The following is a 121,937-nucleotide window of genomic DNA, read 5'->3' on the forward strand; positions in this document are numbered from 1 at the left end:
ACTAATTGTTTTGGTGTGTATGCATGTGTTTGGTGCGTATGCATGTGTTTGGTGCTGGTTGGATATTAGACGCAGAAGAAATAAGCCAATACAAAAGAGTAGGTGGAGTATTGTCTACTTTAGAATATACGTGGAGATTGACACTATCACAAGATGGAAGTAAATTATATCCAACCAGCACAAGAAAATACTAATTCTAGGAGGTGCTAAGAATCGATACCTACAAGCTAAAGTTCCAAGATGGAAGTAAATTATCTTTTCATTGTTCTTTATGCTACTAGAATTAGGCCAAACTCACTTTCAATAGTGACTTTGCTTAGAGTATGCTATAGATTTAGCTTATCTTGGGAAGTTATTAATATTTTTCATAGCTTTTATGGGTGTTGTTTTATCTCAAATGGTTTGATTATATATGTTGGATGTTGAAGATGCTCATTCCAATGTTCATTAAACTTTTTCCTATTTGACTTCACGTGATATTAGTAAAGTATCATCTAATAGCATGCTATATATATATATTAGGTCACATTGGGTATATCACAAGAAAATACTAGTTAAAGAAGACTTATTAGGTCCACTTGCTAAAATGGAATTAGCTATATGCGAACCCACCCTGCCTAATGATAAATTAATTAGAAAGCCCTCTATGGAAGGGCAAATTGAGCATCCATCCGTTTAAAGCTAACTCATTCAGATATCACTAATGAAATGGTACTTATTTTATCAATGATTTTACTTGTTCACTTGATCTTCTAAAAGTCTGAAATATTGGATTACTATGTGTGCATTTCTTAAGTTCAGTTGGGAATTAATTAGATTTAAGAGTAAAGATTTTCAGGATTTGATCATGGGTGCAAACATTTATTTCTTCAATTTAAATATATGTCTCATTGGCATGTTGCCAAAAGTTGGGTTATTGTATGAGGGAAGACAATCTAATAACAACACATTAGCTGGTGGTAGAAATCATGTCATTACTTAGTGATGTGGTATGATTGTGGTTTCATTATCGATTATACTTGTAGGCAAGTGACTTAAAGCATGGTTTGTGTGATCATGAGGGATTGAAATGTGTTCAGTCATATACAATTTGGTTTATCTAAGGTACTTGAGAGAAGACACAATTGGTGAATATCTTCACACTTGCAACAGAGTTCCCATCTAAAAGTGTGTTTAATAATCTCGTAGTGTATTTATTAATTTGATAGATATGTATTAATTCGCGTAAAATGAGATAAAATGTATGAAATGATTGAAAATTTATATGTATAATTGCAAAATGTTAAAATATATGAATAATACCAGAATGAGCAAGATCATCCATAAACCCATTAAGGTTATTCACCAATTTATTGGGTGGTTCTTGGAAACATAATAAGGGCGTCATGATATGAATTTATCTTGCTTGAAGATGTTATCCCCTTTAAAATTTTCATTTTAGTTTAAAACTTTAGAATGAATTTAGTGGAAATGGTGTTTGTTTTTTAGTTCACTTTCAAAATTTTGGACAACTTTCGAAATAAAAATCTCGAATGGGTTTTTATTCTAGAATACGCTTAAAATTCATCATTTTCATTTTTTTCATATTTGTTCAAAAATTTTGTCACCACCATATTTTCTCTTTCTCCCCGCCTAATTGAGAAGGCCTTCCCCACATTCCGACGCCAATCACCGTGATGTTTCTAATGAACTCAAGTCAATCCAATTATCCTTGTTGCAAAGACCTACATATCTAGCAATCTCGAGGAGAAGGCGTAGTTCAACAAATCCAATAAAGCCAAGCAAATTTAGCGAACTCTACCAAAATCAACCGTCCTCGCAAAGAATGCAAGCAAATTTGACAAAACCCAAGTAGATCTAGCGAACTCTAGCTGAACCAATCATCCTCGAGCAAATTTAGTCTTATTGAAGTTATATTTGTCTTACATCGCTAAATTACTAAACTATTATGTTATTTATATATAGTTTGGACATATTTTTTCATTGAACTATCTTTTGAGAGTGAATTCTACTCAGGTTTATTTGATATGGTATAAAATCAGGTTTTTATTTGCAGTGTTGAGTTTGGACCCTTTCCACATGTATTTACACGCTACGCATGAGGAAGGATGTTGAAGTTGCATTTATACCACATTGTCAAGTTACTACATTGTTATGTTATTTATATATAGTTTGAACACCCTTATGTTCTAAGCTAATTTTTGAAAGCGAATTCTACTCAATTAATCCTATTTGACAAGCCCTTTTCGCGAGAAATGCACCAAATTTGACAATTTCCAAGTTCTCCATCACAAATCTAGCGAAAACAACACCTAGGCCCGCATGTTTTCCGGCAATGAGCAGCTCCGGCAACCAAATCACATGTTTGAATGATCATAAGTCTATTAATAATCTTTTTTTACCCATAGCATCAATATAATGTTGAACACAAATTTAGAAAATCAAACATTATTTTCAGTTTTTACTTTCATTTTTTAGACAATTCATAACAAAATCAAACAATGTTTTTAATTCTCATTTTTTTTCTCAATAGAGATGAAAATTAATGAACTAGAATATTGAAAATGATAAAATGGAACAAAATGAAAATCCTTGACAGTATTTTCAAATGGCCTCAATATCATATATATATATATACTAAAGTGTAGTTCATGCTACGCGTGTATAAAAAATAAAAAAATAAATAAATATATCACCACTTTTTATATAGGTAATGCCAACCATTACTCTTAAGGGATAATAAGTGTTAATTGTTCTCAAATAATGTACATTTATTATATTTCGTTTTTAATATTTTAAAAAAATAATTCGTTAATTAAATGTTTAAAGGACCACCACCAACTAATCAGATTCAAAATTAAGCCCAGGGATTTTTAAATTTAAGACCCACTTATTATTCTCTAGTACACAATTTTGTAGTAATATATTTTTCTACCGTGGGGGAGTCATTAGAATTTTATCTTCATCTATAATATATATATATAAATCGATTATTATATTGATATTAGTACTAGAGCGTAGCGTACTATGAGAGATTTAGTAATTTTCACTTTTATATGATTTCATCAAATGCCAATAGTTAAGTATATTGTTCAATAAAAATAAAGATAAAAAAATAAAGACAACTGCATTTTCTTAAAAATAAAAAAGAGAAAAATGAAAGAAAAATCGAGAAAGACGAGGAAGTAACGTTCCAATTAAGTTTCCCGAAGTCCAAAACCCGCTACTTTACGACTCCTATTGTCCGATCATCAAAAATCAAAATCAATGGTTGATCCTTATCCGGAGAGGTGTCGGCATTATCTCAAGCGCAAGATCATGCTCAAGCTCAAGCTCAAGGGAAACATTAAACAAAACCCGACATTTTTCCCGTCGGCAGGAAGGAGTCAAATCATTATCCTCTCCCGCCCTGCCGCGCGTACGGGGCGATCAGTCACAGCAGTCTGCGATGATCGACGAGATAAATTACAGACACGTATCTTATCCAATAAGCCGACAAGGACACCTGTCCTCCTCCGCTAGCTACACCTGAACCCCCCACGTGGCACTCCCACGCGTATGCCTCCCGTGCCATGCAATTCACCTCCCCTTAGTTGCCTATATATACCAATCCAAACGACCTGTCCTCCCATCATCAACTCATCCAATAACACACTACCATCAAAAAATCGACACATTGCCCTTCAGAGTGCGGGGAATTCCTTGATTTTTAGCCGGTTTTTGGATTTGGTTTCTGAAGATGGCACAGTACGGAGATAGTTACGGCGACGCAGCTCGCCAAACCGACGAGTACGGCAACCCAATTCGTCAAACCGACGAGTATGGCAACCCAGTTGGTGAACGCCACAGCGGAACCGGGGCCTATGGCACCGGCATGGGGCACACCGGCGGCACCGGCATGGGGCACACTGGCGGCACCGGTGCATATGGCGCCGGTGGAGCTGGGGGTTACGGCGGCGGGGAGCATCTCCAACAGCAGCAGCAACAGGGGCAGCATGGCCTCCGGCGTTCCGGCTCAAGTTCGAGCTCTGTAAGTCTCTAATTGTTCATTGATTATATGAGACGTGGTGCGCTAGTGTTTTTAGCATGTGATGATATTGATTATATGGTTTGTGATTTTGCAGTCGGAGGATGATGGACAAGGTGGGAGGAGGAAGAAAGGGATTAAGGAGAAGATCAGGGAGAAGCTACCAGGCGGGCGCCCGGATCAGTCCCAGAATACTGCCACCATGATGACTCCGGGAGCTGGTGGCTATGGCGGAGAGCAGGCCGAGAAGAAAGGAATGATGGACAAGATCAAAGAGAAGCTACCAGGCCACCGCGCCTAGATTTTATATATATTATGAGTTAAAACTGTCCTGTCCAATATTGAAGAATTCACGCACTGTCACTACTGTGTGTGTAAATCTTTGTTTATGGGAGGAATAGTAGTGAAGTCCTTTTTAAGAGTGCAATAATCGTTCTGAGTCGAGAGTATAATTAACGGTAGTATATGTCTGATGGATGCTATGTAGAGCGGTCTGTTTGTATTTAATAAGGCCTCGCTTGATCCTATGGTTGCGCGTCTATTGTATGTTCGCTTCTTATATTTTTATGTTAATGAGATATCTCCCGTTTTCAGGACTTATATGCAGTGGGTTTTTTTATTGTGCACACACGCATATATATATATATAAAATTTCCCTGCTCTTACAGTTTTAAATATTTGAACTCTGGGAAAACTGCAAATCTCATCACTGGTCATTTGGCTTTTTGATGCTATAATCATAGGACAATTTTTGCGCACTAGTTTGAATAATTTGTTTTCTTCTTTAAAGGTTTATTCACAATTCAATTCCTGATATTGAAACGGAAGAGAAAATAAAAATTCCAAATTTGTTTGCTCCCAAGAGAAAAGACTTGCTACTTATATATATCAGGGCAATCATCAAAGAATTTGATAGGATATTATCATGGCAACATAAATTTATTAAATGCATAGCGCTCTTTTGAGTCCTGAGCAAGAATGATCGGACATACCTCAATTCTAGGCAATAAAACAAATACGTGAATTAAAGGGGTACGGTATGTTTTGATGCAGCTCATCTCAGAAACTTTTTCTTTCCAATCTCCTAGGAAACCGATTAGCAGCGAAATAAGACTTTGAAGTTATACCCGCAGAAACCTGTATCGGTAATGCTATGATGTTTAGGAAAATAATCAAATTATGTTTCAACAAATTGGTATGGATATCTTTCATGAATGCTAGCTAACGCTAGTGACGAGCATTACATGACAAAATGAGGCAATCATAGGCCAACACAGTAAATGGTGGGGGGGCGACCAAAATCATATACAAAATTGAATTGGCTTATTTTCTAACTTGATCCTTCTACTACCATTATTGAAAATGAAGAGAAAATCTCTATTTGCTTTGGGGAATAAAAGAAACACAGGTGCTTAAATCAATTAACCACCTATACAAAATTGAAGGCAATAAAAGACAAATGGGCGCTTCCAATGAATGGTTTGTTGTGTAAGAAGACCTGTACACCCCGCGCCCCCCGGGCGGCGCAACCCCAAACAAAAACTAAGAAAACTGTGGTGCAAATATGGTATCATCAGTTGTAGAACTACTGCAGGACTGCATTAAGGATTAACCCCCTTTTCCATAGTTTTCTTTTTCCCTCTTTCGGCAAGTATCTGAAACATTGCATCAAGCAACAATCAAATTCCAACATAGAATTATGGTAGATGACCAGTCATACAAAAATAAAATAAAAAAATGAGATTATATATAACAAGATTATAGTAATACGTACCTATTTAAGAGAATGTGAGAGTTGTGATTATGATGGTTTGGATATAAGAGAAGATGATCGGTATACACACCTTTAAAGCGAGTGGATGAATTGAAGTTTGGAGCAAAAAATGTAAAAAGGAAGATTAAAAAAAATCATGATCTAGTTCAACACCACTGGGAAATTCTTACTACTGTTTATTTTTACAATTTCTCATCTTTGCTTCATTTATGCAGGGAGATGCAAAGGATACAGGACAAGTCACAAATGATCCATACATCAAAGCTGCCCTTGGCGATACAGATCGGAACAATGTGCAGTAGTTAAGCAAGTTACATGTTTCGCCATCATGTTGATAACACTAATTCCGTACTAAAATCCATATTAAAGTTCCATATATGAATCTGGCTAAATATAACTGTATAGCATGATTACCTGATTGAAATTCACCTTGACACACTCAAATCAAGTATAGTCTGGAGTTCATCAGCTCCAAAACAGAACAATAAAGAGAGTGAAATATCAAAATGATCTTCGTAAATTTAAATCTTGCTTGCTCAGAAATTGGCGTGTTCTTTTCCGAGAAATAGCTCCTGTAACTAAAATTTAGCATGAATCAGTAAGGACTGCTGCAGGATAGAATATTTTTTCAGACAAATCCGATAGCCCCAAGCTCTAATCACCAAAAATTACGGCAAGAACAGATCCCGTCATGAAAATGGTGAAATCTCATGTTATCTCTAACCACAATCTGCCGTCCTGTGATATTGGATGCACCACACATTAAAGAATGGCAATCCTCACAGATTCTTAGATTCTTCACAATCCTAATGGTGCAGCCAGCAGTTGTAGTCAGCAGCCCAAAAGCCAAAGCTAGTTTCTCACTATGACTCATTAGTATCTGTTTCTTCTCTTCATCGTTCACATCATAAGGAACACAGCTCAAGTTTGGTTGGTATCCATGAAGTTTTAATCTGCCCACAAGATCCTCCAATGCCTGCTTGATCTCCCTGGACTTTGGATGGGTCATGTCACCAGCAAAGAATTCATGAATTACTCCATTATTTCCTTCAATCCAACTGCATCCCGGATTCTTTTTCAAACCCTTTGCCCTCGTCAACTTTCTTACCTTTGAAACATCATCCCATCTTCCTGCTATGGCATATATATTAGAAAGCAAGAGGTAGTTTCCGATACCATTAGGTTCTAGCTTAAATAGATGGGCAGCAGCAATTTCAGCAAGATCAGGATTCCCATGAATGCGACAAGCTCCAAGTAGTGCTCCCCACACCCCCCCATGGGGATCCATTGGCATACTCCTAATAAGCTCAAGGGCTTCTTCTAAACGTCCAGCTCGGCCAAGGAGATCAACCATGCAAGCATAGTGATCTGCAGAAGGAGTTATACCATAAGATTTTTCCATCCTGGTAAACAAGCGCCTGCCATATTCCACCATACCTGCATGGCTACATGCTGTTAGTACCCCTATAAACGTAACCCTGTTTGGTTTAGTTTCTGTCTTCACCATCTCTTCAAACAATTGGATTGCAGCATTGGCACAACCATGCATTGCAAACCCGACAATCATTGAACTATACGAGAAGACATTCCTTTCTGTCATCCTCTCAAACACCTTATATGCATCCTCTACAATCCCACACTTCGAGTACATATCTATCAATGCAGATCCTACCACAACATTACTTGTAGGCCTAAATCCAGATCTCTCAGCAACATCCCGGACCCAATTGGCATATTTAGTTGCTCCCAGCTGCGCACAGGCCGAAATGACACCAACCAATGTGACTTCATCTGTCTCAATACCAGCGCCTTGCATCCTCTCAAAGAAATTTAATGCCTCCCTCGGCCTAGCATTTTGGGCAAAACCAGAAACCATTGCCGTCCATGCCACCATGTCCTTCACAGGCATTCCATCAAACAATCCAGCCGCAGAGTCCATATCTCCTTGCTTCGCATACGCAACAATCAATGGCGTCCAAGAAATCACATCCCTTTCAGACATTTCGTCGAACACCCGACGCCCGCAATCCAGAAAACCACATTTAACGTACATATCAATCATGGTATTACCAACATACAAATCCGAAGCAAACCCACCAATCGTTATCGTCTGGGCGTGTATTTGCCTACCCATATCAATATCCAGTGCAGTGGTACAAGCCTTGAGAAGGGCAGAAAAAGTAAACGACACAGGAACAATCCCATCTCTTCTCATAAAATTATACAAAAGAATAGACTCATTAAGGGGTCCTTGAAGAGAGTAACCGCGAATCAGCGCTGTCCAGAGAAATGGGTTCGGTTGTTTCACCTGCTCGAAGGCCAGCCGTGGGTAGGAGTCCATTGGAGCACCAACCTTGGTGAGCATGCGAATGAACTTGGTGAGCACGAAGCAGCACTGGTCGAGGCCCTTGCGGATAACGCGGCCGTGCACTTGTTTGATTTGGTGGAGGTCATTGCAGTCGTGAAGAACAGAAACAAGCCGCGATTCCAAGAGCTTTCTTTGCTGGAGTTGAGAGAAAGGAACGAAGGGTCGGTCTGGTTCTGGCGCTTCTTGGCGAAACAAGTGTTTCGGGATGAGAGTTGAAGGCCTTATCGTGCAGAAGGTTCGGGACAGAGCAACCATCACACAACCTCTTCTTCTCTTCGGTGCCCAGCAGATCAAGAGAAAGGACCTCGCATCGGCGGCATGGTCGAGCAAAGCGGAGACATCCGCGCCAAAAATCGTTCCTACATGACCGTTAAACGAACCTCGGAAAACTCTTGTTTGGCCTCGGTTCGTCTTGTTGTTTAGGTTAGACAGAAATAAAAATAAAAAATATTTTTGATACGAAATAAAAATAGAAAAACAGATATTTAAAAAAAAAAAAAACATAAATATGATTCGTCGATCCATATTGATAGAATGATCCCGAGCACGAGGGAAAGAAAGTAATGGCACAATCAATCAGACAATACGCAAGAATTTTTACGTAATTTGGTCATAATGATGTTTAGTCCACGATTGCTCTTTAATCATTTTGACAGAGTAACAGTATGTATTTTTCCTGTTGTTCTCTTTATAATGATTTTTGACTTCCTATTTATAGTGTGGGGGTGTTTGCAATTTACACAAAATTCAAAATGGTAGGCCACATCGTGGGAGATAATGTGTCCTTATTATCTTCATAAAATCGAGAGAAAAAGTTTTGTATCATCTGGGACCTGATTTACCATGGATAAGACAGGTGGATATTATCCCCGGTTATCATGCTTTATGGTTCTTTTTACGAGCTGATCGGGTCGGTTAACAAGCTAGAGTCATCGCCTAGAGCTCGCTTGTTATGGTGGTCAGAGCTCGCGCTTTAACAATTATGTGACCTCGCTGAAATGTTTTCAACCTTAGATCCATTGGGCTTTGAGAGGTTGGGCCCAATTATTGGACTATTCTCAGCCTGCAACAGTCCAGTCAATAGCCCAAGACGGTTCAAAAAATACTCGTAACAGATTCAGAATAAAAATAAAAAATATTTTTAAAATGACAAAACAGCTACTCTAAATCGTTTCCATATAACATAGGTTGTTGTTGTAAAAAAATACTAATGTAAAAAATAAATAATTAGGTAGCTATTGAGTCTCGCAATGTGTCGCTTTGGTGAATAATTTTAAATTTAAATAACATATCAGATAGCACAATCCCCCAAGCATTTAATGTTTGAATTGGCTCATACATTCACTCATTTTTCATCTTCAAATTATTTTTGCACTAAATAAAAGAATAAGTCTTGATTTCAACTACGAAGGATCAAGTTTAAATTTTCACATCATCCATTCAGTTAGATATATCTTTGAGACCAACAATACTTTTATTAGAGTTCAATGACAAAGTCATTAAACACTTCATCTTTAAATTAGGATAACCTCTCTAAATAGCTCAAATTTTAAGATTTTTTTTAAGAATATCACATTTTATTCTTACTTAGTGTATAATATAAGCACAATAAAATGACAAAAATACATCTTCAAGTAGGTCAATCCAATATCATCACATATCTAAGAATCACGCTATAAAGTGATGATCATGAGTGGCATTTCCATTGGCTCAAACCCAAATTGAAAGGAGTAATCCAAATCTCAATCAAAAGGGACTCAAGTCAAATTTAATGGATCTATTCTCATTTAAATTCAAATTACAGATTTGTTATTTGATAAGAGTTAATCTCAAAAATCCTAGAGGAGATCTCAAATACCAATCATCTTGAGCTTAATCCCGAATATTTCACCTCTTTTCATCTATATCAAAGAAGAATATCTATGGGTAAAATCATCATACTATAAGCTTTATATTCTTCTTTCTAAGTTTTATTATTAATTTGAGTATTGGAGATCATATCAAGGGATCCAGCCTTACCTTACTCTCTTGCATGTGTAATTCCCAAAAAATCTATCTAGAAATACAAATCTCAAGATCGAAACCCCAATACAACACTGGTGATCAATCTTACTTTCTATCATTAATTCATTACCCTAGTAGAAGTAATTCAAATTTAATTTGATATTTCTTCTCTAATAATTAATAAAATTATTAAAATTAAAACTAAATAATTTATCAGACTTACTCAATTTATTTTTATATACCAACCTATTCAATTTTGTTTTAGTTGAAAGATTGTATGAGTATTGAGTTCAGTTTTTATTCCAACAAAATTGATAGAGTAAAGATTTTAAAATAGAATATACAATTCAATTATATAATGAGCAAGATAAGATAGTATCAAGGTAAGCATGAAATGCTTTTCGAATCAAGATATGGAATGATTAAGATAAGACAGAAAAATATTCTAATATTTCTATTAAACTATTTATGAAATTTTTTGAAATTTACTGATAACTGTATTTTTTTTTTTCCATGTATTTGTTAATACAAATGATAAATACCAAGATACAAGTTCTTTTACTAAAATATCTCTATTATCAAATTCATTCAAAATTGTTTATTAACATCAACAATAAGTTATTTCAAGAATAAATATCATACTTTATTATAATAATGTAATAAAATCAACAATAGACAAATAAAATAGAAATATAAAATAAATTTCTATATTAAAAATTTAATATTTAACAATAAACCAAAATAGTTATTACATGTCTTTACTAAATAGTTAATATCCCAATTCAATGTTTAACAATAAACCAAAATAGCCATTATGTGCATTTACCAAACAGTTATCATCCCAATCCTATTACAAATAACTAAGGACATAGTTAATCATATTAATCATTACAATAAGAGCAATAATGTAGAAATGATCAAGTAACTATGGCTTTCTTTCAATTTCACTAGCGACCATGAACCTCTCATTTATATTTGCAAATGGGACAACATTCAGAAATTTGGCTAATTCTTCCTTCTACTGCGATCTCTTTCATTATTTGTCACCAATTGAGTACAAACTTTTCTCCATTCTCTCTAAGTGCTTGTTAATAGAATCATTGACAATTGAAAGCTCATCTAAAGAGCTATATACTCCCATCTTCCTCTTCTTCTTACTCCCACTCTTGTTGGAATTAGGGATAGTCTTAGTTGATGCAGCTTTCTCTCATTGCTCCTCGAGATTATTAACCTCCTCATTTCCTTGGTTGTTGTTCTTGATGTTTGTTCAAGTCTTTGAGTATTTCAATAGGTTACTAGGCATACTCTCCAGTGGCTCTATCTTTTCCCCAAATTTCCAACCACTCATCATAGTACAGCATAGATTTACCTCTTATATATTTCACATATTTGTCTTTCTGCAAATTTAAAATTAAATATTTGTCACCAATATGAATTTTTTTTAAATCAAATAAATAATAACAAAATTAGTAAAATAAAATTCAATAAATTAACCATTACCTTTTCAAACTCAGCCCATACCTCTTCACTGTCACACTCAATCATCTTAAGTCTGTCATTCCAGCCAAATCTAGTGTTATTCATCAAAGTTTGAAGGCAATTATAGAACATCTTCCATGTATCTATCTTTGAAGTGATATATGGCACAGCTTTCAAGTCTGTATCGGGGAAAAGGGCTTTCAACCTAACCTGTAGTTCAACCAAGTAACCACATTTCCACTGGTTATCATGCTTGAACTTAGGATTTTGATTTAACTCCTTTAACAAATTCAACAAAGCTCATTCTTCATCTACCCTCCACAACCTCTTAGACCTACTACCTTCTCCATCATCATTAGTATGAGAAGTATCTCTAGATTTTCTTACATTTTTTCTTTAAAATTGCTTAAGTTATCTATGCTTTCCATCTCTATTTAAAACAATGATTAAAGAAATGTCTATAAATTTTATAGTTAAAAAATGCATAAAGATAAAAACAAATAAATTATATTACAAACAAGTCAAAAATTTAGATATGACAAATATAAAATTATAAGAACAATGAGTTTTTTTAGTATATGCATAATTTAATTCTACAATTCGCAAATAACAACACTTACAAAAAAAAAAAAAATCAATTCTATAGTTCATTACAAAACACTCCACATTTGCATAGTACACATAAAAAAAAAATTGTTCAATTCTACATGTCACACAATACATAATTCATCAAACAACATAAAAATCAATCAATTCTGCCTAATTGTGTACTCATTCCACATTTGATGGGGCTTATGCAACCCTCATGTTGTCCACTCTACGATTGGTTCAACAACATTTACACTATCATCAATGTCAGCATTCTAATCATTATAGTTATCCTCTGCATATTCATCAACTAATGTTTCCATCTCTTTATAAATGAAATTTTGTATAAATGAAATTTTGTAAAATACAACAAGAAATAATAATTTTGCTAATTATTTCGGTAGAGTAGTAAGAGTCATAGCCTAATATTTTTGAACGAGTCTTTAAACTACCAAAAGCTCTCTCAACTACACTACGTGCTTGGAAATGTCTCCAATTAAAGTACTCCTCGTGATTTGAAGGAGGAGGATGTCTACTTCCGAAGGTTCCTAAGTGATCAACTAAATACTATTTTCCTGTAAATGTTAAAAAATTAATTAATTAGTTAAATATCTATAACTAACAAAATCTAAAGATAAGTTTTTACGCAATTTATCAGTTGGAACTTTGAAGCCATTAGGTTTTGTTATTACATCTCCCAAAACCCTACTGTCAGCTGTTGAACCTTCTCATCCTGGTTAAACGTACACAAACTTGTCAAATCTATCAACTTCCAAGCATATTGGTAGAAATTTCCCATTTTCTATTTCTGTAACGAGTCTTTTTATCTTCAGATATTGTTACTTTAATATAGGTGTCGTCTAGCATACCTGAACAACCTTATACGAAATGCAAATGTTTTAACATTAATATATTATTAATGTGTAACATCAAAGCTAATTCAAAATTACTATAAAGGTTTATCTTAAAAAACTTTCAAGGTATTAATATAGGTGTCATCTAGCTGTTTGTTGATATTGGTTCAGGATCCACAATCATCATTGAATAAAATTTTAAGATGGCGAACAAAACTTGATGAAAAAACCTTACTAATGGTTTGCCCTGATCTAGTCCAATCAGTGCTTTGTTATCTATTTTTCATACAATGTGCACAAATATATTGAGAAAAATAGCCACAACCTCTTCTATTTTGACGAACCTAGTTTCTTTTAAACCAACATGCCTCAACAAATTACATAATAGACCAAAAGTTCTCATATCCATTCTTATAATGCATAATGCAGTTATGTCATTATGGAGCAACTTGTTAAGTTGTTCCACCTGTGACCTCATTTTGATGTAAATTAGACATCTATTAGGATTTCCTACCTTACTAGAGGTAGGTTCATCCAAGTTAAGTTCGGATACTTTTGCAATAGCTATAACAACACTTGCTATAGATCTAAACAACCAACATATTACAATTATCAGCCATAAGAATCCCCCAAGATCATCATCAATGTCCCAAGAGTCCTCGTCCCATTCAACGTCAAACTCCTCAAGATCCACATTATCCATTATGACTACAAATAAAATAAATAAATAAGAATTTCTGGCCATGAGAACATTATTTTTCAACACATAAATGATTATTCTTGAACAATCAAATAGTAAAAAAGATGTCACATTGTGGATTGGGAATGTTAATAAAAATTAGATGCTCTATTATTTGTTTTTGCAAAATGTATATGTCCTATGTGATGATGAAAATTTATACCCTACAAGTGTAGCAGCTAGAGTAATGCTTCAGAAAGGCACAACCTCAATTTTTGGACTCTTCTGTGTTGGTTATTTTAGTATGTTTGTCATGTTTGATTGAGATAGATAATATCATACGTGTAGGCTTCTTGTAATCATTGTTTCCATCATAAGGATGAAGAAACTTTCACTAGAAGGGAAAAGTTGTGTGACAGAGCCCAATAGAGAATCATTGCAAAGAAATCTATCTAACAGGGAAGTAGGATAAGTGGAAACACAAGAAGTCATGTTCATAAAATCCTAGTGGTTAATTGACATAAATTCACAGTTATCAGTGAAAAAAAAAAAAATGCAAGAACAACTAATATGGGAACATGTCAAAGTGCTATGATGAAATGCTAAGTTCAGTAGAAACAACAAAGTGCATGAATATGCATATTATCTAGGTATCACCATACAAAATTACAGGAAAAACTAAAGAAAAATAAATAACTTAAAAATAAGACATCTAAAGAAAGTAGAAAAATTATAATATTATTGGAAATCAGCTGCACAATAAGATTTTGTATTCCTGATCTTCAAGATCATTAAGGTTGCCCATGTTACTCTATTCAGAACTGGTTTCTTGTCAACACTTTTGGCAAACCAAAAATGATTTGAGTGTATCAAGAGAGGAAGGCCTTATCTTGGGTTTCTACTTCATTTATGGATCCCTAAGACTTGATGATCCTATTCCATTTATGGATCACTATAATAAAATTAGCCAAGGAGAAAGGGAAAAAAAGCTGGTATAGGAAGTTCATCACTCCAGTCACTTTCTAGAATGCTCACTACAAAATAAAATGACAAAAAAACAAAATAAAAGCAAAAACTCTTTTCTAGAAGAATATTTTAATTGATTTGTAAACTCACTTATGCATGCAATAGCAAGACAGCTTGATAATCAGGGACAATTCTGATCATTTTCTAGAAGAAAATCTTTAGTGATGTGTAAACATACTCATTCAATATGAAGACAAAAGAACTTGATAATCAGGAAAATTTCTAATTGAATGTATCAAAGAAATATAAATGTTGTTCTCACAGGATCAGTGTGGAAAGACATAGTCTTGTCCCTTTCGAGGTTGAATATTCAAAAAGAGCTTATTCCATCCAGAAAGTTGAAAGATTGAAACGATAAATGACTATTGCACAACCCCACGCATACACTCTTTCTCTCAAACTATTACATTTTATGGTGCATGCATGTCCTAGAAGATGAAGATAGACAGACAACAAGGACCATGGAAAAGTTACATTTTCCTGAAGTGTATCATGTCATAACCAAAACAAACTTGCTTCAGGTTCTATATATTCTACCTTCAAAATTCAGTTAGCATATGGAAATTGAATATAAGCATAATTTACTAATGATGCTAGAATGCGCTTTGATCAATCACTGTGTACATGTTATGTATATGCAGATTGATGTTTAAATGCAAAAACGAATACCTAAATTGAATTGGACAAAATGACTAGAGCAAACAATCAACGCTCGATAGCTAAATTTTAGAGTTTATGATAATAAGAGGCAGGACTAGTTCTATAATAAAATTACTACATCTTTCTTACCAATTGATTAGATTAAACAGATTTGGTCACTTGTTTATCAGATTTAAGAGAGAGGACTAGTTCTTTCATCTTGATCCTAAGTAGCAAGCACACACACAAATATGGAACTAATCCTACCAGCGCTAGTTCAATCTAATCACCAAGTCCAACAGATTGATAATTAAATGAACAGGATGAACTGCAATGCTAATAACTCCAAAGCAATTTTAGAAGTTAAGAGAATGAGACAACTTGACACAAACAGCCCAAGAAAGTTGGCTACAACAGATGGAGAGAAAAGTTCTATTCTAGGATAAAGAACAAGATTGTATTTTAAATTTTTCGGCCACCAAATTTTTAACAGCCACAGAATTTACAAGATAAATATTTCAATAGAAGTTTGGATATCCACTAAAATCAGTATGAACTAGGCAGTGTTTATTACACGTTATTTTGGCTCAGTAAAGCAGTTGAGTTCAGAGAATCAGCAATTTAAGAATCCACACATTATTTTCAACAGTGTAAACAGAAAACACACACACACATATACAAGATTCTAGGAACGTAACAGGCTAACAGCATATAATGAAGTAGAGAAAAAGATTTACAGAAAATAGAAGAAGATTGCGGAATCATAACATCATACAATGAAGTAGAGAATAAGATTTACACAAAATATAAGAAGATTGTAGAATCGTAACAGTATACAATGAAGTAGAGAAGAAGATTTACAGAAAATAGAAGAAGATTGTGATAGAGGCGACATTAGCAGCAAAGAGAAGAAAAGAAAAGAAAAAAAGGTGAAGAAAATCTACCTTCCTGTGTTATTTCCGTGGAAGGATGAAGATGAAAGGAAGATAAACAATTTTTCTCTGCTACTTTTGTGGATGGGTGAAGATAAATAGTAAACAACAATTGAAAATAAAATAAAAGAAAACGAACATGAATGATATTTCAAGGTGAGGTTTTATGTAAGGTTAGAATTGTAATTTAAGTTTATTTATAAAATGTCTTATAAAATTACCTGAAATGGGGGCGGATAAAATTATCTGTAAAAGATAAAATAAGAGGTCACGTGATAATTTTTTCAAGAATAATTAAATAACCTCAACAAATATATTAAAAATGATAAAAAATTTATATTGTAAGCACCCCCGCCCGGATATCCCCAACCACTCGGACTACCCGAACGGGAGCGCCTACGGGAGGAGAAAAATAATGAAACACGAGACAAAGACCACCCCGGCATGCATACACAAAAATAAGAACAGCGGAAGCAAAGCTCAAGACATGCATGCACTATGGGTATCTCGCTAACACAGCGGTCACAAGATAAATAGATAAACACAAACTCCTGTGCCGGCATACACGAGACTCGAGGAAAGACCTGGCACAGTACAAAATAATAGGGTAAATTCTACTTAGACATCAGAGTGGATAGGGATTGACGAGACTGCCTGTACACCACACCGACTCTGCCGTTAAAGCTGACTCCCTTGCTATGGCCCACGCCGCCACTACCTGGAATGATGGAAAGCAAGGTGAGTCGAGAGACTCAGCAAGCATAAGGAAAAGAAAGGCTGTAGGCTGAGTATAACCAAAAAAACTCTTCCCAAAATAAACCCCCAGGTACACACAAGCCATGAGACGCTACAACACAACAGCTCAATAGCATAACAAAATAAAAGCACATACCGGTCCTTGGGGCCCACATAAGACACTTGGCACCCAAGTCCCATACCAACCTGCCGCTGCCCTGAAAGGCAACAAATGTCTCCACAAACCTGCGCGCGCTGTCCCAGGCCGGTACTCCCGTCACCTGTATCCGTCGGTACTCCCGACAACCGAGCCATAGGCTCCCTCGGAACGGTACTCCCGTCCGAGAACTAAATACTACTAGTATCCATGCAATGCACATAGAAATGCAATGGCGTAGTGAGCATCAACGTGATACAAGGCGCCCATACATCCAGGCATCAGGCCATGCTCCGCCCACATAGTAAACCACACGCCATGCATATGCTCGCGGTGGATGCAACCTAACCAAGCTAGAATGTCCGTGTCCAAGCATACTCAATAAATGAATATCCCAACATGCATCCCGTACCCATGTGCATATCAAATCATGAACAGTAATACAATGTAACTAATCTTGCAGTAAATCACATACCGGCAGAGCTAGTCAGCAGTACCCAGCACCGGTCAACGGTTAGTGACTAGGAGTGTCCACCCGACGATCCACATCAAGGCCGTACCATAGTCTACCCCAACGTCACCAACAATCGACCCCTGCCCCACTGCTCGATAGCTCTAACCGAACCATAAATAAATCTGAGAAAAACTGTAAGTAAACCCAATAAAATCGTAAATAAACCCTCACGTCTAGGAACCTAGTCCCCAAACTGGTTCAGCATCATTCCGAAAGGAATGAGGGCGGTACAAACCCCCATAGGCTCACAACAAATAAAATGCTAGAAGTCTCGGATTTAATTTAATTAAAACAAATGAATAATAATTCAATAGATAAGGCTAAGTGCCAAAACAAAGTAAGGGAGAAGACTAAATACGAGAAATCACGGGGTCTTTCACGGGAATTGAAAAGCACGAGGAGAGGGTTAGGAGCTTGCCTTTACACGGTCGTTCCTTGCTTTTCTTACGCACCCGCTGCGAAGTAAAACGTTCGCTGGCAATAAATAAAATCGCAGCTTTAATTAAATAAATCTACCATGTAATATAATTAATTTAGCCGTCTAAAATCCCACGTAAGCGCACCACAATTAAAATCTCAACGAGTCTCATATTTATTTTAAATTAAATCATGTTAATAAAATCCTCGAAGCCAGCTTAATAAATTAAATTTAAATCGGATGACTCAAAATTCCATAATTAATAAACAAGCCGAAACAGACGAAGGGAGGGTATAAAATACGAGAAATCACAGGGTTTCTCCCGGGAATTAAAGAATACGAGGAAAGAATTAGGAACTTGCCTGAAATCAGCTGATTCCGACCACACTTGAGCTCCCGATGCAAATTAAATCATTTCCTAGCAAATAACACAACCGGGACCCAAATTAATTAATTTTAATCGCGTAAAATTTATAATTTAAACATATAATGCTTCTACAAATTTTTACCCACGTACCTGATCACTTCCCATGCCGACAAATCCCAAAATTCATTTATTTTTTCCTTATTTATTTTTCTTTCCTTTCTTTTCTTCTCTTTTCTTTCTTTCTTCTTCTTCTCTTCTTCTTCCTTCTTCTTCCTTTCTTCTCCCACGCTCACGCTCACTGCTCTTTCTTTCCTTTCTTTTCTTCTCTTCTTCTTCCTTCTTCTTCCTTTCTTCTTCTTCTCTTCTTCTTTCCTTCTCCTTCTTCCTTTCTTCTTTCTTTTCTTCTTCTTCTTCTTCTTCTTCTTCTTCTTCCGCATCTTCCTCCATGCGCACAACCGCTACCAGCCACCGCCTCGGCCAGCTTCCATGGCTGCAACAGCTGCGGCCGTGCCACCGCCGTAGCTCTTGGCTGCTACTTCGCGCCACCACGAACCAACGCTCCACGTCGCTGCAAGGCCACCATCGATGGCTGCCTCCCCTCGCGAGCTGCTGCCCTGCCTCACTCAGCGGCCATGGCCGAGCTGACTCGGAGCTTCCATGGCTGTCACCTCCCTCTTTCTCCCTCGTTCGATCTCTCTTTCTCACTCTCTTGGTCTCGATCTCTCTCTCTCGCATGAGCTCTCGGCCTTAAACTCTCTCCCGAGCTCTCCCTCTCCAACTCTCACCCTCTGCTCCTCTGTTTTCTTCTTTTCACCAGAAGCTTCAAGAAGCTTCAACGAGAGACACACAAAAATAACAATTTTTTTTTAAATAATTTAAATTAATTAACTAAATTTAATTTCAGTAAATTTAGTTTACACTTTTATTATTTTTATTATTATTATTTTTTTTTTGGGATATTACAATTCTCCCCTCCTTATTAGAATTTCGTCCTCGAAATTCGCGCTCAGTCCATGCCCTCAAGATACGCTCACACATCTCATGATATTCCATATCATCATTTTTCAGTTCCCACAAGTCTGAGTCTACTACTAGACTTAATACACTAGCAAATCTCCCAATCCGACACCTCACTTGGACCACGTTGTGACCACTAATACCTTAACCGACTTAAAGAACGTCATCCCTCATATTACACACACCGACATAGTTCGCCCATTACAACATCATAACTCAATCGTTCCCCAAAGCTATCTCAAAGACGTAGGTTAGACATTCTTCTAGCTGGCATAACAAGCCATCTCATGCTTCTGTCAATGTACCACTTGACCAACACCCAGGGGAATCTCATCTCCTCAATCGGTCAATAACCGACCCTAAGGCATGTGGTCCGTAATCAGTACCGCGCGTACTCATAGCAACCACTACCCTTACAGCAAAACCCAACAGTTACTTAACCCTATAACTAACTTCAGTCCTAGCCATACACCTTGGTATCTCCCACCACATCAAAGCTTAGAGGGTTTTCTTTTTTTTTTTTTTTTTTTTTTTCTAATTCACTTTATCACAGACGCTCCACAGCGATCCAAAATGTCTACTATCACCTTTGCTTTACCCTATTTATTACAAAATCTCACAACCTTAGTCTTTCGACACGCCAATCGCGGCGTCACCTGAACTCTACTTCACCTGTGAGAACTAAAGACCTATACCCTATTTAGGTCGTGATGCTAAATCTCCAAATAACATAACCACTGTAAACTCCAAGTCCATAATTCCTGTAATAGTCCCTCGGTTACTTCCCATCATAGATCTCTCTTGGAATAAGATCGACCCTAGCCTTATCGTAAATACATTCACACCCGGCACACATCTCGGTGCCTACGGATCTACTGTTTACCATCGGACTCCTATAGCACATTTTCACATGGTGGGACCTTCCCGTATCACTCCTGGCAAAATTCAATCATGAACCTCCAGGTCACATTCTACCACGACCTCATTACATAATACCCTCAAACATTGCACATGATTTCTCACACCATTCCCATCCTTACAAAACTCGTAATTTACAACCACACATTTGCATTACAGCCCCCCTACCAATCATACTAACTAAAACTCCCCTCGTCACCCCTGGCAACCGAGGTAACTTCATCTTCCAAGTAGGCTAAGTCCTCATTGCTAGCTATGCTAGAGTCGGGTTCAACAGGTCCCTCTAGTGGCTATGACGACACCCTCACAGTGGCTTTGACTGAGTGCCAGGTAGTGCTTCAATCCCGAGCACATCCTATATCGCCCCCTGATAAGGTTCCCAAATGACAACTTGTTACCTTACAGCCCTAGCAAAATATCATAATGGGAACAAAGTCTCACATCATTCATCACTACTTTAGTCAGTCGCCTCCACATGTCCTTCATGTGCTCACGGGCGAACAAGACTTGTCTCTAACAGTTCCCAAAAGATCTCGTGGATCATCTCTTGAGACAACTCGTCAAGCCGATACATATAACTCACTACGTATTCATTTTTCGTCTTGCCCGCCTCCCCATCCAGAAGCAAACTCCTGTTCCCACTGACACCATAAACAATGCAATACTGAGAGCACATCCGAGTTGGGTAAGGGTACATTGGAAATCTAGGCCTTCGGGTCCTATTGGGAATACTCAAAATCTGCATACAACACTAAACATCCGACAACTTTATGAAGGCGAAATCACCATCTGACCCAAACACCTAGGGATAGGCACAAGTCCTAAAGAAATCACATTCATGCCACTTCACGGTCCCTTCCTAACATGCATTTATCACCCCTGCACGAATATAAATTGGGACACGATCTCTGGCTCAAATAAGCAAAACTCAACTTAACGCAGCCTGACCCTATTTAATTAGCCTAAACCTCCCTAACTCTACCCGACAACCTTGGTGTACAGGAACTCGTCCCCGAAAATTGACCCCAACTACGCTCTGATACCAACATTGTAAGCACCCCCGCCCGGATATCCCCAACCACTCGGACTACCCGAACGGGAGCGCCTACGGGAGGAGAAAAATAATGAAACACGAGACAAAGACCACCCCGGCATGCATACACAAAAATAAGAACAGCGGAAGCAAAGCTCAAGACATGCATGCACTATGGGTATCCCGCTAACACAGCGGTCACAAGATAAATAGATAAACACAAACTCCTGTGCCGGCATACACGAGACTCGAGGAAAGACCTGGCACAGTACAAAATAATAGGGTAAATTCTACTTAGACATCAGAGTGGATAGGGATTGACGAGACTGCCTGTACACCACACCGACTCTGCCGTTAAAGCTGACTCCCTTGCTATGGCCCACGCCGCCACTACCTGGAATGATGGAAAGCAAGGTGAGTCGAGAGACTCAGCAAGCATAAGGAAAAGAAAGGCTGTAGGCTGAGTATAACCAAAAAACTCTTCCCAAAATAAACCCCCAGGTACACACAAGCCATGAGACGCTACAACACAACAGCTCAATAGCATAACAAAATAAAAGCACATACCGGTCCTTGGGGCCCACATAAGACACTTGGCACCCAAGTCCCATACCAACCTGCCGCTGCCCTGAAAGGCAACAAATGTCTCCACAAACCTGCGCGCGCTGTCCCAGGCCGGTACTCCCGTCACCTGTATCCGTCGGTACTCCCGACAACCGAGCCATAGGCTCCCTCGGAACGGTACTCCCGTCCGAGAACTAAATACTACTAGTATCCATGCAATGCACATAGAAATGCAATGACGTAGTGAGCATCAACGTGATACAAGGCGCCCATACATCCAGGCATCAGGCCATGCTCCGCCCACATAGTAAACCACACGCCATGCATATGCTCGCGGTGGATGCAACCTAACCAAGCTAGAATGTTCGTGTCCAAGCATACTCAATAAATGAATATCCCAACATGCATCCCGTACCCATGTGCATATCAAATCATGAACAGTAATACAATGTAACTAATCTTGCAGTAAATCACATACCGGCAGAGCTAGTCAGCAGTACCCAGCACCGGTCAACGGTTAGTGACTAGGAGTGTCCACTCGATGATCCACATCAAGGCCGTACCATAGTCTACCCCAACGTCACCAACAATCGACCCCTGCCCCACTGCTCGATAGCTCTAACCGAACCATAAATAAATCTGAGAAAAACTGTAAGTAAACCCAATAAAATCGTAAATAAACCCTCACGTCTAGGAACCTAGTCCCCAAACTGGTTCAGCATCATTCCGAAAGGAATGAGGGCGGTACAAACCCCCATAGGCTCACAACAAATAAAATGCTAGAAGTCTCGGATTTAATTTAATTAAAACAAATGAATAATAATTCAATAGATAAGGCTAAGTGCCAAAACAAAGTAAGGGAGAAGACTAAATACGAGAAATCACGGGGTCTTTCACGGGAATTGAAAAGCACGAGGAGAGGGTTAGGAGCTTGCCTTTACACGGTCGTTCCTTGCTTTTCTTACGCACCCGCTGCGAAGTAAAACGTTCGCTGGCAATAAATAAAATCGCAGCTTTAATTAAATAAATCTACCATGTAATATAATTAATTTAGCCGTCTAAAATCCCACGTAAGCGCACCACAATTAAAATCTCAACGAGTCTCATATTTATTTTAAATTAAATCATGTTAATAAAATCCTCGAAGCCAGCTTAATAAATTAAATTTAAATCGGATGACTCAAAATTCCATAATTAATAAACAAGCCGAAACAGACGAAGGGAGGGTATAAAATACGAGAAATCACAGGGTTTCTCCCGGGAATTAAAGAATACGAGGAAAGAATTAGGAACTTGCCTGAAATCAGCTGATTCCGACCACACTCGAGCTCCCGATGCAAATTAAATCATTTCCTAGCAAATAACACAACCGGGACCCAAATTAATTAATTTTAATCGCGTAAAATTTATAATTTAAACATATAATGCTTCTACAAATTTTTACCCACGTACCTGATCACTTCCCATGCCGACAAATCCCAAAATTCATTTATTTTTTCCTTATTTATTTTTCTTTCCTTTCTTTTCTTCTCTTTTCTTTCTTTCTTCTTCTTCTCTTCTTCTTCCTTCTTCTTCCTTTCTTCTCCCACGCTCACGCTCACTGCTCCAGCGCCATTTTTCTTCTTCTTCTCTTCTTCTTTCCTTCTCCTTCATCCTTTCTTCTTTCTTTTCTTCTTCTTCTTCTTCTTCTTCTTCTTCTTCTTCCGCATCTTCCTCCATGCGCACAGCCGCTACCAGCCACCGCCTCGGCCAGCTTCCATGGCTGCAACAGCTGCGGCCGTGCCACCGCCGTAGCTCTTGGCTGCTACTTCGCGCCACCACGAACCAACGCTCCACGTCGCTGCAAGGCCACCATCGATGGCTGCCTCCCCTCGCGAGCTGCTGCCCTGCCTCACTCAGCGGCCATGGCCGAGCTGACTCGGAGCTTCCATGGCTCTCACCTCCCTCTTTCTCCCTCGTTCGATCTCTCTTTCTCACTCTCTCGGTCTCGATCTCTCTCTCTCGCATGAGCTCTCGGCCTTAAACTCTCTCCCGAGCTCTCCCTCTCCAACTCTCACCCTCTGCTCCTCTGTTTTCTTCTTTTCACCAGAAGCTTCAAGAAGCTTCAACGAGAGACACACAAAAATAACAATTTTTTTTTAAATAATTTAAATTAATTAACTAAATTTAATTTCAGTAAATTTAGTTTACACTTTTATTATTTTTATTATTATTATTTTTTTTTTGGGATATTACATATATGATTCCTATATTTTGACTTTCTCATCTTCGCTTATTTTGATTAACAAATGTTCTTAAGTGAATTAATAAAATATCAAATTAGTAAGAATTAAACTGAGAACTAAGGGGGCGTTTGGTACAGGAGAAATTTTAAGATTTCTGGGAATGTTAGGTTGGGAATCTGTATTCCCATGTTTGGTATAACTTTTTTATAAAAAGAATCTTGAAAAATAAGATTCCCGAGAATGATTTTTAAGTAATTTTTCCACAAAAATATTTTTATGGGGGGTTGGGAATCTAAGTTTTCCATGGACTTGGGAATGTTTTTAACAAATAAAAAGACTAAAACACCCCTTACTCTTTTATAACTCCATACAAACATATTATATATATTATATATATGTAATATATTTATATTAAATATATTATATATACATATATGTATATATATTTATATATTATATATTAAATATAAAAATATATTATAATATATTTATATTATTTATTATAAAATATTATATATATTAAAGTAGATATTCATACAAATATATATATTATGTATATATATTATATATATATACACATGCATATATATACATAATGTGTAAAAAAATAATATTTTTTTATTTTCTAAAGATATTGTGGGTCTCAATATTTTATATAGTAGAAAAAATTTATCATTTTTAAATAAAAAATTAAATAAGGGTAATTTTGAAAAAAGAACGTGAATTTCTAAGAATGTTACATTTAAACCAAACATAGCAATGTAAGATTCTTAGAAAAAAAATACTCAACATTCCTGAGAATGATTAAATCTATCTAAATATAGAATTACATAAATCTTGGGAATCAAAAATTTTCATGAGCATTCTCAAGAATCAGGAATCTTAAAAATTTAAAAACTTCTCCCGTACCAAACGCTCCTTAAAAAAGGTTTTAATACCTTTGTCTTGTCAAATTATGTTTAAACATGATGATAAAAAAAAAATTAACATTAAATTACGAAGTCCAACCTAAAAGTGCCCGATGGGCTCAAATGGGTTGGGCCGTCCGGGTTTCCCGAGTGGTTTGTTTCTGCAATTGTAAAGCACTTCGAGGGTCAAACAACAAATGAAATAGGGTGGGTTGGAAATGGAATGGAGCATTCTTCTACGGTTAAAGATTGGGGCTTTCTCCAGTCTAAGAATCCTCTACCTTAGCGTACGTCCAGAGTATCTGTTCAAAGTGCGTTCTCTCTCTCTCCCTCCCTCTCTCGTTGGGCATAGTTACTTACAAAAGCATACCAATTTCATTTGTGTGATTGCTTGTTATCCTTTTTGTTACCGATTTGGACTATTGAATCGAGAATGCACTCAACCTGTTCGCTAAAATCCCGCTTTGATCTCAAAGTGTGGTGTTTTACTTATAGTTATAGATTCCTTGCATGCGCATATGAAAGCCAGTGACACTTTTAAGTACGTTATTTTCATTTCTTCTCCGGAAGAATTCATGACCAAATCAACGTTCTACCTGTAATTGGCAGTCTGATGGTGTATTATCTCGTTTACGGCGAGAGTGTTTTAATCAGGACCGACTTCTGAGGGTTAAGTTGTTGGATTGGATTACACAGGTTGAAACTGCTTAAAAAGTACGCTGTAGTTCTGAATTAGAGCGGAGAATAAGAACCTCACCATGGTTACATGAAAAAGTGTGGATAATGAAAAATGAAAATGACAGCTACTTTATTATAGCATATAATTTGTGAACCAATTGAGAACATCACACATGAAGTAAAGCCAATTTCTTTGGAGAAAATGCAGGGCCCTTACCACATGGGTACTACAGTTACTCTTCAATCAGACATCCTGCATAGAATTTTTTAGCATCCCACTGTGAAAAGAGGACCATCGCCATGCCGTTACTTTTGAATCAGACACCATTAGATGATTTTCTTTTTCCTTTTTAGGCCTCATTTTGATTGTTTTTCAGGCTCGTGTCTGTCTTAACTAGGTATCAAATCTGCAAGATCATATGGGCACCTTATTAACGTTTAAGCATGTTTCTCCTTTCTTTTTCAAAGCTGACCAATTTTTGTTGGTGCAGATTCATAACTTTGTTAAAATTGCAAGCTATTAAATAGAGTTACTCTTTGAGTTGAGATTTGTGTTATTATATGAGAAGGTCATCATGTTTGCCACTGCAATTCGGTATATTGCGAAGAAGCCAAAGCCAAAGATGAAACCAATAGAGGTCAAAACATCACCTGAGCAGACACAAACGATAACTAGAGTTATTTTTGACATCCTGAAGGAGCATGGTCCTCTCACTATTGCAGACACCTGGGAACGTGTGAAGGTAACCAGTTCTGCTCTAAAACTTTTAATTTCATACCTATACTCTCTCTGATAATTATATATGTTTTGAAACTTAAATGCGTCACAGTAGGGTATGCCCTTTTTAGAGAAAAGATTGAGAAAGAAGAGTAATAATAAGAGAATCAAGGCAATGTACATTTCAGAGGCTACCGCAAACCTTCTCTAGGTGTCTTCCCTTTTTATTCCTGATTACTTCTTCCTGGAAAAAAATAAATAAATAAACAAGAATTGAATTAATACAATTCAATTAATGCCTGCCTGGTTACTCTAACACGACAGATGACATCAGAATTAGCATGGTTAGTTTTCTGATATGATTCAACATTAAGAGCATTAATCAATCTGAAGTCTTCATTCTTTTAGCAAAAAGAAATGAAAATAAGAAAGCAATTGCATCAAAAAAAGAACAAACAAAATAATGCCAGAACTGATTGATGATGGCATTCATTATATTCTTACAGCACTTTTTGACTGAGATAGAAGATTGTACAAATTTCATCCTTCTCAGGAGATGTGAATTTGGGCCATTTGGCTTTCTTCAATTTTTTATTTTATATTAGATGTTTTTAGTGTTGAAATAGTTCCACCAAGCTGTCCCATTACTACAAAATCATTTGAAGAAACTGCCTCCAGGTTATAATTTTTGTTTGGTGACCACTTAAAGGGATAAGGTCATAGCTAGAAAGTATTGAGGAGCTAGAATTTATGTAACCAACCCCACATAGAGGGATTAAGTCTTGCTGTGTTATTGGCAGCACCAATGTGGTTGCCCATGCACAGCCATGTCATCTTTTATTGGCCCTATTTCATTGTAATTATGCATAGGTAATCTCATAGCAGTACTGTCCTCCCTTCCTATCTTTCAATTTTTATTGAAATTGGTGACATTCACGAGTCACCAATGTATGTGTAGATTATCCAAGCTGGACAGTAATGCGAGTTTGAATCGGGCTCCTGCAAGAAAAAAAATCAGTGAGACTGTCCCGAGGCTCACTGGGAGCATCCTCCGATGCTTAAGTCTCATGAAAAAGGGGATTTTCTGGTATGTGTGTGTTAATGCTATTAGAATAACATACCTGTTGAAGGGTTTTCTTGTGTTATTTATAGGCCGTCATTGGCACCCTTTGGTGCCGTCATTGCACCTGTGGGGGAATGGGTCAGATCGTGGGCACATGCGATGTCCTTGAGTTGGTTGAAAGGTTTGTATCATGCTGAGAGGCGGCTCTAGGGCCCAGGTTATGGCCATTTGGTGGCTCTGTCCACGTGGTCGTGTCGCCTTGACATCATGGTTGTACGTTTTGAGACACTTGGGAGATCTCTATGATATCCTAGGACTGAAGGAGACCTCCAGTCGCTCAAGGGCATTTTTTCTTTGCCAGGAAAGGATCAGACCAGACCGACTGAACCAGGGGACCTGTGCCAAGTTATTCAGGCCAAATTGGTTGCTATGCCCGACTTAAACCCCACCTGAGGGTCTCACCCCTTCCACATGGCAGCTTTGTCAACCCTGGCCGCATCAGAACATATGCTAGGGTTTTTACTCAAACTCAATTTGATGTCACTTCATATTTGAGCTATAATTGAATGGAAGAGAAACCTTAGGATGTGATGTCTTTCTGTTTTTTGACTCAAAAAGAGGGGATAAAGAGAGGGCAACCAGGATGATTCTCTTCTTAAGACACTACTTTGGCGACTTCGGTCTCTGCCAGGCCCCAAGACCCAGGTGATACATAGCCATATGCTTAACCCCAGGATACAAGTAGACCGAGTGTTAAAATTGAAGTTACTTATTTGTAGTTTATTAGGTTATAACTCTTATAGTTTCTGTTTTTTGGCATGCATGGCAGTTGCATTTTTTTTTTTCCTGCAAATTAAGCATTTGATAAGCATTTTTAACAGGCCTCCTTTTTCATTTTTTTTTTTTTCCCACACAATTCTCAATCAATTTTTGTTCAATTTTTACCCTTCTATGAATCCTATTGTGGCTCAACTGAACAACATGCCTAATGCAGGAAGTTGGTTTGAGAGGTCTGACAAGCAAAAGGCAGATGAAAATAGTATTGAGATGGATGAGGGAGAGGCAGAAAGTTAGGCAGATATGCAACCATGTGGGGCCCCAGAAGCAATTTCTGTATACAACCTGGTTTACAAAACCCAATATCAGGCAGTCAAGCCGGCCAAAGTTTCCATGAACTCCATTTTCACTACCATAAGAAGCTTGTTTCACATTCCCAAGTTGATTTGAAAGCCTGCCTGAAATCTGTCATTGAGGAAGACTATTTTTATCATTCTCTTTCTTCAAAATCAAGCTAAAGGGTTTGGTCGTATGTAGTGCTACTGGATTATACAACCCAATGCTAATCCGGGATACGGTCGGTTGTCAAAAAATTATTCAAAAGCATATTCAATGTAATCCCAGCTACATAATCATGATGCAAATGGACTTTTTAAAGACTGCTTGAGTTTTACTTCATAACAGCATCTACGCAGCAACTGCCATATTAACAGATTTTCAAATTTAAAAAAGTTCAAAATCTCCCCATCACTCACGCCAAAAAATTATATGCCAGGAATGCATGAATGACGGAGGTGTGCGAACAAATTTCTAATTACTTGATGGTAATCTCAATCCTATCAACAGAACCAGAGTATCATATTCACATATATTTGAATCCCAACTCTTTCAATGAAATAGAAAAGGAGGTGAGGTCAGGGGCCAAGTATTCACAGGAGCCAACAAATTCAGGTAAAACCATACATAATCTTTCTTTCAGAAAACTGACCAGCCTATATATACTACAGTTAACTAGATTTTGACAAGCTTATAAACAGAGCCCAGATGAAGATGGAGATTCTCCAACAGACGGAGGTTAAGATTGTTTGTGGCTCTTTGCCTTCTGCAGAACTTCCTTCAGGACTGCAGCAATTCTGTGTGCCATGTGCCGTTCCAAAAACATTTGCTTCACCCTCTCATAGCCTCTCTTTCCCATTGTAAGCCTCCTTTCAACATGAGTGGCCAGTTTGACGATGTTTTGTGCAAGAGGAGTGACTCCCTCTTTCCCAACGGGATGCAACAAACCAGTCGATCCATTAACCACAATTTCTGCAGTGCCTCCCGCTGATGTTCCCTGACACATATGTCAAAACGAAGGAATAAACACAAGCAGTGATGAAAGGAGAAAAATGCTGCACAAGAAACACAACTTTAGCAAATAATCTAATGTCATTTAAAAAAAAAAAAAAACATGCTTACAGAGAACCTTAAGAAAAGTACTATTCTACTAGGTGGGGTCAAACCTAAATCCTACTAGGTGGAATCAGCTATATGCATTTTTACTCGCCCATCATCTCAATTTTTGCCCATTTTCAGTATAGCTATCAAACCCAAATCATGCTTAAGAGTTTCCACCAAGTTTCTCCTGGTCCTTTTCCACCTCTTTTGCTACAAATTTCTTCAGTTATTGGTCTTCTCACATGACTAAACTATCATAATTGCGTCTCACAAACCTTATCCTCAAAAATAACTACTTTGACTTTACTGTGGATAACCTCATTTCTAATCATGTTTTTTCTTATATGACCCCACATCCATTGTAAGATTCCCATCTTAGTTATGTTGATATTTTGCACCTAATAGTGGTTGACTGCCCAACAATAACATACCAAGCCCTTATCCCACTACATGAGGTCAACAACATGAAATTTAACTTTTCACTCGTTTCTATCTATAATTTTATCTTCTACAAGATCCATAAAATTTGTATTAGATATGTCTCTCACTAAATTTTTTCTTAGTCTTCCTCTACCTCTTTATAAATATTTGTTTTATTCCATCCACTTTTCTTATAGGAACCTCTATTCGTTTTCTTCTCACATGACCAAACTATCTTATTTGTGTATCAAACATCTTATATTCTTCAATATGGGTCATTCCAACCTTATTACAAAAAACCTTATGTCTAATTTTATCTATTCTTATATGGTCATATATCCACTTTAGCATCCTTATTTCAGTTAGTCATATTTTTCACATCATGTTTATTTGTTACCCAACATTCTATGCCATACAACAAAGTTGCCCTTATAGTTGAAGGTATCTTAATGAAGTATTCCTTTTTAACTTTAATAGAATCTTACTGTCATATAGAAGGCCAGGAGGATTTTTCTATTTTAACCATCCTACTTTAATTCTATCATAAAAACTAAATCCTAAACCTATTTTCATGAAGGGTAAATCACAACAATAACCCATTAGTTTAACTTTAATCTTAATTTAGTCCTACAGTTCCAACTGCATAAACTATTGTCATTTTCAGTTTGTAGAACATGCAAAATTAGTTCAATTACAAAACAATCAGTCAAATATTTGTATAGAAAATGATTGTGTAGCAAGCTCATGGGTATGGAGAAGCAAAATAGTAAATTACTGTCACGACCCCAAGGGCATTAGGAGTAATTGTTCTTTTACATGTAATTTTCTTGTTGTACCTTAGGCTGTTATAGGATTGTACTTCCAGTTCGTTACTAACTGAAATGATGCAACAGCCTAGTGTTCTAAAAGACGCTAGGCGCTAGTCGGGCGCCAGATCGGGGCCTAGGCAGAGCCTAGAAAAACTGTTATTTTCAGCACATAAACTTGCATTATTTTGTAACATTTGTTGCTTCCTTGCATTATTTTGTGCTTTCATCTAACAGTAAATCACACGCAAATTAAATTATTATTAACAATAATTTAACCCATGAAATGTACTTTTTTTGACTTTTTTTCCCACATGTTGAAATGCCCATTCAACATGTGCTTTTTGACCACTGCTTTGGTTTACTTTGGTGTTTGGTCTCTCTCTCTCTCTCTCCCCCTCCCCCTAAATTTCTCTCGTCTTCCAAACGAGTTCCATACTTGCATCTACTTAGAAATTTTTCTTCCCGAAATTTCTCCAACAGATCCATTCTTCTCTGCTCCCTCTGTTCAATGACTACTACTACAAGAGGCAAAGAGCCCGCCTCCTCCAATTCTGCTTCTCAGAGCAGCGACAATTATGGCGTGTTCTTGAGCTTCAAAGGTGAGGACACTTCGTCCACCATCTCTACACGGCTCTTACAAATCACAGCGGCCAAGCCGCGCTCAACCCAGGCGGCTAGGCGCCGATCGGGCTGGATTAATCGGCTCGGCGCCTAGGGTGTCGGTTAGGACTTAATAGCGGCGTCCAAGGGCCACCTAGCACCTAGGTGGCCGCCTTGGCTGCGTTTTAGAACATTGCAACAGCCTATAAATAGGCCAAAGAGTAGAGAATATGTAGTTTATTAATGAATTTGAATTCTGTTTCTCCCTCGATTCTTCTGAATTCTCCCTCCTTTTGATTTCTCCCTCCCTCCCTTTTCTAATCCATAATGCCTATTATCAATCTTAGGTAAACCCAAAAAACGTGACAATTGGTATCAAAGTCGAGCGATCCCCAACCATTTGATTTGGATCAAGTAGACAACGAGCAGCAAATCTGAGTGATTGAAGCTCATCGCAATTGCGATCAAATTCCGAAATCAGACGATCAGTACTTCAATGGAACTGATCTACAGATCAAGTACCTCTGTCGATCGAATCCAGTGAACCATGATAGTTGATTGATCTACGGCATGATTGGCGAATTGAGTGATGGTGGAAGGATGAAGTAGCTGGAAACTTGATTGGATGCAATGGATATTGGCCTTGCTAGAATGAGGAGCAACTGGAGGATAGATTGGAGACAATGGAACTCAAGCTTCGCCAGACTTAAAAAAGAGGTGAGTCAAGGCAAAGCCGAGAATTTGGCTACTAGGGAAGCGATGATTACGGTGGAGAAGAATATGAGAGAAGACTTCTCTGGTCTCAGAGAAGAATTCGTCGGATTTGGCCAGCAATTGAACACTATCCTAAGCATGTTTTCTAGGATGCCTAACACTAGTTTGCCAGCAGATTTTCCTCCAAGGTCCACAATGGCTTCAATTCTAGCTGAAACAAGAACTTGACATCGTGCTCCTAATCCTCCGAAAACAGAGTGATCGGAGTATGTGCCTGAAGCATCAATGCAAGAAGCCTATACAACTCAACACCTATCTCCAATGTCGAGGCTGGAAATTCCAGCATTTGACGGTGAAAAACTGAGGTGGTGGATCTAGCGATGTGAATGGTTCTTTCACTACTATCGGGTGGTTGAATGCCAAAAAGTGAATCTAGTTGCTGCTTATCTTAATGACATGGCAGATGCATGGTTCCAAGGCTGGAGCAGGAGGAGAACCGAATTGAATTGGCAAGAGTACATGGAAGATTTTTGTGTTCGTTTAGGAGAAACAACAATGACGGATAAGAAAAGAGGAAAATAGAGATAAAAGAGAAGGTAATGGAAGAGAACAAAAGACATAGAAAGTGAGGAAAGAACGCAAATCAGAAAATGACAGTGCGCGTTGGTCTACCTCATTGAAAATGGTTGGGTTGTCACGGGCAAAGGCAAATAAGAAAAGAGTGATAAGAAAAGAGGAAAACAGAGAACTTCCAGTCCTGCTCAACCAAATGGCCAAGTATACAAAAGGGTGTTCCAGTTACTTGCTATATTTTGTTGCTAACTGGACCAATGAGGAAATAATTTTAAAATTAAATTTTAACAATTGAAAGGAAAGGGATTACAATAGCACAGAAAACTAGAGAGAGAGAGAGAGAGAGAGCATAACAAGCCCAAAGTAATTTTACTATTTTGCCCCCTCTGAAGTGGCCATGCGCACAGCCCATGGTCATTTTATGTCCAAATCGTTGATAAATGTTTCAATCAGATCAATTACACATCTCTCACAAAAATTAAAGGACAAATTGTTAGAATTGAAGTACAGTCATAAAGCCAAGAAAAAAAGGTAAATAAAGGACCTAAAGTTGTAACACCATTTTGGCATTTTCGAAAAAGAATTTCCATATGTTTCACCTTAGGTGGTCAGTAGTCAACAACATATCAAGTCTTAATCCTACTATGTGTGCTCAGTCAATACCTTGAAAAAATAGTTTTGGAAAGGATTTGAATGAGAAGAAAGCTGTAAGCGTCCATCAACTGAGCAAAAGCTAATATGGTAGACAAGTTAGGTTCTGAAATATCAGTTAAAGCCACCCAGGCCCAACCTTGTTTTGGTCTCTGGAGAATAGAGAGAGAGTATGATTGACACATTAATAATGCATTGTGACAAGGCCAAATAACAAAACCAATAGTACAGAAGCTGATTTTGTTTAGATTTTTTACAAGAAATTCATCATCGTCGTCGTTGTCGTCATCACTATTATTATTATTATTATTATTATTATTATTATTTTGGTTGGCTAACAAATACATTATTTGACTAGTTACTTTTTTCTTTTTTATTATAAAGGGCCAGGGAGAAAAACAGGAAGTGGCACCATCAGGATAAAGAGCAGGCAATCTAGTCCTCGGCCCTTTGGTTCATCTGGTGGTAGACCCTCTATGTCCCTATCATGACCCTAGAAACAATAAAGGGGCATTATTGTAATAGAATATCATAGTATATTTGGCAATTTGTTAGGAGCACATGGATGCTGTTAAAAATTAGTTAAGCAACTAGCTATGCCCATAAAAAAGTCAATTGTAAGAGGAGAGAATTATGCTTGAATTGATAAACAAAGATCTTAATTCTCTCTCTACAATTTTCTCTCCAATCTCTCTCTCGTTTGTCTCTTGTTTCTCCCCCTTTTCTCTTAATATCTCTCCCTCAATTCTATATGTTATCTTTCTCCATTTCTGTCCAAATTCCCCTCTAAACATTATGTTCTTAATCCTAAGCCTCTCGGATCCTTCTGATGGCCAATCCAACCCTGGTATGAACCCTAGGTTCATGACAAATGGTATCAGAGCAGTCATTCCTCGACTGTGCGTTCGAAAATCCAGTTAGTGTGTCCGACTGTTAAAGGTGAGTCCGACAGTGATTCCGACGAATACTGTTGAACATCTATAGCCTTCGCTTCTTATGCGTGTGCAAATTCTGACTATCTTAGTGGCGGAATTCAGAGAAGATAGTAGTGGCAAATCGAACGACAACTCAGTACAAATCAGAGGAGGCGAAGTAGACGTAGAACAGAGTCGATCCATTACAGGTGGTGTGGGCTTCAGGTGGAACGAATTGAATTCAGGCGAATTCAGCTCCAATGATTCCAAAGAGGAGAGCGTTTGTTGACTGACATCTAAGGTCGGAAGAAGAAGACGCGATTGGGAAGATCATTGAATCACTCGAGTCCAACGAGTAGTGAAGGCATGAAGTAGACCTAGGTCCGTGCAATCTGGAAGTTATAGCGATTGCGAGCAGATCACGAGCAAGTCCAAAGGGTGTTATCCATCGCATTTGTCAATTCTAATAGACAATTCAGTGCAGATCAGAGGCACTAAATTCAGGTGAATTTCGACACTCATTGGACGGTGATTGGGCGAGTAAGAAGATGCGACTTTCTGTGAAATCGACTGAACAGTGGTTCAATGAGTCCAACAAATTCAACAGTGTCGACGATAGATTGCTGGGTGAAGCGAACGGTGATTAGTGTGGGTATCAGACTCGAAATTGGAAGATGATAGAGATTGGGTCAAACGTGGAAATAGGAATCGCAGCCAATAGGGGACGGTGATTGGGTTGGTGACTTCCCTGGGCAGCTGACGTGAGGCGATTGTCGTCTGTGAATCTGGGCCCTCCTGTTCGAATCTTGAGAGGCAAGCAAGCCCAGGCGATCTTGGTTGTTGCTCCTTAGCAACGGATCTCGGCCACTGCCCAACTTCTAATTCCTCTTATTGTCACCAAATTCCGTGGGATCTTGGCCAAATTATAAGAGGCTAAAGTCTAAGATTGCAAGACCAATTAAGTGGTAGGAGGTGGACAAACACTTCTGGCCCAGATTAAGAAGGCTTAAGGCAACTTGTCCGTGGCTCCGGTGAAGGGATTGAGCAACGAATCAGTGAAGAGGAACCCCGCATGCGGTAATTCTAATCAAATTCTAGGCTACTAGTAAGGTAAACAAAGGCTAATTTTGACTTTGAATTCTGGTTAACTTTGTTTGAATTAGAGAGGTGAACAAGAGCAGTATGTATATAGCTCATTGGTCTTCAAAGTATGCTGATTGTGAAAAATCAGCTAAGGGGAGCAATGCACGTGGGAGACCATTGGAGCCTCAATTGCAGCAGAAGAATGCTTCATTTTCAATTGGAATGGAGCCTCAATGGCAGCCAAAAAAGGCTGCATTTTCAATTGGTAGCAACAGAGATAAAGAGTAGTGTAGCCAAAAGAATCAAACATGGGGAAAGAAGTTTGAGAATGAGTCTAGTTGAAGGGACAAAGGAACAAGTAGTGGGATTCATGAAGAGCGCGAGGAATTTGGTCATATGTTCCGCGAGAAGCTGTAGGAGTTTGTGATGATACTGATTAAGAAATATCATTACAACTTCCCCGCTGAATACTTCGATGATTATCGCGGAAGTTTTAACAAAAATGAATTCCTTAAAATGGAGCAGCTGAAGGAGAAATTGAGGAGGCAGGAAGCAGATTCATTGCTCACCTCCAATGTTGAGCAGAAGAAGTATACCGGTTTAGGCGAAATTGACAAGGAAGATACCAACTCATTACCCCCGTTGGCTAGTGCATGGGCTGAAGGATTTGGTGGTGTTCCGAATCAGAAATTTGTGGGAAATGGAATAGCATTGGATCAGGAAAATCTAACTGAAGGACCCTCAATCTATACAGATATTGGGGCTGGAACCCTTCCTCGTATTTTGGACCTACCAAAAGCTAAGGATTCTTTGGCTTGGGTTAAAATGGGCAGCGAGATGGTAGAGATAGAACTAGCTAGAAGATATCTTACTACCAACACAAAAGGCTCTGGCACTGAACAATATGATGGTGTTGTTGCCATTACAGAAGGGGCAAGCGAAATTGCAAAACGTGTGAACCCGTTGTCAATATTGAGGGTAACAGAGGTAACTAAAGCAGGAATTTCAAGAAAGTGGAACACACTCGCTTAAAAAAGAGATGTTGATTTCTCTTTCAGCCAAGGGAAATCCTTTACGAATTATGACCCTGCAAGTAGTTCTCTACACTAGCAACAGATTCAAAGTAGTGAAGAATTTTGGAAGTCGGTTGTAGCTGGGGAAAAGCTAAGGGAGGTAGCTGAAAAAGTTATAGGTTTTGCCGAAGGGAACAAAATTTTCGCTACTATATTGGTTCCTCCTTCAGTCGGCAAATCCGAATGCTGGTCTATTGCATTGACAGATGAACAGATGGTTGAAGATGGTGTCGCAGCAAGTCATGATGCTATTACGGTTGAGAGAAAAGAAAAGAGGAAAAAGCCTAGAAGGATAAAGAAGAAAAGAAGCATTAAACTGATAGAGAAAGCTAGGATTGGATGAATAAAAACAACTCGACGTAATAAGTTTCTTGGGGACAAGAAACCTTTCAAAATGGGGGAATTGTCATGACCCTAGAAGCAATAAAGGGGCATTATTGTAATAGGGTATAATAGTTTGTTAGGAATATTTGGTAATTTGTTAGGAGCACATGAGTGTTATTAAAAATTAGTTAAGCAACTAGCTATGACTATAAAAAGGTCAATTGTAAGAGGAGAGGATTATGCTTGAATTTATAAACAAAGATCTTAATTCTTTCTCTACAATTTTCTCTCCAATCTCCCTCTCGTTTCTCCCCCTTTTCTCTTAATATCTCTCCCTCAATTATATATGTTATCTTCCCCCATCTCTGTCCAAATTCCCCTCTAAACATTATGTTCTTAGTCCTAAGCCTATCGGATCCTTCCGATGGCCAATCTAACCCTGTTATGAACCCTAGGTTCATGACAGTCCCCTATTTGTCATTGAGCAGCTACTCTATATCTGCGAATGACTTGCCAATTTAGATTTGGTAAATCATTTTACCGAACACCAAATTGTAGAATGTAAAATCTTTTACCTAACAAATGTGTAACCAAACACGAATTTGTAACAACTATTTCCAGAAAAATATTTTATGTTGAAATAAATGAAGCAAACAATGAAAAGGCAATTCTTACCAATATAGGAAGCTGAAATGCCATGGCTTCAATGGTAATCCTCCCAAAGCACTCTCCCCTGCCCTACATGGAGGAGGAAAAAGGCCAAGAGAGAAATCAAAATCAAAAGTATAGAGATTAATTTTCAGCAGCCAAAGAAATTTCTAACATACAGAAACCAGACTATAAGTAATAATAACTAATAAATAAATAACTAAGTGATCAAATAATATGACTTATGTTCAAGGCTATGCTAGCCAGAAGAAACTAGCATCACATGGCTAGCTACTTGCTTTGCTCAAATAATCAACTTTCAAGATTTTCAATCCAACAACCACTTGGCTACTTCCTGCTTGTTCACACACATGAATCTTAAAGGAGCTCCTATGTCCACGAATCTATTTAACTTATGGATGCAGTTCAAAGAAGGAACTGAAAGACACAACAGTACATTAGCCCATGTTTTGTAAAACACAAACTCCTTCACTTAGGCTGCTTATTAACACAATACTTGTAGCAACTTTAGTTTTCAACACTGCAAATGGTGGCTTCCTTGCTTCACAGGTTGTAGGTATTTCATCACTAATTTCTTTTATCTTAAAAACAAAGAAAAAACAGAAGTGAAACAGTAGGCCAACTACATTCAAGGAGACAAAAGGCTGCTGAAACTTCCCACCTGATGATTGCACCCTCGTTACTAGTACCTTAAGCATGTTCCGGGTAAGTTTTGTTGGCAGTCCTTCAATATTTAACCAAAAAAAGTAAAAAGTGCAATGACGTCACTATATACTAGATTTTAACATCCCCCATAGGTATGCATCAAATAATCATAAACATTTAAGCAAAGAATAAATCAGAGTATCACTAGTAAAGGAATTATCCAAAAAGAGTACCACCAGTAAAGGACTTGCAAAAAAGAGTACCACTAGCAAAGAAAAAACACAAAAGAGGCATGACTCCACAAATCTCAACCAACCTGGGAATTCTGAACAAGAACATCAATAGCAGCCAGATAAGGCGCTACTGTCAAAGTTTTATTAACAAAATGGACATGATGCTGGATTTTCTTCAATGCTACAAAATTTCTAAGTTCTAACTCAAACTTTGTCTGAGCAGTCATGTCACTTCCTACAATTACTGCATGCAAAGATGGCACCTGTAACTTCTTTGCTTGGATTAACTGCAAGCTATCATAAAAGGCGCGTAGAAATAAATCTTGGCCTTTTCCACGAGAGACACCTGCAATTCCAAAGTAAGGCGGTGACTAGAAAATGTAGAAGTCCAAAATCTTAGCACAAGCATAATATTTTTTAAGGTAGGTAATAGCTAAGGGACCAAATAAATAGAAAAACAAAAACATCTAGAGTGATTAGTTGCAACACTGCCCGTAAAACATCTGAGACCAGTAAACTGAACCATCTCTTAGTGTCCACATATACAGCAAAGTGAATAAAAAACAAGAAACAATCTTCATGTGTAAACAACATACTGTTTATGATAGCAAAGAGAATATCTTCATTTCTCACTCCAAGAGACTCCCGGACATGCTGGCGTAAAACCCATTTTGCAATGCTATCTTCAGCAACTTCCATAAGTTCCTTGCTATTGCCAAGGTGAACAACATAGGTCTCAGGCATTGTAATCCTGCAGAGTGATAGAAGCCATAAACAGTTTCTGCATAATCAGAATAGCTAAACTGTTGAAATGTGAAACTAAGCATCACATACAGACCAAAAATTAAGCATCAATCAATGATTATTGTACCACCATGGGTCCTCAACTAAAGTGCTAGCTAAAGGTGACTCTTGAGTTCATGAGACTAAGTAACACGCCCAATACTTTTCCAGGAGATTATCAATGTGAGATTAACTCATGACAAACCCCCCTCCTTCAATGCCTAAAGTCCTTCTCAGGCCAAAAATCCACATCTCAATCTGATTCAAGACAATCTCAAATACTTTTATGGCCCTCGCCCACTCGATAATGGTCCTGAGTTGATGCATTTGTAACACCATGGGCCCTCACCCAAAAATGCTAGTTAAAGTTGGTTTATAGATTCATAGAACTAAATAATATACCAAGACCTCCTTAGTGGACTACTGATATGGGATTGGATCATGAAAAACCTCCTTTAATTTTTGACATCCTCGCTGGGACAAAAACCTCGTATCTCAATTTAACCCCCATCAGTCTGAAACACTTTCCTAACTTGCACCCACTTGGCAATACTCTAATACTACTAGTTAGTCTCAAATACTTTTCAGGCCCAAAATCTCTCAACAATGGTCCTAAGTTGGCTCTGATACCACTTGCAATACCATGGATCCTCACCCAAAAGTGTGTTGGAGTTGGCAAACGAGTTAATGAAATCAAGTAATATATTCCAGATCTAGACTACTATTGCGGAACTAGATCATGACAATTATTATTAATTATTTTGGTTCATAACTGGAGTCATTAATCTAAAAAAGAGAGAATGTAATAACTCAGTCAGTTTCAATGGTCCAAACATTAAAAAAAAAAAATGCTCCATAAGTAAAATAATCTACAAAAGAGAGAATGTAAAAAGTAAGACCTCGTGGCCTAAATGAAAATGTTCCATAATAACACTTGATAAATATATAGTACACCTTTCCATAGTGTCAAGAAGGAAAAAATGCAAATTTTTTTACCAATATAGCACCCATTTTAAAAGAAATTGCCAAAAGACCACCAGTTTCAAAAATTTTACCAATTTAGCATCCTCCCTCACATGTAACCAGCCACATAGGAACAGATTTTTGCATGGCATTAGCAAAGCAGAACCATTGGTCAAACCAAAAATTCTATGCCAATCATAGAATTGTTCGTGTGACCAACAATTATGCTCCCACAGTTAGAGAAATTCAAGGCTCCTGGAAAGACACCAAAGGTTCTTCCATTTAAGCCACAAATGACGTGTGTCAGAACATGTTTAAGGTTACGAGAAAAAAAATAGACAGAAAAAGATGAGAGCAAAAGCGGTCAGATTAAACATTAAAGGCCCATTCAGTTTTGGAAAAAAAAAAAAAAAATTGTTTTCAACTCCAATTTTATAACTAAACATACTAACATTTTGTGTTCCAAAAAGTAATAGCATTTATTTTCAAAAAAATTAGAAAACATCCTCTTTGATATTTTTCAATTCATAGTATAAGGTTGAGAAAATTAGAAAATTGAGTTTTTTGTTTTCTAATCAGAGATTCAATCATCAATACATCAACGTTGAAAAATTAAAAAATGTTCTCTACAACCAAACAGGCCGTAAAATTTCTCGATGGTCAGTTTTCTAGTGCATGATCAGCGACGATTCATAGTCAGGGGTTTCAAATCAACTAAAACTTATCACAATTTTGTATAAAATAGTTTGAAGACTGATTGGTAACTTTGCAAATGTTGCAATTTTACTTTTTTGCCTATCAAATAATTGTGGAAAATGGATTGTATATAACTAAATTAAGTGAGGATAATTTTGATTATAAAGTAGTCACATCTTCCAAGAAAAAAACAAACAAACAAACAAAAAGAGTGACACAAGAGGATAAATCCATAAATTGTTTAAAGTCAAGTTGTCCAATGCAATGTGACAAATTATTAAAAATTTAAAACACTAACTGGTATTCTTGGTCTATATGGGACAGTATTAATAAGTAGTTGGTGCACTCTATCCCCATCCTTGGTTCATCTCTTTTGAAATGGTTACACTTTTAAGTTGTGGTTAAACACCTAAACACAAACAACATTTTGTCCTCTTTTCTAGAGCTTTATCAAGAGTGCCAGAGGTGATAAGCACACACTCTATAAGTGACCAAATTACGTTTAATGTCACAAACTTTTTAAAACTAAGCAAGGCACTTAACCACATAACTGGATTGTTGAATAAGCTTACTTGAGAGATGCCTTTATGAAGCATCTATTTAGTCTAATGTTCATAGAAGTTTATATTGTATTCATAGATAACGTGGATTTATTACTTTATCAATAATATGGACGAGGTGGAATGCTAATATGGTCTAGGGCCCAACGATAGGGACATACATTACCACCAAGATCAACATCGATCAGAGGACATTTGGGTTGTATAGAACCCCAAGCCAATAACACGTCATAATGGACAATCATATGCAATGAAGGAGTTTGCTTTGCACCAGCACATGATCCCACACCTTACAAGGGTTGACTTCTTTCATGCACACAGACTTAGAGTTGGGTTTCAAATTGATTGGGCAATGATCACTACTATCATGGAGTGTTAGCAGTAATACACCCACACTTTTCACTTCATTGTCGCAAGGCCACAATCAAAATGCAAGACATCACCATTCTCATGGGGCTACGATTCAATGAGCCCATAGAGACTAGCTCAACCAATTAGGATTGGTCGACACTATGCAAACAGTACATGGAGTTGCAGCTAATAACATATGCCTTGCAAAGATCATCCCTGAAGATCATCTAGCAACGGCAAAACTTTGATGACCTCCCAAAGGACACAACAAAGGATGTCATGCAAAAAAAGATCCAGTTATATAACCGAGTCCTTATAGAGCGCACTTGTTTTGTAACAAGTATACAGTGCAACTAATATACCTACCCCTAATTCTGCAACCTAGACCATTACAAGGACCCTTGGTAGGGGCATCACTATGCTTCAACCTTTACGGAGCATTTTGTCACACATGTCAAAGTGAAACACAAGAGATCATTGGTCCTTTTATACCCTATAGTTGGGATCAAGCAAAAGACTATGTCAGATGATACATTAAGCTAGCAAAAGTGCAAATGGACCTTGGCACTCATCTACTAAGCCATCAATGATGGATCCAAATGTCACATGAGGATAACCCTATTCCACTTTCCAATTCTACTGTGATGAGTTAGATCGACATATAAATGACTAGGTACATGTGACAATTATCTTCAAAACACTAGTACTCTACTATCTTCCACATTATTTGTTCGTTATTTGGTGTTCTAGACTAATTGGCACCTAGACTACACGTTGGACATCATCAGCCAACTAATTGTCATCTGCATTGAGGGCAGAAGTGTCACTCATATGCTTTGATGTCATTGAGTGTCACTTCTTGTCATGCATCAGTTTGGATTGCAAAACATGTTCCTTTAATGTCAATATGGGCATGGGGTTGCATCAGCTAGACATACAAGGTCAACCTACCTATGTCTAGGAAGGACACCATGAGCAATACATCTAGCTATGGGACAGTCAACAAATGGTCGTTAGCCATGGCACTCCAAGGCCTATAGGTATTTCAATCCCATGGTGAGTACATGACTTGGTCACATTGCATCACTCCACATCTTATCTCATCACTAGGGGATCGACCTCCTATAATATTTCAACCCCAAAGTAAGACTCGACATACGATGGTCAGATGGTGTGACACATCAAAACTACTTCTTCATTTACATATCATTTTTTTTTTTTCCCTTTTTGCATTTTTTTAAAAATTTCTAGATTAAAACATAGTGTTTTTTCTCTTATAGTTGGCTAGTGTTCGTTGCATTTATGACATGGCTTATAGAAGGATATCTTGTTGGCTTAAAAAGCCTTCTTGCACAAGCCTAACTCCCATAGTGGTGAGAACACACAAGTTGGAGTCAATGCTTTGTAAGGTCCAACAAATCGATGAGCATGGTGACACGGCATGATAGATGAGTTTGGGCATGCAAATACTCAAGAAGATCAGGTTGGAGGTGTAGATGCTCAAGCAAATCATGTTTGTTGTCATCACTACTATGCCAACTAGTCTTGCTAGGAAGGATTCTCAGGCTAACAAGATATCTTGCAACAAGCCGTGCCATAAATGTGACAAAGACCAACAAACTATATAAGGAAAAATACAATATGTTTTAATCTAACAATTTTAAAAAAATGCAAAAAATGAAAAGTTGGTATATAAATCAAGTAATATCATTTAGGCCTATCATAGCATGTTGAGCCTTACCTTAGGATTCAAATACCATAGGAAGTCAATCCCCTAGTGACGCAATAAGATGTCAAGTGATGCAATATTACCAAGTCATGTACTCACCATGGATCAAAACATTTAAAGGCTTTGGGACGCCATAGTTGGATGTAGTGCTAGTGGTGTCCCTCTTAATCGTAGGTGAGTCAACCATATATATCTAGTCGATGCAATCCCACCTCTGTATCGACATCAACAAGGATGGGTTGCTGCAATCCAATCTAGCACATCATTCTTAAAGAGAAGTGGCACTCAATAACATCAAAGAAAATGAATTGCACTTCCATGCACCACATCCACTACCCCTCGAGACAAATGGTGAGTAGTTGTCTAACGTGTAGGCTACCAATCAACCTACAAACACCAAATAACAAACAAATTAGCTAAAGATAATGTGGAAAATAGTTTTGTATTTGATCATATATGTCACATGTACCTGGTCATTTGTTTGTCAATCTCACTCGTCATTGAGGAAATATTTGGACCCTCCATCCCAATAGATGAGAATCAAGATCCATTTGCACTTTATCCAACCTCATGGATCACCCCACATGAAGCATCTCTCATGACCACAACTACGAGGATATGAAAGGACCATTGATCTCTTATGTTGCTCACTAACAAGTGTGACAAAGTGCTTTGTAAAGGCATGTGTGCACGGCAATGGTCCATCTGAGGGTCCCGTAATAGCCTAAGTCACATAAAAAGGGCCAAGCATATCAGTTGCACTACATTTCAAGACTTGTTAAAATACAGTGCCCCCAATTAGGATTATGTTATATGATTGCATGTTTCTCTACACACATCTTTTGCTACATCCTCCAAGAGGTTAGCAAAGTTTTCTCATAGCTTGATGATCGCTAAGGGCAATCCATGCAAGGCATATGCCTTTAACGCAGCCCTATGTACTATAGGCACAATGCCATCCAATCCCAGTTGGTTGAACCTATCATTACAAGCCCATCGATCTGTAGCCCCATGAGAATGGTCGCATCCAATGACTTGGTTGTGGCCTCACCCACAATAAAGTGAAAAGTGTGGGTCTCTTATTACCAACACTAGAAGATGGCAGAATGCCTAATCAATTTGAAAGCCAACTCCAATTCAGTGTACGTGGAAGAAGTTGACCCATGTAAGATATGAGATCGTGTTGGTGCAAACCAAAACTCCTTCATCACTTATACAAATCTATTACAACATGTCAGTAACCTGAGGTCATCTTGTCCAGCCCAAAATGTTCTCTGATCGATGTTTATCCTGAAGATATTGCACACCCTTATCATCAAGCCTTAGACCACATTGGCACTCAAACTCACCCATATTCTTGATAAAAGCACGAATCATGTTAACCATGAATACAACATAAGCTTCTATGAACATTAGACTAAGCAAATACTTCATAAAGTTATTGCTCAAGTAAGTTCATACAACCATCCAATGATGTTGTTAAGTGCCTTAGGTTTAAAAATTTTGTGACATTAAACATAGTTTGGGCACTCATAGAGTGTGTGCTTATCTCCTTTGGCAATCCTAATAAAGCTATAGAAAAGAAAAGGGCAAAATGTGGTTCATGTTTAAGTATTTATTTCTCAACTTAAAAGTGTAACAATTTCAAAGGACGTGAGGAAAGGAGAAGGATAGAGTGCATGAACTATTTATCAATACCATCACTCAACATTGTGATCTAGATCAAGAATACCAGTTAGTGTTTTCCATTTTTAATGATTTGTCACATTGGCTTGGGCAATTTAAGTTTAAACAATTTATCCATTTATCCTCCTCTTGTCACTTTTTTTTTTGAAGATATCAAAATTTTTATCAAAATCATCCTTCATCATCATTGACAATATAAATCTACGCAAAAGAACAATATGACATAATTTTACCCATATGTTCTTCTTAACGCAACCCTCTTGCGAGGGAATGATGACATAAAGTTCCAACACCATCTTCATACAGAAAAGTTTCATGAGATGGCAATGAATGAAGATAATTGATATAATCATGTTCCATCAAATAGTTGATATTGTCAAACCAACCTATACAACATGGAACACAAGTATCAGCACTATCCTTACTTGATTTAGTTATATTCAGTCCATTTATACAATTATTTGGCAGGTCAGAAATAAAAATTGCATTCTCTGCAAAGTCACTAGTCAATCTTAGAACTATTTTATTCGGTACTGGGATCAATTTTAGTCAATTTGAAACCTTCAACTATGGCCAAATAATTTTAATGTTAAATCTGACCCTTTTTGCTTTCTTGTTTCTTCATATTTCTTTGTCTATTTCTTTTCAGATAACCACTTAAATAGTTATAGGGAAACAATTTCACAAAACCATATAGATCATTTACAATTTTTTAAAAGATAAAGAAGGAACAATAGAGAAACACTTTAAAGCACACATGCCCATCACCTCCAATGATGATAAAAGTAGAATAAAACAAACTTAACACTCTTGAAACAACAAATGATTAACACTCTCAAAAACAAAGACAAGAACACAACTAAAAACAGTGAGAGGCAAAATTTATACCATGAGTGCTAGCTAAACAAATTTGTAAGCCCAAAATGTGGGTGCAATTTTGTGCATGAGAGGCAATTGAAGGTTCAAGTTGTCATTCTTGCATGAGAGGAGAGGAGATTGAGGGTTCAACACAAATAGGGTTTAAAATGGGTGATAGTCAAGTAGGGTAAACTTTGGTTGGCTACAAATATGCCAGACAAACCCATTAGGGAGAAGCAGAATTCACTAGTGAAGCTACATATCTTTACCATATTGGGGATCACAAAACCAAGTTGTCCAAAACACAATTGACCCATTGTATAAATACTAGAAAAATGCTTCAATATACAAGCTCAAAACCTTTAACTGCCTAACACTTTGAAACAAGTAAATAATGAATTATTATGATGATGATTAATCACCCAATGTTCGAGATTGTGAGTGTGAAAAACTTGTGACTCACAGTTCTTGGGTCAAGATAAACGGTCTCTATGATGCACTAAAGCCAAAGGAAAATTGCCAAGCACAACGTAGTAATATCTTTTCATCTTATCTAATTTTTTGAACTTGGAAACAATATCTTTGGTGATTACCACTGAAATTTTTTTCTCCTCCTTTTTCTTTCCAAAAATAGATACATAAGTCTTTAAATTCAAGTTTAAAAAATGAATATTTTCATTGTTCCATACCACCAAAATTAATATCTACAGAATACATAAATTACTAGCCAAATAGAAGTCTTTCCATTATTTTCATTCAAGTTGACATGATATAATGATTGTCTGCTCATATGGATCCATATAATTTGTGTTTGTGCACATATGCTATAAATAATTATGATAGGCCTCCTGTTGCACGTCCCTTACCCAAAGGACCAGCTAAATCCCAAGCAAATTGTGGGAAGAGCAATATCGGGAAAAAATAAAAGGCATATGCTAAGCAGATATAAACAGGTAATTTAAGTGGCATGTATATCACACAAATAGATAATAAATGATTTGGTCAGCTACATATTTATAAGAAAGAAAATGATGGGCAATATAATTCCAGCAATCAGCATGCAATATGCAATTTTTGCCCTTTTTGAATATCAAAAGCTGGGAAAAAGAACAAAATGATAGAGAAACATTACCCCAATAAGAAGCAAACAAGATGGAATGGATCACCCCAAGAGTTTTTAAAATTCAGTCTTTATTTTTCAAATGAATGGCAGAAGATTAAACAACCATAGTCAACCCTCCCACTACCCCACCATAAAGCCAAAATAAAAAAAAAAATCAATGCAATTTCAATGCCGACTTCACCAACAGTATAAGAAGCATATCCCTGGATGAGTGATTAATATATCTTTAGGAATCGTTAACCTTCATTACATAAAGAAAATGTGCAGAAAATAAGACTTAACAGTCAATCATAACTAGTAACTCCATATAGAGAAGCTTCAAATCTAAATTGAGAACTATTATTATGGATGTTAAGAGGCATACTTTAAGCGCTCTAGAGTTCTGTTCTTCCAGTATTCTGCAGTCACGTGTGAATCAATCATAGCGCCAGCAACCGAGGGTAGGTGCTTAACATACTCCATTTTGAAGTAATGACCTCGCATTTCATGAATCCACCATAGCACCTTTGGAAGAACACGGGGAACATTTTCCTTGAGAACAGCATTCAACCACTTGCCAGCAACAGCGGTGTTTAGAACAACCAAATCAGCTTTTAGAGCTGTAGCTACGGCTTCTTGGCCTTTTGCAGAGAAGGTCTAACAACGTGTGAATAACCATACTAAGAAACTGAGTGGGAAAAATACATGGCGGGATCAATCAAAAATAAGAGAAAACAAGTAGATCCAGTTTAGCAGCAACAGAAGGCCGGGCAGGTTGAAATACACTAGTTACAATAATGTAAATCAAGTCAAGATCAGCTTGAACATATAAGATCAAATGACATAAGCACCTTATCTAGGACATGAGATTGATAATTTACAGATACACACGCAGACATATGTCATATGTGTATTTCTACCATTACCCAGAATTGGCCCCCTGAGAATTTAGCGATCTGAAAGATGTGAACAAACTAAGAATTGATAGATGATAAGATTCCAGCAAGATGAATCAGATGTCTAATATTCAAATTCACATAATGATATAACCTGGCATAGTGAGAAAGATGTGACCCCCACCAAGGTTTTAGGATTCTACAGAACAACTAAGAATAAGGAAAATAATAAATAGATTCAGAAAATTCATTTCCCAGTAGCACCACATTCGATTCCTGTTTAATTGGCCACCCCAACTTCAGAACAGCAATTCTATTTTTTATTGAGTAACGCAAATAAGATAAAGCAGGTAAGAGTTAGTAAGCATCTGTTGATGATTGCAAGCAAATATTAACCAATCATAATGATGTCAAGACAAAAAAGCTACGTGTATGCACTTGTTAACATGCAGTAAAGTTCATTTCAGCCTGATAAAGGCAGCTAAAGTAGTATAGCCTGACAACTTCTAATGGATTCAAAACTTACAGATCATCACAGTCACAAATTTTATTTTTCAGTTTAAATTGAACTGTGAACTCATAAGTATATGCCTGCGGCACTATTCTGATCAATCTCACCATGTTCATCATGTTAAAATAATTAATGCCTGGTCATACATCTGAATTTAGGACAAGATTAAACCAAGATTCATTTGGTTTTTCAAGTATGAACTCCCAACCAAATGCCATCCATGAGGATTTTAGCACCAATTCACAGGCCAATGTTAACACTTAAGCAAGAAGTGACAAACAGCATCCATGCATATCAGCTGCTACATACCACTGAATCAAGAAATAAACAGCAAAATCCAAGATAATGGGCAGAGCAGAGATGCTAAAAGCACATTGATGTGTGACCTGTATTCCACTGTCCAACATCTTATGCTCCAAACTGTATATGATCTCATCCATTTCTGATGGTTTCTGGTTGGTAATCCAACAGACTTCAGCACCAACACCTCTTAACAAAAATGCTAGTTCCATCAGCAACAGTGGACCACCTGAAGAACAAATTCATTAAAGAAATCATTACCAAATAAGCATCAATCTAAAAGAAATCAAATATAATGTACATATTGTTCCTCAGGCAGAAAGAAAGAAAAATAAGAAAAATTATGTTATAGATCTTAGAGGGAGGGGAGAGGAAAACTTCAACTTTATCTTTTAGTTGACAAACATGTCTACAGAATCACATCAGTGACTCAGTCCTCAAACGAAGTTGAGCTATGGTTGGTATGCCATCCAGTAGTAGCCATATTGTTTTCCACAGTAAAACTTAAGAACTTTTTGCTATACCAAAATCTTGAAACACTATAAAGCAAGCCACGTGCAGAGAGGATACTCTTTCATACTATAGAGCCAAAGTTAACCATTGATTTGTACCATATTTATATGCTTGCCCCCAAAATTTCACCAATTATAAAGCATGCAAGAACCAGTTTTTTGAACTTTTATATAGGGATTAGATTCATAAGAATTCAGTAGATAGAGAATGAGATCAAAACATGATAGTGCAATGCAAATTTCTCATTGAAACAAGCTTTGAGATAGCTGAAAAGCTTGAATTATAATTCTAGAGGTACAAATGAAAAATATATACACCCTAGCTGCTAATAATTCTCCTACAATTTCGGAGAAGATATAAACTATCTACTTCCTAGAAACTAGGAAGATTTATCTCATAAAACTTAGGAAATAAATTTAAACTTATACAACAATATCTATAATTTAAAATACAACATTTAAACTCCAGAATTATTTATTTTTAAACTGGAAATGCATCTAGATGATCTCTGAATCTTCTTATCACTTTTCCGAGTTCTCCAACACTTCCCCTCAAGCTGAGGAATAGATACAAATTATTCCCAGCTTGCCAATTAGTAACTCAAACACTGGCCTTGCAACAACTTTTGTGAAAATATCAGCTACTTGATCAGTAGTTGGAATATAGGATAAGCTGATTCCTCCTTCTTCAATTTCCCATTTTATAAAACTCCTATTAATTCTTAGATGTTTCATTCGGTCATGTTGAACTGGATTTCACAATACTGATAGCGGATTTACTATCACTATGAACTTCTGGGTTGAGATAAAGGATATCCCCAAGTCTTCCATCATCCTTTCCAGCCAAATTACTTCACATATCCCTTGAGCAATAGCACGGAATTCGGCCTCGACATTGCTTCAAGCCACCACGGATTGCTTTTTGCTCCTCCAAGTAACCACATTACCCCATAACTTGGTACAATAACCTGAAGTTAACATGTTATCCTTGCGTGAACCAGCCCAATCAGCATCCACAAAACATTCAATTCTTCTTTCATTAGTTTTCTTGAACATTAGCCCTTTCCTAGGCGTTCCCTTGAGGTATCTTAGAACATGGAACACTGCATTCATATGTTTTTGAGTAGGGGAATGCATGTATTGACTTATGACACTTACTGCATAGACTATGTCTGACCTTGTAAGTGATAAATAAATTAGTCTACCAACCAACCTTTGGTATCTTTCTTTTTCAACAAGAATGTCTTCTTTTTCTTCAACATTCCAACCCTTTTCTAAATGAGTACCAGCTGGTCTGCATGCTAACATCCAAGTTTCCTTTAACAAATCAAGTGTGTACTTCCTTTGAGAGATGAATAGCCCTTCTTTACTCCGAGCCACCTCCATTCCTAGGAAATATCTCATGACTCCTAGGTCTTTCACTTCAAATTCATACTTTAATTGCTTCTTCAAATTTTCAATTTCCTGTAAGTTATCACATGTCACAATAATATCATCAACATAAACAATTAGTATGGCCTTTTTTTCCCTCTACCATTGACTTTATAAACAGGGTATGGTCACCTTGCCCTTGTTTATATCCCAAACGATTGAGAGTCATGCTAAATTTCTTGAACCAAGCCCTTGGAGATTGCTTTAATCCATATAAGGATTTCTTTAATTTGCACACATTTCCACTGCCAATTTCCTATTCAAATCCTGGGGGTATTCTCATATATATCTCCTCATCCAAGTCACCATTCAAAAAAGCATTTTTAATATCAAATTGAAGTAAAGGCCAATCAAGATTAACAGCAAGGAAAATTAATACCCGAATTGAGTTAAGTTTGGCCACAGGAGCAACCAATCTTGATCCCATAGTTGATCCCATATGTTTGAATAAACCCTTGTGCAACCAATCTTGTCTTGTATTGTTATAAATTGGGAGCATTGGCAGCCTTAAAACCCTCCAAGAAACCGATCAAACACCTCTCCAAACACTCACAACTTGCCGCCCAACACACCACAACACAAACAGTCAATAAAGAACAGAATTTAAGTAAGAACAAAACAAGAGAGAAAACATTCAAACCATATAAGAAGACAGACTTTTATCCTGGTTCATGCCAATTGAATTGGCACTACATCCAGCCTTAAAACCACCACAAAGAAGCCTTCTTTATTTGATGAAAACAGTACAAAACTTCCCTCTTCTCTCTCTCACGATACAAGCTTTCCAAGAATGAATAAGCCTATTCTAATTCACAACTTTCTCACTCTCTGGGCTCTCGAAAAAACAGAAGAGAACATGCGGTTAAGACCCTCAGCCCCCCTGCCCTATTTATAGAAAAAAAGGGTGATATTTCCTAGGGGTGATTATGGTATTTCCAATTTTGCCCCCCATTAATAATTAATATTACAAAAGAGCCACCCACTTATTAACTAACCCTTAACCGCATATAAACTGCATATAAACCTATCACTAACTCTAGACAATCTTTAACAAATCTCCACCATTGCCTTGAGTGTGATACCTTCCATCTTCATCCATCAAAACCTTTTGGCTTGCTCTTCCTTTGGTTTCCCGCATGATAACCCGATCATCAAATCAATCAACAAACATTAAGAAAATCAAAAAAACAATGCTGTAAATTTCACCAACGACAATACTTCCAGCTACATATCCTATACATGTAACTCTAATTAAGATTTATCCTCCTCCTCAAGGGCTTTCCTAATGAATACATTCCTAACATCAATATGATTGGTTTCTCCATAGTGTCTAAGTACACTCCACCATAAACCAAATCCATACTCAATGATACTCATTAATCTCAAAGTGTCCAAACTTTTTACACAGCATTACAACAACAGTGAACCTCACCCGGATTGGCCTTTCCACTGCTAGACTTTATTCCTAGCTCCCCAAAACCGGCCTTTTAGGCTTTACCACTGTCCTTCCTCTAATGTTGGCTTTAAACTCAAAGCTACTCAAATTTTCTTCTATCTACCTACCGGTCTACCAAGATATGCTTAAGATTAGGGCAACCTAGGCTGCCTTAAGCTGTCCAAACTCTATTCCAATCTCTATGCCTTAGTATTTCCCAGCTTATCCTTCCTCCCACACTCTCAAACACTGATCTAAACACTCAGCTACACCTTGAGAGTTCTATTTTGGAGAAAATACCAATAAAGCTGCCCATCAATATACTAAGCATACCACTGGAATATTCACAGCTTCCCTATGCACTCAATTTTAACCCTTTTGGACTCTTCCAATCTTATATCTTACCTAAGGAACTACTATCATACCTCATACCTAGAGAGACCTTCTAAGCAACCAATCCTTGCTTACCTTTCCCTCTAGCCTCTTATCCCTTGGCTATACTATAAGATCACTTTTCCCTTAGTTTCCACATGGATAATGGCTGTTAGTGATACCTATTTGATCCAAATTAAGCCTTCATGTGCTGCTTTAATCAATGGCCATTTGTCTAGCATTTTTCCTAGACTTTTCCCCATTTCCAGCACCTTCCTTAATTCTCACATAGACACTTCACAGCACTCCACCCCTTTAACATAAGGGATCTTTCATCTAAGTCCAACATTCTCCCCAAATTTACATGGCTTCATGCCATTCATTTGGACAAGAGTGCATCACCTCTTCTTATACAAGAGGTTCTATTTTCCAGCCTGCTCCTTAGCATTCAAACCTGAGCCTAAGCATCCTTCAAACCCAACATTCCATACCTCACTAGAAGATTACTTGAGGTTCTATCTTTTACCCATCCTAGACAACTAGGCCTTCTATTCCCTTGCTCATTACCTACAAGATGATTCTCCTTCCCTTTCATTGCTTAATCCAGATTTTGATCAACCATGGGCTTCACCATACAAGACAACCCTCGCACACACCCTTTTCCCCTCACTGTTCACAAGGACCCTCACTGCAAGAGCCAAAACTATACTAGCTTCCTCCCTCTCATAATCTAGCCCAAGCTTACACAATGAATATGACCAAAAAAAAAATTTCAGATTTCCCTATTGCTATACCCTGGTTCATAGGTTAGTTTAGAACATTCCCAAAGGTTTCTCCTTGTTGTTTTCTTTACACAACATTCTAGATTTCATCCCTTGCCCTTAGCATCAGCTAATCTCATGTCCTATTGGTAGAGTTTTCCAATATAAGTAAGAACCCTAGCTTTTGAAGACCTAGGCATACCTATTCCACAACTCTACTCCACCTAACTTTTCATACCAGCAGCAATTTCCACTTATTTTTAATTCCAGCAAGCTCATATATGCCTGGGAATTCCTTAGGAACATACCATCTCCACTAGGTTCACCTCACCTAGCTCCACCATGAGACAAAGCCTAGATAGGTCACCCTAGATCCTAAAACTGATCTCTAATGGGCTTTTGACATATACAAGGTCTGATTTGGAGATTTCTACTTTGGTGACCTTACCAAACTACATGGTTTCTATTCCTATACACCTACAAATTTCCCCTCCCCTAATATCCCTAGCCTTAGATACCTTTCCTAGTCCTTGCTCACCATTGTGAGCTATCCTCAAGAAATGACCTAACCTAACTTAACTTATCATAGGCTATCCTTAGTGGCTGCAGCTTATTCACAAAACCTGCAAGCATGCACCACATAATCTCTTTTCTTGAGGGTTGCTTCCATCTCTCTAAGAGCTCCTAACAACTCTTAGGACTCCAATTCTCACTATCTAATTATTCCTAAGGACATTAGACTTTCTTATTAAAACAGGGACATATTTTACAGATTCTAATAATCTGGAACAGCTCCACCATGCATCCTAATTTCTCCCATCTCCAATTTCCTTGACCTTAGATTGTTGCCGAGACAAACCATTTCCCCTCCACCATGTCTCTATGGGTAAAAAACCCTTTTCCTATGAGAATTACACCCTAACCCTAGGACCTAATCTATTTTTACTGCATACCTAGAAAGACTATAGGACATCCGCACTCTCGTAGCCAAAACCACACATGGTGTTTGAACATTCGAGGCTGGTTCTTTCTTGGGATTCTTTCTTCCTATTTGGGCAATTCTTCTTCATATGCCCTTCTTCATGGCAATGAAAGCATTTAATCACTTTCTTGCCACTCGTAGACTTAGACTGAGACCTACCTTTAAAACTAGGGTCTCTTTTTTCTGTTCTAAAGTTCACTGCCAAAGCTTCTATGGCAGATTTCTGGGACTCTACTTTGTGCTGCAAATTTTTGGAATTCAAAGCTCCTATCACATCATCTAGGGTCAGCTTATCTCTTCCATGTTTCAAGATATCCACAAAGGTCTCATAGGACTTAGGAAGAGAGTGCAATAAGACCAAAACCTTATCTCATCTTCATACTTAATATTTATATTCTCAAGATCCAAACACAATTTATTAAAACTGTCCATATGTTCTTGCAACCTTTGATTTTCACTCATCTTGAAAGAAAAGAATTTTGTTTTCAAGAACAGCCGGTTGGAGAGGGTTTTAGTCATATAAAGTGCATCTAACCTATTCCAAAGCTCCTCCGCGGTAGTCATCTTTAATACCTTCCGCAAGACTTTGTCTCCTAGGCTTAAATAAGGGTGTTAAAGGCTCTTTTGTTGGTTTCTTTTCTCCTATCCCTGATTTCCTTTTTCTGGACTTCAGTTAGGGTTTCAGGCATAGGCTTTTCAGCCTCTAAAGCTTCCTCCAGTCCAAGATTTCCCAAAAGGGCTCTCATCTTCATCTTCCATAGGCCAAAATTATTTTGGCCATCAAATTTCTCAACATCATACCGTGCGACAGAGGCTATAGAAGCCATTCCTGCGAGTATGTGATGAAATTCTAAGTTCTTGATGATTTTTTATAAGAGGCCCGGCTCTGATACCAATTTGTTATAAATTGGGAGCACTGGTAGCCTTAAAACCCTCCAAGAAACCGATCAAACACCTCTCCAAACACTCACAACTCGCCGCCCAACACACCACAACACAAACAGTCAATAAAGAACAAAATTTAAGTAAGAACAAAACAAGAGAGAAAACATTCAAACCATATAAGAAGACAAACTTTTATCCTGGTTCATGCCAATTGAATTGGCACTACATCCAGCCTTGAAACCACCACAGAGAAGCCTTATTTATTTGATGAAAACAGTACAAAACTTCCCTCTTCTCTCTCTCTCACAATACAAGTCTTCCAATAATGAATAAGCCTATTCTAATTCATAGCTTTCTCACTCTCTAGGCTCTCGAAAAAACAGAATAGAACATGCGGTTAAGACCCTCAGCCCCCCCCCCCCTATTTATAGAAAAATAGGGTGATATTTCCTAGGGCAGATTATGGTATTTCCAATTTTGCCCCCACTAATAATTAATATTACAAGAGAGCCACCCACCTATTAACTAACCCTTAACCACATATAAACCTATCACTAACTCTAGACAATCTTTAACATGTATCTTTCAATATTTTCATCTGCATTATGCTTTACTGTGAAAACCCATCTACAACCAACCACCCTTTTTTTTTTTTTACGGTAGTTTAACAATCTCCCATGTGTTATTTTTCACCAAGACACTCATCTCCTCCATAGCTGCAGCTTTCCACTTAGGATCACTCATAGCCTCTTGAATATTCCTTGGAATTGCAATGCTGTCAATACTTGCAACAAATCTCTTGTATTGAGGGGATAATTTAGTATAAGTCAAGTGATTAGACATAGGATACTTAACACAAGATCTTACCCCTTTCATTCAGATTTATGGGGTTCGGCCCAAACTGTATCTCATGGAGGCTCTCGATATTTTTTATCTATAATAGATGATTTCTCTAGAATGTTGTGGGTGTATGTCCTAAAGTCTAAAGATAACACATTTGAAATCTTTAGGGCATGGAAGACTATGGTAGAGAACCAAAAAGGCAGGAAAATCAAGGCAATAAGAACTGATAATGGGTTAGAATTTGGTAATAAGAATTTCAACCAAATGCATAAAGATGGTGGGATTGTGACACACCTAACTGCACCTGAAAACCCTAGGCAAAATGGTGTTGCAAAAAGGATGAATAGAACCCTCTTAGAATGGGTTAGATGCATGTTGCCCTATGCTCATTTGCCCAAAACCTTTTGGGGGGAAGCTGTCACGACAGCAGCCCATGTAATAAATAGGTCTCCCTCCACAAAAACTTCCTAACCCCATATGAAAGGTGGATAGGGCATAAACGAAGCCTAGACCACCTTAGAGTATTTGAATGCCTTGTCTATGCTCATGTGAAGCAAGGCAAATTAGAACCTAGGGCCAAGAAATGCCTGTTTATAGGTTATCCATTGTTAGAATGCAATTCTGACAGGAAGAGTTCTCTCGCGATTCTGATAGAATTGCGTGGGAACTAGTAGGTTAGAAGAACAGAAAGAATAGGAGGGAGAGAATGAGAGAGGAAAAGAGAGAATTCGAGAAAATGGAGGGAAAGAATGATTCAATTGTATTGCCAAAAAGATGATTCTCCTAGTGGCGAAGGTTAGTTATATACTTCCAGCCTTGGCGCCACTATTTGGTTACATTTGAATTAAAACAGTCGTGTGATATAACTGTCCATCTACTCCTTATTACAGTAATACCCCTTACCCTTCTACCTTAGAATTCTCTTTATTTACATTATGGTCTTGTGACATCCATTTGCTGTCAAATGCTACAAACTATGAAATTTAGAACCAAAAGGACCGAGAACCATAGTCACAAGAGATGTGACATTTGATGAGAAGTCTACCATAAAATTAGCAAATGATGAATCACAGCATGATAAGGAACAAAATGGAGAGTCTATTCAGGTGGAGATCATTGGAATCAACCCTTATAACTCCCAGGATCCATCTGATGTGGATCATGATATCTCTGAACCAAGGCAAGATGAAGACTAGGACATAGAATCCTCCCAATTTGAAAGGGATGAGGATGATAGTGATGTAGACTCTAGCTTAGGGGATCAACCTAATCCAGACAAGCATACTGTAGAAAGAGACCGGCAACCTAGAAACCGTAGGCCACCACAAAGATACGATTATTCTGATCCAGTTGCCTATGCCCTAACCAGTGCAGTTGAAACTATAGGCGAAGAACCCCTCACCTATGAAGAAGCAGTGTCCTCTAAGGATGTTGATAAATGGCTGGAAGCCATGAGGTCAAAAATAGCATCCCTTAAGAAAAATAATACCTAGGAATTGGTTGAAAGGACAAGAGGGCAGTGAATAGTAGGCTGCAAATGGCTCTTCAAGATTAAAGAAGGGGCTGAAAATAATGTTAAACCTAGGTTCAAGGCTAGGTTGGTAGCTAGAGGGTTCGCTCAAGTGCCGGGCATAGACTTTAATGAGATATTTTCTCCAGTTGTGAGACACACCTCTATAAGGATTTTATTAGCTATCACTATCCAATTGGATTTAAAATTAGAGCAGATGGATGTCACAACTGCCTTCCTTCATGGGGGCCTTGAAGAGAGGATTTTTATGGATCAACCAAAGGGTTTTGAAGCTAAGGGAGAGGTGGAGAAAGTATGTCTTCTTAGGAAGTCAATGTATGAACTTAAACAGTCCCCAAGACAGTGGTACCGAAAATTTAATTCAATTATGATAAACCAAGGATACCTAAGGAGATCCTATGACTGTTGCATATATTTTAAACATGTCACACCTAATATTTCTATCCATCTGTTACTATACGTGGATGACATGCTCATTGCAAGTCAATCCACTAGAGAAATTCAACTTCTTAAACAAAGATTGAAAGCTGAGTTTGAGATGAAGGAATTAGATGAGGCAAAGAAAATTCTAGGAATGGAGATTTCTAGGGATAAGCAACATAGAAAAATCCACCTTTCACAAAAATCATACTTAGCTAAGTTGTTGTCCAGATTTGGGATGTCCAATGCAAAGGCAGTTAGTGTGCCTTTTGCATCTCATTTTTAAACTATCCACAGTCCCCTAAGGATGAGGAAGAGAGAAAAGAGATGGTCCATATACCATACTCAAGTGCGGTAGGCAGTCTAATGTATGGTATGGTTTGCACGAGACCGGACTTGGCACATGTAATGAGTGTCAAAAGTCGGTTTATGGTCAATCCAAGTAAGCCCTCACTAGTTGGCAATTAAGTGGATGTGCAAATATTTGAAAGGTTCTATAGACTATGCTTTGACTTATAGTGGTGCAAGTCTAGAAAATCAACCTATAATCCTAGGATATTCGGACGCTAATTATGTTGCCGATATTGACAAACGAAGATCCACAACCGGTTCTGTCTTTAGGTTATGGAACTCTACTATTAGTTGGAAATCAAGTCTCCAACGTGTGGTAGCATTATCAACTACCGAGACTGAGTACATAGCAATTTCAGATGATATGGAGGAGGCTATGTGGCTAAAAGGATTAGTAAGTGAGCTTCTAGGTGTAGAGGTTAAGACCACTTTGATGTGCGATAGTCAAAGTGCAATTCATTTGTCTAAAAACCAAGCACACCATGAAAGGACTAAGCATATAGACATAAGACATCACTTTATCAGACAAATTATTGAAAATAAAACTGTGATTCTAGCCAAAGTGGCATGAGAAGAAAATGCAGCAAATATCTTTACAAAACCAATACCTACGACTAAATTGAAGCACTGCATAAAGCTTCTGCAACTCAGACAATGAAGATACAGGTTAGTGTGAAGGGTACAGGATCCTAATGAAGATCTAATCCAATGCAAATGGGTGGAGATTTTGTTAGAACATTTGTACTAGATTAGTGAAATAGATATCAAGAAAATTTATGTAAAAACAGTGTTGTTTATGTCCTTTTAGTTGATAGGAAAAGTCTTCTAGAAGGATTGTTTCTAGAAAGACAGCTAGCCGATTGTTATGTAACGGTTAGTTGGTGAGATGTTTATTTCCTGTTATTGTAACTCCCGCCCTATGGCTTGTAAATAGGGGTCGAGAGGGGGTGTTGTGCAGGGCTTTTCATTTGTGCTTTATGAGAAATTCTATCTTGTGAGCGAGTGGTTTTGGATGTGTGCTTAGAGTGAGGCGGGTATTGTTGTGTATACTCTAGGTTGGGAACTCTATAGTTTTCAGGATATTTGGGCTATGAGAGAGTTCTATCAAAGGCACATGTAACCAACCTATACAAGATAGTGGAAAAGTGAAGGCCTAGCCAATCTAGACGTAGGTCTCAATTTGAGACTGAACCAGGATAATCTTGTGGTGTTCTTGATTCTTATTTCTGTTCTTTAGTATTGTGTTTTGTAATTCTTGTTGTTGGGAGTGTTTGTAAGTCTCTATTCGTGACTTAGTGAGTGTGAGTGTCCTAGAGAGTGTTGTGTTTCTACTCTAACAAATTCCAGGGTCATTTTCATAAAGAGATTTGTTTCTTCCTCTTTCACTCCATATTTTTTAGAGGAGAAAAAAAAAACATCCCCTCTATATTTTACAGCAGTGCAACCTCTGTTCTGAGGTTTCCCGATCTTACATAGCCTTTTCTCAAAGATTGGTCCTTTTAATTACTGTTTGGAATATTACTTTTCCTTGCCAAAAAAGGAAATTTATAAATTTTCAGGAAATCAATTACAAAATCTACCAAGCACTTCCATTTTGGCAATTAACAGAGAAATTAAATAAAGAATCCAGGTGTCGTTAGTGGTTCAACTGCTCTTTTAGAACTTGTGACTTTGTTCTACCTTTTATAGTAAACGACAACGTTGCAGTTACTCATTGGTTTATTCTCTTTTGTCAGGTTGTGATTGTTGCATGAGCTGTTACACGTGGAACGGCAAATCATGCCCTAGCTTCTGTATTACATGTCTCCCCTTTAATGAGTGCTTTCAGACAATGTATGAGTACAGTTATAACAATTATTTGCAGTTGAAAGATGGTCAGTGTTCCATCACCTGTAATTCATCTTCCTACATCGTGCTTTCTTCTTTAATTTTTTCTTTTCCTTTTTTTGGCATAACACCATTCAGTTACTATTCAATTCAGCCCGAAGAAGCATAGTCAACTGGAATGGCTCACGGATACGCAAAAAACTTCCATGTTTTGCAAAACGCAAGGGCTATCATGATCCCTAAACTAGTATGCGAAAAAGTTCATGAGATTCCAAGAGACCAGACGAAAGTGAAACTCCTGAAAACTACATGCTAACACTCAGATGGAAAAAATGCATTTGACAGAGTAAATTGAAATGAATCGGGCCAATCACCAAAACAACACCAGATAAATCAGTCAATAAAGCAACTGAATTAATCTATGAGACCAGACAGGGTACCAGAAAGCGAAAGCTCGTGAGAGACGAGCAGAACGAGCTTAGACTTCATGAAACTGAGCGGACTCGGGGTCGTCGCCGTCTGGATAGCCGAGTGAAACCGCTTCTCCGGAACTTCAAGGGTTTGGCGATCGCAGGTAGAGTCGAAAGCGGCTCGGAGGATGAAAGCGAGGGCAGTAGAGACCGATAGCCCGACCAGAAGGGGCAAAACCCACCGCTTCTGAAGCGCGAGCCACCCCGGCGGCTGTTTTGCCATCTTCTTGCGCTAGGGTTTGAGACCGCGATCTCCGTCACTTGTATCCGCATTTTAGGGTTTTGAAGAGGAGCTTCGGTTTCGATGAGCGGCGATGTTCGCACATCTGGCCACGCGAAGTTTGCCACTTGGATGAGTGGAAAGTCCGGTGCTTCGTTCGATGCTTAGGCTTCGGGAAGCGTTTGGGGAATTGAAATTCGACAATTCCAGCGAGTTTTCACTTTCGAATCGGTGAACGAATTCTCGTTGTGATCTTTATTGCCTTGCTGCTAGCGGGGTCGAAGTTCGTTGGCCTACCGATTGGCTGATGGCGCAAAGGTCGAACCAAGAATTGACGGGAGAAAATAGGGAAATTTGGAAAAATAGGACTCTCCCTACGAAACTTTGCAAAAATAACACACTTTTAAAATCTTTGTAAAACTATGACTTTTGAAGGTGTGTTAGATAAAAATATTCTTATTTTTTTTTTTCAATAAACCTTTCATTCTCTTTTTATTACTCTATATATAAAATATATATATATATATTCATCTATCATTTTTTTTCTTTAACCACTCTCTATAACCTAGATATATATAAATATATTGTTCACGTTTAATGATTGATTTCAAGAAATGTGCGTCTCTCTCATTCTCTTTTCGTTGTGTATATATATATTATATATATACTGTGTGTTTTTGCATTGATTGGAAATGAGAAAAACCAGATGGCGGCCATGTATAAAAAAAAGAGTAAAGCGATGGCTATGACGTTGCTGATATATCGGTTAACCGATATTAATTAAGAGATATCGTTTAATAGTTAATAGATATTTGTTAAAATATTAATTTTTTTAATTTAAATTGAATTAACATTAATTAATTTAATTCAATTTTTTTTTCTTCAGTTTAATTTATTCTGGATATTCTAAAAGTTTGAATTTTTCATTTGATTTGAAGACTAATATTCTGTAAATAAGAATCGAATGAAACAGTAACTATGAATTGAGTGGTTATTAAGGTACAATTTACTTATAACAAACTTAGTTAATTACGTTAAATTTGATTATTTTGATAAAAAATAAGATAGAGGATTTATATATAAGAATATTTTGATAAATTTTTGATATTTTAACATATATCTGTTACGAATCTCGATTAACCAATATTATATCAATTAATCAATATTTGTTAACAATCGATATCGCATAACCGAGATATGTTAACAATCGATATTGCTTAATCGACATCTGTTAACAACCGATATCTGTTAACTGATATCCTTAACATATATCTATTAAACAGATATCGGTTAAAAATATCAAAATTTTGAATTTTAATTGAATTAACATTAATTAATTTGATTTATTTTTCTTTTTTTTATCTTCAGTTCAATTTAATTTGGGTATTATAATAGTTTGAATTTTTCTTTTTGTTTGAAACCTAATATTTTGTAAATGATAATTGAAGGAAACGGTAATCGTAAATGAAATGGTTATTAATGTACAATTTACTTAGAGAAATTGAGTTAATTACGTTCAATTCAATTCGATTAACAGATATCGCTTAATAGATATCAGTTGTTAATAGATGCCGGTTAAGCGATATCGGTTGTTAACAAATATCAGTTAAGCGATATTGGTTATTAACAGATGTCGGTTATGCGATATCGGTTGTTAACCGATATCGATTAACCGATATCGGTTGTTAACAGATGTCGATTAATCGATATGATATTGGTTAATCGAGTTTTGTAACACATATCTATTAAAATATAAAAAATTTATCAAAATATTCTTATATATAAACCCTCTATCTTCTTTCTTATCAAAATAATCGAATTGAACGTAATTAACTAAGTTTGTTCTAAATAAATTGTACCTTAATAACCACTCCATTCACAATTATTGTTTCCTTCGATTCTCTTTTACAGAATATTAGTTTTTAAACCAAATGAAAAATTCAAACTTTTAGAATACCCATATTAAATTGAACTGAAGATAAAAAAAAAATGAATTAAATTAATTAATGTTAATTTAATTTAAATTCAAAATTTTAATATTTTAACATATATCTATTAACTGTTAATCGATATCTATTAATTAATATCGATTAACCGATATCTATTAATCGATATATCAGCAATGCCATAACCGTTGCTGCGGTCACTTACTATTTTTTCTGTACATGGTCGTCATCTGGTTCTTCTTCTTTCTTATCAACGCAAAAACACACAGTACATATATAATACATATATACACAATGGAAATAGAACGAGAGAGACGCATATATCTTGAACTCAATCATTGAATGTGAACAATATATACACATATATTTAGGTTACAGAGAGTGGTTAAAGAAAAAAATTGATAGGTAAATATATATATATGTACTTTATATATAGAGTAATAGAGAAAGAATGAAAGACTTATTGAAAAAGAAGAAGGAAGAACATAGGGAGAGAGTCAACTGAAAAATGGGGGTATTTTTGTCTAATACACATTCAAAAGTCATAATTTTGCAAAGATATTTAAAGTGTCTTATTTTTACAAAGTTTCGTATCGAGAGTCCTATTTTTCCAAATTTCTTGAGAAAATATTGTGTCGCAATCACTTGTTCTTAAAAAAGATCACATATTATCATATATATATATATATATATTTGTGATAAGCACATACTTAGTTATTTTTGTTTTTTGGTGCACAATAACATGGTGCTCGAGAGCATTTTAAGACTTTTTTTAATTATTAGCTCAGAATCAAGTAGTTCTAGACGGAATCACAAGAAGAAGTTTCCTTTGATTTTTGGTTTTTTGTTTTTTGTCCCCAACTTTTTCTCATTACTTCATTTCTCAGTCAATTACTTCCTTATCTGATTATTCTTTTGAATTTGAAGACTAAAACTTGATATGAGCCATCGTACAAGAAGTCCTTCGATTATGTGTAAACATAGCAGGAGTACATGTAATCATTATTTATTCTGTTTTTGCAATTTTACAATGTAATTGTCTATTATATATAAATAGTTGTTACAAATTATAATTAATCGTAAAACCCGATTATTAAATATATTTATTGTTTTAATAGCTGTCGAGTGGGTCTCGCGTCTCTCTTCTCTTGTGCAACACACAATTATATATAATAAATTAATGATTTTAGTATTTTTAAAGCAATACTTTTTCTTTTTTGTTCTCCTTCCCTAGAGTATGTCATTTTCTATTAGAGTGTGTGTATTAGTGATGTCATTTTAGTATTAATTTTAGTATGCTAGTTTAGTATAAATACAAAACATTGTAATCAATTTCATTTGGGGTTGAATAATAATATATATTTTTCTCCCTCGAGTTTTCTCTCTCAAAATCTAATATGGTATTAGAGCAACCCTAGCTTTTGCTGCGCATCCATCGACTTCTTTCTGTTGACTTTCTCTTGCTCCGTTGGTTTTCCGGCGCTCTATTCGCCTGTGTTTCCTCCTTTGTTCGGAGGTATTCTCTGTTTCGTTTATTTTCGATCGAGACATTTGTTCGTGCTTCGATCGTTATTCTTCTTTGGATTTTATTTCTTTTCGCGATTTGTTCTTCGATGATCTGTTTTTTGACTTTCTGTTCTTCCGTTTCTGTTTCTATTTTGCTTCTTGCAATCTTTGTTTTCGTGACCTCTATTTTTTTTTTTTTCATATTTATCTCAAGATATTCTCAGATTTGTTGCTTTCTTTTGTCGCAAGTGAGTTGCCTTTTTTGATTTTGCATCATTTCCATTTTCATTTATTGTGGTTTCCTTCGGTATGTGACGCTGCTTCACGAGCCTTTGTTCATTTGTTTCTTTTGCGTTTCGATTTAAATGTTTTTTTTAATTGAAAGATTTCAGATTGTGTCTATTTTCTAATTGAAAATCTTCTTCAGCATTTTGTTCTGTTATGCTTTCATTGTGATTATTTGCGTTCAATTCAGTGTTTCTTTGTGTCTAGTGTTCTGTTATTCTTCTTCATTCCATTGTAAATTTTCTTCGATGTTTTATTTTTTTTCCAGATCTTGCTTCCTGTTATTTTTTTCTTTTTTCTTCTGATCTGTGTTTCTTCCATCTTTTTTTTCCTTTGTCGATTTTGCGATTTTGTCCATTAATTTTGGAGTTCCTTTTTTTTTTTTTTTTTTTTCTATAATGGTGGTCTCCTTTGATTGACGATCTGCAAATCGACTTCCTTGTTCGCCATTTTTAGATCTGCTCAAAATAAGAATAGTTGTCGCTTCAAGATCTGTCGCCATTACTTTCTTGCTAGAGTTGTTTGGTTGTTGATGTCCATTCCAACCCATTGTAATCAATTTCGATTTTCGACGTGTTTATCAGATTTGCTCATTTGAGTGTTTCACTGTTCGTGATTGCTGTGGTTCTTGTTGTTGTTCTTCTTAATTTGTTTTTGATGTACATGTAATATCATGCTGTAGATATACAGCTTGAGGGGGGAGTATTAGAGTGTGTATTAGTGATGTCATTTAGTATTAGCTTTAGTATGTTAGTTTAGTATAAATACAAAACATTGTAATCAATTTCATTTTTGGTTGAATAATAATATATCTTCTTCCCCTTAGGATTTTCTCTCCTATAATCTAATAATTTCTTCTTCAAACTAGCAACACAAATAGAAGGACGATGGAGGGAGAAATTAATAGAGGTAGAGAGGATAGAAGAAATATATAGATTATCGTGATTTGTCATTGCTAAAGAATAATGACACAAACAATGTTATAATGTGTTCAACGTCATTTATGCCAAACAAACACAAAGATTAAAATGATCTTATTTTGAAAATAATAAAGATTTATTAGCCCTTTTAAAAATAAGAAAACTAAATTGGCCCAAATCAACATATATGGACAAATCAAATGATATTTTCAATAAAACAAAAAGAAAAAAAAAATTCTCTCAGTATTTTTTTGCTTTTTTTCCCTTCTTTTTAACAATTGAATTAATAGGTTGTTGATTGAAATCCAAGTTTGTCTTTAGGTAGCCAAAGATATTGAGTATAATATAGATCTAAATCTAATTCAACCAAATCTTAATTCATCTAAATTGAAGTTCCACCAAATTATCTATATGAGGAAGACAATTGAGTTGTCTAACTAGGTGAACAATAAAAATGATGAAAGCTGAAAGTTTGCCTAATAGCGTTAAGATGACAAGAAAGGTAAAATTTCGTAAAGGTAGTGTTTGTTAGGTGTGAGAATATATTTTAAAAAATATTTATATTACTAACATCATATATTAATTATATTTTTTTAAAACTAACATTAACAACAAAAGTATTTAATTGAACTACGAGTATATGTTAACGCCTAACATATTTTTTAAATCGGTAAGTCTCTTACATGATAGCTATAACTAACATAGTAATAAGCATATAATGTTTATTATCTAAATAAGATATCATGTGATAGTAATTAGCAAAACAAAATATCAAACGATAATGAGGCCATTGTTGAGTATTTGGATAAAGACGTCAATGAATTATTTTGTTAAGATGTTATTTGGTGACTTATAGTATTTGTTTGATTGTTTTGAAAGTTATTTTGCTAATATATGTAACAAGGATGGAGATTATATTAGAGATAAGATTTATCTTTTAATTTTTGGCATTTTTTCTTTCATTTGTTATTAGTGTTTTTAACTTTTGTTGGGCTAAATTTTAAGCATTTTTTTCCTATAGTTTATAAGTATTTTTGCAAACATATTTGTAAAGTCAAAAGGTGGCTTAAAAGATAACAATTTGTTGTTATTTGTAACTATCAATAGAATTATTCTATAATTATTTGCAGAAAACTCCAATTAAAATGATAATAAATGATATTTTTTTATCATATTAATTACATCAATAATCACTCAATTTTGTATTCTGTTACTGTTTGATCACTGAATTTTGAAATATTACTTATTAGTCGCTAATATTTCAAAACTGTTGCTTTTTAATTACTGAATTTTAAAATGTTATCTACTACTCACTAATATTTCAAAATTATTTATCATCTGTCACTCGTGAACTTAAAGTTCAGTGACTAACGAGTAATGGGTAAGAAATAATTTTAAAATATTAATAACTAGTATATAACATTTTAAAGTTCAATGACTAAATAGTAACAGTTTTAAAATATTAGAAACTAATAAGTAACATTTCAAAGTTTAATAATTAAACAGTAACAAAATACAGAATTAAATGATTATTAGTGTAGTTAATCCATTTTTTATCTTACGTTCATTGTACCTTACTTATATTTGCAATTGCAAACATTGAAAATTGCTAATTCCCAACCTTTTTCATTACTTCACGCGGATTCACAATAGTTGGGATGGTTGAATTAAGTGGTATAAAAAAATATTAATAATATTTCCTAACACCAACAATAACCCAAGTTTATCAAAAAAGTTGAAATAAATGTTTGGAAAACTTTTACTAGTGTTTTGTTTTATAAAACAAACGTCACTAAAATAATTTTCTTAACATGTTTATTTATAAGCAAAATATCAGAAGTCAAATTTAGTTTTAAGTTTTCATTACTCATCTATGAACAATAATAATGGTATGATTATTTATTTTGTGATTAATAATTTATTAGTAGAATTATGAAAACAATGTCTTCAATTTTTTTTTTTAAATAAATTTGCTTACAACAATAATATTCTCCAATCTATTTAGATTGGGAGCCTAAGAATTTTGCTACTTTGACCGAGAGGGCTTCCGAGCGATTGACTAACACACGCTAAAATGGTAAAAATACCCTAATCCAAATTACAGAATTGTTTTCCTGTCTCATCTCTTTCCCTTTCACATGGATGCCTTCAATAACTGTCTCTCGCCGACATCCTATTGCAATGCGTCGCTTCGCCTCTCGCGTGTCGATCATCGCTACATCCTTCTTCTCCGTCGCGTGCATATGTTGACACACGAGAGGCGAAGACGATTGCTGTTGACCATGGAAGGGGAGAGAGAGTAGAAATGAGGCAATCAAGGAAAGATGAAGCATTTGCATATTAGCCAATCATTTATCTAACAACAAACAATTATTCATTTATGCCTCATCTACCATTTTTTGTGCATTTCGAATGGCCCGCTTTGGAAATCCAAATTGTTACGGGTTTGACATGAGAATTGGTTAAGTTATATCTAGTTTAAGCATTGTTTGTTAATCAATATATAAACTGAAAAATGTAAGATATGGAAAGTTTTATAGACTTTTGTCATTTTTAATGTGTTTGTTAAATTTATTTTACGACGCTTAAAAAATAAGTCACATGACTTTTTATCTGATATTTTTTAGGTATGCTTATTTCTTCCCCATTTAGATAAATATATATATTGAACTTTATAGATAATAAAAAATAATGCACATGTCATTCTATGCATTCTAAAAAATTTAATAAACAGTTTGATAAAAATATTTGAATACTTTATAACCTTATATTATGCCAACTTCTAGGCAAGCATAAATTGCTCACCAAACTAAAATATGAGGAGTGAATTGCTGAAAATCCACTCTAACGGTACTTCCTATCTATCTTGTCTCTTGCAAAAAATTTGTTGATCTTTAAATTGCTCGCTATAGCTGTTGAGCAAGAATGTAAGCACCCCCGCTCGAATATCTCAACCACCCGATCTATTCGAACGAGTGCGCTCACAGAAGGGAAGAGGAATAGACAAAAGACAAAAATGCCTTGGCCTGCATAAATAAGAAATTTAACAGCGGAAGCAAAACGGTAAACATGCATGCCCACAAGCACCCCGCTGATACAGCGGTCATGGAATATATAAAAATACATTCAGACCCTGTGCCAATAATAGGAGGTACAAATGATAACCTGGCACAGTAAAAAATAAAAGACAGCGACTCTAGCAAAACATCAGAGATGACGGGGGTAGCTAACTGTACACCTTACCAACACGGCTGGCTGCTAGGTGGCGCAATCCTCGCCCTCGGCCTTTGCTTTACCCTTACCTGGAATGATGGAAAGCAAGGTGAGTCGTAAGACTCAGCAAGTTTATAAGAAATGAAAGGCTATAAATAAAAGAATAGACCATCCCAAACACAGCCCCACAATTACACACAAGTCATGAGACGCTACAACACAACAGTGCAGTATAATAAGAGCACATATCGGTCTTTGGGGCCCACACAAGACACATGGCACCCAAGTTCCATACCAACCTGCCGCTGCCCTGAAAGGCAACAATATCCTCAACAAACCTGTGCGCATTGTCCCGGGGCGGTACTCCCGTCACCCGTATCCACGTCGGTACTCCCGACAACCGAGCCATAGGCTCCATCGAAACGGTACTCCCGTCCGAGAACTAAATACTATCAGTAGCCATGCAATGCACATAAAATGCAATGGCGTAGTGAGCATCAACGTGATACAAGGCGCCCATACATCCAGGCATCAGGCCATGCTCCGCCCATATAGTAAGCCACACGCAATGCATATGCCCTTGCTGGATGTATCCTAGTCAAGCTAAAATGCCCGTGACCAAGCATAACCAAATCATGTTAATCCCAACATGCAGCCCGTACCCATGTGCACATCAAAACATGCAACGAGAATAAAATATAAGCAGGTATGCTATAATCACATAACGGCTAAGCTAGTCAGCAGTGCCTGGCACCGGTCAGCGGTCAGTGGGTAGGAGAGACTCGCCGGCGGCCTAAGGTAGACCGTACGACAGTCACTCCGTCACCGAACCGCCCCTCCTAGCCCCCACTGCACAACCGCTCCAGCCAGAAAATAACCAAAAATCTAATTAATACTCGAACCGCTAAGAACCTAGCCCCGGGTGAGTACGGCATCATTTCCAACAGGCAGGGGGGTGGTACAAACCCCCGTAGGCAACCAACGAATAAAACCCACCAGATCCATTTAATAAATTAAATCTTAAACTAACCGTTTTAAAAACTTCATAATTAATTAATAGCCGAAACAAACGAAGGGAGGCCCAATAAATCGCCAACGAAAGAAACGACGAGATAGGTAAGAAGAACTTGCCTTAACAGAGATATCCTTGGGCTTGTTGGGTCCAAAAGCAGTAAAAATTATACAAACTGCAATATCCCAATTATTTGCCAAAATTAATAAAATTGGACGCAAAACGAAATTCTGACCGTATAGAATATTAATTACTAGCTGCTCTACATACCTGGATAATTAAATCAAGGATTAAACGGAGTTTAATCCAATTTTTGAAGCCCCAAAATCTCAAATTCTCTCGCGCACGCTGCTGTTCTTTTCTGCAATTTCCTTACTGTTCGCATGCAAAATGAACGCCTGAAATCGGCCAAAAACGAGCGGCTGAGGCGCGGGCCAGCCACTGGGAGCCACTGCCATTGACGAAACGACGTCGTTTCGACGTCTAGAGGTTGAATTAAATCATCCAAAAATCCCCCCTCGCACGCCTGCCCGCGGATTCGAAGTCGCGTCCACCGCCTGGCTGCCTCGCGCGCGACCGCTCGCGCTGGCATGCATCTTCAACCTATATATGCATTATGTTATATTTGAAGAGACTTTTTGGCCTTCCCACAATTCACGCCAGCACCCCTAACTTTCCATTAAATACACAAACACCCATTTAATTAATTACAGAAATGCCCGAAACTTCTAAAAATCCCACAACTTGATTTATTTTAATTTTTCTCTAATTCCAGAAATTCCTAACACAAATTAATTAATTATTTTAATTTCTTATTTACTTAAAATCACATAAGTAAATTTTATTAAATCACAACAAATTATTTTAATATTTCCTTTAAATTATATTACCACACTATATCAATAATTAATTTAATTCTTAATTATGGGTCACTACAAAAAAATTGTTTCCCATATATTTTGTCCCAATAACCATCAAAGTACAAATAAAATGAGTTGTTGTAGGTGAAGGTGAAATCGATGACCAACAACCAACGAATACGAAGGCGGATAGACGGAGATGACGAACAAAAAGGAGAAGACGAGTTGCAGGCAACGAGCATAACGATGACAGGGTGAGGAGCAGATTGAGAGTAAGAGGGTTTGTGAGATTTTGAGGACTTTCTTTTATTTATTTTTGTGTTGAATGATTGATATTGTGTATTTGGTTATTGATTTGTATATTTAATTATTAATTTTGTATATGCATGTATTTAATTATTTTGTGTATTTAATTATTAATTTTATTTATGTGTGTATCTGATTATTTTGTGTGTTTGGTTATTAATATGTGTATTTGATTATTAATTTTGTGTATATATAAAAAATATAGAAAAGATAAAATAAATATAATTGAAATTTATTAAAATAAATAAATAAATAAAACAAAGAGTGAAATAAATAAAAAGAATATGTAGTGACATTGGAGTACGCATAGTTTTTGAGATAAAATTAAAATAAAAAATAAATTATTTATACTATAGAGGGTATTGAGGTGAGTTGAAGATAATCTTAATTATTTTATATTTTAATTTTATTTTAAATTTTTTTATCTCACTCATTTTAGCAAAGGTTAGGGTTACGGTACGACACAGGCGGGTCACGATGAAGGGTCAACCCGTTTCTGCATTGGGAAACTGGGAACGGAGGTCACGTGACTCACGTTAAGGACTCGTCCCGTACTCCAAAATCTGAACCGTTATCTCCAAAGCTTCGTCGCCGGCGAAGACATTTCGGATGCACCCCTCTTCGTTTGACGATGCAATTGCCAAACCAGGGATTCAAACCGATCATCAATCTAATTAAATTCCACATATCCACGCACTTTATCTCCTCATCTTTTTATTCTGGCGAAAGACGCGCTTTGTCTTGATTGACAAAGATGTTCCCCTGAAGCGAGCAAGATTAATAGCGAATTGCAGTCGTCTATTTTTGCTCAGCTTCAGGCACTTCGCGGACATCCTCGTGCACAACTCATTCAGGTTTCTTAGCAGTACCTTGTTGAACTTATGCGAAGATGAGGAGAAGAAGCCGCCTTTTAGAAACTCCTTCCTTACATTGCTTGTTTTCCAGTACCGCCATAGGTAATGTCATGTATTTGATCAAATTCTTGTAAGTTATCGCATTCCTTGTTCCTTTCTGATCTGGCCTTGAGACTTATATTTGATTTGTGTATTGTGTCAGCTGTTTTTCTCCAGGTGCTTGGGGCTGCTTCGGTTGCGGTTCCGAGTTCCAACTGCTACGCTCTTGACAATTCCAGTCACATTTATGATTTCGTATCCTTGACTATGTAATTCGTTCAAATTACACTGTGAATATCTTACATTTTGGCGACCAGATAGAGCATGGATTTCTAATTTGCAGCGGATGTTACTAGTACAATAATACGTCATAAAATGAGTATTAAAATTTATTTTCTCTTAACTTATTCTCAGAGCAGCTGGATTGGACATGTTTTTGAGTATGATGGGGGGAAGGTAACATCTCGTATGAAATGTTTGCATCTTAATTCAGGAAAAAGAAAAAAAAAGAAAGAAAGAATATTTTGCATCTTTATTGTCCGAATCTTCAATTATAGGATATTTGTACTGGTTTTGATAATCTTTTCCAAAGCTCATGCATGTCATGCACTTTGTCTACTCAGGATTCTGACTTGGCTGTTCGATTTTGTAAGGATGTGGAGAGTAGAGCACATTCGGTATTCATCGATACCATTTTCCCCAACTAGCTTATTGGGATAACGCTTATGTGCATATAAGTTAGTTCTGCTGAAATTACAGATGCAAACAATAAATAGATGAATTGTACTCTAATACCATTCCTGCCTATACTTGTTAAGAACTGTACTGCTGCTACAGATTATTTCATTACCTGCAAAGCTATTAAAGCTTACGATATTTGAAGGTACACAGTTTCTATAATCGCACAAGCTAAACAACAATGATATCTTCACCCCTCTTCTAATCAACGTACAATATCTTAATATACAAATTAACTCACACTTCCCATCAAACTAAGAGATAGAAAAGAAATCCCAGAAAATATGGATACATGATCCCTCAATTTGTGGGATCCCATAAAATATGGATCCTTTGTCCCCATTTCCTACACTCCCCGTCAAGCTATAGAATAGATGTCAATCATTCCCAATTTGCAAATACAGATATCGAAACTTGATTTCTGAAATACTTTGGTTAGAACATCAGTTTCTTGGGACTTGGTAGGAATGTAGGACAAGGCGATAGTCACATTTTTAATCTTTGACTTGATGAAGTCTCTGTCAATCCTCACATGTTTCATCCGATCATGTTGAACTGGGTTATGGACTACACTAATAATTGATTTACTGTCACTAAATAACTTCATAGGACTTGTTACTGGCTTGTTTAAGTCTGTCATCAATCTCTGTATCCAAATGAGTTTACATGTTCCTTGAACTATGGCTCTATACTCTGCTTCTGCACTGTTTCGAGTAACTACGAACTATTTTTTACTTCTCCATGTCACTAGATGACCCCAAACTTTTGTGCAATACCCAATTGTTGACTTGCTATCATCAATAGCTCCTGCCCAGTCTATATCTAAAAAACCAATAATATCCTTGACTCTAGTCTTTTTAAACAATAATCCTTTGTTAGGATTTCCCTTTAAATACCTCAGGATCTAGTTTGCTGCCTCCATGTGCCTTTTTGTGGGAGCATGCATGAACTGGCTTACCAAGCTCACACTAAAGGCAATATTTGGTCTCGTGAGTGATAGGTAGATGAGTTTTCTTACCAAATGCTGATGGCTCTCTTTATTCACTGGAGAATCACTATCTGACACCTTGTGCTTCCAGTTACGCTCCAAGGGCGTACTAGAAGGTTTACACCCAAGTTTTCCTGTCTCTTTAAGTAAATCAAGTGTACTTTCTTTGTGAAATGAAGATCCCTTTGTGACTTCTTGCAACCTCAATTCCAAAAAAGTATCTAAGTTTCCCAAGATCTTTTACCATGAATTCCGCTTGAAGTCTCTTTTTTAGATTTCCAATCTCCATTTCATCATCACCTGTGATCACCATATCATCTACATATGCAATGAGTATTTCTTGTTGTCTTGACTTATTCTTCTTCACAAACAAGTTGTGATCAGCTTGCCCTTAGCTATATCCAAGATCCTTCATAACAGTGCTGAACTGTGTAAACCAAGTCCGAGGTGATTGTTGCAAACCATAAAGGGCATTTTTTTAGCTTACATACCTTATCTGGATTTCCCTTTACTTCAAATCTAGGAGGAACTCTCATATATACTTCCTCTTCTAATGTGCCATTGAGAAAAACATTCTTGATGTTTAGCTGGTGTAGTCTCCAATCTAAATTAGCAGCAATAGACAATAGAACTTTGATTGAGTTAAGCTTGGCAATTGGTGCAAAGGTTTCTTCATAATCAATTCCATAGGTTTGAGTAAAACTTTGTGCTACTAGTCTTTCCTTATATCGTTCTATAGTTCCATCTGGTTTATACTTCACTGAGAAGATCCATTTAATGTCAACTGTTTTCTTCCCTTCTGGTAACTTCATCATCTCCCAAGTCTCATTATCATTTAACACCTTCATCTCTTCTAGCACAGCTTTCTTCCAATTTGGATTTTGAAGTGCCTCTTGAACATTTTTAAGAACACGAATCTCATTAATCTTCGCAACAAAGGTTTTGAAATTTCCTGATAACTTAGTATATGCAACATAATCCGATATAGGATACTTAGAATTTCTCATACAAGACCTTACCCCCTTCCTTATGGCAATTGGAAGATCAATGCTATTAATAGGTTCTTCTTCCTCACAACATGACTCATTTTTCTCATCCTCTTCTTGATTATCCGTCGTAATGGAATCTGCCATCGGTTCATACTCTTGAGTTTGCATTGGAGTCTGTGGTCTCCTAGAGTAAACCAGAATTGGTTTTGGGTCTAAAGTGTTAGATTCTCCCCCTTTACCTATATCACCACTGTTTTTGGACATAGAATCGGATTGGGAAGGAAATGATGAGGAGATCGAAGGAAAATGCTTGAAGAAATTGGGTTCTCAATGTTTGTCTCTTTGAGAATTAATCTCCCCCTGGAGAGAAACATGGGGGTAGAAGGTTTGATATTCGACAAATGAAACATCAAATGAGATCAAGAACTGTTTCATAGAAGGATGATAGCACTTATGACCCTTTTGTGTGGTGGAGTAACCAAGAAAGACACATTTGAGAGCTTTAGGATCAAACTTGCCCCGATTGGGTTGAACATTATGGATAAATACCACACACTCAAACACACGAGATTTAAGAGAATTATGAACTTGAGAGGAAGGAAAGATAGATAACAATGCATTGAGGGGTGTTCAGTATTGAAGGACTTTGGAGGGAATACGATTGATAAGAAATGCTAATGTAAGAATGGCTTCACCCCAAAAAGAGTGTGGAACATGACTATCAAACATGATGGATTGAGCAACTTCCAGGAGGTGACGATTTTTTCTCTCAGTAACCCCATTTTGTTGAGGAGTATACGTACGTGAACTTTGATGAAGTATCCCATATTCTTGGAGATATTCATTCAGTTCATGGGAGAAATACTCTCTACTATTATCTGTTCGAAGAATATGGATATATGGTTGGAAAACATTTGTGACAAGCTTGTGGAATTGTTTAAAAATTGTAGTAACTTCGGATTTTTCTCTCCTCAAGTAAACCCAATATACCTGGGTATGGTCATCAATAAAGGTAACAAACCATCATTCCCCGATTAAATTTAACACTCGTGATGGTCCTCACACATCACTATGAATTAAATGGAATGAAATAGAAGGTTTGTATGTGTGAGGTGGATAAAATGTACGTGTTTGTTTAGCAAGAGTACAATGATCACATCGGAATGATGAATAATCTTTATTAACAAATAGACGAGGGTATTGACGCTTTAGATAAGAGAAACTGGGGTGACCTAATCTATGATGCCACAATAAAACATTGGAATTAGAGAACAAGGAAAAAATAATAGGTAACTTTGGTCTTGAAGGAGAATCAACACCTAACAAGTAATAGAGACCATTTCGCTCTTCAGCATTCCCAATCGTTCTCTCCGATGACAAATCCTGAAAAGGAAAAAACGTTATTAAACAGTTCAAATCCTTGGTTAATTTACTCACTAAAAGTATATTGCACTGCATATTTGGAATATGAAGAATTGAATTCAATTTCAACCCATTAAGTTCTGTATCTCCTCTCCTTGTTGCTATGCACATAAACCCATCTGCTACAGTAATACCAACATTTTCCTTATATGGTTGATAGTTACTGAATCTTGTGTTGGAGCTTGTCATATAGTCTGAAGTACCTGTGTCCACTATCCAAGTATCATATGAGTCTTTATATGACAATAAAGAAACAATACCTTTATGTAATGTAAGCGCTGTAAAGCTAGTAGAAGTTGATGGGACAGTTCTGGAGGCATCTGTCACTGATGAGGAAGTCATCAGTTTTCGAAGAATTTCCATTTGCTCTGCTGTGAATGGTTGAGAGGCTGCACCAGTTGTTATCTCAGCCACATAAGTATTATTTTTCCTCTGACTTCGTGGCTTCCAATATGGGGGCTTGCCATGAATATCCCAACACGTCTTTGGTATGATTAGGCTTTTTACAATGCTCACACCACATCCGCTTGCCTTTTCCAAGAGTTCCTTTTGGATTGTATCACTTTCCTCCTTGTTTATTCTCGCCAAACTTTAACAAACACCTCTTTCAGGTTGGGTAAAGGCTTTGTGCCTAGTATACGTCCTTGAACGTCATCAAATTCTTGATGCACCCCTTGCAAGAAATCAAATATTCAATCTTTTTCTACCATCTTATTGTATAGGACTCCATCATCAGTATACTTCCATTCAATATTGTGAAACAGATCGATTTGTTGCCACAGTTCTGAGAGCGTATTAAAATACTCGGTGACAGATAATGTATCTTGTTGAGTGTTTCAAATCTTAGAGCGAACCTCAAAACTTTGTGATATATCCTCAAGGTCTGAGTACATTTCTTGTACTGTATCCTACACTTTTGCTGTTTGGTAGAACATGTACAAACGCCAAATCCTTTACTCCATCAAGTTTATCAACCATACCATCACAATTGAGTTTTCTGCTTCTCATACAATATAGGCTACATAATTTGATGGATGTGCTGCTGTTGCTCCTGTCAAATATCCCATTTTTCCTTTTTTCTTGATCATAAGCAATACTGGTTGATACCACTCTCTAAAATTGCTTCCGTTCAATTTATGAGAGGTGATTTGTATTGCGGGATTTTCAGAATGACCGGGAACTAAGGATAATTGGGGGTTGGAGACAGTCGAGATACTGGTCGATTCTGTTATGGATGTATTGGAGTTGGTCATTTTATTGGTAATGGTGGTTGCTGGTATGAAATCAGAGGGATGCTGCACACCAGATTTGAGATTGTGAAAATCAAATATGAGGCCAAGGTCTGATAGGCTACCACGAAAGAATGAAGAAGATGATTGGGATAGAAAGAGTAGGTAGCAGTGGCAGAAGTTTGTTGGAGAATCGACGAAGTTAGACTGGGACGAGCAGTGGCCGGCAGTGACGGACTGTGGCTGATGGCGACGATCAACGACGGATAGCGACAAAACCACTGGGATCTGTATGGACTGAGTGAGACGAGTCCAACAGTGGTAACGGTGTTGCGATTGGGGCATCAGAGAGAGAGATCGGAGCAAAAACAATCTCAGTGATGGTGGTGGCAGGTGATGGTGGACAGGCCTTGGTCGTTAATGGCAGAGGCTTGTGGTTTACGCTGTGAGGGAGGTCTGGCGGTGACCTTGTTGTCGGCGATCGGAGAAAGCAATGACTGTGGTTGGAGCAAGGAGACGGCTGCGGAGGACCGACGGGGATGATGGGCTACAGAAGATGGAAGCTGGAGATGAATGCAGCTTCTGGAAACGACGGACAAGAGACCTCTTTTCTTCTCCGCTCTTGGTGCTTGACGGTAGTGGCAGGTTCATCTGCTAGAACGGTGGCAGATCGACGGCGGCTGCGGGTGGCTCTGATACCATATAATTGTACAAGCTAAAAAACAATGATATCTTCACCCCTCTTCTAATCAACCTACAACATCTTATATACAAATTAACTCACACTTCCCATAAAACTAAGAGATAGAAAAGCAATCCCAGAAAATATGGATACATGATCCCTCAATTTGTGGGATCCCATAAAGTATGGATCCTTTGTTCCCATTTCCTACAGTTTCTTTATTTTTAACACTTGAAATATTGCAGTCAACATCAACTGCTTACTGGAGAACTAAAAACACAGCTAAGACTTCAGATTTTAACTTAAATGCATTTATTTTCTTTATTTAATCAAGTGTGGTTTTATTGGATAAGGGACAGAGAGTTTACTTTTCCAAACAAGTTAACCATCTTTTGGACTATAGTAGCATGAGGACTACAAGTCTTGTGTTTATGCGTGATGGTGATTCTAAAATGAGAGTTGGTTCTCAAAAAAGCATCCTTGCCATGCATGAATACATAGACACTATGGGGAAACTAGGGATGTCCCTGCTGCAATTTTCATCCATTCAACTAAAGTAAGAGGTGACAATGTTTCATCATATTTGATTTGCCATAGATAATGCTGATATGAAGTATAGTCAAACATTAAACATTGTCAAAGCTATAAACACTTTAAATGCTTGTGCATTCAGAATATGTTCGAAACAAGTTGTTTGATGTACAAAGCATTTACTTCTTGTTTTGTTGTTAGTTATATTCCTTTAAAATGAAATTGATCAAAATTTGCAGGGCTATGTTGACTTTGGAAGATTTGATCATTTCAACTATTTTGTTGCTGGTTCAGGTCATGCTAGTTTTGTTCAAGTAAGTTGTAATGTAGTATGAGCTAGAATTCATGTAGCCAACCCCTCCTCATGGGATTAAGGCTTGATATTTTGTATGTTGTAATGTAGTATGTTTTGCTTCTTTACAAACTGCAATTCCTTTATTGAAGTAGGTATAGCTGTCGCTGCAGTTCAATTCCCTAACATGACCATCCAGTTTTCTTCTTTTTTGTTTGTTTTAGGAATCCTTTTTGAATGTTCAATATAACCAAGACTTTTTACTTTTGGTCCTTTTCTCATTGATATTCTATACCATCTGCCATATTTTTGGCTCATCATGCATGGGAATATGATTTTTTTTAAAGGAAGAAATGAAAAAGAAATCTAGATGATTGGATAACATATAACATTATGTAACTTCCACAAATGGGGACTTACCGAAAAAAAAAACCTCCACAAAAGGGAGTATTCATTCGAACCATATTACATTTGTTTAAGTCTTGCCATCTTCTTCTTGAAACATGCAGGTTCTCTCCTAAAAAGTACACAAATGTAGTTGCCTAGTTGGCATTTGGTCATATTATCACAAGGTCACAAGCAATAAACCGAGAATATGTGATTTTGTTGATACATGATGAATTGTTTTTGCTTTTAAGAAATTTCAATACAATTCTCTTGTAAGTGTTTGGCTTTCAAATAACTCTAAGAATGTAGCTTGACAAATCTGTGATTTTTTGCTTCCAAATGCTATCTTTATGTTAATTGTAGCACTAACCCTTCCCTCTCAAACTTAAGAATATCTCACCTTTACCTATTTTGCAACGGTAAAGAAGCTAGCTATAAACTATGACATGGGTTGCCAATTTTACTGTTGGAAATTTTTGAGCTATTTTCCAGTAGCTTTATTGGTTAATCTTTTGGAGTATTGCAACCTATGGAACATAATTTTTGTTTTCTGGTTCTCTATGTATCCAGGAGTTCTATGGTGGTGACCTTAGGAATTGTGAGCATACTTATGACAAAATGGGACGTACAGCTCAGGTTAGTTGTGTGATAATTCCTTTTCCTTTTGTTTTGCTTATATGTTTTGTTTTGTTCTTTAGTTTTAGTTTTTTTGTTGTTATTGTTGAAACTCAGTTCATATGTTTTTTCTTACTTTTGGGCAAGCACTCAGATTTTATATACTATTCAGATTCTGAATATGTATAGAAATACAACAACAACAACATTTACCATTCTTAATTCCACTAAGTAAGGTTGGTTACCTGAATTCTAGACTTCTAGGCATCTTTGTCCGTTGCCATATTCACTTTAAGGCCATTATATCCTATGCCATATCCGAGGGTTTCCATTTCCCACCTAGTTTCATTTGGTCTTTCTCTTCCTCCTTTGTGACAGATTTCCTCTATTTCATCCATAGTTGCTTCTATCGGTCTTTTTTCTCACATGCATCGGTCTTGATGACATCTTCTACATTTTATCTTCGTTAGGTGCCACTCTAACCTTATTATATATGATATCATTTATTATTTTTTCTTTTTTTGTATGGTCACACATCTACCATGTCATTCTCATCTTAGCTACACTTGTATTGGCACATGTTAGCTTAACTGCCCAGCATTTTAGGCCATACAATAAAGATGGTCTTATAAGCATTTGATAGAAAACTTTTCTTTTAGCTCTAGAGGGATTTTACAAATAAAATGCTGGACACACTTTCTTTTTGAACAATTGATTCAAAATATTGAAAGTGATATTTTTTTTTTCTTTTTTCTTTTTTTTTTTTTTTGGGGGGGGGGGGGGTGGGAAAAGGGATAACTGTTATTCTAGTGTCACCATATTGGTAACATCATCTGCGCTTCTTTTTACTGAACTTACATTTTACTACTCAGTTTTTGACCTACTTAATTTAAAAATCTCCGTGTTCTAAGTTGTTTCTCCATAATTCAGGTTTATTATTACATATTTTTTTTTGTCACGTCCATCAAGAAATATTGTCTGCAAATAGCATACCCCAAGGCACTTTTTCCTGGATGTACTTTGTGAGTTTATCTATCACAAGAAGAGGTAAGCTCAATATAGATCTTTGATGTAATCCAATTGTAATTGGAAAAGCCTCATTATCTCTTCCATACATGCATACATTTTTGCCTCCTGATATATATTCTAGATAACTTGATTATAAGCAATCCAATCTCCTTTGTTCTCCAACCCCTTCCATAAAAGTTCTCTGGAGAATTTGTGTAGGCTTTTTCCAGTTTATGAATATCATATGTAAATACTTTCGCTTATCTTGTATACATGCAAGTTTGTTAAGCATCCTAATAAGTAGATAGATTTTGTTTGTGCAGCTATCGTAGCTTCTTTTTTTTTTTTTTTTAATAAAATTGCGGTGTGGCTTATTAGTTCGATCCCTCTATAATTTTCACAATTTTGATCATCTCTTTTGTTCCTACAAATAGTCATTAAAGTGCTCTTACCACACTTGTTCGACATCCAGGCATAAAATCAAATCAGTTTTTTGGACCTTAGTTTCTCTCCTTAAGCTCTGCTCAATTATCCTTTCCTAAAGTTTAATAGTGTTGGTTTTGATCTCTTTTTTTTTTTTTTTTAATTGCATTGCGGCTTATTAGCTCGATCCCTCTATAATTTTCATGATGTTGAAAGTCTCCTTTATTCTTATAAATGGACATTAAAGTGCTCTTTCTATACTTGTTCAACATCCTTTTTGATTTAACAATCACATTAAATAATTTCCTTAACTAAAAAATGCCCTCTTCTCCCAGCTTCTATGTTATTTTGTCCAACTGTTTTTCTACTCTCCATCTTCTTCAATACTTGTTTTATTTTGTTTGAACAAATATGTCTATAGAATATGTAATTCCTATCTTCTTTTGAGTTACGAAAATGCCCCAACTTAGCATATGTTTCTCCACCATCATTGAATAATTTCTAGAAATACTCTTTCCATCTCTCCTTGATTGCCCCATCATTTATGAGGGCCTAATGATTTCCATCTTTTCTGCTTTTACCTGGCTCAAATCCCTTGTTTTTCTTTCTCTTGCTTTAGCTAGTTTATGTATATCTCTTTTCCCATCTTTTGTGTTAAGTAGTTGGTATAACTTTTTATAAGCTTTTGACTTTGCTTTGCTAACTTGCTTTTTGCTTCATTTTTTGCTAAAATATACCTCTTTATTTTCTATATTACAACATGTATGAAAAATCTTGTGGCAAGTGCTCTTGGTTTTGATCTTTTCTTGGACCTACTATTTCACCACCAAGACTCTTTTTGGTTTGACACTTTTTCTTTCGACTCTCCTAGAACCATTTTTGCCATATTTTGAATAGCAATAGCCATTTCAATCCACATTTGGTTAGCCTCTTACTCCACAACCCTATCTCTTATCACCCACTTTTTTTCTTAGAAATAGTTTGTTTTTCGCTCTCAAATCCCACCATCCAATTCTTGGATTTCATTTTGTATCATTCTTCTTCTTCCATTTTTGATATGGATGTCAAGAACCATAAGCCTATGTTGAGGAGTTAGGCATTCTCCTGCTCTAACTTTACATCCTTGTAACATAAGCGGTCCACTTGTTTCACAAGCAAGTAATTTATTTGGTAGTTGATAAACCATTTTTATATTCATCCAAGTGTTCATCTTGTTTCTTAAACCTAGTATTAGCTTGATTAGCTCTTCCTATGTCATGGCAAATCCAAAGTAGTTTTGCCCCTCATTATATCTTTTCTCCAAATCCGTAACCATACATCTTTGTACACATTCACTTCTTTGTTTACATGATTATTTAAGTCACATCCTATAATGATCTTCTTCTCTAGGTATTCCTTGTACCAACCCCCCTAAATCCTCCTAAAGTTTTTTCTTTATCTCCTCTCCAACCTTGTGGTGCATATTTGTTAAAATTATGTATAGGAGTACTGCTCAAAATATCCCTCCTTCTGGGTGGTTGAAGGGGACACGCAAATGATGAGGGCTTCTGCATTGTTACTTCATAGCCTATATCTTGAAACTTCATATGTTTTATTGAACAAAGTATAATAACCTAAGTAGAAAACCTTAGGTATCAGCTGAGTTTAGAGGAGAAATCAAAACTCATAGTTTGTATTGAATGTAGAACCTATATTTATACATGTACTATGCTACGTATCTGATCCTAATTTACAGGAGATAGGATACAATCAAAATTTGAATAGGTTACAAAGATAGATAGGATAAGATACAAATTAAACTAAGGTAGCATATCTCCTATATTTTCTCCAATATTTCCGAAACCTTCTTCTTCCTTATCTTCTTAATATTTAATCACTGCTTATCTTTCTTCTATTCAAACAGCCCTGTGTCTTATCACTTCCACATCTTTATCATTTGCTGGATTACTCGGATTCTCAAACCCCCCCCCCCTCAAACTGGTGAACATGTATCTCTCATTCCCAGCTTGCTAATGAGTGATTCAAACCCTAGTCTTAACATGTTTTTTGTGAATACATCTACCTCTTAACTAGCTGTAGGAAGATAGGTTAGTTTTATTCCTCCTTGTTCAATTCCCCTTTGTATAAAACTTCTATCAATCCTGACATATTTCATCCTGTCATGCTGGATGGGGTTATTAACAATGCTTATAGTTGACTTGCTGTCAGTATAAGCTTTGTTGGTAAGGTTAGGGGCATTTGTAGGTCTTCCATTAGTCGAGCCAACCAAATTAACTCGCAAATGCCTTGAGCAATTGCCCTAAACTCTACTTCTACACTATTACATGCCACAACTGATTGTTTCTTGCTCCTCTAAGTGACTAGGTTCCCCCATAGTTTAGTACAAAAGTCCGATGTTGATTGGTTGTCCATCACAGATCCTGCCCAGTTAGCATCAACAAACCCTTCAACCCCTTTAGCATCACTCTTTTGGAATAATAATCCCTTACTTGGCGTCCCATTTAGGTACTTCAAAATGTGATAAACTGCAACTAAATATTGTTGAGTGCATGAATTGACTCACAATACAACATAGGCAATATCTGGGCAAGTGAGAGAAAGATAAATCAGCTTCCCAACCAACCTTTGATACCTCCCTTTATCAACAGGAGGATCACTATCATTTATCTAGTATTTCTAGTTTCTTTCAAGAGGTGTATACATTGGCTTGCATCCCAACATCCCTGTATCTTTTAGGAGATCAAGGGTATATTTTCTTTGTGAGATTAGAATATCTTGTTTGCTCCTAGCCACTTCCATTCTCAGAAAGTACTTCATGGTCCCCAAGTCTTTAACCTCAAATTCATCCCTTAATCTCTGTTTTAGTGCAACAATTTCTTGAATATCATCACCGGTAATAATTATATCATCTATATATACAATCAAAATAGATCTTTTCCCATTAGCTGGATGCTTAGTAAATAGTGTATGATCAGCTTCACTTTGTTTGTACCCAAACTTTGTAAGTGATGAGCTAAATTTCTTAATCCATCCTCTTGGGGATTGTTTTAATCCATAGAGAGATCGATATAGTTTGCATACCTTGCCAACACTTTCTTCTTTCTCAAATTTAGGTGGAATCTTCATATAAACTTATTCTTCCAATTCCCCATTTAAGAAAGCGTTTTTTATATCAAGCTGAAATAATTCCTAATCCAGATTCATAGCAAGAGACATCAACACCCTTATGGAATTTAATTTTGCTACAGGAGCAAAAGTCTCCTCATAGTTTATCCCATGGGTTTTAGAGTACTTTTGGGCCACCAATCTTGCTTTGTACCTGTCTATGCTCCCATCTGACCTGTATTTGATAGTAAAAACCCATTTGCATCCTACAATTTTCTTGTCCTTGGGGATATTCTACAATATCCCATGTGTGGTTGCCAATAAGAGCCTTCATCTCCTCCATAACAACTTCCTTCCACTTTGTATCGTTCAAAGCCTCCTGAATATTTTGTGGAACAACCACTCCATCAATGATTGTGGTAAAGGCCCTGAATTGTGAAGACAATTTAGAGTATGTTAAAGTAATTAGAGATGGGATACTTAACATGGGACCTTACCGCCTTTCGAATAGCAATAGGAATGCCCAGATCACTGTTAGGTGTGTTCCTCACTTGTTGGACCATTCTCTGGTTCTAACAATTGGCTAAGTTGAGGAGAAGGACATTTGGGTCTCCTGGAGTAAACCTTTATGGGTTTTTCTGAATATAATCTTCCTCCTGTACTAGTCATATGTAGCTTAGCTAATTGGATGGGTTGGTGGACTAGTGAAGGGTTAGGAGAGGTAGTGGAGTCAATGCTGGCTGATTCAAGTTGTTCTAATTTTGCTGCTTGGGGATGATCAGCTGTAGTAGTTTGGATCAGATCAATATTTAAAGGGGGTGAAACAATAGGGAGAGAAATAGGCATTGATACTATAGGATGCCAATGGCTTTCTTCCCTTTGGAAAGAGGTACTTGGGTAATAGAATTCATTTTCAACAAATGTTACATCAAAAGAAACAAAAAACTTTTGTGAGAGGGGACAGTAACATTTGTATTCTTTTTGAGTAGGAGAATAGCCAATGAAAATGCATTTGAGGGCCTTTGGTTCAAGTTTGTGACGGTTAGGATTGGTTTGATGAACATACACAATGCAACCAAAGACTTTAGGGGAGAGTGAGCTTAGGATTTGAACATTAGGGAAAATGGTCATGTGATTGTGCAAGGGAGTCTGGTAGTTGAGGACTATAGAAGGTAGCCGATTGATCAAGTAAGAGGTTGTTAGAACAACTTCTCCCCAATACCTGTTAGGAATGGAACTAGTAAACATTAAGGAGTGAGCCACTTCAAGTAAATGGCGATTTTTTCTCTCAGCTACCTTATTTTGCTGAGGAATGTAAGGGCAGGTGCTTTGATGAAAAATCCCATGGGTGGTGAGGTATTGGGTAAAAGGATAGAAAAAATACTCACGGCCATTGTCAATCCTAAGGATACAAATAGATGACTGAAACACATTAGGAATTAGCTTGTGAGAGCTTTGAAAAATAGCACATACCTCAGATTTTTCTTTCATGAGATATACCCAATAAACCCTATTGTGGTCATCAATGAAGGTGACAAACCATTAGGCACCGGACAAACTTGGAATTCTTGTTGGTCCCCAAATGTCTCTATGTATCAAATAAAATGGTTTGGAAGGTGTGTAAGGATGAGCTTGATAAGTGCTGTGTGTTTGTTTGGCAAGAATACAATGTTCACACTAAAACACTATTTTCTCTTTATTAAGGAATAAATTTGGATACAAACGTCTTAGATATGAAAAGCTTGGATGACCAAGGCGTTTGTGCCATAACAAAATTTCAAAATTAGAACTAACAGTAAGGGAAAACTTATGTGGTGACTGATTAGGAGGAGCCTTGTTTTCTGAAATCCAATAGAGCCCCATCATTTTCCTTAGCATTACCAATCATCTTCCTCGAGGATTGGTCCTAAAAAATACAATGAGAAGGAAGGAAGATTACAATGTAATCCACGTCCTTACTTAATTTGCTAACTGACATCAAATTACACTTCAAATTTGGCACATATATGACAGATTTAAGTTGCAAACCATATACATAGACATTCCCTTGCCCCATAACTAAAGACATAGTACCTTCTGCCATTAACACTGCCAATTCCTTATCTCTAGGCTGAAATTGCTTAAATGTATGATCAAATGCACCAGTGTTTACAATCCAGCAACTTCCATTAATTTTTCTAGTTAATAAGGAGTATTTCAGATTACCTTTTTGGGCCACAGATACTGAGGGATTGGTGGCTGAGGTATTTGAATCCTTTGTAGGATGAGTACCACTCAATAGCTTTCAGTAGTTAGATTCAAACTTATACCTTTTTCAGGTGTAGGAGCAATTATTGTGGTATAGGCTGGCCTTTCTTTCTCTCTTTTATTCCTTGGCTTCCAATTTGCTGGCTTCCCATGTAATTTTCAGCCAGTCTCTTTTGTGTGATAGGGCTTATTACAGTGCTCACACCACTATTTATCCCCAGGATTCTCTTCTTGTTTGGCTGTAGCAAGGGCAGAGCTTGCACTTGGTTCTGCTGCTATAAGCATCACACGTTTTCTGCTTTCTTCCCTTCTAACTTCTGCAAACACTTTCTGGAGGGATGGAAGTGGTTTGGTGCCAAGTAGGCGGCCACGTACCTCATCTAAGTCAGCATTGAGTCCTTGGAGGAAGTCAAAATCCTTTTTTTTTTTCTAGCATCTTGCTATATTTTTGGCTGTCAGTAGAACACTCCCACTTTGGATCATAGAAAAGATCCATCTCTTGCCATAATTCCATCAAGGTATTATAGTATTTAGTAACACCAAGATTACATTGTTTAATGGTTCGAATGGAAAATCTGATCTCAAAACACTGAGCTGTGTTTTCAAAATCAGAATATATTTCCTGGACAGCCTCCCACACTTCCTTAGCAATCTTATAGAAGAGATATGTTTGACCAATCTTTGGCTCCGTTGAGTTTATAAGCCAAGCCATGATTATCAAAGTCTCTGCCTCCCATCTTTGATAGTCCGTTGTATCCTTCGGTGGAGTTGAAATAGCTCCTGATAGACAGCCAAACTTAGCGTTGCCTTTAATTACCAACATAACAGATTGAAACCACTCCTGAAAATTTCTTCCGTTCAATCTATGTTAAGTAATCTTCAAGGGATGGCTATCAGTTGATAAAGAAACAGACGGAATTGCTGCAGGTTGTGAGTTTGAACTGAGTGAGGACTCTGCAGTTGTATGAACTGCATTCTCAGGGTTAGAGGCGGCCATAGTGTCTGGATATTCGGCTAGGTAGAATCGAGCTCTAATACCATGAACAAAGTATAATAACCTAAGTAGAAAACCTTAGGTATGAACTGAGTTTAGAGGAGAAATCAAAACTCATAGTTTGTATTGAATGTAGAACCTGTATTTATACATGTACTATGCTACGTTTCTGATCCTAATGTACAGGAGATAGGATACAATCCAAATTTGAATAGGTTACAAAGATAGATAGGATAAGATAAAAACAAAACTAAGGTAGCATATCTCCTATATTGTCTCTGATATTTCCGGAACCTTCTTCTTCCTTATCTTCTTAAGATTTAAGCACTGCTTATCTTATTTTTCTTCTATTCAAACAGCCCCGTGTCTATCACTTCTGCATCTTTATCATTAGCTGAATTACTCGGATTCTCCAACATGTATCAATTAGTTTCTATATCATCTTTTCCTGTTTGCCTTGCAGGTCAACATCATATGTGGAAATTGCTCAGATAGATACTGTAAAGGTATATGAGCATGCTTATTTAAAAAGTTTCAAGTTGGTCTGTTAGGACGTAATATCAAACATTTTCAATTTGAGCAGTTGAAAGTCTCAATGTTGTTTTGAATTTTTTTTTTTTTTTTGATGTGCAAGTTAAATTAGCAGACTTTGATAAAGATACAATTTCAACATGGTGATTGGTGAACAACTATTACAGTATGTTATTATTATTTTTTGAATAATAATTGTGAACAACTGTTACAGTATGTTGGATTCTTTTTCTCTTGATAAGTTACACATATTGTGGTTCTGACTAATCTGTATGACTTGCTAAGCAATGTCAATTAATACTGTGTTGATTTTGTTATTAAATCATCAAAACAATTATTGACACTTGGAGCATAACGAAAAGTGACTTTGTTGTCCAGTACTTTCTTTCTAGAAATATGATATGTATTATGTGTAATAGATTTCTCCTATGTGTCTTTTGATTATCTGTTGGTAGTTAATTTTCCCTAAAGTTTTAAGGAGGGAACAGTTATTAGCCTTAAGACATCTGGGTCAAATCTTAACATAACCTTTATCTGGTGGAAGAAAAATGGAGCTTGTACACTGTATATATGAGGGCCTGCAGTATATTTTCAGTCTGTGCAATGGCATCCCTGTTGAATTCTAGGCTTAAAACAATGTGTTTTTCAAGGTAAAAAAACTGTACACAATCCAGCTGGTTGTTCAGATGGATTATCTTTCTGCTTTACAAAGCTTGATTCTGGAAGAGTTGTACTGGTTCAGTTCAGTTCACATGGCAAAACTGTCCTGCATGTAGTAACCCTATTCTTCTTCTTGTTCTGGTTTTCATGCTTGTTATTCAGTACTTGGTCAAACAAAAAATGATAACCAGAACAACAAAAAGAATGATTAAAAAAGGGAAACTCTGAAAGCTTTAGATGTGTTTCAAGAAGTGAAAAAATTGAATACATTGTACATATTGAATCTAATGGTTTCAGAGACTAGAAAGGAATTCAAATTATTTTTACTGGTATATTGAACAACTTTTTCCTTGCAAGAAATTAAAGACCAGATGAGCCCACGTGTCAAAACGTGAACCTTATATGAGCTTGAAGTTTGAGGGAAGGGTTTCTCTTTTAGCATTCTTCTTATGCCCAACATGTACTGAGGGCCTCAAGTCCAGTCTTTTTTTGGGGCTTCTATAACTATTTAAACATGTAACTTTGTATGCACTTCATGGCAAGTAACTAGGTATTGAGGGTTTTGTTTATAAATATTGGCCGCTGGAGTTTCTTATCCACGGCATAAGCCAGTGAAGTTATTTCTGGCTTGCTGATTATTTAACAAATACTGCTTGCCACTAAAGGTGGCTCAATGGGTTGCTTCTTTTTCTTCTTCTTAAGTGTCAGTAATGTTAAACTGCCTGAAGGATGGGAGCCTTGTACAAAGGAGATGATGTATACTTGTGAACTTACTGAGTATGTGAATTTCCTGTTCTTTTTTCTTTCTTCTAGGTGCAAGTGTGCTACTTTCATATAGTACTGCTGAGGATAGCCTGTTATTGTGTTTGACAATTTTATGTTTCCCTTTTTTGTGACTCTATTAATCAACATGTCTCATTTATGACCACAGATAGATGATAAGGCTGTTGGGTGAAGAGAGTTTGTTGTGACTGTAGTCGTTTTGTCCTTTTCCCGTCTGAAGATTTATTGTTTTTTTTTTTTCACTCTAAAAATCATTGCCATGTCTCAGGTGAACTTGGATGCATATGCAATGTCACATACGAGTCAACTTGCAGGTCTTTCTGAACAAAGGCTCTTTTTTTTACATTTTAAACTTGTTGCCTTGTTGCTTTGTGCTGATCTTGGTTAACTTCTCAATTCAGTGACTCATATTAAATCCATATATATAGTAACAAAAAAAGAAAACTTGTAATGTATTCCACTAATGTAGAAAGTTGAACCTTTATGAGGGTATGTTCTTGCATATTGAAATTGCTGAATGGATGTTAACAGAACTAACATGTAGTGGAGTTTCATTCTGTGATTGAGAACACTTACTATGTTTTGCTACTTGTCTTGAATTGTGATGTATAGCATGATAAAGACATCATCTTTACTATGGTATCTTGCAAGTGATGATTGCATCATCAAAACCGTCTTCTCTGAAAAATGTTGCTACTTGCCTTGAATTGTGATGTTGCATGTTAAAGACATCATCTTTACTATGGTATCTTGCATGTGATGATTGCATCATTGAAACTGTTTTCTCTGAAAAATGTTAAGGTAATAAAGATAATTTGTTGTTATTGCTATGTAGATGGCAACGTGATTTATTCAGCAGATAACTTGCATTGCTGCTTTTTGACTAGTTTTGTGGACTATCATAATCTGTCAATTACTAAGAGCAAATGCATACCTATTCAAGGAGGTGTGCCCTATGCTATTACCAAAATTTTCATTTTAAGGCTTGTAAAGGTTTAGTTCTCTTGTATCAAAATTTCAGAGCATATTTTCGTATTAATTATTCAATCATTTTTGAAATCTGTGTTTGTGGTACTTGAACATGAATGTTTGAGCCTTTTGATCTCTATTGGTGGTAGTTGGTGATACATACAAGAGTTTAGGTGCAAATAGGGTTGTGTAATGTGACATGAATGGCTTTATTGGAACAAAAATCTCAAAAGAATATTGAAAAATGGGTGTTAAGAGGATGTGGTGGCAATTCACAAGTGCTAGTGTTATTTACAGATAGCTTAATGCTACGTTATAGATTGGACCATTTGACATTTCAGTGTCGAAAATAAATGCTTGAGCGCTTTGATCTCTATTTTGTTACAGTCAGTTCAATACGAACTTTTGCATGTAGGAGTACCTAATTTTAGGAAATTTGAAAAAAAATAAAATTACATTGAGTATTTCTACATTTCTGATAGTCCACATGCGTGACAATTTACAAATGCTGGTTTAATTACAGGTTGCTTAATGCTAAGATATATATCTCATAGACAATGCTTAATTTTTGGCAAATTACATTGAAGTTTTTCCATCTAATTTTCCATATGCTCTAATGTTAACTGCAGAGTTCTAGTTGAACTTGCCATTGCATGTGAGAAACAGGGCCCACAAGTGTTTGAAGGGTTCACAGTTGGTTTTCACCCACGGTCTTGGGAGCTTGTAAGCAATCCTGTTGCTCTTGCTAAACAAATCTAGTTTGTGCTTACAAAATTATTAGTTGATTAATAAATTGCTCTTTGCATATTTTTAGGTTTACAATGGCTTGACTCAAATGGGTTATGAGAAATCTCATCATGAATTTAGGTACAGCATATGCACTTTGATTTCTTTTTTTTTTTTCCGGGTTTTTTCTGCTTTTTCATCAATGTTTATAGTGAATACTTTTGATTTATTTCCAACATTAAGGGTGTGTTTGATAGCATTTAATTGAAAAAGAAAACATTTTCCAACTTGCATGGAAAACAAACACCCCCCCCCCCCAAATGGAATTTTTCATGGAAAATAAGCCAAAACATGCTTTAATGGTTGTATCATGGAATTCAATTCCATAAAAAATGCAGTGTGTCAAACAGAAAAAATGAAATTCAATTTCTTGGATGTGACATTTTCCATGGAATTTTCATGCTATCAAACGGGCCCTAAGCTTACTTGTATGGGTATTTGCTTGAAAACGAACCTTTTATCTCTGCTTCAGGAAATTCAGCAGTTCTAAACCCACTTGCTGCTAGGTAAGGAAGATGATGGCAATTAGCTGTGGTGGGAAGATGAACCTTTTGGGAAGCACCTTAGCTAGACTTAAATAGGTTAAATTGAACTCTATTGCAGAAGCAATTGTTTTGAACTTAAAACAGATTTCCTTCTTTTCCCCGTGTTTTTATGGCTTCTTTACATGGCAAAATGACAGTGCCTAAGGGTTTAGCAATATGGTTTAAAGCGTACAAAGGGTGGGGGGTCTGTTAGGGATCTGATTCTTGTTCACTTGGGAACAGACATATTTCACCAGTGCCAGGTCTTTGTCATCTAGTGAAATCATAGAATTTCCACTTTTTTATAAATGAAAAACAACCCTATACATATGAGCATTTTCATTGCCCCCACACTACCTTGATTTTTTTCTACTGAACCCTTATTTGCAGCCAAGAGATCTGAATTGTATATTTTGACTAGTTTGCACATTTCAAGTGCATGCGCATGCCCACTTCCTATTGATTTCACCAGATTTTTAGGCAAATTTCATTTGCCCACATCTCTGTTGATTATTTAATTAATAATAACACTGGATGTTAAATTTTTGCATTTGCAGTTTCAAAACTGAACAGACCCATGTGGCCCTTTACATGACAGCAATTGCTTCACTTTCAACTTTAGTGCAAAAACCAACTTTTAAGGTATCAGCCTCTTCACAGAGGCTCTACTATGCTGTTGTTAGATGCTTATGTACTGGTTGTTTAAAAAGATCTACAGGATAAATGCATTTTGCATGGTCAGGATCCTTCGGAAAAATAATGTTTTTCTACTTCCCCCTTTTCTAGATCTCCCCAGAACATGGCCTTGAGGTTAAGTTATCAGGCTCAGGGGCGAGTGGGAGACCACCAACAACTTTGTCGCCAACAATATTGATGGTGGATTGGAGATGTATGGATTGCATTAACAATAAGAGCTGAGGATGTATTTGTGCCAATATTTGTTTTGGATTTATTTCTGAAAGTTTTTATCTTCTGAACTTCAAGTCCTACTTTTCAGGTGAGAAGGCCCGCAATACTCCATATGAAGTTGAGATAACTATCCCAGTTAAGGGTTATGACTCAATCCAGTTTACTCTTACAAAGATGTGTGGTAAGAATGATACTGCTCACGTGGGATAATTGCTCTCTCTCTCTCTCTCACACACACACACACACACACACACGTACACACAAACATAGCTAACTTCTGGGTGGCTATGTTGTGTAAAACCATTTACCCATGCTTGTCTGACTTTTTATAGTTTCTCTAGGTCCAATTATGGTACAGTTAAGTTGTGAATTCTTTAGGAAGAAATGGATCTGTTATCGAACTTTTGTACCGTTAATGCAGGATATACTTCTCCACTGCCAACAGAAAACTAGCCTGCGGCTTTCTTTGGCTAGTTCAAATTTGCTTCTGGAATCCAATAGTTTGTTCTTATGCTATTTTTCTTTCAAATTTGTTCTAGCTTCTCTGCCTTTGATATTTTTCTGAATCAAGTTCAAGCATTGAAGTACAATCTCACATCATTTGGGTCATGATACATAAGTATTTAGTTGAAATAACTTAGCCCAAGGGATTGGTCAGCATCATTGTTGTTCTACGCTGGTGATCCTGATCCACTAAGTTGTTCTCATCTTATGTACTGGGGGGGGTTTCTTTTTAGAGTTTTCTGTATTATTTTTGTATAGGAGTTTTTAAATTTTACATTTTCTTCCCTTTATGGTTCCATTCAGGCTTTGTAGATGTGCATTTGTTTTAAGGGCTTGTAGATTGATGTATCCCATTAGAATCAGGTGCATTTGTTAGTTGCTTGTGCATTCCAACATTCATCTTTCTCCTTCAGAGATATTTTTATTCTTATCCCGAGAGGGCTGAAAAGCGATTGTTTCTTTCTTCATTAATGCTAATCCTTGCTGGAGGTGTAATGTAAGTTTATTTGTAATACAATAACTTGTAGTGACCCTCTTATTGCCTCTTACTTCTCTCTCTCTCTAGAGAAGTAGCTGCATCTTCCTTTGCATCATGGCTTAGAGTTTCTTTTTATCTCTCTAATCTTGATCAGGCATGTCTGGAGAAGCAACCATATTCTTGGTTTCTCTGAGTCCTGAGTTCTGTATGCAGCTTGACTATTTATTATCCTCTCGCATAAATTCTAATTCTTGATACATATGAACATCTGATATAGATTTCTCAAGAACTTACCTGACCTGAATGATGATTGAATTTCTGATCAACACAAGCCTTTCTCACTGTAAAAAGATTTGTTATAAATAATGCTTCCTAACAGTTTTAAACTCAATTTATAATCACCTGCCTGCCTATGCTAGATACTTGATTCGCAAATGATGGTCTAGGATGCTAGGCAATTAGGAGTAACCAGTTGCATGGCTTGTTTGGAATTTGCAGAATACATACAACATAAAGAGGGCGAGGCAATGCACGGATGGGCTATATTTGGAGTAATATCTTGCACGTATGCCAAATTTTTAACTTCTTATTTGAACCTTGTAAAAGATCTCTTTTGACCTATATATGTTTGTTGTATGAGAACTTATTTTGCTGTGTTGCATACATCATATCTTGTTGACACTGTTTTCAAATTCAATCCTGAGATGTGGATCTTCTTGTGTTTTTAGTTTAGCAGTAATATATAATTCCAAGTTCATCTTCTGAATTTATATTCCTTTTTATAATTTGTATAAAATGAAATGCTGTAACTTTCCATTTACTGACCTGTTATTTTCTATTTTGGTTAATTATGATGGTTTTATTTTCTGGTATGTTAAACCGTCGTCATCTGGAACAGGTTGATTGTTTCTACAACGTTGTTCTGTTCTGGAGGATTTGTCTACAACACACAAGTGCAGAACCGGGTAGATTTTTCTTAGAAGATTGAATAATACTTGTATTTTCTATGCTGTTATCAAGAGATAACTGTGGTTATTAATCTGTTATATATTGCATGCAGCATGGCCTTGATGCGCTGCCAGGCATGACAATTGTATCTGCATGTTTAGAAACAGTGAGTGAACTTTGCAGCATTTATTTTTAAGATCTAAGATCTTGAGGACTTTTAATAGTTTAAATTTATGTGAGATATTACGCAAATACCAATTGCCAAATGGTGGGATAAAAATAATGTGGTGTCTTTTATTTTATCTGCCAATTGAATATTAGACCTGTTTGGTAGCCAAAGCGGGAAAGGGTTAGAATTTGTTGGTTTCTAAAACAAAATTGTTTCGTAATCATGATGGACAGTTAATGATGCAGGCCTACTGAATTACTAATGCTATTTTTATATCTTCTTTCTCCAATAAATCCGTCTGTGCATGGTTGTCAAAGTTATTATCTTTTTGACCTCTGATAAGTTGTATTCAGTTTATTATAATGAGACTACAACCCATAAAAAGGTATGGGCATTTTCATTGTCAAAAGCAATCATGGAGTTAGTTAATTTAGTAGCTTATCATAGGTATGGCCATGACATGAGCTTTTACTCTATTGGTATGAACTTGATTTGGTCGAGTAAAGGTCATATGCTCCAGCATTTTCTTGAAGTGTATTACAAAACAAAAGCATAACAAAGGAAAAAAATAAACAATTAAGTTAATTACTAGTAACTACGAGAGCATTTGTTTTTGGCCATTTTGGCTGACTCAAATTCTAGGCATAGCTGGGCATAACTAAACATTTTGGTTTTGAGCTGGTGGAAAAGCAACATTTAGCATCTTTGCTCTTTACGTACTCAGTTGCAATTTTTCACCTTGTTTTAGTTGATTTTCTTTGGAAGATGTCCCTAGAAGACTCTAACAATTTGCTCTGTTTTGGGATGAACAAAATTCAGGTGAGCAAAGGAGGGCACAACTATTCTCATCAAGAAGACATTAATAGCCCTTTTGTCAATCAAGTCTCTTGGGAACGTCCGCCTGTGCCTGCCCAAGGACCAAGGAGAACAACAAACGAAAGAAGATATGGTGCAATTTGAACTCGTGGCATTTGCTGATCTTCACTCTTCCAAATGCTGTACTTAAAAAGTGTCATCAGAGATAAGACCCATACAAGATGGGGCTTTCTTTTGAGGAAACAAGTACGTTTGGATAGTTATTCTGACAATATAGGAAATTCTCTTCTTCCTTATCATCTACATTTCATCTCTGCTCGAGGAGATACAGGTATGCCTTCTCTTGGTGGGGTACAACAACATGGTAAAAACCCGGTTTTGTAGATTGAAAGATATGTGCTGTTGTAATTCACCGCTAGTTGACGTGCAATTTTCTCAACAGGTAGGAGCACTTTCTTCGTATCTCTTATCTGATAACAGATAGAAACACATCTAAAACTATATTGGTTGCTACAAGTAATTATAAACGTCACATTCTTTATGTTGTTGCTTGGTTGACGCTTGAAATTATTCTACGCGAAATATCATTTGTCTGCTGAACACCATAGTTCTCTTGTGGCATGGTGTTCTCTTTTTTTGTTTTAGGAATTTTATGCTGGCTTTAGGGAAAATGTTATGATATTATGAACAAATTATTTGGGTTTGCATTGGGTTTTTTCGTTGATGATACCTGAAACAGCCTGCAGCAGTTGGTCAAAATTTGAAGGTGCTTGTTCCAAACGCCGCCTTTAACCTAACCTTGGCTTGATCCCAACCATCATGTGAAGAGGTTCAGGAAGCTCTTGTCTGGGTTCCCTAAACTTTGAGAGAACCAAGTTGGTCCAGAAAAAAACATGGATTTCTGGATTCCTATTTGCATATTTACAGCAGACTAACTCCAAATATAGGAGTATGGTTATGTCAGGTAATTGATGTCAACCTAAAATTTATCCAATCAATGAATCAAACACCATGAATTTTAAACAAATTTATTAAGACTCAAATCTCACATAGTCATGGATTATTAGCTTCAATATTCCGGGGCTTATTGTGATTTTGCCGAATTTAGGCTAGTATTGCAAGAAAAATCAAAATATTGTTGGAAATATTATTGTGCACTCCCAAATTTTTCATCTTCTGGGCAGCAGGTACGCCTGATTTGCTTTTCACATGGTTTCCTTCTTCTGTCCTGCTAGGTGTATGGTCACTCTTTACCGCAAGTTTTGTGGTTGTTGGACAATCAAGTGATATAGGGGTACCCTAATTTTCAGGTGGAGGGTCCTAAAAATAGACATGCCATTCGCAAGCCTGAATTACTATAAAATTCGGGAATTGGACGTGATGGCACCCTAAATTACAGATAAATACTTGAATTCAACAATAAGTCAATAACAACTATTCAAAGCATAATAATTATTGGGTTTGCCTCCAACTGTTTTAATTAGTATGCTTCAAAAAGTAAACGTTGATGGATTCGTAGGCGTAGGTATAGTCAAATTGTACGCGTTGACAGGTTAAGAGGAGCAAGTTCTCCCACTCTTCTAGCATTTGTATGCATGTGGTTAATCCGATTATTAACCTAAATACTATAATCTCCTTATAGTTTTAGATACCTTTATCTGCTCCCAAGCCTGCTATACACAAATAATTGGAACATAATTAAAGTTCGTAGATCGGTTGTACGAAGTCGCACCATAGACCCAAATAAGCCATGAAAATTGCATAACGCTTTTGAGGGAAGTCTCAACCCTTGGAAATGTAATGATTAATACGACCCGTGGCTTCATTATCATTACCACATAATTAATGTGTTATTTTACCAAAAAGCTACATGGCAATGATCAATACATCACATCTGTTTTACTTGGCAATGAGAAGAACAGAAAAAATTATTTGCACGTGATGAATACACAAATAAATCTATCCATGTATGCTAATTAGGTGAACTTAACACATCTATATATGTATCTTTTTTAGGTTCTTTTTCAGTCGGGCCAACGTCTTTGCACAAAACAATGTTCACTAAATTAATATTAGAGGTAATAGTTACAGCTGTTTATTTATTTATAATATTAGAGATAGTGTCTTAATTAGAGTTGTAGTCTAATGATTGGTAATAGTATAGATAAACTTGAAATTTTAAATTCAGCTCGGGTGAGTTTTAATTGTTCTCCGATATTAAATTTCAAATAATATAACCTAATTCATCTAAGAAAATTCTATCACCAAATATGATTGAGCAAAAGATACTAATGAATCAACCTGGACAACTAAAAAAGGGTCCAAAAGATAGAGCACCAAAAAGGGTCTCGTGTTGCTTTAATTATTTGTCCAGCTAAACAGTTCATGTACACCTTATGGTAGCAAACTAGAACTTGGTCAAAAATTTAGAGATAGGATCGACCAGTTTTGTCAAGGGAGCAGTTGCTTCTACTCCCACTTTCTGGTGCTTTCTGCCACCTGACATTGAATGTCCTCACCTCCTCCTCACTTTATCCAAAAACACCTATTCTGTGATTGACTATGCGGTTTTCTGAGAAAATATTTAGTGAAGGGTCCAAAATACTAATTAAAAAATTTACTCAGGTTTTACTAATTAAGCACAAGAGTTTTCTGAGTTTCATAAGGTTTCACTATCGGGTGCATGATTGACGTACGGACTGCCACGAAGTAACATTTAACATGCATTCCCCCCGCGCATGCTTGTGAAAGAGACAAATATACACAACGATGTAATGTAATCTGTACGTATGATATATCATCAACTGTTCTCAGCTAACGTAATGCATATATCATTGTTTACAGCTCTGGTTAAGATAAGACTTACGTTTGTGATGGCAGCTCTTAGTTCATTCATTTAGGAACAGTCTGATTTACATACATTAATTGTATCCTGGTTGAAAAAGATATATCAAAGGCTAAGGAAGGAAAAGAGAAAAACTGTAAACAGGAAGACAGTAATCAGTAACCCAATAGGAGTAAAAGCTATGATTGTTTATTTCTTCTAATCTTGAGAGGGACTTCTGAGTTTCCGGCATCATTTCTATAATAATTCCATGGTTAAAATATTATTATGACCCTATTTCAACGATCAATAGTTTATTAAAAAAGTTTTAAATATATTTTACTTGGTAGATATTATTACAAATTTTAGAATTATCTTCAGTTTATTTTCTTGGGTGACAACCAATAATAATTTAGAGTAAAAGAAATTTAATTTTAATTAATTACCAGCAAATGAATCCATTAATGAATTGATCGAAAAAGAAGCTTTCAAGATTAGAGGCTTTATAGTACTCCTTATTGTATGGCTTTCTTTTTCGGTTACCTAAAACGGATTTTCCCTTGGAAGGGAAGGGAAAGAAATAAACAAAGAAAATGGGGCGTCCGAGTCAGTGCCTTTATTTATGGACAATTGAGCAAAATTTGATAGAGTAAAAGGAATCTCAAACTTCTGTTCAATTTTTATGATTTTGCTTTTAATATTTGAGTGAATATGAATTATTTTATTTTTTTTATAGTTTAAATCTAAATGCTAAAAAGTAAACTATAAAAAATATATTTAAAAATTATTCAATTCACATGGATCCATGTGGTATTTATCTTTTAAGTTCATATAATTTAAATTAAGCAATTAAGCATATAAAATGATGGAATGATGTGGGAGAGTTGCAGCCCAACTAAAAGTAAAGAGACGACGACGCCAAGAGACTAATGTCTATAGGGTCATCTATCAAACTACAGTATAGTGCTTTGCTTCACTCTAGCCATTTGGTTCAAAATTATTTCTTGCTGTTGCACGTGACTTGTTATGATTATTGCCTCGTGCCTTTGTCTTGGGATACCGTCTTTACTCGATTTTTGGTACCTATATTTTTTATTAGAGAGATAAATTATAAATTAAGTATTTAATATTTCACAAAATAAAAATTAAATTCACAATCGACTAAATTAATACTGACATATTACTCATTCGATCTCTTAACCTATAATCTAGTGTTGGTGTCTTTTTGTCTTTTTTATTCTTATGGTGTGGTCTTATTGGCCTTTGATCTTAGCTTCTCTGTAAAATAAAAAAAAAAGAAAGAAAAAAAAAACCCCACCTCTTACCAACTCCACGTTACTGTGCCCCTCCTCTCTCTCTCTCTCTCTCTCTCTCTCTCTCTATAAATACCCATTACCCAACTAATCTTTCATCAGCTAACATTCACACATCAAATCTTCCTTCACAGGAGATAGAGGTCTTGAAGTTCATACTATCGCAAGACCAAGTAGGGGTAGTCCCATGGCCATGGCCATGAGCTGCTTTTACATTGTTGTAACCAATATCCTAGTCATCCTCTCTCCGCTTTGCTTGGCTCATGGTGGTTACCTATACCCACAGTTCTACGACCGCTCATGCCCAAAAGCTCAGCAAATTGTCAAATCCGTCGTCGCCAAAGCCGTCGCCAGAGAAGCCCGCATGGCCGCTTCATTGCTTCGCCTCCATTTCCATGATTGCTTTGTCATGGCCAGTACCTACCTAGTTCATAATTAATTAGTTAGCAGCAGCTAAACAGTTCTTGACACTTCAATTAATTACCATACATTACGCAGGGCTGTGATGCATCTCTTCTTCTAGACAGCAGTGGCACCATAATCAGCGAGAAGCTATCCAACTCTAACCGCAACTCTGCTCGCGGATTCGAAGTCATTGACGAGATCAAATCCGCTCTGGAGGAGGAGTGCCCCAACACTGTGTCTTGTGCTGATATCTTGGCTTTGACTGCCAGAGATTCCACTGTTCTTGTATGTTTAATTTGCAATCTACACTACATATATAGTAGCCAGCTACCAATTAGATAGGATAAGTATATATAGGATGGTTATAATTAAGACGAGTACTCAAATTTTTCTGGGTGTGATTCCTCAGTTGATTCTTTACTAGGCCCCAAGTGGTATAATTAATTTTACTTGCGGAATTAATGAAAAAATGGTAACATGGGTGATTGATCTGTTCCTGTTTCTGTTTTTGTTTCTGCTAGGCTGGAGGCCCCAGCTGGGAAGTGCCATTAGGGAGAAGGGACTCGAGGAGTGCAAGCTTGAGCGGCTCCAACAACAACATTCCTGCTCCAAACAACACCTTCCAGACCATCCTCACCAAGTTCAAGCTCCAAGGCCTCGATATTGTTGACCTTGTGGCCTTATCTGGTAATTATGTTTCCTGCTAGCTAGTTTCAACAGTACGCTTCCTTAATTATGGGTATTGGGTGGAGTCGGGATAAAATTATGCAGGCCACGCCCATGCTCATGCGTCTCTGACTCAACTAACTTAGAAGGCATTAATGCAACATTATTTGGATGGATGGTTGTTTAATTTGCAGGGGCTCACACCATTGGGAATGCTCGATGCACCAGCTTCAGGCAGAGGCTGTACAACCAGTCCGGCAACGGCCAACCTGACTGCACTCTGGACCAATTCTACGCCGCCCTGCTACGGACCCGGTGCCCGAGATCCGGCGGCGACCAGAACCTCTTCTTCCTGGACTATGTCAGCCCCACGAAGTTCGACAGCAGCTACTACAACAACTTGTTAGCTCATAAGGGGCTTCTGAATTCTGACCAAGTTCTTGCCAACCTGCAGAACCAGCCGTCACCCCAGATAGTGAAGACTTATGCATACAACTCTGAGATTTTCTTCCAGCAATTTGCCAAGTCCATGGTCAAGATGGGGAACATATCTCCTCTGACTGGTTTCAGGGGAGAGATTCGGAAGAATTGCAGGAAAGTGAACTCTCAATAATGAATTACGATATGCTTCTTCTGGGAGCCCAATAAGTACCGTCAATTTGATCCTACTATAGTTCGGTGTTTTCTTTTATTTGTTTCATCATGTTCTCCATATGGTTCAATTAATTTGGACAGTTGCCCAGCCTGTTGTACATGTATGTGAACTTGTGGTCGCCGTTCTATGTATTATTGCAGCCTTGGTTGAAATCAAGGGGACTTTGGGGCTTTGTCTCCAAATGAAAGCGTGAAAGTAGTTTACTTATTTTTTCTTTTTTCTTTTAAGATAATAATGGTGACCTCAAAATACTAAATTTCAGTATTGTAAAAATCAAACTCTAATTAAATTTAATGTGAACTCCAATAATGATGATAAGCGCTTTGATGAGTGAAAACCTAATAAGATTACTACAAAAATTTAATAAAATATCAATAAATTTATAAATAAAAATATAAAAATATTATATTTTCCGAACAAGATAACATTTGTAAAAATATAAGAATATTATGTTCTCCAAACAAGATAACATTTATAAGGGGGACGTGACCACGAGCATGAGCCCCACCTCTACCTCTTTACATATTGACACGATTAATAAAACAAATAAGAAACAAACAATCTAATGGATTCAGAGAAAATGAGATTTTTAACTTTTTAAAAAATGATAAAAAAAAAAAAGAAGACTCCATCAATAACATTCTTATCAAATGAGTTCCTCCTGGGTGAATACGGATGTAGCCATTGCAAGCTATGGGTCACATTGTGTCTGTCTACACCCATACATTGCTTTATTCACTATTTTCTTGTTTTTTTAAAGATGATAAAATCATAAAATATTATTAAATGGAAGATCAAGACCTGACCCCCTAATCTTCCAAAATTACCAAATTTGTTAATGAGAAATAAATGAGGGATAGTGATTATTGATAATTTGCTATTTGCAATTGATCAAATAAGTAGAATATTAAGTTTAACAAATTATATATATATATGTGTGTGTGTGTGAAGTGAAAGTTGAATTAATTGATTTTGTCTTATTTAATCATAAAGAAAATCAAGCCAACACAACTGAATTGATTCTGAGTTAAATTGGGTTGAGAAATAAAAAATTTGGTTCAAACTCAATGATTTTCTTTATTGGCTTGAACTGCAAGCAACAGGAAGTAGAAGTAGAAGTAGAACTGAAAATTCATTCCACAAGCAAAGCAAGGCAAGACAAGACAAGACAAGACAAGCCAAGAAAATTTAAGGTATATACAGGGCTGGCCTTCATGGGAAACTAAACTATATTATGCGGGTTGGGCCTCCAATTTTTTGATTTTGTATCATATGGGTTGGGATATGGGTTAAGTTGGGTTGGGTGTACAAATGGCATGGTGTTGGCACTACTTATAATAATAAGTTTGGATGGATTGAGGTATGTAATCGGTCCCCTATTTAATTACATTCTTAAACCAATTTAAATATATTAATTCAATTAGTTCTTGAGTAACTTGGACCATTAGTACACTTAATCTCTACTCAACACCCATAATGCTTTGTGAATTTTTCCATTTCTCAATTATCTTACTTGCTAATATATATATATATATTTACATATGTAATTATCTTTTCAATTTTCATGTGAATTAAGGAAGAAGCAATTGCAAATATAGAAGTAATCTGATTAGTAATGCAGCCCTCGTTATGTCTACGTGGAAAGGCCCTGTGACTGTGCTGAAGGCCGAAAACCCACCAAGAAAGTCCGCCGCCGCTGCTGCTGTTGCCGCTTCTTCTTCTTTCTGGAGCACACTACTCTTTGATGAGTTAGGCGAAGTTTAAACTCTTCGACACTTCCTATGTTAAAATCAACTCACTGATTTTTCAATCAAGTGTTTGAGAAAATGAGGAACGGCAGAATCATATCTCGATTTCTGTCGCGCAATTTCACAAACACTTCTCAGGCGTCTCTGTTTCTTCGCCAAAACTTGCACTCGCACTTCTCAGCTTCATGTCGACAAGTGTCGGCAAGTCCCTATCTCGCCGGCCCGAGGACTCCTCCTTTAGCCAGGGAATACGCATCGATGGCGCAGGAATCGAAGCCGACGGAAAGTGTGTCACTGATAGTGGATGAGATATCCGGACTGACTTTGCTCGAAGTGGCCGATTTGACGGAGGTTTTGCGGAAGAAATTTGACATTAATGAGATGCCAACGATGGCGGTGATGATGCCGGGGATGGGGTTCGGCGTGAGAGGTGCGGCGAAGGGTGGTGGCGCGGCGAAGGCCGAGGAGAAGAAGGCGGAGAAGACGGCATTTGATTTGAAGCTCGAGGGAGGGTTTGATGCCGGGGTGAAGATCAAGATTATTAAGGAGGTGAGGGCTTGTACTAATTTGGGGTTGAAGGAAGCCAAAGATTTGGTGGAGAAGGCTCCTACCCTTTTGAAGAAGGGGGTCGCCAAAGAGGAGGCGGAGAAGATCATTGAAAAGATGAAGGAGGTTGGAGCAAAAGTTACGATGGAGTGAGGTAATACTGTCGTTAGCTTTTATGAATTTGGTCCAGTATTTTCTTCAAAGGACTCAACTTGATTAGATGGTATCTGATGTTGGAAATCCTGTTGAGTCTGTTTTTGCCTTGTTATTATACGAATTGCAATTTGGCTACTGCTTCTTCTAAAATCCCATTTTGGTGCCATGCGCTATGTTGCTCTTTTCAAATGTAATGGCTAGTAATAAACTGACAATTTGGTTTTTTCCCATTTTCTTTTACATCCTATGCAGTCTGTGCCCAATCTAAAAGAATCGCTTGGTATGCCAATGCTCTTTAGTTGGTTATAAAATGGTTGTGCTGCCTGATATCATTGAGGAAGCCTCACCAGGTTCTGGCATTCACTACCATCACATTTTGCCACACTCCAAAAACATTGATCAGTTGAGGATGTAAACAAAGAATGGAGGAAGTTAATAGCTGTCTTGTAACTAGAAGCTTAAGTTAAGTGGTGCTTGTAGATGTTAAGCTAGGATTTTATCATAGGTTTGCGCAGGGTGCATGGAAGTCTGGATAAGGGCACCAGCATAATAATATGGATGACAGAGGGAGAGATTGCAAAGATTCCCCCCTTCCCCCCCCCACCCCCCTGCCTCTCTCAAAAAAGGGAAAATCTCTTGATAGGAGCTGCCCTTTTGTGGCCAAAGGTAGTTGAAGGCAAAAAGCGGCTTAGGAAATTATGTTGTTTGAGGAGCTAGGCGCCCAAAAAGGCACTCACATGAGTGAAGCAAGGTGCTAAATTCATAAAAAAATAATAAAAATGTCTAAAATAAAAAAGATAATCAGATAATGTGTATAAGACTTCTAAACTGATCTCAAATACATTTTTATTTTAATAATGCTCAAAAGAATAACTTTCAGATCTATGTCATGGTGACCTGCCCAACTACAGAGAAGGGAAAAGAAATTGAGAAGGCAACTTATGGCGATAGCTTGAACAAAGAACAATAACAATGACCGTGCCTCCTTTGGTTTATAGTGTCAATTCTTCTCTCTCTCTCTCCCCTTTATTTTTTTTAATGCTTTGGTGAGTGCTTTTGACACCTGCCACCTCATCTGAGGCACTTGTGATTGAAGTCGCCTTGCCTAGAGGTAGACAAGCGCCTAGGCAAGCGAGTTGCTCCCCTTTGACTATACTGTTTGTGATGATGAAAACAAAAGATGGAGGAAGTTAATAGGTTTATGTTATCTAGGAGCTTAAGATAAGGAGCGCTTGCAGGTGTTAATCTATAATTTTGTCATTGGTTTATAGAGGTTATATGTAAGTCAGGATAAGGACACTAGCATAATGACACGGCAAAGGAAGAGATTCCAAATTTTGTAGTTGTTTGACTGATTGGTTTAATATGTAGCAGGAACAGTTCACCTAGTTGTTGGTTATTTGAGGAACCAACAAATCTTACTAGTACCTTGTTGCTTGGGCTGGAGTTCTTTTGCATATAATTATCCTTGCTCTTTTTATGTCTCCTTTAGGTGTGCTCCCCACCTCCCCCAGGCCTGGCACCAAAAAGTGCCAACACAACAAATATAATACTCCTTGATTTCAAATAAAAAAGGTTATATTTTTTAAGGGGCATTGTTACTGTGCAATGTATGGGGACAGAATGTGCCATGTTATTACCTATTTACTAAAGCCATCCCAATTTTCTCTTTATTTAACTGTGTCCTTGGAGGCAAAACTGCTACACCTCATTAAATGGAAATTCCAAGAGCTTAGAAGCTGTTACACCCTGTCAAGTGGAAATTCTAAGAATTTTGAATCTTCGAGGAAACTTTATGCTTGTGACTTGTGAGGCATGGTAGGCCAAAACAGTAATTCGAAGCTGAAAGATGTCAAATAGTATGTTATAAGCCTGTCTGATAGTCAGACTCAAGATAAGTAATTCTTATAATTCAGGTGGCATATTTTTTCAATTAGGAAAAGAGATGACTAATCTTGTGATAAGTAAATCAACATTCTAAGTATCCAATTTGTTTGAATGAAACCTAGAGTGCCAACTTTGGCAAAGTTTAAGATTGATAGTGCCTTTAGAGTTTTTATATTTCACATCATGAATCAATAAAACCCATATTCTGTAGTTCAATTCTTATATATCTTTCCAATATTTGAAACTATTGACATATTTGATAAAGTTTTTCAAGTATTATTAAAATTGTTTTTACAACAAAGAAACTGGTAGATTAGAACCAAGCAGCTTAATTTGTACAGATCATCAGGAGAGTGAGGTATGCTTTATAGTATTGTGATTATTGTTCTTATCTGGTGATTTTTGTCTACTTGCATGGAGAAGCTCATTGTTAGCATCACCAAATTACATTGTGCCTTACAAGTTTAGCATATGCTTGCATCTAGTTTGTTGTATGCAGGTTGAAGGTGAATGAATATTGCCTTTTCATTTTGTCTGCATTCCATCTATGATAACTCCTAAGTTGGGCCTTTCACCTCTCGCAGGCAAGGTACAAGCTGTGTGCAGATTTGCCTAGCTTTTTGTTTCTTTGATAATTTACATGTTTGCATGCTTAGTTACCACCAGTACCACAGAAGTCAGACCTAGATTGCTTCATATACTCTCTCTTTATTAGGCTGCGCTCTCTTTGTTGTTTTTAAGTCATTTTTAGTTTTCAGTTTTCTAAAACAATGAAAATGCGTTTACTTTGTCATTTTTAAAAATGCATTTTCAAAAACAAGAAATTTTTTTATAAAGAAAATCCAAAATAACAAATGTTGTTTTGATTGTTTTTAGTCAAAACAATCTCTAAGTCCAAAACATGGAAAATACAATCCATTTTTCATGTTTTGGCTCTAAAAAAGAAAAGGGAAAAAAGAAAGGAAGGAAAAAAAAGAAGAAAATTTATTCTTAAATTTAAAAAAAATAAAATTATATATTTATTTAAAATTTTAAAATATAGTATATCTATATTATAATTAAAAATATAGGATAATATATAATATATTATTAAATATATTACACATATTATGTATAATAATATTTAATATAAATTATCATTCAGATGTCAGCAATTTATTAATCAAATTTATTATTTTATTTTAATAGTAAAATTTTATTAAAAAAAGTTAATTTTATTATTTAATAATCAAATTCATTAAATAAAATATCATAAAATAATTTTTCTCAATGCGTTTTCTAATTTTCTGTTTTAAGAAATAGTTTTTAAAAATGACAAAAAGAAACGTTTTTAGTTTTTTGAAAATAGACTATCAAAACAGAAAATTGAAAATAAATTTAAAAATCAAAATTAAAAATTAAAAATTAAAAACTAAAAACGCAAAGAGAATGCAGCCTTAGTGGCTGCATTGCATGTGGTGAAGAGTGCCCGTTCTTCAAAGGGATGGGAGGTGGGACATCAAAAAGTTGTTTGAATTTTCCAATCACTAGATTTTATAACCAGCAGCAAACCAACAGAAAATTATTGACCACTGGCTGGGGCTTGAGCTGGTAGAAAAATATACTTGGGAGGGACTTGTGCTGTTCTACAGATAATTGGATTGTAGCCAGCCCTATGTTCCAATTGGGATTTGAGCTTTGTATGCTATATATATGTCTCAAAATTATTTCTAGGTACGGCTGCATCACATGGATATTTGCACTTTGAGAATCCTCTTAAATAGGAAAACTGAAAAGAACCATCATGTAAGTCAGATAATGAACTCGTAGTATTTGGAGATCCTGAAGGAGGAATTAGCTTCAAGTGGTGGTCCAGGTTGCCAAACATTTAAAGCTGTGTATTCAGGATTCCCAAGAACAGCACTTTCACCTTGTATCTTGGTGCCCGATGCGCAGGTAGTTAAAACTGCTTAAGTTGAAATATGTTCCTTTAGGGTTAAACTCTTATTTAAACACAAGTAGTTGCCCAGGAAGATAATGCTTCATCTGGCAAAAATATAACATCTCAGGTTGAAAATCTGAATTGGCTACAACAACTCTCCTAGAATACCATTGAATTCTTGTTTGTGAAATTTTACATCTGATGCATCTGAAATTTAAATCATTGAGCTACAGAATATTTACGAATGAAAGATAGAATTTCTTCCGAGACTGCTTGAGCTTTCTCTTGGTGGATAAAATGATGTCCATTGAGAACCACTACCTCGCAGTCAGGGACTAGGCTTTTGAAAATGCTTCCCTCAACGTATTCCTTTGTACCACCACCACTGAATCCTATATCTTTGTCACCAACAATTAACTTCGCTGGAATTGTTATTTTTGACCCTTGCCATGGTGCAAGAAGCTCCCAATTGCTGCCATAAAATTTCAAGATCTATCAGAGATCAAAATACGAGATAATTACTTGTCCTCTCTGCTGTTTCTTTTTTTTTTTTTGAATTTCTTTGCTCTAAAACATTATAAAAACTGTTGTACAAGTAAGAAAGTATTTTTACACTTACAGATCCATTGCTCGATAGTAGTTGAGAGGTCCAGTGAATCCGGACTCCTGGAATTTGTCTGCATAGACCTGGAGTTCTTCCTCTGTAATCCATGGTGGCAAAAAGGAGGGGGTCTCTAGGCAATCGATAATCTCCATGTGAGGTGGAGCTACCAGCTCATCAGTCTTTTTGATCAGAAAGAACTTCTTCATCACTGTTAAATAATCATATCTTGCAAAAGCCCTCTCCGCTCTGCCTGGTTTCTGTTAGAATACCATGCCAAATTCAATAGCCTATGCACATACATGTTTTGTGCATTTGGATAGGGATAGAAATAGAATACCTGGAATTGACATAGATAGTGGTCATCGCCATATTTTTGCTTGTAGGATTTGAGGATTGAGATACTCGGAGGTCTAGGAGCATATGGAACAGATAGACAAACCACACCCTTGACCCTGTCAGGCCTGAACAGGGCGAGGTGCCAGGCCGCGACTGCTCCCCAGTCAGAACCCACCACAAAAGCCTTGCCAATATTCCAAATACACCCAGCAGATTGAATCAAATCAATACCATTCACAAGAAAAGATGAAATAGATTCACATATACAACACGCAAAACAGCAGAGTGGCGGGGGAATTGAACCTGTTTTTCACTGAAGTGGTCAAGAAGGCCGATGAGGTCGCTGACTATGTGGAAAATAGTGTAGGAAGAGGGACTGAGAGGAGAATCTGAATCACCATAGCCTCTCAAATCTGGTGCAACTGCATGATATCCATGGTTGGCCAGGTGGGTGATCTGGTGGCGCCATGAAAACCAGAATTCAGGGAAGCCATGGAGGAGCAGGACCAGTGGTCCTGTCCCCCGCTCAGCTATGTTGATCCGTATACCGTTAGTTTTGATTCTTTGTTGGTAGATCTCGCCCATCATCGTCATCATGGCCATCGTTATTATGATCCTTCTTTTCCTTTGGGAGAGAGAAGTTCAACGGCACCAATTTATGGTGGGATTGTTTTAATATTAGTCTTTTTAGACAAGGTAGTTGGTGGATGGTTCTGAGGGCAAGTACTAGTCATGGTCTAGGAGAGTTTTTGTCCGTCATTTTTGACTAAATAAGATAGTGGGGGCTGACGGGAAGGTGTGGGCACCCCCGCCTAAGTAAATATGCGCCAAAACCCAGTGGACTGCTTCCCGTTGGAAGATACTACTAAGAAGAGTCTGTTTGACTTGGCTTGTATCGTACTGAGTTTATTTACTAATGAGTTGTAGTTATTTGGATAAAGAGCTTATTTCAATGAAAGTGGTTTATGCACATACTTGGGTCAACATTAACTTATTTTGAATGTTGCTTATGAGTTATAAAAAGTAAGTTATAGGATAGGAATTTACTAAATAAGCTGTTAAAAGAGCATATAAAGTGAGTAGCCTATAAATTCCAAAAAAAAATTGTGAGCTCTTGAAGAGCTTACGAGCTTCCTTTCACCAAAATTGACCGTCTAAATCTATAAATGCAACAAATGAATGACTTGATTTTAAAGTGAAAGGGTAATCCTGTCATTGTGCACAAGGGCTGGGAGGATGTATTTTTAGGCAGCTTTCCCTTGCTTTTCCTCAAATGACTATTTTTACAGCTTTGAACTTGTGATCGTCTGATTAAAAGTGAACACTTCCTTCTCTTTGCTAAGGAAAATAAACACATTGGTTACCACCAAAATTCGTCTTTTAGCCAACAATTGAAGTAAAAGAAGTAAACAAAAACTGGGGTGGCATTGGTTGAATCATGGGTGCTATTTTACAATTGCAAGTGGTGAAATTCGTTTGCGGTTACAAATTACCTACTCATTTGGAGGTGCTGAAATTTGTCGTCCAGAGACATTTCCTGCCGCAACCCTATTTCTTTCTTTAATAGAACCGAACTTGAGTAAATCCCGGACTACGGGCTCTCATTTTTGGGTCATGTTATTTATATATTTATATACATTTTGAACTACACAATACATATAAATAACATAAATACTCCTGTCTCACTGCGCCTTACTGAACTGTCTTGGATGAAAGCATTTTAGATATTCGTATATCATTGAGTAGCTCTAGATGTATATAATAATATACTAATAATATTTTTTCTCGTTCTTTTAGACAATCCAACAAAGAAAGAAAAGGCAAAAATACATGTCAAAAGGCACTTTGGTACCGTTTGTTTTTGTTATGATACAGCATCACAACCTACAAATCAACGTTCAACTTCATATGTTCAAAGGAGAGGGAAAGTTTCAAGTCCTTGCGGACGAATAGCTTTAGGCTCAGCTTCAAAATTACTTGGGGCCATGAATGAGGAATGACGGGAAAACCTGAAAATTTATGTGCCTGCCTACACGCATATTTCACTGTTGATCCAACAGATCATACAAAATGAAATTTCTCAAAACAAATGCCCATTAGTTTTGCTCCCATATTTACGAGAATAAAATTTATGTCAACCGAGCTCACTTTTTCCCCCCAGGACCAGGAATATGTAAACGTAGTGTTAATCTCCCAACTTGGGCACGCCAAACCATAATTCCATTTGGCATTACAGACCGAAATTCTCCCTACCATTGATGAGCATAAACAAAGAACATACTTCATTGATGAGCTGAGGATTTATAAAAATGTGAAAGATGACAACCAACAAAAACGTTAAAACACTGATTCATAGGAGAACACATAAACAAGAAGCTGAAAATGAGTTAAGACACAAATGAATCACTCAAATTGTGATTCGGGACAAGAGAATACTAGAGTTAGAGGCGACAATAATAGATCACAGGCACAGTAACGATTTATAGTGTTCAGGTTGAGAGTAGGTGCAGAGTTATCCCTTATAAATAAGTCACCAGTTACCAGAAAGAAGTTTCTTTTTCCCACTTCATTTACAAATACCACCTACTAACTTACAGCATAAATTAAGCCCTCAATACTTCCCAGAACCTTTTTGCTTTTACCTTGTTCTTTGTTTCACAATTTCCTTCCAAGGAAGATAAATGCCTCCAAATCGCATAAACTAAAAAGCAGAAAGATGCTCTGTTATTTATACTTTATCATCATGGAACCACCACCTTGTCTCCTTTGGAGATCTGCCATTTCTACAGTTCTTGACATACCGATCATTGTCTTCTGGGCGTTGCTGCATTCAGAGGTCAAATACAAGATCAGAGCGATCAGAGCCCCAAATGTTCCAAGCTAGAGAAAGGAGAATACAAATAGTTGCAACCATACCAGGACTGCATAACTTCATTGAACATGTGGTTAGTAGTTACAATTCAGGGAACGCTTATCTTTGCCAAAACAAGGATATAGTCTTGAATTTCTGGGTTTATGCTACAGTGAAGAATGTGCCATGGGATTGAAAGGGACCAGGGCATTAAATTCCTCATACAAATGGTACAAGAACATCATTTTCTATTAAAAAACCATTTAGAATAATGTAAAAAAGGTTTTCTTTTATTTGGATTTATGACTGGCTTGAGGTTAGAGGACCACAAAAGTGGCATCATGTCGTGGAAATATTTTTATAACAAATTCATGTTTCTATAGCAATATTCTAATCTAGAATGCAAGCAGACCTTCACAGTTGAACTTGATAGCATGGAGAGAATGCTGATACAAATTGAACTGACGGTCATGGCTGGGGACCACGAATCATACAAGATATCTACAAAACAAAATGAGCCAGTACAAAATTAGTTTCAGCTCCTCACATGCTAGATATATAATACACTGTATATGAAACAAAAATAAAATAAAATGATTATCAAAATAAAATAAAATAAAACAAAACATTGGCAACATGCCCAACAACAATGTTGTTATAATCAATAACCATATAGGTTTTTATAGACGTTTTAACAAAAATCATTCAACAAAATTTTAGCACTATCAAGGCCAATGATCATGATAGGAACAATCAAGGCCAGTCTTAACTAACATTAGAGATACAAAGACTCCATTTTGTCCCATAAGAAAGGCTTCATCCATAGATATAACATTAAACACCAGCTTAATGCAATTCATACGGACAGAAGAATAGTACCAGTCATGCATAAATTTGAAATCAAATCCTGGAAGAATGTCAAAAATGGCAGATTTTGATGATTACAAAGAGCAGAAACATGTAAAGAATACAATTGAATATAAATCAAGAAATTTCTGTCATCCAAAGAATGATTCCAAAAATAGTCTCTTTATGAAGACAGTTGAAAAAGAACAGGCAGTATGCAATTGTTCAATGACAATCAAAAAACAAGTGGCTTACTTACATGCAACACCTTAACAGAAACAACATAAGACTTTATCCCGCTATGCATGGTCAGCTACACATGCAGCACCTTGATTAGGTGAAAATTGCTCACAAGCACTAGGAAAAAAATGACACTCGCAAGTAACTAACTGAAAGAAACAGCTTATATGTACAAGTAAGTCACTCAAAGGCTAAGTTACTGTTAAGGTGTTGCATGTACAAGTAAGTCACCCTTATGGCTAAGTTACTCACAAGCATTGATAAAGCATTATAGAGCCCAAATCTAACAAAAATAAATCATGACAAAAAAAAAAGTTAAAAGAAAGCAATTCCTTTAATCATAATTGCCTTCCCTTTCTTGCATTACAATAAACCATCCTTCCAACACAACATAGGCTTGGATTGTGGTCACATCAATTACAGTTTACAATAATTTTTGCAACTTTAATATCTTTTTGTCATGACCCAAGAAATAATAGAAGGGCATCATTGTAATAAGGTTGCAATGGTTTGTTAGGATATTTTTACAAGTTGTTAAAGCACATGGGTGCTGTTAGGAAGTTGTTAAAAATTAGTTAACTAGCTACTATGCCTATATAAAGGCCACATTGTAAGAGGAGAAGACATGTTGAATGATAATTGAAATTCCAATATCTCTCCCTACAATTTCTCCCTCTTTCCCTCCCTCTCGCTCAGCACTGTTCCATTCATTCTCTCCCTAATTCTATTCGATCTCCCCTTTCAATTCTTCTCTATTTCTTCCCCAAATTCCTTCCAATTACTTCTAAGACCCTAGCTAAACCCTAGGGTCATGACAAATGGTATCAGAGCGATCGTTCTTCGGCTGTGGTTCGTGCAATTTTGGTAGTCTATTTCAACGATTCTTAGCGAAATTGATTAAGCAGAGCATCGTTCCTCGGCTTTGAATTCATCGATTTTAGTAGTGAATTGAGGTAGATACGACTCGGTGAAGTGAGCTGATCAGTTCGTAGTGTGAAATTCCAGCCATACGAGCGACTGTCGAGGAGCTTCAAATGAATCGATCGGCCAACAAGTCTGATCTAATTCCTAAGGAACCAAGGACAAATAGTCACCCAGCAAGGCGTTCCTCGAAACTGATTTGAGGCTACTTTGGAGGACAGTTCGCGGAGCCGGTCGAGTTACAGGAAGCGGTTGGGTAAGCGGAGCTGCAGGTGACCACGGCTTGTGATCTAGAAGAGTTGTTCGATTTTCTTGGAGGCGTCGATAGCAGCTTAGGCGGATTTGGAACCAATGGTTTGGAGGCTGAATTGAGCCTGTGATCCACGGCCATTGAATCTCGGAATCGATTCCAATGCACGAGGAAGGGAGTGCTGGCTCGGATCTGAAGGAAAAGTAGGGGATTGGCTTGCGGCTAAGACTTCAGTTATCTTATCCGGAATCGAAGACGAGCAAGCCAGGAGGATTTGCAACTAGAGCGAACGACTAGTACGGTAGATCCGCTAAAATGGGCGATGCGGACAACACTAGAGGCAACACGAACTAAGAAGCATTCGCGATTGGTGTGGGAGTCTGTTAGAGGTGGTGACACAGACAGCCAGGAGGGCCAACGACAGCTGAAACGGTGGTGTTGGTCGGTGATTGGGCGGTAGCTGGCGTTGGGAGGTGTTAATCTCCAAACAAGCAAGCACCCTCAGTTCGGAATTGGAAGGCGCAGCAAGTGAGTGACCCTCGGCCAATAATTTTGGTAATTATTATACGAAAATCGGGAGCAACAAGTTGAATTCGGATGAGATTTTTAGTAATTCAGAGCAGTAGAGTTGATTAATTTAGTTAGGCGAAGGCATAGCAGCTATTTTGGAGTCAATTGATTTTTTGGAGGCTGTTTATCCGTTGCGTTAGTCAGGTTTAATTGGCAACTCAGTTGTAGATCAGAGTGGCACAGCGGATTTGGCGGGTTTCATGTGGGAAGTGGACTCCTCCAGCTTATCCAGCTCGTTGGTTGTTGGTGCTTGAGGCTATGAGCAAAGGGAAACAAAGGCAGCCAAGGGGAGCAATGCATACATGGAGCAGATGAGCCCTAAATTGCAGCAGAAGAATGTTTCATTTTCAGCTGAAATAGAGCCTCAATGGCAGCCAAAGAAGGCTGCATTTTTAGTTGGCAGCAACAGGGACAAAGGGACAAGCAATGAGATACATGATACGGGCAAGGAATTTGGTCTTATAATACGTGAGAAGTTGCAAGAGTTCGCGATGATATTTATTAAGAAGTATCATTACAACTTCCTGGTGGAAAATTTTGATGATTATCACGGAAGCTTTAACAAGGAAGAATTCCTTAGAGTGGAGCAGCCGAAGGAGGAGACAAGATTACGAATAACCGATTCACTGCCTACTCTAGACTTTGGGCAAAAAAAGAAGCATTATGATAGGGCAACAGATCAAAAGGAGCCCACGGATCTTTTTGAAGAAGAAATAATACCCCAAGATGCACCTATTAAAAGGCTGCAAGGAAATATTAGGGAAGCAATTGATGAAGTGATAGAGGAAGCCAAAGCCAACTCGTTACCCCCGGTAGCTAGTGCATGGGCGGAAGGGTTTGGGACTGCTCCAGATCAGAAGTTTGTGGGAAATGAGATAGCATTGGATCAGGCAAATCAGACTAAAGGACCATCCATCGATGCGGATGATGGTGCTGAAGCTTTTCCTCAGATTTTGGACTTACCAAAATCTGAGGAACAATCAAATTTGGAGCAAAATATGGATTTGACTTGGGTTAAAATAGGCAACGAGAAGGTGAAGATAGCATTAGCTGGAGGAAAACTAAGGGATATAGTGGAGGGAGTCGAAGGGTTTGTTGAAGAAAACAAAACTATTGCTGCTGTGTTGGTTTTTGCTCCTACTGGAAAATCCAAATTGTTGTCTACTACATTGAGGGATGAATCATTGGCTGGAATTGAAGTTGCAACAATTGCTAATGCTAATGCTCACAAACAACCTCGGTATGAGTATCCAAGGCAAGTCTACAATCCTCCATTGCTGCATTTTGAAGATGTTGTTGATATTTTTGCAACAGAGATAGGCCATGGGTTGAATGGGAACACAGTAAAGGCAGCTATGGCTGTAGATTCGTTATCCATCCTTGTATTGGAAAGGGAGACCAATTTTGATCGGCCAGCTATTGCAGAAGGTGGGGGCATCGAACTTGAACTTGATCAGATTTCTTCAATTGAAGCTCTAGGCCAAAGTATGCTGGGGATGGATCTTGGAAACCTAAGAACAAAGAAGAAGAGGCCTAAAAGATGCAAGCAAGCAAGAAGAATGAAACGGATTGAGAAAGCGGGTATTGGATGAAAAGCAATGAATAGTTGCTGCAAGTTCTTGGGGACAAGAACTCTCTCAAGGAGGGGGGAATTGTCATGACCCAAGAAATAATAGAAGAGCATCATTGTAATAAGGTTGCAATGGTTTGTTAGGATATTTTCACAAGTTGTTAGAGCACATGGGTGCTGTTAGGAGGTTGTTAGAAATTAGTTAATTAGCTACTATGCCTTATATAAAGGCCCCATTGTAAGAGGAGAAGACATGTTGAATGATAATTGAAATTCTAATATCTCTCTCTACAATTTCTCCCTCTTTCCCTCCCTCTCGCTCAGCACTGTTCCATTCATTCTCTCCCTAATTCTATTCAATCTCCCCCTTCAATTCTTCTCTGTTTCTTCCCCAAATTCCTTCCAATTACTTCTAAGACCCTAGCTAAACCCTAGGGTCATGACACCTTTTTCTTTGTTTCTCCCAGTAGTTGTGGAGAAAACTACTGTGCTGTTTTGTCATTCTGTGGATACATGATGATTAGTTCAGGAAAATACTTTCCAGTAAAGTATCCAGGAAACAAACACTAGAAGAACCTAAGGAAGTCGATGCATCAAAATCAACGAACATCTCTTGTCATGAGCAGCAATTTTATTAGAAATATAACTTCCTTCCTAATCTAACCAAATCAATCTCAATTGAATTTAATTGTCAAACCACACTGCATGTTCAAATTATCCACACAGCTCTGGTAATAACAGTCTAGATCTCTGGGATGTTATAATGCAGTATCATGTACTCACATTGATGGTAAGATGCAGCAAGTTTGAATCAAGTTAATCATGGTAATTGATGTATACCATATCTGATAAATTTCTTTGTACAGTCAGGCTGGGGTAGAGAACTACACCTTCAGACTGCAATTAGCGTTGGAGATGTGGAGTCTGATTTGATTTATGACACCTGCATGAACTGGTACAGGGGTCCCACTACATGGTCAGTGGGCAGGGGTCAAGGGGGCAGTGCCCTTTGCAGGGGCTTTTACAGGCAAAGCCCCTGAAACCTAAACAGATTAAGAATTGGAATTGGAAGATTCATTTCTGAAATCCTAAACAAATTAGGAATCTTGTTCGAATTAGGAGTTCTATCAGCCCTGGTTTTCGTCTATAAATATGTGGGTATAATTCTTGTAATTGTAACCTTCTCAAATATTGAAAAACACCTAGTGTAGCTGTGGGTGTAGGCATTCTTGGCTAAACCACGTAAATTTTGTCTTGTGCGCAGGCGATTTTGCTCCAAGTTTTTTTTTTTTTTTTTTATCATTTGATTTATTCCCTAACAATTAGCAGATTCCTCTAGTGCATTTTATGAACATATTAAAGATATTTGACATACTCACACTAACAATAGAAGCTAGAATAGAGTTCACCAGGTCCTTTAACATCGCCTCCTTTCAGAGGCCAGAGAAACCTTAAGAAATCCAAAGCCTGAGATCAGACTACAAGCCAAATACGAAGTTGGTCAAACATATGTTCTAGACTACCACCAAAATGTAAATCAGACTGCACAAAAGTCTCCAGCCTACCAGTAATGCAAGATCTAGAAACTAATCAGATGTAGCTCACTATAAGTCAATTCTCTGTTCAAAAGAATAAAATTGAGCCAAATCCATGCAAAAGAAATCAAAGAATATTTCCAGGTACTCTAATTTCCTCATACAGAACGAGGTGCACAATTGCAATAGAAATTTCATTTAGGATAAGTACAATGAGTGCCTGCATATTGCAAAATTCATTAGATTCAGGCTTGATTTGATTCTATATTGGCAAACATGCAGAAATCATGGAGATGACAGCCACCATTCTAGCATAGCACTCCTCAAAGCTTCAAAGGAGGTTTGGTGAAATATCTTGGGAGATCAAATACCTTCATAATAGCAAGACACGTGTTTCTAAAGCTGAATGTTTATCATATCCAATCTGAAATGCAACAAATATAATCAAAGAGAACACAAAAGATCATAACGCTAGAAAATCAACAACTGCAATCCCATACTCCAGTTAATCTCATGCTCTGGTGGAATGTTCTAATTACGTATATCAAAAGTTCCCTACAAACAAACTATTTGATTTGGTGCTGCCAGATATGTCAATGCTTGCTGATAAGAGCCAGAAATAGTTCTTCATGCAGGAAACACTCAAAATGACTCAAGCACACTAAAAGATCCATATAAAAGTATAACACATATATCCTGTTGTAAAATTACTCAATAAGACTACTGAATATAATGTACACTCATCATTCTTGAAAAGGTAAAAGATGGAAATAAATGCTCATGAGCCAAATAAAAAGTATTAAGGTGACTAAGAAAATATTCATAAAGTTATGGAGAACGTAATGGAAGAAAAATGCTGCAACGTCATCTTCTTGTTATGGAAGTAAAACAACCAAAAATGAAAAACATGCATGCACAATCGACAAATTCTGAGGTAAGCCACATGTCCCGCATAATTTTGCCAAAAGCCAAAATGTTATGCTATTTATCCAATGTAGAGGTTAATTGATCAAGTGGAAAATGGAATTATTTGATGTCTGAAGATGAATGATAAATGGCAGGGGGCCGGGGGGGAACAGAGAAATCACTTCAGGAACTCGGGGATAGATAACAGCCAAAATCTGAGGAAACACCTACAAGATTACCTAAACAAATATGGCCATTGCTGTAGATGTGAGGGTGCAGGGGAGCCGGCTGCAAAAATATAACCTGCATCAAATACATACGTTGGTAAGAACAAAACAGAAGAGAAGGTAGAAATAAAATCTGAATAACTCCTGTCTCCACCTGTGGCGCTTCCATGGGATAGTGCTCAGGAAAATCGACCTGAAGATGGTACGTTTCATTGGCATAAAGCGTTCCCGGAGCTCCATTCACTTCAATTACCCACCTTTCCACCAACAACCCAGAAATTCAGACTACGAAATACAAACACCTAACCTACAAGCATCTATACCGTACATATACGCATCGTAAAATAAGTTGTTACGAGTTGAATTTTCAATGCTTTGGATAGAACAATACAAAATCTCATATCAATTTCAGTCGATTTTATCGGACACAAAAAAGAGGGAAAACGATTATCGCGTAAAATAAGAAACCCTAGGAGAAACCTTTGAAGATTATCGGTGACCTTGTGCTTGAACCCCACGGGTGGATTGACCTGCCACTCGACCAGCTCCTTCTGGAGTCGATTCGAAGCGATCTTGCTTAGAGCCTAAACAACCACCAAAACGAGAGAGAAGAAATATAACTGAAAACGAACGAACTGACAAAACGACGGAGATCACAATTGACACACAGGCAACGACCGAGCTCAAATTCATATGTACCGACATATGTTTATGTTTTTGTAAGTGCGTATATATATACACACACATATATATATATACATATATGCAGAGAGAGAGAGAGAGAGAGAGAGAGAGACCTTGCGGGAGGTGGCGGAGGAGCTGGTCATGATGACCGATGATGAGATCGACAATGGCGGAAACTGGACAGACGGTGGTTTCGACTTTCATGCCCCAGCCCACCCCCCCAGTCTTTTAATTCACCTTCCAGCTGCCAGACAATATTTATATACATATAAAATGAACAATGAGATTTTTTTTTTAAGATTTTTTTTTTATTTATTTTCCTGTTATACTGGCAATTCATTATTATTGGGCAGAATGGTGGAACCTCCTAAGCGATGATGGTGATACCTGAGTTTGAAACAAAGGCAAGTCAAGGAATCACAAATTATAATAAGGGTTAGGGGGCAGGAGAAGGCACATTTATGATCTATTTTGATATTTTGTTGCAAGGAAATGAAATCTAAGGTTTGGATATGAATAAGGAGCCTCTTGTTTTGGGTTTGGGTAATGGCCCACTTAACATTCTTTTTAGGTTCAATTTTTACAAAACCATTGCATATTTCATATTACACAACGATTATATGAATTATAATTTTTTCTGTAATGTCTGTATGCTTATATTTATTAATTCTCTCTCACTTCTTTATTTCTTTTATTAACTTATTTCATTCCATCACTATCCTCAAAGCTTCTTGGAATTAATTGCAAGGTTAGGATATATGATGATTTAAGAAGCTATTATTCTTCCTAATTTTCTCCAAAAAATTAGAATTCAGTTCCTTCCTTTTAGACTAAAAATAAAATTAAAAATTTGGACACAATAATATCAAATCACTTTAACAGAAACGGAATGAAAGCTAAACTGGTAGGGAAGATGATGGCACATTTGCCTTTATTTTTCAATTCTTTCTTAGCCAAAATCTGTCTGTCACAAAAGAATGCCATCTTTATTTTCCTTTTTTTTTTTTTAAGCTTTTTCTCCCTTTCCTTCTTATCAAGAATAGTGATAGTGCAACTTTTAATTACATTTTATCTCACTTTCTCCCTTTTGTTAGATAAGAATATGTCCTAACTTTCCAAGGGACAAGTGCCTTCCCTAAATGCAAGAATGCCATGTTCAACAACTGAGGATTAGCATATTCTTAGCCCTAAATGAAGATTTCATCCATCATCTCATGTAAGAGCATGCATGAAAAGCCAGATTTCTTTTAAATACTACAATTCACAAATTAATTAAAATTATTATGACTTTAACCATATTGAAAACCATTCAAAGCGACATTCTACACTCCGGGCTTGTCACTCCTAGTAGAAATTATTAGAAAATAAAAAAACCCCTAAAAATTAACTATTTGCAATACACTAAGACTTGTAATTAGATACCTGCCAATGCCACAATTCACCAAGTAACTTTTTTTACAAGACTTTCATTGCTTTGGTTAAAAAGTGTAGTATTTTGCCAAGAAATTCATTGATTCTTCCCTGGAACCTAATCTGGGATAAATTTATGATTTGTTCCGAAACAAAAGCAGTGGCATAAGAAAAGCATCTCACAGTCCAAAAAGAAACATATTCCCTTGAAATCTATCTCCAAATACTAGTGGATGTGCAGGAATCTTCACAAATAGATGCTTTTCCCTCCATTTGTATAAGAGAAATCAAGGTAAATGGATGCTTACAGGAACCACGGGATTCACTTAGTAGACATCGCACCCAAACTCAGCATCAATAGGATAATCACATGCCATACCAGTTGAGTTTGCTGACCAGATATCAATAATTTGATCGCTTCCAAGCTCGTGAAACACATGGGGAAACCTCCAACTTCCATTCAACAAAGAAATTTAGTAGCAATCAATTAGTACTGCCTCATAAACAGGCCTGGACTGAGTTTCCAACACACGGCTTGATATTTGGTAAGCTGCTTCAAATGCCCAACCACTGTGATACAAGTCAGTGTGTATGAACTATATCTCAATCAGAAAGGACATTAAGTTCTGGTAGTATTCAGTTCCTAAACATTTGCAGGGGCTTCTCTAAAACTGTAAAGATCTCTCATAACAGGTTCTTTGAGAGATTTGACTCGGCTGGTTTCCATGCTGGGTTTTGGTACACATCTAGACATTTATGTTTTCAGTTTTGGGCCTTTTGGTTAGCAGTAGGTCACTAGGTTTGGATAATCAAGTCATCTATGGATTTTCCTATGACACAAATTCAATATATAAATCTTTTGTTACCATTTGGTGGGTCACTTAATTAACAACAACAATTCCAAGCTTTAATCCATAAGAAGGGTCAGCTATTGGGTTATCACTTGAATGACCATATTTTACATGGTTCCTGCAAGTGATTACCGATGTATACAAGTTGCATGAAGTTGAAAACAAGTACTTCAAGCAATGATAGTCAATTGCCCCAGCAAATTAGTCATCACCATAATGAACAAGTGTCAACTGCATTGAGGAACATGAAGGATCATCACTGTGA

The 121,937-nt window shown here is 36.8% G+C and overlaps 9 protein-coding genes across 12 annotated transcripts; 5 read left to right on the forward strand and 4 right to left on the reverse strand.

Annotated features, from left to right (window-relative positions):
• The first annotated feature begins 3,622 nt into the window (after positions 1–3,622).
• Positions 3,623–4,627, forward strand: LOC127804183 (dehydrin Rab18-like). The gene is made up of 2 exons (XM_052340978.1): positions 3,623–4,030; positions 4,125–4,627. The coding sequence occupies exons 1-2, from the start codon at positions 3,740–3,742 to the stop codon at positions 4,326–4,328; spliced, it is 495 nt and encodes a 164-aa protein (XP_052196938.1). The 5' UTR covers positions 3,623–3,739; the 3' UTR covers positions 4,329–4,627.
• A 558-nt stretch (positions 4,628–5,185) lies between these two features.
• LOC127804180 (pentatricopeptide repeat-containing protein At5g44230-like) lies at positions 5,186–8,581 on the reverse strand. Its single transcript, XM_052340975.1, has 2 exons — positions 6,216–8,581; positions 5,186–5,682 (listed from the first exon to the last, which is right to left on the reverse strand). The coding sequence occupies exon 1, from the start codon at positions 8,422–8,424 to the stop codon at positions 6,460–6,462; it is 1,965 nt and encodes a 654-aa protein (XP_052196935.1). The 5' UTR covers positions 8,425–8,581; the 3' UTR covers positions 5,186–5,682; positions 6,216–6,459.
• Positions 8,582–25,384: 16,803 nt separating this feature from the next.
• Positions 25,385–29,122, forward strand: LOC127803429 (uncharacterized). The gene is made up of 3 exons (XM_052339645.1): positions 25,385–25,537; positions 26,474–26,647; positions 28,680–29,122. The coding sequence occupies exons 1-3, from the start codon at positions 25,445–25,447 to the stop codon at positions 28,857–28,859; spliced, it is 447 nt and encodes a 148-aa protein (XP_052195605.1). The 5' UTR covers positions 25,385–25,444; the 3' UTR covers positions 28,860–29,122.
• Positions 29,123–29,301: 179 nt separating this feature from the next.
• LOC127803428 (uncharacterized) lies at positions 29,302–61,452 on the reverse strand. 3 transcript variants are annotated; one of them, XM_052339644.1, is made up of 7 exons: positions 60,833–61,452; positions 49,129–49,271; positions 47,721–47,992; positions 39,204–39,388; positions 38,871–38,953; positions 37,736–37,798; positions 29,302–29,795 (listed from the first exon to the last, which is right to left on the reverse strand). In XM_052339644.1, the coding sequence occupies exons 1-7, from the start codon at positions 61,083–61,085 to the stop codon at positions 29,538–29,540; spliced, it is 1,257 nt and encodes a 418-aa protein (XP_052195604.1). In that variant the 5' UTR covers positions 61,086–61,452; the 3' UTR covers positions 29,302–29,537. The 3 variants fall into 3 exon arrangements, with proteins under 3 accessions (XP_052195604.1, XP_052195602.1, XP_052195603.1); XM_052339642.1 differs by having other exon boundaries at positions 38,691–38,953; positions 60,833–61,451; XM_052339643.1 differs by having other exon boundaries at positions 38,691–38,953; positions 39,204–39,358; positions 60,833–61,448.
• A 10,179-nt stretch (positions 61,453–71,631) lies between these two features.
• Positions 71,632–96,291, forward strand: LOC127804011 (uncharacterized). 2 transcript variants are annotated; one of them, XM_052340715.1, is made up of 17 exons: positions 71,634–72,086; positions 72,187–72,278; positions 72,438–72,479; positions 72,647–72,700; positions 78,842–78,916; positions 79,852–79,917; positions 88,137–88,179; positions 89,916–89,961; positions 91,246–91,339; positions 91,431–91,483; positions 92,484–92,568; positions 92,713–92,815; positions 92,924–93,016; positions 94,316–94,382; positions 94,716–94,782; positions 94,878–94,931; positions 95,754–96,291. In XM_052340715.1, exons 1-17 carry the CDS (start codon positions 72,020–72,022, stop codon positions 95,892–95,894), a joined length of 1,242 nt encoding a protein of 413 aa, XP_052196675.1. In that variant the 5' UTR covers positions 71,634–72,019; the 3' UTR covers positions 95,895–96,291. The 2 variants fall into 2 exon arrangements, with proteins under 2 accessions (XP_052196676.1, XP_052196675.1); XM_052340716.1 differs by lacking the exon at positions 72,647–72,700 and having other exon boundaries at positions 71,632–72,086.
• Positions 96,292–99,975: 3,684 nt separating this feature from the next.
• Positions 99,976–101,820, forward strand: LOC127804012 (peroxidase 72-like). Its single transcript, XM_052340717.1, has 4 exons — positions 99,976–100,299; positions 100,386–100,577; positions 100,814–100,979; positions 101,153–101,820. The coding sequence occupies exons 1-4, from the start codon at positions 100,075–100,077 to the stop codon at positions 101,569–101,571; spliced, it is 1,002 nt and encodes a 333-aa protein (XP_052196677.1). The 5' UTR covers positions 99,976–100,074; the 3' UTR covers positions 101,572–101,820.
• A 1,305-nt stretch (positions 101,821–103,125) lies between these two features.
• LOC127804016 (uncharacterized) lies at positions 103,126–104,291 on the forward strand. Its single transcript, XM_052340722.1, has one exon. It carries the CDS (start codon positions 103,440–103,442, stop codon positions 104,058–104,060), a length of 621 nt encoding a protein of 206 aa, XP_052196682.1. The 5' UTR covers positions 103,126–103,439; the 3' UTR covers positions 104,061–104,291.
• A 3,721-nt stretch (positions 104,292–108,012) lies between these two features.
• Positions 108,013–109,478, reverse strand: LOC127804013 (uncharacterized). Its single transcript, XM_052340718.1, has 4 exons — positions 109,115–109,478; positions 108,813–108,995; positions 108,491–108,732; positions 108,013–108,343 (listed from the first exon to the last, which is right to left on the reverse strand). Exons 1-4 carry the CDS (start codon positions 109,412–109,414, stop codon positions 108,091–108,093), a joined length of 978 nt encoding a protein of 325 aa, XP_052196678.1. The 5' UTR covers positions 109,415–109,478; the 3' UTR covers positions 108,013–108,090.
• Positions 109,479–111,176: 1,698 nt separating this feature from the next.
• LOC127804018 (probable ubiquitin-conjugating enzyme E2 16) lies at positions 111,177–121,577 on the reverse strand. The gene is made up of 6 exons (XM_052340724.1): positions 119,525–121,577; positions 119,208–119,311; positions 118,882–118,984; positions 118,740–118,803; positions 112,075–112,163; positions 111,177–111,635 (listed from the first exon to the last, which is right to left on the reverse strand). Exons 1-6 carry the CDS (start codon positions 119,552–119,554, stop codon positions 111,540–111,542), a joined length of 486 nt encoding a protein of 161 aa, XP_052196684.1. The 5' UTR covers positions 119,555–121,577; the 3' UTR covers positions 111,177–111,539.
• Between the last annotated feature and the right edge of the window lie 360 nt (positions 121,578–121,937).

Source organism: Diospyros lotus, chromosome 6, assembly GCF_014633365.1.
Source record: "Diospyros lotus cultivar Yz01 chromosome 6, ASM1463336v1, whole genome shotgun sequence".
Taxonomy (NCBI): Eukaryota; Viridiplantae; Streptophyta; class Magnoliopsida; order Ericales; family Ebenaceae; genus Diospyros; species Diospyros lotus.

Excerpts from the sequence above, each read along its gene's own strand:
- LOC127804183 (XM_052340978.1), top strand. The coding sequence starts at position 3,740 with ATGGCACAGTACGGAGATAGTTACGGCGACGCAGCTCGCCAAACCGAC. Across the intron at positions 4,031-4,124 it reads CCGGCTCAAGTTCGAGCTCT|TCGGAGGATGATGGACAAGG; the intron begins GTAAGTCTCTAA and ends GTGATTTTGCAG.
- LOC127804180 (XM_052340975.1), bottom strand. The coding sequence starts at position 8,424 with ATGGTTGCTCTGTCCCGAACCTTCTGCACGATAAGGCCTTCAACTCTC.
- LOC127803429 (XM_052339645.1), top strand. The coding sequence starts at position 25,445 with ATGGAATGGAGCATTCTTCTACGGTTAAAGATTGGGGCTTTCTCCAGT. Across the intron at positions 25,538-26,473 it reads GTCCAGAGTATCTGTTCAAA|GTCATCATGTTTGCCACTGC; the intron begins GTGCGTTCTCTC and ends TTATATGAGAAG. Across the intron at positions 26,648-28,679 it reads ACACCTGGGAACGTGTGAAG|GAAGTTGGTTTGAGAGGTCT; the intron begins GTAACCAGTTCT and ends TGCCTAATGCAG.
- LOC127803428 (XM_052339642.1), bottom strand. The coding sequence starts at position 61,085 with ATGGCAAAACAGCCGCCGGGGTGGCTCGCGCTTCAGAAGCGGTGGGTT. Across the intron at positions 47,993-49,128 it reads TGTTGGACAGTGGAATACAG|ACCTTCTCTGCAAAAGGCCA; the intron begins GTCACACATCAA and ends ACACGTTGTTAG. Across the intron at positions 29,796-37,735 it reads CATTTCAGCTTCCTATATTG|GGAACATCAGCGGGAGGCAC; the intron begins GTAAGAATTGCC and ends CATATGTGTCAG.
- LOC127804011 (XM_052340715.1), top strand. The coding sequence starts at position 72,020 with ATGAGGAGAAGAAGCCGCCTTTTAGAAACTCCTTCCTTACATTGCTTG. Across the intron at positions 72,279-72,437 it reads CCAGTCACATTTATGATTTC|AGCAGCTGGATTGGACATGT; the intron begins GTATCCTTGACT and ends ACTTATTCTCAG. Across the intron at positions 92,569-92,712 it reads TGCAAAAACCAACTTTTAAG|ATCTCCCCAGAACATGGCCT; the intron begins GTATCAGCCTCT and ends CCCCTTTTCTAG.
- LOC127804012 (XM_052340717.1), top strand. The coding sequence starts at position 100,075 with ATGGCCATGGCCATGAGCTGCTTTTACATTGTTGTAACCAATATCCTA. Across the intron at positions 100,300-100,385 it reads TCCATGATTGCTTTGTCATG|GGCTGTGATGCATCTCTTCT; the intron begins GCCAGTACCTAC and ends TACATTACGCAG. Across the intron at positions 100,980-101,152 it reads TGACCTTGTGGCCTTATCTG|GGGCTCACACCATTGGGAAT; the intron begins GTAATTATGTTT and ends TTTAATTTGCAG.
- LOC127804016 (XM_052340722.1), top strand. The coding sequence starts at position 103,440 with ATGAGGAACGGCAGAATCATATCTCGATTTCTGTCGCGCAATTTCACA.
- LOC127804013 (XM_052340718.1), bottom strand. The coding sequence starts at position 109,414 with ATGGCCATGATGACGATGATGGGCGAGATCTACCAACAAAGAATCAAA. Across the intron at positions 108,996-109,114 it reads ACCACTTCAGTGAAAAACAG|GCTTTTGTGGTGGGTTCTGA; the intron begins GTTCAATTCCCC and ends AATATTGGCAAG. Across the intron at positions 108,344-108,490 it reads TACTATCGAGCAATGGATCT|CAATTGGGAGCTTCTTGCAC; the intron begins GTAAGTGTAAAA and ends ATTTTATGGCAG.
- LOC127804018 (XM_052340724.1), bottom strand. The coding sequence starts at position 119,554 with ATGACCAGCTCCTCCGCCACCTCCCGCAAG. Across the intron at positions 112,164-118,739 it reads CAATGGCCATATTTGTTTAG|ATATCTTGTATGATTCGTGG; the intron begins GTAATCTTGTAG and ends TTTGTTTTGTAG. Across the intron at positions 111,636-112,074 it reads TATCAAGTTCAACTGTGAAG|CAACGCCCAGAAGACAATGA; the intron begins GTCTGCTTGCAT and ends CTCTGAATGCAG.